Here is a 135,853-nt window from a genome sequence, read left to right as displayed (position 1 = left end):
CTACCCACTGATTTCTTTTGGGTTGGTGGTCGGGGAGAGGGGGCGTGGGGGGACAGAAGATTAACTGGTCAAACTAGATCTAGAGTTTACAGTTATAGTTGCACTTACTAATCTGCATTATTAAGCTATTAAAGGGACATAAATCAAAGGCTATATAAATATATTCCAATGGCCATAATGAAGGTATGTGAAATCTCAATTAAACTGGTCCTCAGAATATAAAGCAATGCAATAAATTACGAATATACACTCAACAAAATTCCTAATTGGTCAGTTTATATTGTATTACAATTTTGTTAATAATGCATGTATTCACACGAAATTTCACATACCGACATTTGAATAGGTACTGCAGCTAATTATTGATTTATTTTTGGCGACTCACAGCCAAAGTAACCGCATTAGGAGTTTTGACTAACATTACATGTTTTGCACGTGCAGGGCATGTGCACTAACATGCACGTGTTCGTTTACACTTTTGGCATTACTGACGAAAGTCCTACTAAAAAAATACATATCATGGTGATATTGACATAAAAGCAACGCAATCGAGCAGTCGGAATGTTGCTAGCCGGGACACATTTACAACACATGTGTAATTATTTTTGCAATTTCAAAAGAATTTTGATAGAATTTGTTTGTAGCTGTTACTTTGATGGTTATGTCCATTTTTAACCTTATTTCCGTTCACAAGAACCTTCAGTCGTTGGTTATCTACCATCTGCGCTCTTTTGGCAAAATTTAACCCAAGGACAATTCATTGAAGTGACACTCTGATTTTGAGTTTTGTTGTAAAAATTCCGACAGCTCGGGCGCGTTGCTCTTGTGTCAATTTCACAATGATATGTGTTGTTCTAGTAGGACTTTCGTCAGTAATGCCAAAAATGTTCACTAACAAGTGCATAATGGTGCGCATGCCCTGCACATGCAAAATATGCAATATTGGTCAAAATGCCTAATGCCGTTACGCTGGCCATGAGTCGGCCAAACATAAATCAATAATTAGCTGCAGTACCTATTCAAATGTCGGTATGTGAAATTTCTTGTGAATGCATGCATTATTAACAAAATAGTAATACAATATAAACTGACCAATTAGGAATTTTGTTAAGTGTATTTTTATTCATTAACTATGCCAACATCAATACAATTTAACAGAAATACATGACAAATATAAGTTACAGTTCACAACATATGACTCTAAAATGAGTATTGCCATACTGATTACAATTATGAGTGATCACCTTAAAAAAGACTATATAGTATATGAAAAATCTAAACATATCATTTTTTTCTATCAGTATATACCGAAATGCAAAAAAGAAGTACATTCATGAATTGTTCTATAACAAGAGCTGTCACTAACGGTGACAAATGCCCCCGCAGCGCTTTGACCTGGTGACCTTTGACCTAGTGACCCCAAAGTCAGTAAGGGTCGTGTACTCAATAAGTACTAGCATGAGAAGTTTGAAGGTCCTGGGTGCAGTGGTTCGCGAGTAAAGTGCCTTCATGCAAAAAGTTAACATTGGCCCCTGTGACCTTAACCTGGTGACCCAAAGTCAGTAGGGGTCATGTACTCAATAAGTACTATCAGCATGTGAAGTTTGAACGTCCTGGGTGCAGTGGTTCGTGAGTAAAGTGCCTTCATGCAAAAAGTTAACATTGGCCCCTGTGACCGTGACCTTTGACCTGGTGAGTACTATCAGCATGTGAAGTTTGAAGGTCCTAGGTGCAGTGGTTCACGAGTGAAGTGCCTTCATGCAAAAGGTTAACATTGGCCCCTGTGACCTTGACCTTTGACCTGGTGACCCCAAAGTCAGTAGGAGTCGTGTACTCAATAAGTATTATCAGCATGTGAAGATTGAAGGTCCTGGGTGTAGTGGTTCACGAGTAAAGAGCCTTCATGCAAAAAGTTAACACTGGCCCCTGTGACCTTTGACCTGGTGACCCCAAAGTCAATGGGGGACGTGTACTCAATAAGTACTATCAGCATGTGAAGTTTGAAGGTCCTGGGTGCAGTAGATCGCGAGTAAAGTGCCTTCATGCAAAAAGTTAACATTGGCCCCTGTGACCTTGACCTTTGACCTGGTGACCCAAAAGTCAGTAGGGGTTGTGTACTCAATAAGTACTATCAGCATGTGAAGTTTGAAGGTCCTTGGTGCAGTGGTTCGCGAGTAAAGTGCCTTCATGCAAAAAGTTAACATTGGCCCCTGTGACCTTGGCCTTTGACCTGGTGACCCCAAGGTCAGTAGGGGTCGTGTACTCAATAAGTACTATCAGCATGTGAAGTTTGAAGGTCCTGGGTGCAGTGGTTCGTGAGTAAAGTGCCTTCATGCAAAAAGTTAACGTTGTGACGAATGAACAAACTAACGAACTAACGACCGGACGGACAGTTGAAAACTAATATGCCTCCTTCGGGGGGCATAAAAAGTTCAATTTACCTACCAAAACATACACTTTTGATAGTGATACTGTTCTCTTAATGACATATTTATAATTTATATGATACAAATCAGCTTCTCCAATAATTCCAGTATATATCCATATTAAGTATATAAATTAAATTTGTGCTCAGATGCAGGTATCACAAAATCTACACTAGTACATGTCTTTTTCTCACCAATATAATTAAAATGCAAGAATATAATTATTACTACAAAACATGAATATAGCTTTCTGTATATACAGTACATGTACATTGTGTACGTGCACAAGGAAACATTAAGTTTCTATGACATGAATATAGCTTCAAGAAAGCTGTAGGATCTGAGATGAAATATTAAGGCAATTGCCACCATCTTTTCTCAAAAACCAAAAAAACTTTTTAAAAAAAGAAGAACAACAACAAAAAGACCACATGTAAATCACCCTAATATGCAATGTTTCTTTACTTTTGACTTCGTCACTAAAGATTGTCCTTGACAAACACATTTATTACATGTAAAAAGACAAAATATGTTTTTAATACATGTACATGGATTTCTGTATTTGTTTTAGACTCAAGTTTGAAATTTATCTAGTACATGTTAAATTGTCACAGTTAAAAATTCAAAACAAGTTTTAGCTTGTATGTAACTACAATACAGTGAATGACTCTAAGTCCCTTAAGGTTTTCAATTTTATTGTACAAACCGATAAAGCAACATTCCGCAAATGGATTTTTATGAGCAGAACCATAAAGGGAGGTAATAAAAAAATAATGGATTAAATAAGACTTTTTACAATGTGAACCAAATATTCAAACCTTTGCAAAACATTATTACAAATGAATTATCAAAAATAAGACTTGACAGGAAACTGATATATTTTATGCTCATAAAAATCGATTTGACCGGCTACATTATAAACAGTAATTATGGGCCTTTAAAACACATTATTTACATAAAAATAGTACTGTTTCATCAAAACATTGTTAACATGCATGAAATTACAGCATTCTGGTTTTCACCTGTAGAAAAATATCTCAATCTTACAACAAAACATTTTCTCAATAAACAAAACTAGATGCTTGTATCACAGGTGCTAGGCACATAATCAAATATTTTACTTAATAGGCCTACCGGTATATATGTATACATGTATTTATATATATCTATTGAGTAAAATATTTGATTATGTGTCTAGCATGGCTCATATTGGATAATTCTTCCACAATCTATTCAAACACAAGAAACACTTGAATTCCATAAATATCCTAACATACAGCACATAATACAGGATTGAATAATAACTTACAGCACATAATTCAAGATTCAATGTACAATTACAACAAAATGAAATATCAAAATTGGTTCATTAGAATAACTATTTCTACAGGACACCTGGAGAATTTTATTTTTGTTCTTGTTGTGTTTAACACTGCACCAACACAATTATAGCTCATGAGGCGACTTTCAAGCTTTGATGGTGGGGGAAGACTCCAGACCATTAACTAGCAATATCAGCATGCAGAAATGTTATAACATGTGACAAATTGTCCATTCAAAACCCAATTTCTAATGACAGTAGCATACCCATGGTATTTATAGAAAATAGCCTTAGGTAGATTTCATGTAACAGAATTTTTTAAAAAATCTTAATTTATCATATTTTTACCGGTATACTGGTTGGGAACCATTTTCCGGACACATTTTCATATTTTGGCTCCATTATTCCCTAAAAAAATATTTGACATCAATGAAGCCCACACTGCACAAACTTCAGCTCCTTCCGCATCCGATGTTGTAATCAGCATCGCGTTGTGACGTAAGACATGGATTATATGGGGCCTCAAATTTGGTCACTAAAAGAAGTTATTTTCCTCGTAAGGTAAACCAGTATCCGGACAAATATTTTGACGGTTTTTTGCTGTTAATTTGATATCGAAATAAGTAATTGAACTATTTTTACACATTTCTTTATCATTCATCTCTTCAAAAATGCACATGAAACATAACCTGACGTTCAATAGCAGCTACGAAAGCAAACCGAAGTTGACAATAAAAATCTTGAATTTAGTCTAACGCAAATTCTTGATAATTCCAATAGATATAGAATAAAATTGGTGCAAAAATCGAGAGCCCTGCATTTTATGTAATTATTACCATGGAATTATAAGTAGCACATGTTATCAGCAGACAATGAATATGTAGTTTAATTATTTCTTCCCCACTTGATACCTCGGCAAATGTGAACTAATGCGCATGCGCAACGCTATCTTCATGCCCCATTAAGACAGAAAGTTGTTTTGTAAACACAGGTGAGTAATCATCATAAAAACTAACATAAAACAGCCTTGTAATATAGTGGTTTGTCGTAGACACGAAGAACAAACACCTAAATGCTCTTGATGAAACAATAAAATGAATAACAACGAAATAAAGCGGATATTACATGTGTCCGGAAACAGGTCCTGTCCGGAAACTGGTTCCCACCCAGTATACTTATTAGGTCAGGATGGAACTACAGATGAGTTCTCGGACCACATCTATCAAGGACTGGTCATTGTTAAACAGTAAATGATCATCACAATTTTAAGGGCTGTGCAAACAGCCTTCAAACCAGAATTTTTGTTGGGATTAACATCTAACTTGTATACTTATAGGTCAAATGGCCATTTTATGGCATATCTGATGGTGGAAGCTCACCATAAATGATGAGCATATTCTGAAAAGGGACTATTTTTTAGTGTTGAATATTTGGTGGAGAGGGGCTGGTTAAATAGTAAGTCAATGACAAAAATAAAAACATATCGAAGTAAAAACAGAAATTTGGCAGTTCAACAGCAATTAAGGAGAGAATATCAAGCAACACAAGAAACTGAAAAATAACAAAGTGTGGCGGGAATGACTTCTTATGTGACTTTACTGATTCATACTGTACAGGCAAGGATGTACTGTTGAATGTGTTTTAGAATGTTATATATTATTAAATATCTAAAAGTAATTATATATAAATTATATATAGAAAATATAACAACACTGAATCCAAGTACGTGGAGACTTTTTACGGCCGCCAAACACGGCACTTAAAGATTGCTGTTGTGATAGTTAATAAAATCTGTAAACCCTGTGACCAAATCAAGAGGTACGGTCTAATATTTATTTTGTTTGTTTGTTTTGGGTTTAACACTGTTTTTCAACAGTATTTCAGTCATGTAACGGCGGGCAGTTAACCTAACCAGTGTTCCTGGATTCTGTACCAGTACAAACCTGTTCTCCGCAAGTAACTGCCAACTTTCCCACATGCATCAGAGGTGGAGGACTAATGATTTCAGACACAATGTCTTTTATCAAATAGTCACTGAGAACATGCGCCCCGCCTGAAGATCGAACTCATGATCCCGCCATCCGTAGACCAAGGCTCTTACCTACTGAGCTAAGCGGGCGGGTCTCTAATATTTAGTATCTAATAATCATGGTTATATATATTTTACTGTTCAGTTATTATATTTCATCTGTATGCAGAATGAAAGGTATCTGTGAGTAACAAAATATTTTCATTTTGATATTTACGTTCTGCACTTTATTTTTCAGTACCTCTGCAACCGAAGATGAACATAGTTCAAAAGATGTCTGGTATGAAACTGAAATGAATAGTGATTGGTTTCAGTCAAATGAACATGTATTCTGTGTGGTTTGATACTAAAGAACAGCTTGAAGTCACTGATGATGCAGATGAAAGTTCTAGCAAGAAGAACATCACTGATGATCATGAAGTCCCAACTATAGTATAATGATAAACCGTTGTATAAAGGAGCTCCTATTTCAACTGCTGAAAGTGCAATTTTGATATTAACTTTTGCACCGAGACACAACCTGACTGGAGAGTGTTTGTCTGACTTACTTACACTTATCTCTTTGCACTGTGTCACCAGTGTTTTTGCATCTATCATTATACAGATTCTAATCTTATTTCAGTGCTTTGAAAGTTCCTTTAGTATTTTGTAAGTTCTGCTGTAAATTTGGTTTCTTAACTGATGGAACATCTGATGAGTGTACAGTTTGTAAAAGTGATCTGAGTGAAAAGAGTAATGTATCATACTTTGTTGAAATACCACTACTGTTTCAAATACAGCAGTTATTTCAGAGAGCTGACTTTCATCTCAAACTCTTGCAAAGATTTTCTAGGAAGAAGAAAGAAGCTAACAATATAGAAGACATTTATGACGGGAAGCTATACAAAGCACAGTCTGACAACGGTGGTTTTTTGAATTGTAACAGTAACATTTCATTGATGTGGTATACAGACAGTGTACCTCTGTTTAAATCTAATTCCTTTCAGTTAACGAACTACTAGTACAGGACAGGTTTAAACAAGAAAACATTTTGTTTGCTGGTCTGTGGTCTGGACATTCAAAACCATCAATGTCATGCTTCCTAAAACCTTTTCATGACAGTCTGAACAAATTTAGGTATTTGGATATGAAATAAACTGCATGCATTGCTCATCTTTAATTACAGTAAAGGGAATGCTTTTATGTGGAACATGTGATTTACCTGCTAAATGTATGGGACTGAATATGACACAATTTAATAGATAGTATGGGTGTCCGAAGTGCAAGGAAGAAGGGGAAATGGACAAAAGTGGTAAAGGACATACAAGAGTGTTTCCATTTGAAGGACTGAAGAGAAATCACAATGGATTTACACAGCAGGGGGAAGAAGCGTTTGCATCTTCAAAACAAATTAAATGTGTTTGGTGTAAAAGGTCCTTCATGGTGGGTTAATTGTTGTCCTGATATCATAAATGTGACAGCAATTGATTATGCATTCTGTCCTTCCACTTGTACGCTGGTTACTACAACAGTTACAGTGTGGTTTGATTCAAAGTTTTCCTCTCAACAGAAATCAACAGATTTAACGTACTTTAATTTATTTAATATAGACATTTTCCTTGTATCGTGATTTCTTTTATTATAATATTATTTATCATATTATATATTAATAGTCTGTGAACATTTTGTGTGGTCCCAAAATAAACAAAATCATCAAATTCTACAACTAATGGCACTCAAAACCTGTTACTCATATTGCTAATACAGTATCAACAATGCTCAAGTTACCAGATTTTGCTGCACAAATTAAGCCTGAAACTTTTTTAAATGAAAAGGTGATTTCAGATTATCATTACTGGCTTGGAGAAAACATAATTAATGGTGCACATGTCATTGGCACTAAACATTAACTTTAAGAAACTTGATATCAAATTTGCAGAAGTGATCAATCAATCTACTAATTTCTCAGTGTGCGACCACTATATGTTTTATAGAGTTATGTTAAAGGGAACTTTGTATCATAGTGAAAAATACAATACTTACTCAAGGAATTCATGTACAGCAATTTATGTTGTAAATGGTGAATTTTTTTTTCGGACAGATAATGTTCTATGCAAAAGTTTATCCAGTTTGTTTTTGTTTATCTGCAGCTAGTTGTATCTGCTATCCTGTCTATCTTGCTGTGTTGAAGAAAATAAAATGTGATAATGTGTGTGCATTTAAAACGGACAGCACAGGTTTGTACGTGACCAAGCAAAACTAGCTCAAATTTTGACTGGCAAGTTAACTAATGATTATGCAGCAGTAATGTTAGACAGAGTTATAGGCCTTGGGGTCTTTGTAAACTTTACAGATAAAAGGAGTTGAATAAGGGAGCATTTCGCTATGGCCGAATCTGGTAGAGAGTGATTAAAATAAGGCCTAATAAATTCTTTGTTTCCGGTAACATGCTAAAAACAGGGTAGGAAGAAATTTTTTTTTTTAAGTATATTTTTATTACTTTTTATTTTTTATTATTCGGAAATTATTTTTGTCAAAAAGTGAATACAATAAGGGGTTGGGTTATGCCTTTAGAGCATCAGTAAGTTGATTGCTAACATCACTGACCATGTTTAAAAAATAGAAATGTCAGTAAGTACGATTCATTAAGGTAATGCTTATCTAAATATTCAGTATTCATAATTATTTCACTTGTTTAAGGTTCCTTTATATATCACATGCTCTTCAACTGTAGGATGATTTTCATGTGGGACTGAGTCTGATAACTTAATAAATTCAAATGACACCCATACTTCATCTTCAGCATGAAAATTGCAAGGTAAACACCTGGCTCTTCCTCCCCAAACTGCTGGATTAAGTTTGATCAAGTGAAATCCAAAACAAACAACAGTTTTACTCTGTTAAAAAGGATTGATATTAGCAATTCATAATTAATATCAACTGCCAGTCTGTTTTCAGGTCATAAAATGCTTGTGTTTGAAACATCTTTTTTTCTATTTCATAAAACATATTATTCAGCCATTATTGGTTCCAGCATACAGGATTTTTTAAGAATACGCCTACAAGTACAAGCACGCCAGCAAAGACTCCTGTGCCAGCAAAGATTCCTGGGCCCCCTACTGTGCACCATAACAGGTACCAGACCCCAGACTTTGTTGAAGCAGTAGCAGTGATATCAGTGATGATGACAGATGATGCTGATCTAACAACTCTGGTAAATGTGCCTGTTAAGGTACCAAGACAAATGCATGAAGACACATCGGCATGATGCAGACGGGATGTGTGTAGAAAAGTAAAAAGAGAACTAGGACAGCTGAGGAACAAGTGGGGTCACTTGAGGCAAAGAATAGGAAACTTGTGAGAATTAATAAGGGTATTGTTCAATTCCAGTCATTTTTCATATTTTAACTACTTGAATATTTTAAATTTAGGGTTGAACGCCTTGGACAAAACAGTTGTTAATGCTATCATAGGTGAGCAAACTTATTACAGTGAATATCATTTTAATGGGCCAAGAAGAATTAAGCCACTAGAAAATGTTGGAAATTTGAACAGACATTTTATGCTATTTCTTTCAGTAATTAAAATTGTTGTATATCTGTTTGTAATAAGTTCAATGATGCTGAATTTGCTACTCAGTTATTGTTTTGTTAACATACTTAATTTTTCTCAATTGTGAAACAAATTCCTACAACCTACGGTATATTAATAGCTCTGGAGACTTTGACAGTTTAGATGGAATCAACCTTGAAGGGAGAGGCAGTGCAGAGTAAAAATGTCCTAAAGACACTACCTCCATAATGCTAGCAAGGATTGAACCGTTAACCCTGTGGTTCCATATATTTACTTTAAAATAGCTTAGAAAGCATTACAAAATCTCATTTATGCAGTTCAAATTTTTTAAGCTATATTATACAAGTTAAATGTTTGGGAAAGGTTTTACTACAGTAAATTTGTTATGTTAAATCACAAAAAGAAGTTTTGTTCAATGTCCATGATTTTGTTTTACAGCTTACAGTGTATCATGTGAGCAGTTCAAGAGGCAGTCTCCAGCAGAGATCAGACAGTCATTAGGAATAAACTTGGCTGCTCCAGCAGAGATCAGACAGTCATTAAGGTATAAACTTGGCAGTCTCCAGCAGAGATCAGACAGTCATTAAGGAATAAACTTGGCAGTCTCCAGCAGAGATCAGACAGTCATTAAGGAATAAACTTGGCAGTCTCCAGCAGAGATCAGACAGTCATTAAGGAATAAACTTGGCTGTCTCCAGCAGAGATCAGACAGTCATTAAGGAATAAACTTGGCAGTCTCCAGCAGAGATCAGACAGTCATTAAGGAATAAACTTGGCAGTCTCCAGCAGAGATCAGACAGTCATTAGGAGTAAACTTGGCAGTCTCCAGCAGAGATCAGACAGTCATTAGGAATAAACTTGGCTGTCTCCAGCAGAGATCAGACAGTCATTAAGGAATAAACTTGGCTGTCTCCAGCAGAGATCAGACAGTCATTCAGGAATAAACTTGACTGTCTCCAGCAGAGATCAGACAGTCATTCAGGAATAAACTTTGCTGCCTCCAGCAGAGATCAGACAGTCATTGAGAAATAAACTTGGCAGTCTCCAGCAGAGATCAGACAGTCATTGAGAAATAATCTTGGCAGTCTCCAGCAGAGATCAGACAGTCATTGAGAAATAAACTTGGCAGTCTCCAGCAGAGATCAGACAGTCATTGAGAAATAAACTTGTTTGTCTCAGGACTCCTTCCAGAACAAAACACTGAAAATTATATTTGTTCTGTTCACCTTGTTGTTATAGGTCATTCCAGTATTCACTGACCTGTTCTTCCACATTTATGTAAGGTTGGTGTGTATTTTGAGCATTTGTGAAATTATACTGGCCTGGTGTGAGGCACGGCTGCCTAACCAATTTATTTTTCTAAAATATACACTATCCTGGCTGTTTAATGGTTAAAATTATAATTTTATCAGCATTACTGAAACGTTATCTCAGGTGAAAATTAATATTCTTATGTGACATCAGTGTAAAATTTTATAGGTTACTAAGGTTAGTGATGATATATTAATGAAATTAAATTGGTCTCTCGTGTGGCCTAGCAAATCGGCCAATTAGATTTTTTAAATGCACCCATCATTTTTTTGTAAATCAGAATTTACTCATGTGTGAGTTATTAATATTTATTATTCTTATTCAACATATATGTAGAGGTTAGTGTTTATTTTTTTGTTAGTGTTTGTTAGTGTATGTTTCATGTACATATAGACAAACAAGAAGCAAATCAAATTTTAGGAATCTTTCTTTATTTTAGGTCCAATTCCTCGTTATGAAAGCCCTGATATATTTTCTTCATTACATTAATTTTAGTATTATATGTGTATGTATCTGTCAACAAGAGCTGTCTCCATAGGATGACAAATGCCCCTGATGGCACTTTGAATGAATAGTTATGGCCGACGTTAAGAGTTTAGGACCTTTGACCTACAGACCTGGGTCTTGCGCGCGACACGTCCTCTTACTGTGGTACACATTCATGCCCAATAATTTTAAAATCCATGCATGAATGACAAAGATATGGACCGGACACGCCCATCAATGCACTATCATGAAATATGACCTTTAACGTCTAAGTGTGACCTTGACCTTTGAGCTACGGACCTGGGTCTTGTGCGCGACATGTCGTCTTACTGTGGTACACATTCATGCCAAGTTATTTGAAAATCCATCCACGGATGACAAAGATATGGACCGGACACGAATGCATTATCATGAAAAATGACCTTTAACGTCTAAGTGTGACCTTGACCTTTGAGCTACAGACCTGGGTCTTGCGCGCGACACGTCGTCTTACTGTAGTACACATTCATGCCAAGTTTTTTGAAAATCCATCCATCGATGACAAAGATATGGTCCAGACACGAATGCACTATCATGAAAAATGACCTTTAACATCTAAGTGTGACCTTGATCTTTGAGCTACAGACCTGGGTCTTGCGCGCGACACATCGTCTTACTGTGGTACACATTCAAGCCAAGTTATTTGAAAATCCATCCATCGATGACAAAGATATGGACCGGACACGAAAATTGCGGACAGACTGATAGAATGACAGATGGTTCAAAAACTATATGCCTCCCTTTGGGGGCATAAAAAACAGTAAACCAGTCATCTGGTTTTTGTTCATTTTTGTTTCATTTTTTTAACAAGAGTCTATATACATCGTTTATGGCATATCTGATGGTGGAAGCTCACCATAAATGATGAGCATATTCTGAAAAGGGACTATTTTTTAGTGTTGAATATTTGGTGGAGAGGGGCTGGTTAAATAGTAAGTCAATGACAAAAATAAAAACATATCGAAGTAAAAACAGAAATTTGGCAGTTCAACAGCAATTAAGGAGAGAATATCAAGCAACACAAGAAACTGAAAAATAACAAAGTGTGGCGGGAATGACTTCTTATGTGACTTTACTGATTCATACTGTACAGGCAAGGATGTACTGTTGAATGTGTTTTAGAATGTTATATATTATTAAATATCTAAAAGTAATTATATATAAATTATATATAGAAAATATAACAACACTGAATCCAAGTACGTGGAGACTTTTTACGGCCGCCAAACACGGCACTTAAAGATTGCTGTTGTGATAGTTAATAAAATCTGTAAACCCTGTGACCAAATCAAGAGGTACGGTCTAATATTTATTTTGTTTGTTTGTTTTGGGTTTAACACTGTTTTTCAACAGTATTTCAGTCATGTAACGGCGGGCAGTTAACCTAACCAGTGTTCCTGGATTCTGTACCAGTACAAACCTGTTCTCCGCAAGTAACTGCCAACTTTCCCACATGCATCAGAGGTGGAGGACTAATGATTTCAGACACAATGTCTTTTATCAAATAGTCACTGAGAACATGCGCTCCGCCCAAGGATCGAACTCATGATCCCGCGATCCGTAGACCAACGCTCTTACCTACTGAGCTAAGCGGGCGGGTCTCTAATATTTAGTATCTAATAGTCATGGTTATATATATTTTACTGTTCAGTTATTATATTTCATCTGCATGCAGAATGAAAGGTATCTGTGAGTAACAAAATATTTTCATTTTGATATTTTTGTTCTGCACTTTATTTTTCAGTACCTCTGCAACCGAAGATGAACATAGTTCAAAAGATGTCTGGTATGAAACTGAAATGAATAGTGATTGGTTTCAGTCAAATGAACATGTATTCTGTGTGGTTTGATACTAAAGAACAGCTTGAAGTCACTGATGATGCAGATGAAAGTTCTAGCAAGAAGAACATCACTGATGATCATGAAGTCCCAACTATAGTATAATGATAAACCGTTGTATAAAGGAGCTCCTATTTCAACTGCTGAAAGTGCAATTTTGATATTAACTTTTGCACCGAGACACAACCTGACTGGAGAGTGTTTGTCTGACTTACTTACACTTATCTCTTTGCACTGTGTCACCAGTGTTTTTGCATCTATCATTATACAGATTCTAATCTTATTTCAGTGCTTTGAAAGTTCCTTTAGTATTTTGTAAGTTCTGCTGTAAATTTGGTTTCTTAACTGATGGAACATCTGATGAGTGTACAGTTTGTAAAAGTGATCTGAGTGAAAAGAGTAATGTATCATACTTTGTTGAAATACCACTACTGTTTCAAATACAGCAGTTATTTCAGAGAGCTGACTTTCATCTCAAACTCTTGCAAAGATTTTCTAGGAAGAAGAAAGAAGCTAACAATATAGAAGACATTTATGACGGGAAGCTATACAAAGCACAGTCTGACAACGGTGGTTTTTTGAATTGTAACAGTAACATTTCATTGATGTGGTATACAGACAGTGTACCTCTGTTTAAATCTAATTCCTTTCAGTTAACGAACTACTAGTACAGGACAGGTTTAAACAAGAAAACATTTTGTTTGCTGGTCTGTGGTCTGGACATTCAAAACCATCAATGTCATGCTTCCTAAAACCTTTTCATGACAGTCTGAACAAATTTAGGTATATTGGATATGAAATAAACTGCATGCATTGCTCATCTTTAATTACAGTAAAGGGAATGCTTTTATGTGGAACATGTGATTTACCTGCTAAATGTATGGGACTGAATATGACACAATTTAATAGATAGTATGGGTGTCCGAAGTGCAAGGAAGAAGGGGAAATGGACAAAAGTGGTAAAGGACATACAAGAGTGTTTCCATTTGAAGGACTGAAGAGAAATCACAATGGATTTACACAGCAGGGGAAGAAGCGTTTGCATCTTCAAAACAAATTAAATGTGTTTGGTGTAAAAGGTCCTTCATGGTGGGTTAATTGTTGTCCTGATATCATAAATGTGACAGCAATTGATTATGCATTCTGTCCTTCCACTTGTACGCTGGTTACTACAACAGTTACAGTGTGGTTTGATTCAAAGTTTTCCTCTCAACAGAAATCAACAGATTTAACGTACTTTAATTTATTTAATATAGACATTTTCCTTGTATCGTGATTTCTTTTATTATAATATTATTTATCATATTATATATTAATAGTCTGTGAACATTTTGTGTGGTCCCAAAATAAACAAAATCATCAAATTCTACAACTAATGGCACTCAAAACCTGTTACTCATATTGCTAATACAGTATCAACAATGCTCAAGTTACCAGATTTTGCTGCACAAATTAAGCCTGAAACTTTTTAAATGAAAAGGTGATTTCAGATTATCATTACTGGCTTGGAGAAAACATAATTAATGGTGCACATGTCATTGGCACTAAACATTAACTTTAAGAAACTTGATATCAAATTTGCAGAAGTGATCAATCAATCTACTAATTTCTCAGTGTGCGACCACTATATGTTTTATAGAGTTATGTTAAAGGGAACTTTGTATCATAGTGAAAAATACAATACTTACTCAAGGAATTCATGTACAGCAATTTATGTTGTAAATGGTGAATTTTTTTTTCGGACAGATAATGTTCTATGCAAAAGTTTATCCAGTTTGTTTTTGTTTATCTGCAGCTAGTTGTATCTGCTATCCTGTCTATCTTGCTGTGTTGAAGAAAATAAAATGTGATAATGTGTGTGCATTTAAAACGGACAGCACAGGTTTGTACGTGACCAAGCAAAACTAGCTCAAATTTTGACTGGCAAGTTAACTAATGATTATGCAGCAGTAATGTTAGACAGAGTTATAGGCCTTGGGGTCTTTGTAAACTTTACAGATAAAAGGAGTTGAATAAGGGAGCATTTCACTATGGCCGAATCTGGTAGAGAGTGATTAAAATAAGGCCTAATAAATTCTTTGTTTCCGGTAACATGCTAAAAACAGGGTAGGAAGAAATTTTTTTTTTTAAGTATATTTTTATTACTTTTTATTTTTTATTATTCGGAAATTATTTTTGTCAAAAAGTGAATACAATAAGGGGTTGGGTTATGCCTTTAGAGCATCAGTAAGTTGATTGCTAACATCACTGACCATGTTTAAAAAATAGAAATGTCAGTAAGTACGATTCATTAAGGTAATGCTTATCTAAATATTCAGTATTCATAATTATTTCACTTGTTTAAGGTTCCTTTATATATCACATGCTCTTCAACTGTAGGATGATTTTCATGTGGGACTGAGTCTGATAACTTAATAAATTCAAATGACACCCATACTTCATCTTCAGCATGAAAATTGCAAGGTAAACACCTGGGCTCTTCCTCCCCAAACTGCTGGATTAAGTTTGATCAAGTGAAATCCAAAACAAACAACAGTTTTACTCTGTTAAAAAGGATTGATATTAGCAATTCATAATTAATATCAACTGCCAGTCTGTTTTCAGGTCATAAAATGCTTGTGTTTGAAACATCTTTTTTTCTATTTTCATAAAACATATTATTCAGCCATTATTGGTTCCAGCATCCAGGATTTTTTTAAGAATACGCCTACAAGTACAAGCACGCCAGCAAAGACTCCTGTGCCAGCAAAGATTCCTGGGCCCCCTACTGTGCACCATAACAGGTACCAGACCCCAGACTTTGTTGAAGCAGTAGCAGTGATATCAGTGATGATGACAGATGATGCTGATCTAACAACTCTGGTAAATGTGCCTGTTAAGGTACCAAGACAAATGCATGAAGACACATCGGCATGATGCAGACGGGATGTGTGTAGAAAAGTAAAAAGAGAACTAGGACAGCTGAGGGAACAAGTGGGATCACTTGAGGCAAAGAATAGGAAACTTGTGAGAATTAATAAGGGTATTGTTCAATTCCAGTCATTTTTCATATTTTAACTACTTGAATATTTTAAATTTAGGGTTGAACGCCTTGGACAAAACAGTTGTTAATGCTATCATAGGTGAGCAAACTTATTACAGTGAATATCATTTTAATGGGCCAAGAAGAATTAAGCCACTAGAAAATGTTGGAAATTTGAACAGACATTTTATGCTATTTCTTTCAGTAATTAAAATTGTTGTATATCTGTTTGTAATAAGTTCAATGATGCTGAATTTGCTACTCAGTTATTGTTTTGTTAACATACTTAATTTTTCTCAATTGTGAAACAAATTCCTACAACCTACGGTATATTAATAGCTCTGGAGACTTTGACAGTTTAGATGGAATCAACCTTGAAGGGAGAGGCAGTGCAGAGTAAAAATGTCCTAAAGACACTACCTCCATAATGCTAGCAAGGATTGAACCGTTAACCCTGCGGTTCCATATATTTACTTTAAAATAGCTTAGAAAGCATTACAAAATCTCATTTATGCAGTTCAAATTTTTTAAGCTATATTATACAAGTTAAATGTTTGGGAAAGGTTTTACTACAGTAAATTTGTTATGTTAAATCACAAAAAGAAGTTTTGTTCAATGTCCATGATTTTGTTTTACAGCTTACAGTGTATCATGTGAGCAGTTCAAGAGGCAGTCTCCAGCAGAGATCAGACAGTCATTAGGAATAAACTTGGCTGCTCGCAAGATCACAGCTAGTATAAACTTGCAGCCCAGCAGAGATCAGACAGTCATTAAGGTATAAACTTGGCAGTCTCCAGCAGAGATCAGACAGTCATTAAGGAATAAACTTGGCAGTCTCCAGCAGAGATCAGACAGTCATTAAGGAATAAACTTGGCTGTCTCCAGCAGAGATCAGACAGTCATTAAGGAATAAACTTGGCAGTCTCCAGCAGAGATCAGACAGTCATTAAGGAATAAACTTGGCAGTCTCCAGCAGAGATCAGACAGTCATTAGGAGTAAACTTGGCAGTCTCCAGCAGAGATCAGACAGTCATTAGGAATAAACTTGGCTGTCTCCAGCAGAGATCAGACAGTCATTAAGGAATAAACTTGGCTGTCTCCAGCAGAGATCAGACAGTCATTAAGGAATAAACTTGACTGTCTCCAGCAGAGATCAGACAGTCATTCAGGAATAAACTTTGCTGCCTCCAGCAGAGATCAGACAGTCATTGAGAAATAAACTTGGCAGTCTCCAGCAGATATCAGACAGTCATTGAGAAATAATCTTGGCAGTCTCCAGCAGAGATCAGACAGTCATTGAGAAATAAACTTGGCAGTCTCCAGCAGAGATCAGACAGTCATTGAGAAATAAACTTGGCAGTCTCAGGACTCCTTCCAGAACAAAACACTGAAAATTATATTTGTTCTGTTCACCTTGTTGTTATAGGTCATTCCAGTATTCACTGACCTGTTTTCCACATTTATGTAAGGTTGGTGTGTATTTTGAGCATTTGTGAAATTATACTGGCCTGGTGTGAGGCACGGCTGCCTAACCAATTTATTTTTCTAAAATATACACTATCCTGGCTGTTTAATGGTTAAAATTATAATTTTATCAGCATTACTGAAACGTTATCTCAGGTGAAAATTAATATTCTTATGTGACATCAGTGTAAAATTTTATAGGTTACTAAGGTTAGTGATGATATATTAATGAAATTAAATTGGTCTCTCGTGTGGCCTAGCAAATCGGCCAATTAGATTTTTTAAATGCACCCATCATTTTTTTGTAAATCAGAATTTACTCATGTGTGAGTTATTAATATTTATTATTCTTATTCAACATATATGTAGAGGTTAGTGTTTATTTTTTTGTTAGTGTTTGTTAGTGTATGTTTCATGTACATATAGACAAACAAGAAGCAATCAAATTTTAGGAATCTTTCTTTATTTTAGGTCCAATTCCTCGTTATGAAAGCCCTGATATATTTTCTTCATTACATTAATTTTAGTATTATATGTGTATGTATCTGTCAACAAGAGCTGTCTCCATAGGATGACAAATGCCCCTGATGGCACTTTGAATGAATAGTTATGGCCGATGTTAGAGTTTAGGACCTTTGACCTACAGACCTGGGTCTTGCGCGCGACACGTCCTCTTACTGTGGTACACATTCATGCCCAATAATTTTAAAATCCATGCATGAATGACAAAGATATGGACCGGACACGCCCATCAATGCACTATCATGAAATATGACCTTTAACGTCTAAGTGTGACCTTGACCTTTGAGCTACGGACCTGGGTCTTGGCGCGACATGTCGTCTTACTGTGGTACACATTCATGCCAAGTTATTTGAAAATCCATCCACGGATGACAAAGATATGGACCGACACGAATGCATATCATGAAAAATGACCTTTAACGTCTAAGTGTGACCTTGACCTTTGAGCTACAGACCTGGGTCTTGCGCGCGACACTCGTCTTACTGTGTACACATTCATGCCAGTTTTTGAAAATCCATCCATCGATGACAAAGATATGGTCCAGACACGAATGCACTATCATGAAAAGACTTTAAATCTAAGTGTGCCTTGACTTTGAGTACAGACTGGGTCTTGCGCGCGACACATCGTCTTATGGTTACACATTCAAGCATTATTTGAAAATCCATCCATCGATGACAAAGTATGGACGGACACGAAAATTGCGGACAGACTGATAGAATGACAGATGGTTCAAAAACTATATGCCTCCCTTTGGGGGCATAAAAAACAGTAAACCAGTCATCTGGTTTTTGTTCATTTTTGTTTCATTTTTTTAACAAGAGTCTATATACATCGTTGGTTGGTATTTATATCTTTTAATCAGTGCCTTTGATTACTAGTCATTTTTATTAACTTTTATTGTTTTCAATATTAATTAACATTCAATTGTTGTAACATTAACCAATTGTTTATAATAATATATTTCTTGAAATCTCATCTCATTTTTAGTTAGTGCCGTTCGACACTAATCATTTTATTGCTGTTGGTACTACATTATTAATTTACTTAAAAACTAGAGCTGCTTTTGAGAAAAGCACATGTCTCCCACAACTGCCTTATCAGACTATCAGTGCTTTGATTATCAAAAACAAGTTTCAAGGGCCATAATTCTGAACTGCCTGGGTTAATTTGACTAGTTACCAAACTTGGCCAAGGACTTATTGGCAGACAAATTTTGTTCAAGTTTGGTGAAGATCAGATGAGAAATATTCGATTTAGAGTGCAGACAAGATTTGTGACAGACAGACAGGAGTAAATCAATATGTCTCCCACACCACTGGATGGTGGGAGATATAATTGTAACATGATCCTCTATTGTGCCAAAATAGAGAGTATTTAAATTTTCTAAAATGTCATTTCATTGTCTAACAATTGCCATTTGTTTCTATTCCCTGTACTTTCAGTACAGAAACAAAATGAGTGACACATTATTTTTGGCCATCATTGTAGAAAAGATGTCTTTAGTAAATGATCATTTTAAAAATCATTGGTTTAAAACCTAGTTTGTTTTTGAATGTATATGGTGAATAGCAACAACTACTTTAAACTTTAATATTTGAGTATCATGACACTGTTATTCTTGTAGCAATTAAATAATTATATTAAACATTTTATGTACTTTTTGGTGTTTTATATTAATGTTGAGAATTTAAACCTATTAATATAAACTTTTTGTTTTTTGTAACTTATTTGCAAGCGGATTGCAAACCTCTGCTATCACTTTGTAAATGATTTGTAACATAAATCTACATATTTACAATGTATTTGCCACATTTGCAAAATGTTTGCAGCTGTGATTTGTAAATTGTTTGCAGTGTGTGTGTGTGCGTGCGTGCATGCATACACGTGTGTTTTTGTGTACTTGCAAAAGCTTTGCAGAATAGTTGCATGTTTCTTTCGAATTCTACTTACTTGTCTGTGGAATATATTCAGCAATCATATGCTGCAACTGTTCTGCAAAGGTTATGGAAAATATTTGGCAAAGATAAAAAGTACAGTTTATTCTGCTTATGCATGGGTCAACTGTCATGTTTACTAATTAAAGATGCAAAAGCAAATATTTTAGACAGGCCGAAGAAAGAAAATAATAAACTAATTAAAATATGGAGAAGAATGTTCAGAATGCTGATTAACTTGTAAGTCTATACTCTCAAAATATATTACATGAAAATCAACACGGATTCTAAAGCGTTTATGTGAGTCGCAGCTATTGTTGACCACAGATGATATCTCCTAACATACTAATGCTGGACATCAAGTTGATATGGCTATCTTGGATTTTTCCAAGGCTTTCAATAAGGTCTCCCACCAATGGCTTTCTTCAAAATTAAACTTTTACGACATCTGAATCAACACCAGACGGTTGATTCATTCCTAACATGACCTATTAGACAAATGACAAGTACAGCAAATGTCACAGTTGCTGTGACACTATTAATGCTTTGGAGCAGTGGGTACTTGCCCTGAAGAGGGGAGAAGCAGCAAGGCAACAAACGGTAAATTATTGAAATACATATACATTTGTACTACTGTAGCTTTTGTATATATTCTTATACACACTGAATTTAGATAGTGACATTTTCAGTACCGTAATATTTTAAGCTTTGATGGGCATATTTCATAAAATATTTTCTACTCCTTATTAGACTATAGAACATTTTACATCCCCAACACATGAAAACATGGACTGAACCTTGGGATGAAACTTTTACTTTTGTTTTTACAGTACAGCACTAACAACTTAATTGCAACTTTCAGTCAAGATATGAAAAGCTTGAAAAGTTTTAATGATTTGGTTTGGCTCAAAGAAGGACTGAAAAGATCTGCAATCAACAGAATGCAGTCAACAGGAGACTGCCATAGTAATCCTGCTGCATTCAAAATGCATGATGACTTCCAATCAGTGGGGCTCAGAGTTAAAGGAATGACAAAACCAAGTTTCTACATGCAAAGAGCAAAACATCCCGGTGGCCAAAATTAAAAAAATCACCAACTCGTTACTTTCAAGAATCTTGTAAAAATAAGCATTCATGGCTCAGATATGACGCTGGAAAATCTAATGATTTTAAGTGTTGATGGACCAGAGATCGGTAAAATCGACTACAAAAGAGCATTCACCTTGTGGGGATCAAAGAAACAAAGAAGGATCTGAAACAAGAGGACCATGATGGTCCTGAATCGCTCACCTCTTCCCACATGACCCAGTTTTGAGTATGACGTCGTTTTTTCTATTATTTGATATAGTGACCTAGTTTTTGAGCTCACGTGACCCAGTTTTGAACTTGACCTAGATATTATCAAGATAAAAATTCTGACCAATTTTCATGAAGATCCATTGAAAAATATGGTCTCTAGGTTTTTCTATTATTTGACCTATTGACCTAATTTTCGAAGGTACGTGACCCTGTTTTAAACTTTACCTAGATATCATCAAGGTGAACATTCTCACCAATTTTCATGAAGATCTCATGAAAAATATGGCCTCTAGAGAGGTCACAAGGTTTTTCTTTTTTTATACCTACTGGCCTAGTTTTTGACCGCACATGACCCAGTTTCGAAACTGACCTAGATATCATCAAGGTGAACATTCAGATCAATTTTCATGAAGATCCATTGAAAAATATGGCCTCTAGAGAGGTCAAAAGATTTTAATAATTTTAGACCTACTGACCTAGTTTTGACCACAGTTGACTCAGTTTCAAACTTGATCTAGATATCATCAAGATGAACATTCAGACCAACTTTCATACAGATCCCATGAAAAGTATGGCCTCTAGAGAGGTCACAAGGTTTTTTATTATTTGACCTAATGACATGGTTTTTTATGGCACGTGACCCAGTTTCAAACTTGACCTAGATATCATCAAGGTGAACATTCTGACCAATTTTTATGGAGATCCATTCACAAGTATGGCCTCTAAAGAGGTCACAAGGTTTTTCTATTTTTAGACCTACTGACCTAGTTTTTGACGGCACATGACCCTGTTTCGAATTCGACCTAGATATCATCAAGATGAACATTCAGACCAATTTTCATACAGATCCAATGAAAAATATGGCCTTAAGAGAGGTCACAAGGTTTTTCTATTATTTGACCTACTGACCTAGTTTTTCAAGGCATGTGACCCACTTTCGAACTTGACCTAGATATCATCAAGGTGAACGTTCTGACCAATTTTCATGAAGATGTCATGAAATATATGGCCTCTAGAGAGGTCACAAGGTTTTTCTATTTTTAGACCTACTGACCTAGTCTTTGACAGCACGTGACCCAGTTTCGAACTTGACCTAGGCATCATCAAGATGAACATTCAGACCAATTTTCATACAGATCCAATGAAAAATATGGCCTTTAGAGAGGTCACAAGGTTTTTCTAATATTTGACCTACTGACCTAGTTTTTGACGGCATGTGACCGAGTTTCGAACTTGACCTAGATATCATCAAGGTGAACGTTCTGACCAATTTTCATGAAGATCTTGTGAAATATATGGCCTCTAGAGAGTATACAAGGTTTTTCTATTTTTAGACCTACTGACCTAGTTTTTGACGGCACGTGACCCAGTTTCAAACTTGACCTAGATATCATCAAGATGAACATTCTGACTAACTTTCATAAAGATTCCATGAAAAATGTGACCTCTAGAGTGGTCACAAGGTTTTTCTATTTTTAGACCTACTGACCTAGTTTTTGACCGCACGTGACCCAGTTTCAAACTTGATCTAGATATCATCAAGATGAACATTCTGATTAACTTTCATGAAGATCCCATGAAAAATGTGACCTCTAGAGTGGTCACAAGGTTTTTCTATTTTTAGACCTACTGACCTAGTTTTTGACCGCACGTGACCCAGTTTCGAACTTGACCTAGATATTATCAAGATGAACATTCTGACCAATTTTCATAAGGATCCCATGAAAAATGTGACCTCTAGAGTGGTCACAAGCAAAAGTTTACGGACGCACGGATGGACGACGGACACCGCGCGATCACAAAAGCTCACCTTGTCACTTTGTGACAGGTGAGCTAAAAAAAACATTACCTGTGTAAGAATCAGTGACAAATACATGTTTTAAACAGTGTTAACAAAATTGAGATGCAGTAAAGATTAGAATATGAAAAAGTTGATGGAATCATCTTAATACTAGTACTGTCATCATGAATCAATACATCAATATTAAAAGATATAACATAACAAGATGCCCATGGGCAACATGTTGAGCCCGTCACCTGTCAAAAGGACTGGGAGTGCAAAACAAATCTAAGTCCACACAAAAATCCTTACCGGTAGAGATAGGTCATAATACATCTCAAAATTGGATGTAACATGCATGTTGTACTACAGAAAAGTGGTCTTGATTTTTCCATACGACCAGTAATAAAAAAGTTACAATATAAGCTATTTATTGTAATAACAAAGGAAAGTAATTCTAAGTTCTTGCGCATGACACTCCGTCTCATGATGGTGAACAACTGTGTCAAGTTACATCAAAATCCCTCTATGCATGAAAAAGAAATGCTCCGGACAAAGTCATTCTTGTATCTGACCTTTGACCTCTAAGTGTGACCTTGATCTTAGACCTAGGGACCTGGTTCTTACGCATAACATTCTGTCTCCTAATGGTGAACAATCATGCCAAGTTACATCAAAATCCTACCATGCATTAAGTAGAAATGCTCTGGACAAACTCATTCTTCAACTTGACCTTTGACCTCTGCCTGTGACCTTGATCTTTGAGATAGGAACATGGGTTTTGCGCATAACACTCCTTCTCATTGAGGTTAACATTCATGCCAAATGTAAACAAGATTGCTCCATGCATTTCAAAGTTATGGTCCGGACGAAATCGGATGGACGCACGGATGCACGGATATTACACCGAACCGCCAAAGTTGGCGACTAAGACGAGCTCACAGCAAGCGGGCTCGGCAATAAAATGTTTGTTTTTGCTTCACATATTCTTTAACATGCCCTTTTCAGTACAGTATTAATTTGAAATTCATTTTCATGACAGATGTTAAAGTTTCTTTCTGATTCTGTCATTGAATTATATTTTAAAGTTAATAATATTCTCTTAAAGGTATAGACACTTGCATCCTTGTTTACATACACACAGTGTATTAACTGTGCCCATGGCATGGAAAATAACAACTGCTGTTAAAAAGCTTGTTGCGTACGATTTTAGGCATTTGGCAACAAGCAGTGGCTCACAGAAATTGAAAGCCAGTGTGACCCCTGCTTCATGGATGGTAGAGTTATGGACTGGACACGAAACAGACCCTGTTAACCTTTGACCTGTAAGTGTGACCTTGACCTTGGAGCTAGTGGTCTGGGTCTTGTGCCTGAAACGTTCCATTGCTATGTACGTATAGGATAAAGTGCATTGTTTAAGCCATAATTGAGCTGCAGCAGAGATAGATTAAATTATAATCAATTTTTCCGAATATCAGATCTTCTTCTTATTCTCAAAGACCACTTTCAGTTCAGTTTTGTTTGTTCATTTTTAAATTCTTTAATGGTTATGGTTTTGTTGATACAGAAATCTCAACGGTGCAAGAACATCAGATATGTGCTAATCTGACTTTGTGTGTTTCATTGAAAATCAAGATTATATTAAATTGAGTATAGCTTTTCTCAAAGGAGGACTGAAGAAATCTGCATTCAACAGGATTCAGTCAACAGGAGTCTGCCACAGTTATCCTGCTGCAATCAAAATGCATGATAATTGCCAATCAGTGAGACACAGACCAAAAGAATTGACAAAACTAAGTATCTCTAGATGTAAAGAGCAACACATCCCACTTCAGATTGAATATTTGACAGACATAATAAGCCTATTCATAAATGATGATGATGAAACTGAGTAACATCTGCTTCACCTGGAAAAAAGAAGGCCAAGATGGCCCTAGATCGCTTACCTGAGAAACACACCATAACAGTGTAAACATGTTTGACCTATGGATTTCATGGAAACAAATATTCTGGCCAGTTTTCATAAGAATTGGACCAAATATGTGGTCTCATGAGTTTAAACAAGTATTTTATTTGATATGACCTAGTGACCTAGTTTTTGACGCCAGATGACCCATATTCAGTTTGACTTAGATTTCAACAAGGCAATCATTCTGACCAAATTTTATGAAGATCAATTGAAAAATACAGCTTCTATCGCATACACAGGGTTTATCTTTGAGTTGAGCTAGTGACCTATTTTTTGACCATAGATGACCCATATTCAAACTTGACCTAGATTTCATCAAGACAATCATACTGACCAAATTTCATGAAGATCAATTGAAAAATACAGCCTCTATCGCATACACAAGGTTTTTCTTTGATTTGACCTAGTGACCTAGTTTTTGACCCCAGATTACCCAACATCTTAACTGACTTAGCTTTCATCAATGCAGTCATTCTGACCAAATTTCATGAAGATCAATTGAAAAATACAGCCTCTATCACATACACAAGGGTTTTCTTTGATTTGATCTTAAAAGTGACCTAGTTTTTGACCCCAGATGACCCATATTCCAACCTGCCCTAGATCTTATCAAGGCAATCATGCTGGCCAAAATTCATGAAGATCAATTGAAAAGTACAGCCTCTATCGCATATGCAAGGTTTTTCTTTGATTTGACCTAGTGACCTAGTTTCTGACCCCAGATGACCCATTTTCTAACTCGGCCTAGATTTCATCAAGGTAATCATTCTGACGAAAATTCATTAAGATCAGTTGAAACATACAGTCTCTATTGCATACACAAGGTTTTTCCTTGATTTGACCTAGTGACCTAGTTTTTGACCCCAGATGCATACACAAGGTTTTTCCTTGATTTGACCTAGTGACCTAGTTTTTGACCCCAGATGACCCATTTTCGAACTCGGCCTAGATTTCATCAAGGTAATTATTCTGACCAAATTTCATGAAGATCAGTTGAAAAATACAGCCTCTATCGCATACAAAAGGTTTTTCATTGATTTGACTAGTGACCTAGTTTTTGACCCCAGATGACCCATTTTTGCATTCGGCCTAGATTTCATCAAGAGTATCATTCTGACCAAATTTCATGAAGATCAGTTGAAAAATACAGCCTCTATCGCATACACAAGCTAAATATTGAAGGATGACAGACGCTGGACATCAAGCGATCAGAAAAACTCACCTGAGCAGGTGAGCTAAAAAGGAGAGTAGGGTGAAAGTTTAAAACTGTTTCTGACAGCAATGCATCCTGAATATCATTTTGTTGGAGATTATGTTGATATGGTTACTAGAGTGAGGACAATGACAACAAGAGGACCATGATGGTCCTGAATCGCTCACCTGTCCCCACATGAACTGAGTATGACATCCTTTTTTCTCTTATTTGACATAGTGACCTAGTTTTTGAGCTCATGTGACCTAGTTCTAAACTTGACCTAAATATCATCAAACTAAAAATTCTGACCAATTTTTATGAAGATCCATTGAAAAATATAGCCTCTAGAGAGGTCACAAGGTTTTGCTATTATTTTACATAATGACCTAGTTTTTAAAGGCATGTGATCCAGTTTTGTATTTGACCTAGATATCATCAAGGTGAACATTCTCACCAATTTTCATGAAGATCTCATGAAAAATATGGCCTCTAGAGAGGTCACAAGGTTTTTCTATTTTTATACCTACTGGCCTAGTTTTTGACCGCATGTGACCCAGTTTCGAAACTGACCTAGATATCATCAAGGTGAACATTCAGATCAATTTTCATGAAGATCCATTGAAAAATATGGCCTCTAGAGAGGTCAAAAGATTTTAATAATTTTAGACCTACTGACCTAGTTTTTGACCGCAGTTGACCCAGTTTCAAACTTGACCTAGATATCATCAAGATGAACATTCGGACCAACTTTCATACAGATCCCATGAAAAGTATGGCCTCTAGAGATGGCCTCTAGAGAGGTCACAATGTTTTTTTATTATTTGATCTACTGACCTAGTTTTTAATGGCATGTGACCCAGTTTCAAACCTGACCTAGATATCATCAAGGTGAACATTCTCACCAATTTTTATGGAGATCCATTCACAAGTATGGCCTCTAGAGAGGTCACAAGGTTTTTCTATTTTTAGACCTACTGACCTAGTTCTTGACTGCACATGACCCTGTTTCGAATTCGACCTAGATATCATCAAGATGAACATTCAGACAAACTTCCATACAGATCCCATGAAAAATATGGCCTCTAGAGAGGTCACAAGGTTTTTCTATTATTTGACCTACTGACCTAGTTTTTGATGGCACGTGACCCACTTTTGAACTTGAACTAGATATCATCAAGGTGAACATTCTGACCAATTTTCATGTTGATCTCATGAAATATATGGCCTCTAGAGAGGTCACAAGGTTTTTCTATTTTTAGACCTACTGACCTAGTTTTTGACCGCACGTGACCCAGTTTCAAATCTGACCTAGATATCATCAAGATGAACATTCAGACCAACTTTCATATAGATCCCATGAAAAATATGGCCTTTAGAGAGGTCACAAGGTTTTTCTATTATTTGACCTACTGACCTAGTTTTTGATGGCACATGACCCAGTTTCGAACTTGACCTAGACATCATCAAGGTGAACATTCTGACCAATTTTCATGAAGATCCATTGAAATATATGGCCTCTAGAGAGGTCACAAGGTTTTTCTATTTTTAGACCTACTGACCTAGTTTTTGAAGGCACGTGACCCAGTTTCAAACCTGACCTAGATATCATCAAGATGAACATTCTGACCAACTTTCATAAAGATCCCATGAAAAATTTGACCTCTAGAGTGGTCACAAGCAAAAGTTTACGGACGGACGCACGACGGACACCGCGCGATCACAAAAGCTCACCTTGTCACTTTGTGACAGGTGAGCTAAAAAGTACAAAGATGTTTATATAACATGATCTCACCCCTTTGAGGATGAGACTATGCGAAGTTGTGAAGAATGCTCCTGGTGTTACCCAGGTCTTAGTCAAAGACAGCAACATTCATTGTACCTTTAAGAAGGATCATGTTATTATCACATCGCCTGATGAACTTTCCAGATTCAAGTGGATCCAGACTCCAGGCTCTCGGGTTGAAAGATCTCATCTAGGGAGACAAGAGGGATGAGAAGTTGTATTTTTCAGACACTTTAAACCAACGATAGTCAGTTTGTTCCAGTTGATATTTCTTTGAGTGATTCTAGTCACAATGTTTCAGGATATAAATAAATCCTTTGATTATTTACAGTTTACCGAACAATTCCAGTATTATATATTAAATGCTCATCTATAAATGTTTGTGGATTGTCTTTGAAGTTAAGAATACCAGAATTCACAGAGTTTGTGAATCAGTATGATATTTGCTGTATTGCTGAAATGAAACTAAATGCTTATGATGTTGTTCATGTATCAGGGTACACTTTTTACTGAACCACAGGATGAAACTTTTACTTTTGTTTTTGTTTTTACAGTATAGCACTAATGTTCGAACTGGCTGTTAGCTCCTGAATACTTTCTGAATAGATATGAAAAGCTTGAAGAGTATAAATGATAAAGTTTTGCTTAAAGGGGGACTGAAGAAATCTGCATGCAACAGGATACAGTCAACAGGGGACTGCCATAGCTATATCGTTGCAATCAAAAAGCATGATGACTTTCAGTTGGGCACAGACCAAAAGGATTGACAAAACTAAGTATATCTAGATGCAGAGAGCAACATATCATGCTTCAGATTGAATATCTGACAGACATAATAAGCATGTTCAAAGATGGTGATGATGAATCTGATTTAGATCTGCTTTAATTGGAAAAAAGAAGAACTGGAGGAAAGTTTGTAACAGTTTCAGACATCAATGCATCCTGAATATAATTTTGTTGGAGATAATGTTGATATGGTTACTAAAGTGAGGACAATGACAAAAACAAATCAGCACAAAGATCAGCACATGTACCAGCTATGTGCATATGAAAATAGGGTAAGCGGCAATGACAAAAATAACAGAAACCCACAAGAAAATGTTGAAAACACCAACTAGAACCTAAGCAGCAAAGAAAAGCAACAATTGGTTCAGAACTCCCATATTATTGCTAAGATGTTGTGTCATTATATATACCATATTTTGGTCCATACATATCAGCGAGAACGTAGTACAATGTAGTATAATGTAGCAAAAACATAATATATAACAGAAGATGAACATAGTGTGTCCGGCCGGTTGATAATGCCCCAGTCTTAGTGTTATGTTTTGGCTGCCACATATAGCTATATTGATTATTTAGGCCAGTCAGCCAGAAAATGCGTGACAAGTTTTAGCTGCCCTAGGTGCAGCGTGGCAGCAACGAGGCATAACGAATAACAGCATAGAACAACATGGTAACAGCAAGGCATAACTCGACTTCGATATTCTCAATTGTGTCACATCCGGACTACAACAAGGCAACAGCATGGCTTTCATGTGGCTAACATGTGACGACAATTTTCCAAAACATGGTTGTCAGAAATCGGGCACAATGACGCGGCCAAAACATGACACTATGACTGGGTCATAAAGAACTTGGGAGTTGCATTTTTTGTTACTTAAGACCATACCAAGGGGAGACCACTCTGCAGCATTCACCTCTGATTTCACAACTGCAGAACTGCATGCAAGTTAAGGGCTAATTCTTTGAAGGGATAAACTAAATTTGAAGTCTGTACTTAGTGTACCATATTCCAGCATGATTGTCATTATTTTCAAAATGGCCCTCGTATGTGACCTGATGTAAATTATCGCACATATAAACTAGACATTTTTTTTCTTAATATGATAACAAGAGGGCCATGATGGCCCTATATCGCTCACCTGAGTACCATTGCTCATAATGATAAGAACAAGTTTTGACATAGATCACATAGGCATACACATTAAATATCATCAGGATAAATATTTTCTTGTAACAGTCCATTTTGACCTATGGGTCACTAGTAAGGGCCAATCTCCAAACCAAGTTTGAGGGTCCTAGGCTCAAATGTTGCATTTTTGTACTAGCATGACTATTCCTTACCCTGGAAGACATAAATAACATTTATAACCAATCTCATTAGATGCTGCTGAGGTATATTCATTTACATAAAATAAAGGGAGGTAATTTGTCATAAATTCAGTCAAAAGTTATCTACCCTGATTGTCCAAGTCCATCTGATGGCATAAATGAAATTTCAAATCAGTATCTTCATTGGTTACTGAGATACACCCATTTTACTTTTAAACAAAGGGAGGTAATTTGACATAAAATCGGTCCATAGTTATCTACCCTGATTGTCTCAGTCCAACTTATGACAATAACGAAATTTCAAATGAGTCCTATAAGTACTTACTGATATAAATCCATTTTGATTAAAATCAGGGGAGGTAATCAGATATAAAATAAGTGCATAGTGTCTAGGTCAACCTGATGGCATGCATTAAGTTTCAAAACCAATACCATCAATAATTGCTGAGACATAACTATTTTATGGATAAGTGCTGACCTTGACCTCCATGTGTGACCTTGACCTTCAAGCAACAGGAACCGATATCTTATTGTGATTAAAGTTGTGTGCATGATTTTCTAAAGTTGAATGCAAAATGCGGCATCTATCATGTTCACAAGGTAAAAATTAACATATTTTGGCACTTTCAATGTTCATTCAGGGGCCATAACTCTAGAAACTATGATTGGATCTGACAGGTTAGGGTAAGAGTTAATTTGCAAGTTTGTATCAAATCAAACCATAAATGAAGTCTCTATATGGCTGCAAAGCCGAAATAGCAAAATTTGGCCCCTAAAGGGGCCATAACTCTGGAACCCATAATGGGATCTGGCCAGTTTTCAAAGGGAACCAAGATATTATGCCAATACAAGTTATGTGCAAGTTTAATAAAAGCTGATTGCAAGATGTGGTCTCTATTGTGTTCACAAGCCCAAAACAGCAACTTTGGCCCTTGTAGGGGCTATAACTCTGGAACCCATGATGGGATCTGGCCAGTTTTCGAAAGGAATCAAGATATTATGCCAATACAAGTTGTGTGCAAGTCTGATTAAAGTTGATTGCAAAATGTGGTCTCTATCGTGTTCACAAGCTAAAAATAGCAAATTCTGGCCCTTTAAGGGGCAATAACTCTCTAACCCATGATGGGATCTGGCCTGTTTTCCAAAGAAACCAAGATATTATGCCAATACAAGTTGAACCATCTGGCCAGTTTTCAAAAGGAACCGAGATATTATGCCCATACAACTTGTGTGCAAGTTTGATTAAAGTTGATTGCAAAATGTGGTCACTATCTTGTTCACAAGCCAAAAATAGTAAATTTTGGCCCTTTAAGGGGCCATAACTCTGGAACCCATGATGGGATCTGGCCAGTTTTTGAAAGGAACCGAGATATTATGCCAATACAAGTTATGTGCAAGTTTGATTAAAATTGATTGCAAACTGTGGTCTCTATCGTGTTCACAAGAAATTGTGAACGGACGACGGACGGACGATCACAAAAGCTCACCTCGTCACTACAGGTGAGCTAAAAACAATTTGTAATCAATTGAATTAAAATGTCTTTGAAGTTGCAGAGACAACACAAATAAGTCTTTAGTAGGCAAGAATTTTCAAAATTACTAGTTAAAGTTTGACAACTTTCATTCTCAAGGTCCTTTCACTACATACAAAACATGTGGATACTACTTTAACATAATATAGCCGTGCCATGAGAAAACCAACATAGTGGGTTTGCGACCTGCATGGATCCAGACCAGCCTGATCATCCGCCCTATATCGCTCACCAGAGTTGATCTGGCCTACTGAGCCAGTTTTTGACCCCACATGACCCAGTTTTTGGACCCATATGACCCAGTTTCAAACTTGATCTAGAGATCATCAAGACAAACATTCTGACCAAGTTTCATAGAGACAGGGTCACAACTGTGGCCTCTAGAGTGTTCACAAGCTTTTTGTTTCATCTGGCCTACTGACCTTGTTTTTGACCCCACATGACCCAGTTTCAAAATTGACCTAGAGATCATCAAGACAAACATTCTGACCAGGTTTCATAAAGATAGGGTCACTTGACCCCACATGACCCAGTTTCAAACTTGACCTAGAAATCATCAAGACAAACATTCTGACCAAGTTTCATAAAGATTGAGTCACAACCCTGGCCTCTAGAGTGTTCACAAGCTTTTCCTTTCATCTGGCCTACTGACCTAGTTTTTGAACCAACATGACCCAGTTTCGAACTTGACCTAGAGATCATCAAGATAAACATTCTGACCAAGTTTCATAAAGATAGGTTCACAACTTAGGCCTCTAGATGTTCGCAAGCTTCTCCTTTGATTTGACTGGGTTACCTAGCTTTTTACCCCACATGACCCAGATTCAAACTTGACCTAGAAATCATCAAGACAAACATTCTGACCAAGTTTCATAAAGATTGAGTCACAACTGCGGCCTCTAAAGTGTTCACAAGCTTTTCCTTTGATCCGGCCTACTGACCTAGTTTTTGACCCCACATGACCCAGTTTCGAACCTGACCTAGTGATCATCAAGACAAACATTCTGACCAAGTTTCATAAAGATAGGTTCACAACTTAGGCCTCTAGAGTGTTAGCAAGCTTTTCCTTTGATCTGACTGGGTTACCTAGTTTTTGACCCCACATGACCCAGATTCAAATCTGACTTAGAAATCATCAAGACAAACATTCTGACTAATTCTCTCAGTTTCAAACTCAAGTTTCATAAAGATTGAGTCACAACTGTGGCCTCTACAGTGTTCACAAGATTTTCATTTGATCTGGCCTACTGACCTTGTTTTTGACCCCACATGATCCAGTTTCGAACCTGACCTAGAGATCATCAAGACAAACATTCTCACCAAGTTTCATAAATATTGGGTCTCTGGAGTGTTCACAAGGCAAATGCTGATGGACGTCGCACGCCGCCGGACAATGACCGGTCACAATAGCTAACCTTGAGCACTTTGTGCTCTGGTGAGCTAAAAATCTAACATAAACCAGGAGGCATTCCTCTTTAAAATACATTCACAACTCTCACTCTAAGCATGACTGCAAATGAATAAGGTACGAGTTTTCCACCTGGAACCTCTGCCAACATCGGGGACATTCAAATTTTGGGGCAGATGCTGCACCAAACTGTGGAAGATTGGACATTTTCGGCTCTTGTTCTCCAGAGGACAAATCGTTCTGGGTTAACCTCGGAGGCCATTTTTCTGGTCGTATGTTATAAGAATCATAATTGCTGCTTCGTGAATTAAATGGTGAGTAGTTAGACTGATTAGAGCCATAACGAGGCAACTCGCCCGAGCGATTGCTACCACCTGATCTGTTGGTTTCTGATGACACTGTCCGGCTTCTTGAAGATGAAAACCTCATACTTGGAGACTCCTCCAGTGAACGTGTCTTTTCCATGGCTTTCTTTTCTTGTTGAAGCTCTTCATACTAAAATAAATATGCACACTTTATTATAACAAAAAAAAAATATATCTTGTTTATTTTGTTACTATGAACTGGCAATTTTCAGTGGCAGAAATTTCTTTTGTCCAGAATTTATAACATTTGCATTTTTGCCCAGCTGCCTAATCAAATGTGGGAAACAAGAGGGTCATGATGACCCTGAATCGCTCACCTGAGTAATATGAGCCAAATGTTTAAAATGGTAAACTGCTAAAATATTAGAAAGTAGGTCAGTAGGTCACATTCATGGTCACTGAAAATCAGTTTTAAGATCGGTGTGCAAAACTGTGCATGTCATCCAAATTTAAAGACTGTATCTTAGAAAACAAAAAAGTAGGTCAGTAGGTCAAGGTCACAGTCGTGTGACTTTCAGACAAGATTTTTTTTCCTATAAAAGTCTATGTAAAACCTGTGACAAGGCCTCTTTTCACCCGAGGGGCACTACTTGGAAAGTTTTCATACAGGACCATTAGATGATGTCACATGCCAAATATCAAAGCTTTACGCCTTGCGTTTTTGGACAAGAAGATTTTAAAAGTTTTTCTTTCGGTTGCCATGGCAACCAGAGTTCTGCATGAAATTCAATTCTTTGAATAATTTTGAAAGGAGGCCACCCAAGGATAATTCCTTTGAAGTTTGGTGTAATTCTGCCCAGTGGTTTTCAAGAAGAAGATTTTTTTAGAAATTGTTGACGGCCACACGCCGCAGAACTGACGACGGACATTAAGCGGTCACAAAATCTCACCATGAGCCTTTGGCTCAGGTGAGCTAAAAAATTTAATTTTTATTTCAAAACATGCAAAAATAAGCTTACAGTTAAAACAAAATCAAAAGAAACATAGAATTAAGTTATAGATAAAGTGGCTTTTTCATGCACATACCTAGTCAAATGGCAATATCTCCAGCCTTTAAAGGTGAAAGACGACTCCCAAGGTGCCCCTATGCCATGGGCAGCACCTGGGTAGAACCATTTACCTTCTGTAAACCAGTTGAATGTTTTCTTCAAATAAAACTAGATGTGTGTCCACAGGACACTGGTGCCCCCTTCCCCTTCTTGTCACTATATTGTTTCATGACTCTAGGTGAAATATTTTAGAGATGACTGCCATATAAAATTTTAAGCACTTCATGTATATTTTAAAATAAGTCAAGGGTAAAAACTGTAGTATGACCGACTTAAATCTGTAACAAAATCCCAGGAGCATAACTTAACATGATGAATAATATTTCTGTAATGTTTCACAATCCTAGGTCAAATCTTTTTAAGATACATCTAAACAAACATTTAGGCTCATTTTATGAATATTTCTGATTAAGTCAAGGGCCATAACTCTGGTCTGGTTGTGGGAAATTCCAATTAAAATACCTGGTGTAAAACTTAACATGCTGAATGGCAATCCTGTCAGGTTTGATAACTCTGGGGTAAATACGTTTTAAGATATGCGCAACACAAATTCTGATTGGACAGACAGACGAAAGGATGGACAGACAAGTGTAGAAAAATGTAGGGAAAGTGGTTCAAAGCCATATAAGCAAGATGAATGAGGTCTTTAATCTAAGACAAGAGGACCATGATGGTCCTGAATCGCTCACCTCTTCCCATATGACCCAGTTTTGAGTATGACGTCGTTTTTTCTATTATTTGACATAGTGACCTAGTTTTTGAGCTCATGTGACCCAGTTTTGAACCTGACCTAGATATTATCAAGATAAAAATTCTGACCAATTTTCATGAAGATCCATTGAAAAATATGGTCTCTAGAGAGGTCACAAGGTTTTTCTATTATTTGACCTATTGCCCAATTTTACGAAGGTATGTGACCCTGTTTTGAACTTTACCTAGATATCATCAAGGTGAACATTCTCACTAATTTTCATGAAGATCTCATGAAAAATATGGCCTCTAGAGAGGTCACAAGGTTTTTCTATTTTATATCTACTGGCCTAGTTTTTGACCGCATGTGACCCAGTTTTGAAACTGACCTAGATATTATCAAGGTGAACATTCAGGTCAATTTTCATGAAGATCCATTGAAAAATATGGCCTCTAGAGAGGTCAAAAGATTTAATAATTTTAGACCTACTGACCTAGTTTTTGACCGCAGTTGACCCAGTTTCAAACTTGACCTAGATATCATCAAGATGAACATTCAGACCAACTTTCATACAGACCCATGAAAAGTATGGCCTCTAGAGAAGTCACAAGGTTTTTTATTATCTGACCTACTGACCTAGTTTTTTATGGCACTTGACCCAGTTTCAAACCTGACCTAGATATCATCAAGGTGTACATTCTGACTAATTTTATGGAGATCCATTCACAAGGATGGCCTCTAGAGAGGTCACAAGGTTTTTCTATTTTTAGACCTACTGACCTAGTTTTTGACCGCACATGACCCTGTTTCGAACTTGACCTAGATATCATCAAGATGAACATTCAGACCAATTTTCATACAGATCCCATGAAAAATATGGCCTCTAGAGAGGTCACAAGGTTTTTCTATTATTTGACCTACTGACCTAGTTTTTGATGGCATGTGACCCACTTTCGAACTTGACCTAGATATCACCAAGATGAACATTCAGACCAACTTTCATACAGATCCCATGAAAAATATGGCAATATCATGAAGATCTCATGAAAAATATGGCCTCTAGAGAGGTCACAAGGTTTTTCTATTTTTATACCTACTGGCCTAGTTTTTGACCGCACATGACCCAGTTTCGAGTTTTTTATGGCACGTGACCCAGTTTCAAATTTGACCTAGATATCATCAAGGTGAACATTCTGACCAATTTTTATGGAGATCTATTCACAAGTATGGCCTCTAGAGAGGTCACAAGGTTTTTCTATTTTTAGACCTACTGACCTAGTTTTTAACCGCACATGACCCTGTTTCGAACTTGACCTAGATATCATCAAGATGAACATTCAGACCAATTTTCATAAAGATCCAATGAAAAATATGGCCTTAAGAGAGGTCACAAGGTTTTTCTATTATTTGACCTACTGACCTAGTTTTTGATGGCACGTGACCGAGTTTCGAACTTGGCCTAGATATCATCAAGATGAACATTCTGACCAATTTTTATGAAGATCCCATGAAAAATATGGCCTCTAGAGAGGTCACAAGGTTTTTCTATTTTTAGACCTACTGACCTAGATTTTGAAGGCACGTGACCCAGTTTCAAACTTGACCTAGATATCATCAAGATGAACATTCAGACCAACTTTCATAAAGATCCCATGAAAAATGTGACCTCTAGAGTGGTCACAAGGTTTTTCTATTTTTAGACCTACTGACCTAGTTTTTGACCGCACGTGACCCAGTTTCGAACTTGACCTAGATATCATCAAGATGAACATTCTGATTAACTTTCATGAAGATCCCATGAAAAATGTGACCTCTAGAGTGGTCACAAGGTTTTTCCATTATTTGACCTACTGACCTAGTTTTTGATGGCACGTGACCGAGTTTCGAACTTGACCTAGATATCATCAAGATGAACATTCAGGCCAACTTTCATACAGATCCCATGAAAAATATGGCCTTAAGAGAGGTCACAAGGTTTTTCTATTATTTGACCTACTGACCTAGTTTTTGATGGCACGTGACCGAGTTTCGAACTTGGCCTAGATATCATCAAGGTGAACGTTCTGACCAATTTTCATGAAGATCTTGTGAAATATATGGCCTCTAGAGAGGTCACAAGGTTTTTCTATTTTAAGACCTACTGACCTAGTTTTTGAAGGCACGTGACCGAGTTTCGAACTTGACCTAGATATCATCAAGGTGAACGTTCTGACTAATTTTCATGAAGATCTTTTGAAATATATGGCCTCTAGAGAGGTCACAAGGTTTTTCTATTTTTAGACCTACTGACCTAGTTTTTGAAGGCACGTGACCCAGTTTCGAACTTGACCTAGATATCATCAAGATGAACATTCTGACCAACTTTCATAAAGATCCCATGAAAAATGTGACCTCTAGAGTGGTCACAAAGTTTTTCTATTTTTAGACCTACTGACCTAGTTTTTGACCGCACGTGACCCAGTTTCGAACTTGACCTAGATATCATTAAGATGAACATTCTGATTAACTTTCATGAAGATCCCATGAAAAATGTGACCTCTAGAGTGGTCACAAGGTTTTTCTATTTTTAGACCTACTGACCTAGTTTTTGACCGCACGTGACCCAGTTTCGAACTTGACCTAGATATCATCAAGATGAACATTCTGATTAACTTTCATGAAGATCCCATGAAAAATGTGACCTCTAGAGTGGTCACAAGGTTTTTCTATTTTTAGACCTACTGACCTAGTTTTTGACCGCACGTGACCCAGTTTCGAACTTGACCTAGGTATCATCAAGATGAACATTCTGACCAATTTTCATAAAGATCCCATGAAAAATGTGACCTCTAGAGTGGTCACAAGCAAAAGTTTACGGACGGACGGACGCACGGACGGACGACGGACGACGGACACCGCGCGATCACAAAAGCTCACCTTGTCACTTTGTGACAGGTGAGCTAAAAATGAAGTAGTGGTTCAACTAATACATGTATATGTGACCTTTAAAACTGCATATTATATATCAAAGATTTTACATGTTGCCTAAGACGGCCAAGCTGTGCTGAAATCTTTCTGGTTTCTTCTGTTTTAATTCTCAGTTTTTCATCTATTTTCTTTGACCTTGCTTTCTCCTCCTGAAGACATTTGCTTAAGATTTTAACCTGCAAAAAACATGACATTTTACACACTGTTGCCAGGCAAAAATCTTGCTTTGTTGGGTTTAAAGTCCATACACAATTTAGGTCATACTGAAACTACTAATTTATTGCTGGAGGAAGACCCCTGGCTCACCTATGGATATTATTTCTGGCTGCAGCAGGCACACTGGAAGAACCACCAACTTTCAATAACCTACATGAATGGCTTCTTCAAATGAAAACCCTAGCAAGGCCCGATCCAACAGACATCAGGGGCAAGTAAACACTTAACTACTGAGATCCAATTCAGTGAAGAGTTTTGCACAAAATACATATCAAAGAATTATTTTTAAGACTTCTATATTGTAACAATTTTATGTCTTACGTAACTTCAATTATGCTAAGATCAAAGAAACAAGAACAAGTAATGAAATACAGATACGAAGATTTAGATGTTCTTTTACCATTTTTATCAGCATTACAACTAATTACAATCATTCTACAGACTAAATATAAATATGTAGGAATTAATTTTCAGCAAATCAGCATATTCAATTAACCAAATACACTTTTTTTAATAGCATAATTTTTACATTGATGATAGCAATAATGTTTAACCAGGAAGGTCTAAAGACAGTGTACTTGAGTATTTGCAGGGGTTTTTTCCGGCCGTTTTTATAGCCGTTATTCGGCTATATTCCCAATGCAAAAAAGTATGTATTTTTCCCAAAATGAGTGCAAAAATTCCCAATCTACATTCTGAAAAAAAAATTCATCAAAATTGCACAAACATTGACCAAATTATGGACAATTTTGTAATGGAAGTATGTTAAAGAGGTTGTACAATGTGAAACAAGTGTATGGGAAAGTGCTTAAACACATCCTTGCTATATCCTATGGGACTAAATATTTCCCAGTTTGGAACATTTATGCGTCAAAATTCCCAATTTTGGGGGTATAGGTTATGTTCCCAAATTAGCTAGAAAAAACCCTGATTTGAAACCCTTCCACATCATGTTATCTTACAAACAGAAGCTATACATGTATCAAAGTTTTTATGTCATAAAAGGGGGAATTTTTGTGTAAACTACAATAACCTGGCTCAAAACAATAATTAATTATGCAGAAAACTTATGGTTTTGAAAACTTTCAGTAAGATAATTCTTGAGAATCCTGTTTACATGAAAAACTTTAACAAAATTTCTAATGGTGAAAAAGGGACATAGGTTTGTTAAAATGAAAGCAAAATACAAAACCTGCCAAGTGAGATTATCATTTGATGCCAGAATTTGAAAACATTTGGTCAAGTACTGTCTGAGAATCATGCTTACATGTAAAACTTGCACAAAAACAGCATAAATTTGACAAATGTAAGCCAGAGGTATGAGATCATCTGATGATGCCAAAGTCTTGTGTGCAGTTGTAAAACAATCAGCCTAGCAGTTTCTTAGAAACATGATTACATGAAAAACTTGAACCCAAATTTCTTAGTTAAAAAGAGTCATAATTTTGACAAAATATAATCTAGAGTTGTGTAACTTGTCTCATGAGGTCACCTCATGATGTGAAAGATACGTGTGAAGGAAAAAAGCATTTGTCCCATTAGTTTTAAGAAACCTGCTTCAATGCAAAACTTCAGTGACAAGAACGGCAATGCCAACGGAAGGGTGACAACAAAAAGCTATACTACTTGAAAATGAAGCATTTAATTTAACTTAATTATTAGAGTCACTTATACTGACATTGTGGCAGATTAATAGAAAACAAGCCTGTTTTATTAAGTTCAAACTGCAATGTACTTCAGATAAAAATTAATTAAAATTTGTAATTTTACATTTTCTTTCAAAACATCGTATGCATCATTTAACTGAATAAGCTCTCGATTTATGTCATGGTTATCTTTCATCAGTATGCTCTCCAACTCTTTCTTTTCTTCTTTGATAACCTGTAATATTCATAAATTTAAGAATATTTGTTTGTTTCAGTGTAAAATACCTTTAATAATTTAAACATCAGATGCAGCATTTTCATGAGTGGCATTATTTTCATGCGTTGCATCATAACCACATGCAAAAATGTTTTTTTTTTGTTGTTGTTATATTTAAGGCCTTCTCAATGGTTTTAATTGAATGTTATTCACTTAGTAGTTCCATACCAGTAAAAACATATTTGATATATTTCACTCACAAAATTTTCTCTGCACATTCTTGCATACCAGACGGGGATTTCCAGTATTTTTACTGGTGCTGGAAAAATCCATCTTACACCCCGGGGTGTAAGATGACTCTCGTGCTTTAAATGACGTATTACGAACTACATACATGTAGAAGATTTATGTAGTTATTTACGTTTTATTTCGAAAAACGGAATAAAAATCCAATACCTTGACAGTTCCTCTTTGTTCCTGATAGTATATTTCTCGATTAACAAGAGCTGTCCGTAAGACAGCCAAGCTCGACTATTCGAAATATTGTCACAGAAGCAGGAAATTATTACCCAAAATGTTAAATATCAAAAGAGTTTTAAGTTCGAAAGGGGACATAATTTGACTAAAATACATATCAGAGTTATGGGACTTGATGTTATCAACTAGTTTTATAACCCGAAGAAACATGTTAAGTTTCAATTCAATATCTGCATTAGTTTTGGGGATAGTAACTTGCATGTTAAACTTTAACCAGAATTTTCTAAGTCCAAAAGGGGGCATAATTTGCTCAAAATACATGTTAAGAGTTATGGAACTTGACCCAGTGAGGTTGGTAATTGACCTTGAAAAAGAATAAATAAATTTCAAAGCTATATGCCTTTTGGTAATAGCTGTATGTACTTGCACGCAAAACTTTAACCAGGATTTTCTAAGTCCAAAAGGGGGCATAATTTGCCCAAAATACATGTCAGAGTTATGGGACTTGGTGCTATCAACTAGTTTTATAACCCCGAAGACATATGTGAAGTTTCAATTTAATATCTGTAGTAGTTTTGGAGATAGTTACTTGCATGTAAAACTTTAACCAGAATTTTCTAAGTCCAAAAGGGGTATAATTTGCCCAAAATACGTGTCAGAGTTATGGGACTTGACCCAGTGAGGTAGGTAATTGACCTAGAAAAAGAAAAAATAAGTTTCAAATCTATATGCCTTTTAGTAATAGCTGTATGTACTTGCACGCAAAACTTTAACCAGAATTTTCTAAGTCCAAAAGGGGCATAATTTGGCCAAAATACATGTCAGAGTTATGGGGCTTGACCCAGTGAGGAAGGTAATTGATCTAGAAAAAGAAAAAATAAGTTTCAAATCTATATGCCTTTTAGTAATAGCTGTATGTACTTCCACGCGAAACTTTAACCAGAATTTTCTAAGTCCAAAAGGGGCATAATTTGGCCAAAATGAAGGTCAGAGTTATGGGACTTGGTGCTATCAACTAGTTTTATAACCCCAAAGACACATGTGAAGTTTCAATTCAATATCTGCATTAGTTTTGGAGATAGTAACTTGCATGTAAAACTTTAACCAGAATTTTCTAAGTCCAAAAGGGGCATAATTTGCTCAAAATACATGTCAGAGTTATGGGACTTGACCCAGTGAGGTAGGTAATTGATCTAGAAAAAGAAAAAATAAGTTTCAAATCTATATGCCTTTTAGTAATAGCTGTATGTACTTGCACGCAAAACTTTAACCAGAATTTTCTAAGTCCAAAAGGGGGCATAATTTGGCCAAAATGAAGGTCAGAGTTATGGGACTTGGTGCTATCAACTAGTTTTATAACCCCGAAGACACATGTGAAGTTTCAATTCAATATCTGCATTAGTTTTGGAGATAGTAACTTGCATGTAAAACTTTAACCAAAATTTTCTAAGTCCAAAAGGGGGCATAATTTGCTCAAAATACATGTCAGAGTTATGGGACTTGACCCAGAGAGGTAGGTAATTGACCTAGAAAAAGAATAAATAAGTTTCAAAGCTATATGCCTTTAAATGATAGCTGTATGTACTTGCATGCAAAAACTTAACCAAGGTGTGACGCCGACGCCGACGCCAGGGTGAGTAGAATAGCTAGACTATTCTTCGAATAGTCGAGCTAAAAACACGTTATTTTATCAAAAATTCATAACGTTACGCTGGAACTGATAAAACAAAACCGGAACTAAACATTATTTGTCTTTGAAACATCATGACGTCTTTCCTGTTTACGGACGTTGATTTCCCGTGCTTTGTTTAAATACGCTGCTATAAGAAATAGTTCTAAAAAGAAAGCCGTTCAACTGATTTTATTTTTATTATTATATCTTGATATCGGTATGCAAGAAAAAGATTCTGTCACTGGTTATAGGTGCAGATGGGAATATCCGGCTCTCGGGTAACTGTTTAGGCGGTAACTCGGTAGGAACCTCGTTACCGCCTAAACAGTTACCCTCGAGGCCGGAAATTTCCATCTGCACCTATAACCAGTGAAAGAATCTTATAACCCTTTAACCTGCACTGCTACTTAAACATTTTTGTAAAAATTCACTGAATTGATCCCGAGAGACAGTACTGACACTTTATACATGTATATGCCTAGGGACTTATTACATGATGAAAATTTAAATACAAAAGAAAGAATGCTGCATTTGAACTGTGACATCATTTAATTTATTCAGTCTAAAGGTTTGTGGTTCCTTGTATGTACACCTCTTCTCTATGAAACCTACCCCTCCTTATGAATGCACTAAATTCATTAAGCATAAATTAAAGATATAGTAGCTCTTTTCAAACTAATGTTTTGTTTCTTGTTTTGTTTAACATCACACAGACACAATTATAGGTCATATGACAACTTTTCAGGTTTTGATGGTACAGGAACACACCAGCTGCTCCAACTGGCATTGTTTCAGGCAAGAAGACCTGGCCAGAAGCCAACAAACCATTTACATGGAAGAATTACAGAGAATACCGACAGCAGTGAGGGCAACTGATGTCAAAACTGATTGAGTTTAGAACAAACAGAAAATGTTTTGTATCGTTTAACCTTGAAACAATATAGGTCTTACTGCCACTTTTCCAGCTTTTGATAGTGGAGGAAGACCCCCAGGTGCCCCTTTATGCACTGTTTGAGGCATGGACAGAAAACTATGTAGAACAACAGAACTTCCTTAAGCCGACTGGATTACTTCCTTGTATGAAGAATGTTATATCCCAAATGAGGTTTCGAACCCACAGCAGTGACAGGCAAGTGATTCTAAGTCAGCAACCTTAACAATTTTACAATTCAAATTATTACTCACTTGATTCTGGGTGGTGAGTTCCTCAACTTCCTCTCGCAACCTTTGAATTTCTGCTTCAGTAGACCCCTATTAATATGATCAATGTTGATGAATGTTTGAGTGATTTATTACAAGATTATTGCTAAGAAATAAAAGTATCCAGCTGGAAGGGGCAATGTCATACTGACAGCCAAAGGAACCACATTTTTTACTTATAAATAGAATCTACATATTCTCCACATTTTCTTCTATCTTTTTACCAAATTTCATGAAAACTTCTTAAAGACATGTACTTTACATGTTATAGCAAAATCTACATTTTTGTCATATTTTTGAAACCAAGGTAAAAGAATAACAAAGAACAGACCACTGTTCTGTAGTTTTCAATCAAGTATGAAAAACACTATTTTGTTTAATGTACACATCCGTATTCATATTTAAACTGAATTGAAAATAATTAGAATAAATTCAAATTTAATACAATTTAAATATCTGTATTCCTTAAAAAGTTGCATCACTGTCACTTACTTGTGAACTTGGATTGCTCTCATCTTTAGACTGTTCCATCATATCTGGATCACTTTCTGCACTCAGTTCAAAACTTTCATCTTTGACTGCGACAGGCTCAGCTTCCAATTTTGCCATTTCTGCTAGTTCTGCCTCTTTTGCATCAAGATCTCTCTGAAATAATTTCAGCCAAAGTCTGATGATATCATATTGAAAGATTAATTTTTTTACAAATAAATTTGCTGGCATATAATTTTATGTAGGCAAAAGCAGCTATTTTGCGGGTGCTCAAATTTGTAGATTTCAAACTTTAAAGAGAAAATAAACGGAAATTTTCTTTCTTTTTTTGTTGGGATTTAATTTTGAAGACTGTTGCACAATATTAAAAATTTCACAAAATATTCAAACATATCATAACTTCAGCTACAAAGTTGTGCAATATAACTACAGTAACTATAATTAATAAGGGTTTTGATAGTAGATTTTACTTTCTATTTAAAGCATGCAAGTCCAGTAGACTGTGTTTATGGTAAACAGACTAAATTATCGCCCCCCCCCCCCACTCCACCCCAAAATAAGCTACAATAGCCAATGTATGTCTGGTTTCATGAAAAAACGTACTTTGAATGTTAATAATGAATCTATCTTTTGCACAAACTGACAAAGGATCTATCTTTTGTGACTAGACAGACAGATAGAGGGACAAAATAAAATGATCTGTATATTCTATAACTAAATATGTCCTAGGTTTTGAGAAAAAATCTCTTGTACTTTAAAAGTTATGATAGAATCCACTATTGGTAACAGACAGATAGACAGAGAAAAAAAATGTGAATGTTCTCCATTATATTGTCTTCTACCTATTTACCAAAGTTCATGAAAACAACTCTTTTACTTTGAAAGTTATCGCAAAGTCTACTTTTTGTCATATCTTTGAATTATTTGTTGCCAAATGAAAGTATGTACATATTCTCAATATTGCCATGATCTTCCAATTTATCAAGTTTAATGAAAAAATATTATGTACTTTTTAAGATGTTGCCAGATCCCAATTTGCAACTTCAACTGTCATATATTTCGACTATTAGTTGACATAATAAGTGACTGCATTTTTTTTTGGCGAAAGAAATAAAACAAGGGGACAAGCATATTCTCCATACTGCCATTTATCCATGTACCAAGCTTCAAGAAAAAATGTCAAGTACTTTTAAAGTTATTACAGGATCAAACTTTGACTGACAGATGGAGAGACTGAAGGACAGACAAGGGGCAAAGCTTAAGTTCCATGTAAGTTTGTGAAAATGTATCTTGTACTTATAAAGTAATTGCCTGTTTGTTTGTTTGTATTTAAGATTTATAGACACCATCAGTGATACATATCATATGGGTGACTGTTCTAGAATATTGTTAGTAATTTTAGTTTGAGGATATTGCAAGATACGGAACTTCAGTGAAGACAATATAAGAAGACTTCCAGATTCTAAATTAAGTGTGCCAGGTGTAAGCACCAATACATGAATAGCATCCATACAACAATAGCTTTGTTAGTTCTCTCTCCCAGGTTTCATAGTTAGACAGTGTAACTGCTGGATGACTGTGTCAGCTCTCTATTCCATATACTGTTGACTGGTCAATCATTCTTTTAACTTTGGTTGGTCAATCTCAGTAAGACCAATTTACACTTAACTTCTGATTGGTCAATCCCAGAAAGACAAGTTTATCTTTAACTTCTGATTGATCAATCCCAGAAAAACAAGTTTACCTTTAACTTCTGATTGATCAATCCCAGAAAAACAAGTTTACCTTTAACTTGTGATTCATCAATCCCAGAAAAAACAAGTTTACCTTTAACTTGACTGATCAATCCCAGAAAAACAAGTTTACCTTTAAAGTTTAACTTCTGATTGATCAATCCCAGAAAAACAAGTTTACCTTTAACTTCTGATTGGTCAATCTAAGTTGTTGTATTTCAGTTCTCATCTTTTCCATTTCTTTCTCATTTGCAGCACCATCACTTTGAGCTTTCTGTGTGATGAAAAGAAAGAATAACGAAAATAACATTCGTCCAAGTAATACATGAACAGACCAGGTTTGTTGCAGATTCTTTCGCTGTCATTCACTATGTCTTCTGTACAAAAAAGGCTAGTTAATATTCAGAAGACTGGCAGTTTTTGCAGAGATAAACTAGTCGTGTTCATTTTTTCTTTTAATATATTCATATTTTTATTTGTATTTGTTACAGTACTTGCTAAAACTTGATAGGGGAATATAATCTAAAAACATGTCATTACCTGTTTCATCTGTAGATTATTTAGGCAGATCTTTGTCTTCATTAACTCATTGATCACATTGTTGAAGTACTGTGCTGAAACACCTGGTGGTTCTTGAAAGCTGTCCCTCAAACTCTGAAACTCGCAGGAATCTTTTTCCGACGACTGTAAATCTGAATCACCAGTACTGCTAAGTCCATCTGCACTCACTGGGCTTGAACCTATATTTTTAGCAACATCTTCTCTATTCTGATTCTTATTGTCAGCAACACTTTTGTCATTTCTATATTTTGTATCAGGAAATAGAAATATTTCTGGGGCAGACGATTTTCTAAAGTCTGGAAATTTAGAACTTTCTGGTGCAGACTTTGATCGTAGTATAGGTTCCTTGCTTGTTGTGGGGAGAACTTTCTTTTCGTAACTATCCATCCTTATTTTTAGTTCTAAATGGGCACAATGGTCTTTCAAATCCTTAATTTCCTTCTGTTTTAAGTGTAAACTTTGCATGAGAAATTCAAGAATTCTGTCAACAGGAACACTTTGCTGTGGGTTTCCAATATTCTCCCATGGCCTTAAATGTCTAGTGCCAGTTGCTTGTCCTGGTACAGGTACTTGATTGGTGGGATTCGACTGCCCACGAGAATTCATATTGTTTGCTGATCCTTGGTTAGGACTGCCGTCCTTTCCTGAAGAATTTTCTGTATTGGTGTCACAAGTTACTGTCTTTTGATCCTTTGTAACACCTTCACTTTCTGACAGCATCAAATTATTTTGTTCTGATGGGTCTGATGCAGAGTTCGACAACATGATATATTTCTAACTCATCTAGAATAACTGCCTTAAGTTAAGACTGTTCTGCCTCATCTGTATCAGGTTTCTTTTTTTTTTTCTGAAAAGAAAAAGAATTCTAGAACCTATGACTATTTGAATAAAGAAATTAACTGGGAGTTAGATTTCTTAATATATTTTTCTGGAGTCAGTTTAAGATTATTAAATGTACTTTCTTTGTAAATTGTATCCATAATTACAGGGTTTTTTTGCTGTGGGCACTGATTGGACAAGACTTAAAAATATACTCTGAATTACAATTTAATCAATCAGATTCACAAGATAAGAAAATAGATACACTTGCATTTTCAGTGAATGAATTGATCAACTTAAACAAATACAGGAATTATAAAAAACAGTTTCAAGTACATGTAGTTTCTTCTGCCATAGAACTAAAATCTTTCCATTTTTCCCTCAGATCTCTCCACTTGTCCCTAATCTAAGCTGAGGGAGAAGTGACTTCTCCCTAAATTCTAAGTCTAGCTTACCCTGTTTTATGATATGAAGTATAAGATATCCTTGTAGTGAAATAAGTAAGTTTACAACATCATTTATGCATGTCCTAACATATATTGATGCCTTTTAAATACTTCCCTAATCCTAGCCTATCCTCATAGGGTTGTCTAGGAATACGGAACTTCCGTAATCCTAGCATCGGAGGCTAGGATTACGATACGGTAATCATAGCCACTGCCTTTTCACGGTTCGAACAGCCTTGATGATTCTTTGGATTTTGGGCTAGACTCGGAAGTTATAGGCTATTTCAGGTCACTGCCCGTGTAGTCGCTAGCATTTTCGGTCTCTGTGGGCCTTTTTCGCCCGAAGAAACTTGTTATTTTCCTCTCGATTTTTGCAGTTGCGAATCACCGACCAAAACGAAAAGAAATATCGTTTAACGCTTACTTAGATATAATTACATTTGTATAATGCGACAAGCATCTACAAGCGGTCATGTGATTTTTGGTAAAATATCTACCCCAAAGGAGTTTTTAAAGAGCAATGGATTTGTCGTTTTTCAAACGTGATCACGAAAACATTCGATTGCCATGATTTCCTTCTCACATTTTTTTATTCTTACACAAACTTTGCGAGTTAGCAACCACTAAATTCGATCCCTGTGTAGTTTGCCTTCAAATTCGTGTTGCGAAAAATTGATACTGATACGCAGTCTGTGTTTTATGCGTGTGAAGTAACGCGTGTAATAAACATCTTGACACATGGGTTGCAGTTTGCAATGAATTACCAAATGAATTGACGGGTAACTAGTTTGTTTTAACTGACTACTGATTAACTCCCTGGGGCCGAAATGCGACTATAGGCGTTATATTTTCTACCCCTGTAGCGTCGATATCCGACTATACGCGCGTTATCAGGACTCCCCAGGACGGCGATTGACAGGTATAGTCGCGTCACCGAGATCATGCTGATTGCGACACGTACTATTATTTCTTACATCTTATAATTATTAATTATGCTAATAATTAATTCCCTTGTTAAAATAAATGTTTGCAATTATGCGGTTATGTAAATGAAATAAAAAAGATGAAATTCACTGTGTTTCTTTCATACTGCATTTCAAAAGAGTAAAATAATGTCGTCTGCCAGAGATCTTTCTTAAAATGAAAAAAAAATTCATTATCATGCTGATTCTGACATATCAGTTCAGTCAGATGATGATTCCCAGTGCTCTCAATAAGTGATCATTTCCCTGTCTGCTTTACCAGAAAACTATCACCAACTGCAACAAAAGGGCCATTACACAAAGTAATTACATATAGAAGTGTCAAAAACTTCCAAGAAAAAGATTTTTTGGACAGTCTGGAAAACCAACCTTGGTCGGTCTTAGATATTTACGACAGCCCTGATGATGCTCTTGATTACTTTGTCACACTTTTTACAGAAGTACTAAATTCAAGTGCACCACTCAAACAAAAACGTGTTAAAAATATCAATCTGCCAGACTGGTTTAATTCTGATATCACTGATGCAATTAAGAATAGAGATTATGCAAAGATACATGGAAATGATGCACAGTTTAAATTCTGGCGCAACAAAACAAAAATATTAACTGACCAAGCAAAAAAGTCATTTTACAACAAAACAGTTAATGATAATAAGGCAAATCCTAAGAAACTATGGGACAATCTTAAGGATCTGTCCGGTCAATCAGTGAAACATCAAACAAATTTCATAAATGATGATGATGGAAACCCAGTCCAAAATCCTGAAGAAACAGCCAATATATTCAACAACTACTTTGTAAACATATTCAAAAGTGCACCTGAAGTATCAGAACACATATCAGACCAGCACAGAACAAAACTACAGTCTTTTGTCCAATCACACATTACACAATCACAAAAATTCTCTATTCCACCTATTTCAGAAGAATTTGTACTTAAACAACTAAAATCACTAGATACAAGTAAATCAACAGGTCTGGATGGTCTTGGGCCAAAATTTCTAAAAATTAGTGCTAATGTAATTACCAAACCACTAACAAAAATATTCAATATCAGCCTTGAAAGTTCAGTATTTCCAGCCCTATTTAAGACAGCAAATGTGACACCAATTTTCAAGAAAGGCTCAAAAACAGATAGAAACAACTACAGACCAATATCTATTCTTCCTGCACTGTCAAAAATATTAGAGAGCCATGTTTCACTTTCTATTAGATCATACATTGAAGAAAATAATTTAATTCACACAAATCAGTCAGGATTTCGCAATAATCACTCGTGTGAAACAGCACTAATATCTATTACAGAAAAATGGATCAAGGCAATAGACACAGGACAAGCTGTTGGCACAATTTTCCTTGATCTAAGCAAAGCATTTGACCTTGTCAATCACTCATTGCTGCTCGATAAATTGTCAGCATATCAATTCGACTGCAATTCGATCAAGTGGCTTCAGTCATATCTCAGAGACCGCCAACAAAAAGTATGTGTGTCTGGAAAGTACTCTGATTCAATGGAGATAACCTCAGGAGTTCCACAAGGCTCAGTTTTAGGTCCCCTCTTGTTCATTATGTATATTAATGACCTTCCTTTATATATACAACACTCAGAAACAGATATGTTTGCTGATGACACAACCATCAGCACAACAGACTCTGATGTAAAAGTAATATACAAAAACCTTCAGTCTGACTTAGACATAATTCACAGTTGGTGCTCACAAAATGCCATGCTTCTCAACATTCAAAAAACAAAATTGATGTTCATAACTGCAAATAATTACAAACAAAATACAATTCAACAATCATCCCAAAAGCTTAAATTAAATAATGAAGTTATTGCTTACTCCAAATGTGAAAAACTGCTGGGTGTTAATGTAGACAGTAACCTAAACTGGAAAGCACATGTTCATAGCACACTTAAGAAATGTAATTCAAAACTCTACCTCCTCATGCGTATAAAACATTATCTCAGTATCAGTGTTCGCAAAATGTTCTACAATGCATATATATTGCCGCATATAGACTACTGCTGTACAATTTGGGGATATTGCAGTCTTGAGCTTCAAAATCTGTTCATCAAGTTTCAAAAGCGAGCAGCCAGAATAATTCTAGACAAAGATTTTGACACACCATCCAAATTGCTGTTCAAAGAACTTAAGTGGATGACATTCCCAGAAAGACTGGAATTTAAAAAAGCCATAATTGTCTATAAATCTCAACATGAACAGTCACCAAGCTACATCCAACATCTTTTCACAAAATCCAGCTGCTCTCATGCATTCACTCTCAGATCACACTCAGATGACCTTTTACACATTCCAAAGCCAAATAAAGAATTCTTTAGAAAATCGCTGTCATACTCTGGACCACATATATGGAACTCCATTCCACTACAAATACGCCAGTCCTCTTCCATACAGTCATTTAAACATGCTTACTTACAGTGGAGGTTCTCTGGTGAACACTGATAGCTGTTATCATTCATGTACATAATATTATACTTCTTGTCATGTTTAATTTATGTCTTTGTTTTAATGCTGAACTTAAAATGTTAATTAGTTTTATGCCATTACTATCATGTTGTAAATACCATGTACATATTTCAAGAGGCTCACAGGGAAGACTGGGCTTGCCCAACTGTGTCGCCTCTATAAATAAAGTCGTTATTATTCCGGCGATTAAATTCCATTATCAGAGAAATGAATGGTCGGAAAATGTTAAGTTTTAGAAGGCTGAAATATTCGTACATTGACATTGCATACGATACTTGTAATGGAAAAAACAATACATGTTTCATAAAATACAAAAAATGTACGTAAATAAAAGCATGTTTGTAAATTTAATAATTCTTAAAAAATGGATCTAAATATTAATTACAACTGAACTGTCTCAGCGCATGTCACACAAATTTTGTGTACATGTTTAGAAATAGATTATACATAATTATCGATACTCATACTAAAACGGGTGTAAATTTCAAGTAATTCTTGTGTAAATATTCTGTGTTAATAATGTATTTCTATTTATTGGAATTTAATGTGTTTACATGTAAGAAAATCAGAAATGTTCAAATATTTATTAAACGCAAACGGTGTGTCAAAATTGTGAATATTTCGAAGTGAAATATTATTCTATTTGGATATAAAAATATTTGTTCAAACTTCGAAGATTTTGTAAGCTTTTTTTAATTTACACCCAAGTTAATAATGTTTCCCTGCATAATTTCAATTGACTGCATGCGAATGTGGTTAATATGATAAGTTCAGCTGGTAATTCTTATCTCGCCGCAGCAAGTATGTTACGGTATCGGCCTCAGGGAGTTAAACATTTTATCCTTTAATAAACCAATAGGCGAAACAATAAATTGTTTGGTGATTTTTGAACATCGTTAAAATTGGCAATCGCCATTGCAATATCAGAGGAATTAATTACACGCAAGTCAAGTGTTTGTTTATTCCAGTTTTTTTCTCTTTAGTCTTTAGTCTGACCAAAAGAAAATGTGTGAAAAATATGATTTCCGTGTCCTGGACTATAAAACTGGCATGGGACTAGTCCAAATCACCACTTATCAAACTTGTGCAATGGCTTCTTTTAGATCTAACCGTCCGAATGAAGATCTTGGCAAACACCACTTCAAAACAAGCTAAAATTGCTAAAGATTCACCAGTTAGATATTTCAATGATTCTTAGAAAGTAAAAAGTCCTTGGCTTCGATTTGACAGCGAAGCAGGATTGATGTTCTATTGTATAAGAATTCAAAATTCAAACATATTCACAGCAGGAACTGCTATTCTCAAAAACGATGCTGTAAATAAACATGCAAAATCTATAGGAAATAATCTTCAATTATTTAAAGTCTTTATAAGTTGAGAGTGAATTTGAAATGTAATCTAATTAACCTACACAAGACTACTTTTTAAAATATACTACAAGCGTAAAGGTACACGTGATTTATTTCAGTATATAAAACACATGGAATGGTACAACACAAAATTAAAACACATTTCAAATATCACATATACACTGACTAGGAATTAAAACATATTGAAAGACAATTAAGAAACATTACTAATTTAAAATACCAAAAACTGCAGAAAAAAAAATGTACCAGGACATGAATTCATATACCCAGGATGACACAAAAAAGGGGAATGTGAAACCCCTTATTTCCATTGTGGTCCTGGATGAATGATGACATGTCCTAGCAAGGCACAACAACTTGTAATAAATGGTGGTAACTTAGCAACTTTTCAGCAGTTTAAAAAAAAAATATATATATATCACAGTAAAACAATCACAGTATAATTAGACAAGAGGGTCATGATGACCCTGGATCGCTCACCAGAGTAATATGTTTCAAATGTCAAACTGATGATTTTTAGAAAATTTTTGGAAAATTTTCCGATGTACAATCAAGTAACCCCTGGGGCGGGGCCAATATTACCCCGGGGGTCATGATTTGAACAAAGTTTGTAGAAGTCTACTAGACAATGTTACATATCGAATATCTAAGATCTTGGCCTTCTGGTTTATATTAAGCAAATTTATGAAGATTTCCCTATGTTTGTTTGTTTTGTTTGTTTTGGGTTTAACGCCGTTTTTCAACAGTACTTCAGTCATGTAACGGCGGGCAGTTAACCTAACCAGTATTCCTGGATTCTGTACCAGTACAAACCTGTTCTCCGCAAGTAACTGCCAACTTCCCCAAATGAATCAGAGGTGGAGGACTAATGATTTCAGACACAATGTCGTTTATCAAATAGTCACGGAGAACATACGCCCCGCCCAAGGATCGAACTCGCGACCCCGAGATCCGTAGACCAACGCTCTTACCTTCTGAGCTAAGCGGGCGGGCTGATTTCCCTATGTACAATAAAGTAACCCCTGGGGCTGTGTCAATTTGAACCTGGGGGGTCAAGATTTGAATAATTTTGTAGAGCTCCACTAGGCAATGCTACATGTGGAATATCTAAGCTCTAGGCCTTCTGGTTTATTTTTAGAAAATATTGAAGATTTTTCTATGTACAATCAAGTAACCCCATGTGGTGGGGCCAATTTGATCCCGGGGGTCATGATTTGAAGAAATTTTGTAGAGGTCTACTAGGCAATGCTACAGGTCAAATATCTAAGATCTAGGCCTTCTGGTTTATTTTTAGAAAATTTTTGAAGATTTTCCTATGTAAAATCAAGTGACCCCTGAGGCGGGGTCAATTTTGACCCTGGGGTCATGATTTGAATAAATGTTGTAGAGATCCACTAGGCAATGCTACATGTGAAATATCTAAGCTCTAGGCCTTCTGGTTTATTTTAAGAAAAATTTTGAAGATTTTCATATGTAAAATCAAGTGACCCCTAGGGCGGGGTCAATTTTGACCCCGTGGGTCATGATTTGAACAACTTTAGTAGAGGTCCACTAGACAATGTTACATGTCAAATATCTAAGCTCTAGGGCTTCTGCTTTTTGAGAAGAAGATTTTTTAAGGTTTTCCTATGTAAATCAAGTGACCCCTGGGGCGGGGTCAATTTTGACCCCGGGGGTCTGATTTGAATAACTTTAGTAGAGGTCCACTAGGCAATGCTACATGTCACATATCTAAGGTCTAGGGCTTCTGGTTTTCGAGAAGAAGATTTTTTAAGATTTTTCTATGTAAAATCAAGTGACCCCTGAGGCTGGTCAATTTTGCCCCAGGGGTCATGATTTGAACAAATTTGGTAGAGGTCCACTAGGCAATGTTTCACACCAAATATCTAAGCTCTAGGGCTTCTGGTTTTTGAGAAGAAGATTTTTAAAGTTTTTCCTTTCGGTTGCCATGGCAACCAGAGTTCTGCATGGAATTCAATTCTTTGAACAATTTTTGTAGAGCTTCACCCAAGGAACATTCCTGTGAAGTTTGGATGAAATTTGCCTAGCGGTTTATGAGGAGATGTCGTTTGAAGTAAAAGTTTACGGACAACGGACGACGGACAACGGACGCCGACGGTGAGTGATCCTAATAGCTCACCCTGAGCCTTTGGCTCTGGTGAGCTAAAAAGACAAATGTAACTGCAAGCTATGTAGGAGATGATTTTTTACTGGAACCTTGAACTGCTGCATGTTTGCAGAATTTTTAACATTATGTGGCAAATTATTCCACAAAGAACAACCATTATAGCTGAATGACTTTTTACCAAATCCTTTGACTTTAGGAATGCTGAAGCATGACCCTTTACTAAACCTGGTATTGTGACTATGTACAGAACTGGCTTGAGTAAAATACTCATTCATGTAAGAAGGGGCAGAACCTGAATGTATTTTAAAAACGTGATTTAGAGTTATTTGTTCTACTCTTCTTGTGACAGGTAACCAGCCCAACTGTAAGAAGTGTTCTGTATCAATATGACTTCTTTGATCAAGTCTAAGGACAAACCTAATGATCTTATTTTGAGTAACCTGGAGCCTATTCTTCAGACTCTGAGAAATGCCATAGTACCATACAGAGCAGGCATAGTCAAAGTGACATTGAATCAAGGACATGACTAACATTTTCTTAGTGTACAATGATAAAAACTTTTGCTTTCTGTATAGAAACCTAAGTCTTGCATTTGCTTTTTTTAATGATTGATGTGACCATGGTCTTATAACTCAAACATTGATCCAATATAGCACCCAAATATTTAACAGAGTTGGTGTGCTTAATCACCGTACCATTACATACACATATTTTCATTTAAAAAAGACCCAAACTATAGGTTAAATATCACCATTCAATAATTGGAAACTACAATAATTTTCGACACCCTCACCACGACTGTCACAACAATGTAAAAGTGGCTCAAACTTTTTCAACAACGATATGTCAAAGAAAATGTCTAGCCATCCGCCATCCGGTTACCAGACTCCTAGCCTACATTCTAGAAAAATATACACTGGACCCTTGCCTGTGTTATTTACTAAAGATATCGATACTTATCTGCAAACAAAATTTTGTGTGAATACATACTAAAGATCTGCTTTTAATTATCATGAATAAATCACTAGATTATTCAGCCGATAAAACCAAAGTTATGCAATAATTGCGAGATCGCCACGAGGTCACTCATTAAAATAATTTAATCTGGTGGCAGGCAAAACAAATTTTCTATTCTAAAACCACGGTTTTTGTCTTAAAATAATCGCAAACAAAAAAGTGGTAGTTGTTGTTGATAAGACAAAGTCAGCTAATTTTGGATACGTTTTGATTCGGATATATAAAGCTTGCGTTCAAGAAGTTGAAAGAAACAAAAGCAAGGACTTTGCAATCATAGACATATCACTGTTTTATATGTTGTTAAAAACAGCTTCACATACATAGAGTAAAACAACTTTTTGTCTTCTTTATTTTCTTCCGTGGCTGGAAAATCCACCAAGCTCTTTGGTGACGCCGATCAAAGTAGGCCTCAGACCACTGTATGTGTAACACAGGAGAAATTTATTTCTGTTAGTTTAGGTGGTTTAATGCATTCTCATTAATGTTAAACACTTTATACAATATGGGTGTTCAATAAAATACCATTTTAATGGATCTGTTTCCAAGTTTAAATATTTCCAGAATGTTCCTTCGAAATATTTGGTGTTCCCTGACCTATGTTTACTTCGTAGAAAAGCTGTATGATCCGTAAGGCATATCTTCAACGATGCTGTGACAAAAAATAAAATGGAATTTCTTGGTAAAGTTTTGGTAGTTTGCTAGACGATTATTATATGTATATCCATATTAATTCTCATTGGTGATAAAAGGAGAAAGTATTTGTATTTTGTATTATTTGCAACAGAATTCTCGTTGCATATCATATAATTTCATGACCTGCCTGGTAACAGGTTACCCGAGGCTGAGGATTATATGTAATGTTAGGTGGGCTTGATTCATACAGCATCGGGCAATCCAGATCATGTGATTGGTACACTGAAATTGGCTGTGATGTTTCGATCAGGGCAGGCTATCAGCATATCAGTGATGCAATAGTCCAAATAACTTGATATTTTCGTGATAGGGCAGAATCCTTCTCTTTATGTCAAAACCAGTAAAGACCTTTACTGTGGTGAATAAAGATTTAGGTAAAAACACATCAGTCAACATACTTAAAAGATGAAACCATAAAACAAAATAAAATTGAATTATAATTATGGTTTCTAAATATAACTGTAAAACAGTAGTAATGCGTAAACACTATAATGTTTCATTTTGGCTACCTCGCTGTATTACATGCCCGCCATTATATACACTCAGTACATGGTTGGTCATTATCGATCATGTGACACGAATCGGAGCCATGTAAAATATATATGTAAACTTTAGGGTGCGTTGATTAAAACAGTGATAAACTTGATCGTGTTTTGCCATTTATTCACATAAACGTCAATTGAATGGAAGTTAAAAATGAATATTCTTCCCAGGTATCTTAAAATTTCACTAATATTTTTGTTTTTATGCCCCCAGCATCTACTGATGCGGGAGGCATATAGTGATTGTCCTGTCCGTCCGTTCGTTCGTTCGTTCGTCCGAGCTCACATCTGCTTACTTAGGTGGCTCTAGGAACAATAGGTAATTGTACTTTTTCTTTGATGTCATTCATTCCGTAAGGCTTTTATGTAGCTATTTTTCTCTTACGTGGCTTAAAGAACAATAGAGAGAACAAAAGAGTAGCCACATAAGTATCCATATGTAGGAACTTCCGTCCATACGAGGTTAACCAAATGGGACCGTTTCGTCTAGCATCAATACCCCTTAGAATGACTTGATACTTAAATGCAGATGTAACCTGTGACCATTCCTCATCTTCAGACATCACCTGACCTCATTTTGACCTTGACCTCATTTTGGACTTCTAGGTTGCTTTATATGGGCCATCTCTTGGTTAACCAAATGGGACCTTTTCGTCTAGCATCAATACCCCTTACAAGAATGAATTGATACTAATACAGATGTAAACTGTGGCCATTCCTCATCTTCAAACATCACCTGACCTCAGTTTGACCTTGACCTCGTTTTGGACTTAGGTGCAAAATCTATCGACAAGGATGCCACTGGGGCATCAAGCGTTTATTGAACGCAGCTCTTTGTTTAATAGTTAAAGTGCGATTTTAAAATTGCCGCGTAGAATCGTCGTGGAAGGTTCAACACAGAAAAGGTCCTTCTTATGTTGTACGTGGAGGAGAGATATTGACCTATGCAAAAGTTATCACAATATCGCGACTCAAGTACAATTAGTTGGACTAGTGCTGCATATACACCGAGTCCAATCGTTACCTTGAAAAACCGGATCAGTAATGCTTAATTGATCTCGGATCAAATGGAGCGGTTTTGGTGATTTTGGGTAAGAAAATAATATTTTTCTGTTAAATTATTTGAAAATCATTCTCAAGGACGGCATATAGCGCAAGATGTGCTCCGAGTATTATGAAATACTCTTTGCTATTCATTTTCCAGCAGATCTAAGCACTTTTTTCAATTACTTTGGAAAACCATACGAAAATAGCAGGTAAACAATGCCGCAACTTAGAAAAAGCATTATTTCAGTACGTTCTTCGGCAAAAACTCTAAATTACCACTTTCGCGATATCATTGGCACATTCATGTATCGACATGTTTTATCATAAATGATGAATTATATTTCTTGGAAGACCAATATACTTAGCGGCTAAAACAAGATCAGATAAGGAAAGTAGAATGAGCTGATGCATCTCTTTACAATAAAAAGTAAATATAATATAATTAGTGGCATTGTTTAGAGCTTGTTCCAAGCTTTCTTAGCATGTATAACACTGTTAGGTTTCGACTCACTGTCCTAAAGATATTATGCATAAATTAATGCTAGAAGGGCCATTTTTTGATGTTATGCTGTGTCATTTTAAACAAGCCAAAAACTGAAAATGTGTTGTAGAGAAATATGTGAAAAGAAACCAATTTTAAGGTTACCAATGTATAATTATACATCTCAGGTAACGTTTTGTTGATGCCATTCATTAGCATATTGAGTATTTTCACAGATAGCATCTTTTGGGGAAATGTTGTCGCTGTTATGCTTTTTCAGTTATTACATTTGTTGAGTTTGTGAAGATGTAAAAGCAATATCTAACAAAACATGTTCATAATCATTATTTTATATGACACCAGTGATCATGGTGATTATGTATCCTTAAAACAGATACAAAAACTTGCCAAAACTCTAGTTAAGCTTCAGGAACTAATAATCGGAGTACACCGTTTGGTAGTGTCTGTAGATAGCATTTTTAAGCATGTTTTTCTATAAAAATGTACGAGCTATTGATATGTTTCTACTGTTTTCTGTTTCAGACTCTGGCAATATCAATGAAAAAAGTAGAGCTTGAAACCTTAGCTTTCTGCATTTTTTTCAGTTCAAATTTGTCCGTAGATGGTAGTGTCCGTAGATCACACTTTTAAAGTCAAGTAATTTTGCAAATAAGAGGCAGGAAATATTGTCGTATATGTTTTATTGTTTTCAACTAAATAAATAATATTTATCATCTAAGGCTTATGTATTCTGCTTAATATTTGAATAAATCAGTATCAATGCATCATTTGCTTCTAAAATCTTAATACATGTATATGCTTGAAAACTTAAAAAAAATGACATCAAGTTTTTTGTAACCCCCGACAACAAAAATGTAAGGGGGTGTATACTGGTTTCAGGTTGTCTGTCTGTCTGTCCGTAGACACAATCTTGTGCGCACCATCTCTACTCATCCCCTTGAAACAATTTAATGAAACTTCACACAAGTGATCAGTAACAACAGTAGTTATGCATGGGGCATGTTAGGTTCTTTCAGAAAATTTTTTTGCAGAGTTACGGGACTTTGTTTTTTGTTACTATACTATATACATAGACACAATCTTGTGCGCACCATCTCTCCTCATCCCCTTGACACAATTTAATGAAACTTCACACAAGTGATCAGTACCAACCCTAGTTGTGCATGGTGCATGTTACGTTCTTTTAGATAAATATTCTGCATAGTTATGGGACTTTGTTATCCCCTGACGAAAGTCGGAGGGATATAGTTTTGGCGTTGTCCATCCGTCCGTCTTTCCGTCTGTCCGGAGCCATATCTATGAAATGGTTGGGAATATTTATTTAAAACTTCATATACATGTTCACCACTATGAGTTCTTGTGGCCCGTCAAGTTTCAGTCAGATTGCCCAAGTAACACCAGAGTTATGGCCCTTAAAAATTTCTAGTGTTAACTATATAGGGTACTATAAATATGGCAATTTCTGCATCATAATTTTTTATATATTTGACCTAGAACTATGAAACTTAAACAGAATTTAGATCACCATAATGTGGTTGTGTACACACAGTTTCGTTCGGATTTATTTGTAAATTAAGAGTTATTGCCCTTTAATTGTATAAAAATCCACATATTTGTACATAACAAACTTACCATTTGGTAGAATTTCATCAAATTTCGTTCATCCTTTTCCATGAAAATTTATTGTAAACATGTGAAGTTGTGTACCCACACCTGGTCACCCCCTTACCTTCCCTCCCTATCCCCCTCCCCCCCTCCCCCCCAAAAAAAATTCCTTATTTAATTTTTTTTAAACAAACTTCATATACCACAATGAGGTTATGGGGCCCATCAAGTTTCAGACAGATTGCCCAAGTAACGCCAGAGTTATGGCCCTTAGAAGTTTCCCGTGTTAACTATATAGGGTACTATAGATCTATAGATATGGCAATTTCTGCATCATAACTTTTGATATATTTGACCTTGAACTATGAAACTTTAACAGAATTAGAGCACTATAATGTGGTTGTGCACACACAATTTCGAACGGGTTTCTTTTGTAACTTTAGAGTTATTGCCCTTTAATTTTCTAAAAATCAACATATTTGTACATAACAAATTCATTAAATTTCTTTCATTCTTTTCTGTGAACATTTATTATAAACATGTGAAGTTGCGCACCCACACCTGGTCACCCACTTGCCTTGGTCACACCCCCTCCCCCTCCCAACCCCCCCCCCCTCCAAAAAAAAATTTTTTTTTTTTTTTTCATTTCTCATTTTAGATTTTTTTCAAACCTTCCATGATTATTTATCAACATGCAAGTTGTACCATTCCCCCACCTCACTCCTCCACCCAGTCATGCCCACCACTGATCATGCATCCTCTGCCGCCGCGCCCCCCACTTGCCTTGGTCACACCCCCTCCCCCTCCCAACCCCCCTCCCCTCCCCACCCGCCTCCAAAAAAAATTTTTTTTTTTTTTTTTTCATTTCTCATTTTAGATTTTTTTCAAACCTTCCATGATTATTTATCAACATGCAAGTTGTACCATTCCCCCACCTCACTCCTCCACCCAGTCATGCCCACCACTGATCATGCATCCTCTGCCGCCCCGCCCCCCCCCCCCCCCCCCCCCCCCACCCCCACACACCACCAACTTCACCCTTTTACCCTTTTTTTTTTTTCATTTTTAATTTTCCATCAATATTTATAATCAACATGTGAAATTTTGTTTCCTCTCCCATTCCCCCGCACCCCCACCCCCTAAGAAAATAAATATATTAAGTTGTGACTGCATAAACCTTGTCCTCAGCCATGTTCATGATACCTTACCTGTGTTCTCTTAAGAACATCTGTTCTTTTAAGTTCAAATGTACATGTTAAACAGCAAAACCTGGTGCCAAACCACTCAAAGACAATATTTCGTTCCAGTTAAACTTCAAGCTCACATTTCAATTAACTGCATTTAATTTTAAAAGCTAAGCTTACTACAGTAAGCTAAGCATATCCCATTCAAAATAAATTCTTTAGTCAGGATCAAAGTATCATACATTTATTATGTACTCTTTTATTAAACATTTGATTTCTGTTAAATTGACTTTGACTAATGAAATTATTTGCTTCTTATTAACATCCTTAACTTTTTGCTGGATATATTTTTTTGCCATTCCTCACCACAAACCCTTTCGGCGGGGGATACCAATTCATCGAATTTACTTGTTTTTAGCTCATCTGATTTTTTGAAAAAAAATGATGAGTTATTGTCATCACTTGAGCGGTTGTCGGCGTCGGCGTTGCCTGGTTAAGTTTTATGTTTAGGTCAGCTTTTCTCCTAAACTATCAAAGCTATTGCTTTGAAACTTGGAATACTTGTTCACCATCATAAGCTGACCCTGTATAGCAAGAAACATAACTCCATCTTGCTTTTTGCAAGATTTATGGCCCCTTTTGTACTTAGAAAATATCAGATTTCTTGGTTAAGTTTTATGTTTAGGTCAACTTTTCTCCTAAACTATCAAAGCTATTGCTTTAAAACTTGCAACTCTTGTTCACCATCATAAGCTGACCCTGTACAGCAAGCAACATAACTCCATCCTGCTTTTTGCAATAATTATTGCCCCTTTTGGACTTAGAAAAATCATTTTCTTGGTTGAATATTATGTTTAAGTCAACTTTTCTCATAAACTATCAAAGCTATTGCTTTAAAACTTGCAACAGTTTTTCACCATCATAAGTGGACACTGTACATCAAGAAACATAACTCTATCTTGCTTTTTGCAAGAGTGATGGCCCTTTTTAGACTTAGAAAATCATGGGTAGGACAATATTTCTATTATACAAAAAAAATCAGATGAGCGTCAGCACCCGCAAGGCGGTGCTCTTGTTTGTTACTATACTGTATACATACAGTCTATATACAATCCAGTCCACATGATTATGCAATCTTGTGTGCGTCAAATTGCAATGTACTGTGTCAGTGCATGCGGGGGGTATATTCATCACCTTTAGTGATAGCTCTAGTTTCAAAAGGACTTGTTTTAATGCATAAACACCTTTTCAATAAAATACATTAGATTCTTGAACATGTTATTGCAAAAGAAGCCTCTTGCTGTTCATTTTTGTTTCAGGGTTTAGTGATCTATGGACACTACAATCTTTAAGGCTTATACTTACATATGTTCAAGATAAAGTATTTTTCAAGTTTAGTTGATAGATATGGGCGCTAAAAGAAAGACCTGCTTTTTATATGTGTAGGTTGGCAGCCACTATAACAAGCTTTTGCCACTGTGTCCATGAATCACACAACATCAAGTTGTATATAATAAAATGAATGAAATAGCACGCAGAAAAGTGTTGTTAAAACATTCCAATAAAATGTAACCACAAGTCATGTTTAAATGTAGTACATTGTATGAATATTTTTATTTAAGTTGAGCACAACCACACTCGACTGCAGCAAGCATCATCACAATCCGGCACTTCTACATACAGAGTTTCATTTAGAATTAACAGTTCCATTAACTTAAAGTCTGTATTTATTGTAAAGACTTTTTTTTTAAAATGTATCTACATCCTTGAAAAAACTTTGAAAAGAATTGGAACCACTGCCTTACCCTTGCATGATCGTAAGAGGCGACTAATAGGGTCTTAATAGGTTTTGCTGTAACTCTGTGATTCCAGCAGGCATGCAAATTTTGATTCCATACCTCATGTTTTTATTTCAATGTAAATGAGATGTGAAACCAAAATTTGTAGTCCAGTTTGGCGCCATATAACCTATACTGTGTTGGTGCGCCATAAAACCCAAATGAATAAAATAAATTAAAGATGTATCATGCTTGAAACAAAATTTTATATTCTAATTTACTAGGAGATATTTACCTTAGTCCTAAGGCAGTGATTCGTATATATTTTAAAGGTATCAATTTTAATAGAAAACAAAAATAAAGTAAAAGTAAGGTTGCATACATCCTCAGTCAGCACTACATTTGGTGAGGTAGCCTCTGTCTGGATACAAAGAAAAATGATATCTTGAACAGATTTAGAACCTGCATCTTTAAGAAAGAAAGGTCATTGTCTGTATTCAAGATAACTGAAATCAACGATGGGCAGGGTTTTCCCGGACGCAGGTTTTCTGCGTCCCTGAAGCGCTTTTACTGCTTTGAACTCGGGTTTTTTAGTGGGCAGTGGCTACGATTACGGTACCGTAATCCTAGCCTCCGGTTCTAGGATTACGGAAGTTCCGTATTCCTAGACAACCCTACGTGGATAGGCTTTAGTATTTCAAGAGGCATAAAGTGTATGTTTGGACATGCATAAATGATGCTGTAAACTTACTTATTTCACTTAATTTTTCATGCCTGCCTTATTATTTCGTGTTATCTATCCGCCATTTTGGGTTAGTATAATGTTGGAGCCTATAATGTTTATGGCGGCGCGCGGAAATATATTAAAAATATGAGTGTCAAAGTTAGATTTAAAAGAAAAATTATATACTTTGAATTTTAAAATGCAGGTATATACGAAATATAGATAATTCTATATTTCTTCGCACCGCCATTAAGATTATACTAACTCAAAACGGCCGATCGATAGCCCGAAATATTGGTGAAATTAAGTGAAATTAATAAGTTTACAATGCCATTTACAGGTTGGGGAAGGTATTAAATTTAGCAAATTTAGCTATTTATAGCTAATATAGCTACATATGGCTAAAAAGTGAACAAAAGAACTGCACATTTCCATTAATTGCTCTTAAACTGAAAATAGGTGTATATTAGTTACTTGCATATTAACTGAAGTTGGCATTTGTAACATTTTGGAGAAATAAAATAAAATATTTACCGATGCGTTTTTTCAGAAATAATTTCAATTTATCCTAGCAACTCACAAAGTAAATTATCTGATAAGTACACAAAACAAACATTATTTTTCACAATTTTGCTAATTTTCAGCTCTTCTTTCTTAAGCACTCTTAACACATCTATGAAAATATGTTCAGAAAGTTGTGGTTTGTGAAAGATCTGTGATATCACACAACATGTTTTATAGCTGGCATGTATAATGTGTAACCAATCCAAGGGAGGTGAAAAGAATTGAATGAAGATTTAAACTTGCACATTTTTCATGGAAATTCCATGCAATAATACAGTTACACATGATTTCCTCCTACCAGCTTAATGTCATATATAAACACTGCATGGTCATCACATTGTTGTTAGGCTAAGACAAGTTGTTTTTGTGTTCAGTGTTTGTGTCAACAATAACTAACTGACATTAATTGCAATTAAACAAAATTGTGCATACTTGTAGCATAAACTAAACGATCAAAAATTTATGTAATATCAAAATACTTTGAAATAGATCCAGTAATGGGCAGAAAACTACTATTCAGGGGATGTTAAACTTTCATTCAATTTACATTGGCCTTAAAGTCACCCTAGGTGTTTAATACAGGCTATTGTGGTTACTGGCACAACTGGGCTTAATTCTCCAATTAAAAAAAGCAATTAACAATAACTGCAACGGTAAATATTGTACTTGATTGATCAATTCTATGTAGAAAATTGTGTGGAATAGATGGACACAGTGATAGGATGCTCGTGCTGAAAATATGAGCAAGGGTGAGAAAAATATACATTTCTTTTGTTCACTTTTTAGCCATATGTAGCTATATTAGCTATAAATAGCTAAATTTGCTAAATTTAATACCTTCCCCAACCTGATTTATGCATGTCCTAACAAAAATTTGATGCCTCTTTAATACTTCCGTAATCCTAGCCTATTCTCATAGGGTTGTCTAGGAATACGGAACTTCCGTAATCCTAGAACCTGAGGCTAGGATTACGGTACCGTAATCATAGCCACTGCCTTTTTAGTGCCTAGATGCGTCCCACTGGACCTGCAAAATCGGTCACGAAACTCCTTTGCACTGAAGCCTCCTTTGCGCAGATACCCATGTAAAATGCGCAGTTTTTTAACACCGGGACCATCACTGAATCGTGGGTGCTCATTATACACAGGTATAGACGATTTTCCAACTAACAAGTTTTGTTATCGATGTTCGCCATTTTGGTAAAGGGAAACTACTCTCCGCGCTAATTGTCACCGCTAAAATCTAAGATTGCCGTTACGTTCCGTAAAAGATCGAATGGTTTATTTTTTTATTTAAACAACATTAATTTCATATAAATTTAAAGTATTTTGATGAAAAAACATTAATAAATCACAGAAATTATGATACTAATTAAGGATCGAGTATTATCTTTAACCGAGATAAAACTGTGAACAACATAATTGACACGAGGTGACACGTTAATTGCCGGTAATTACTGGCCATTTGATCATAACAAAAAGACTATCACACCTTTTGTAATCAGTCTGAATTGAGAAGCTCATGCCATTTTGAAAGATACCATTCCGAAATATTGAATCAACTGCTATCTAAATTAAAAAGATACAATTAAGTTCATTCGGTTTTAGGTTAAATTTTTATAGTAATAATGTCCATTTTCAAGATCAATAATTTGTGGACCCCCAAAAATTATTAGGGACCCTTAAATTAGCAGCCATGAGAGTCCATGGACTCCCAAATAAAAAACCCGAGGGAAAACCCTGGATGGGTATTTCATTTTCTTCAACAGCCTACAGAGGGAGTAACTAATGTAGTTATATATAATTTTCAAATAATTTGCACTACCTTTACAAAGAGAAACTAAATACCGTGAGAAAAGTCATTTTCTGTACTGAGAACAGCTGAAATCAGTAAATGGATGTTACATGATCTTGCACTTCCTATAAACAGAGAAACTAAAAAATATAGATAGAAATTTCAACTTTTATTACCCATACAAATGGAAACTAAAATTAAAGAAAGGCACTTTCTACACAAAGAGAAACTAAATGATATAGATAGAATTTTTACTGCAGTTGTCCGGAAACTGAAATTTAAGAATGCTACTTGATACATTACAGCTGAAATAAATATAAAAAGCGAAAATCTGTGAAATAAACAGATTCCATTGTCTTTTGTTTGTGTAATCTCTTCAGTCTTTGATGTCTGGTGTGCTGATTGCATTTAGAATATGTGACATTAGAGTGCTGAGTGTTTCAGCTGAATAGAATCTCATATATGCTTGGGTTGTTCTAGCACAGGCTAAACCTGAAGACAGTGTCTGTAGTGCTTAGTGTCTGTAGTGCTTAGTGTCTGTAGTGCTTAGTGTCTGTAGTGCTCAGTGTCTGTAGTGCTTAGTGTCTGTAGTGCTTAGTGTCTGTAGTGCTGGCTAAGCATGTATGCCACCTTATTTTACTTTATTCTTAGTTCCGGTTAAAATTAATACATATCTTGTGACTTTGTGGTTATATTTGAACTGGAATATTTGAATAGCACTTTTCTGGGTGCCAGTTCATTCATTTTGTGCAGCTTGATGTTGTGTGACTCATGAGTACAGTGGCAAAAGCACTTGTTTAAATACATGTAATAAGGGCTGCCAACCTACACATACAAACAATAACGTATTTGGTAGTGTGCGTAGATCTTTCGGACGGTTGTTTTGAACATTTATTAATAGTTATTTGACTGTTTTGTTGTTCAGATTTTGTTTCAGACATTACCTCTAGGTCCTAGAAAATGCATTTACATGTCAATAAGTTGCAAGTTTAACTAAAAGCACATCAGAATCAAAAAGAAATTGTCATAAGTAGTACTTAAAATTGTTTTTTCTTCTATTTCAATGTTTAATCTTCAAAACATGTAATATTTATCTTGAAAAGCATTGTTAACAGAACTCTGTGCATTGTAGAATACAAAAATGTTAATATTTTTAATAAATTTATATATCACAAAAAAAGTCATGTAGGCAAAGCCATAGTTGGCATATAAATAACATATTTCGTAGTGTCCGTAGATAATTTGACACTCAAATTGAATTTGTTATATTTCTAAAACTAAGATTTTGAGACGTCTAGAAACCAGTATTTTCCTGTCAGCTTAATGTTTTGTGATTTATGTATTTTATTGGTTATTTCCAATTGAATTGCAAATGCAGTAACATTTGAACAAATTAAGTAAATGTTAAGCTTTAAATATCCTTCGTTCTTGTGTCATGGGATCAGATATTGAATTGGAACAGAGCAGATACTTATTATGCACCCCCCTCCCCTTCGACCCTCCTTCAAAGAAGAAGGGGTATATTGTTTTGCAGATGTCGTTCGGTCGGAATGTAGACCAATCCGTTTCCGGATCATAACTCAAGAACGCTTGGGCCAAGGATCATGAAAGTTGATAGGAAGGTTGGTCATCACCAGCAGATGACCCCTATTGATTTTGAGATCTGTATGTCAAAGTTCAAGGTCACAGTGACTCTGAACAGTTAAACATTTTCCGGATGATAACTCAATAACGCTTGGGCCTAGGATCATGAAAGTTGATAGGGAGGTTGGTCATGACCAGCAGATGACCCCTATTGATTTTGAGATCTGTATGTCAAAGGTCAAGGTCACAGTGACACTGAATAGTTGAACGGTTTTATAACGCTTGGGCCTAGGATCATGAATGTTGATAGGGAGGTTGGTCATGACCAGCAGATGACCCCTAATGATTTTGAGGTCAGTATGTCTAAGGTCAAGGTCACAGTGACCAGGAACAGTAAAATGAGCCGTGCCATGGGAAAACCAACATAGTGGGTATGCGACCAGCATGGATCCAGACCAGCCTGCGCATCCGCGCAGTCTGGTCAGGATCCATGCTGTTCGCTAATAGTTTCTCCAATTCCAAAAGGCTTTAAAAGCGAACAGCATGGAGCCTGACCAGACTGCGCGTATGCGCAGGCTGGTCTGGATCCATGCTGGTCGCATACCCACTATGTTGGTTTTCTCATGGCACGGCTCAAATGGTTTCCGGGCGATAACTCAAGAAATGCTTGGCCCTGTTATCAGGAAAATTGATAGGGAGGTTGGTCATGACCAGCAGATGACCCCTGTTGATTTTGAGGTCATTATGTCAAAGGTCAAGGTCACCTTGGCCAGGAACAGTTAAACGGTTTCTGGACGATAACTTGAGAACGCTTAGGCCAAGGGTCATGAAAGACGATAGAGAGGTTTGGCATGACCAGCAGATGACACCTATAGAATTTGAGATCAGTAGGTCAAAGGTCAAGTGACCCTGAACAGTTAAACAGTTTCCAGATGATAACTCAATAACACTTGGGCCTAGGATCATGTAAGTTGATAGGGAGGTTGGTTATGACCAGGAGATGACCTCTATTGATTTTGAGATCAGTATGTCAAAGGTCAAGGTCACAGTGACCCTGAACAGTTAAACGGTCTCCGGATGATAATTCAAGAACGCTTGGGCCTAGGATCATGAAACTTGATAGGAAGGTTGATTATGACCAGTAGATGACCCCTTTAGATTTTGAGGTCAGTAGGCCAGAAGTGAAGGTCACATTGACCTGGAGCAATTAAACTGAGAATGCTTGGGCCTAGGATCACAAAACTTAATAGGGAGGTTGATCATGACCAGCAGATGACACCTGTTGATTTTTAGGTCAGTGGGTTAAAGGTCAAGGTCAGATTGAACCAGAACAGTAGAACTTTTGTTTACAGTGAGCATATAATTTATGTTCCTTGTGCAATTACTGAATGCATCAAGGGGGGCATTTTGTGTTCGACGAGCTCTTGTTACTGAATGTGTTCACAGATGTTTGTGTGTGCATTTGGGTACAACAGTTTTGCAATTGTTTGTGTTCATTGAAAATACAGCACTGTTATGCTTTTAGTAGTAGTGTCCGTAGATCAACTACCTTGAGAGGATTGAACAGCTGCAATTTTTTTAATATTCATGCCCAAGCTAAAACCCTTTGGATTTTTATGTCTCACATATGACCCCATATAACAAACACCTTTTTAGCTCACCTGTCACATAGTGACAAGGTGAGCTTTTGTGATCACCCTTCGTCCGTCGTCAGTCCGTCCGTCTCGTGCGTGCGTGCGTCCGTCAACAATTTCTTGTCTGCACGATAGTGGTTTCATTTATGATTTTTAGCTCATCTGATTTTTTGAAAAAAAATGATGAGTTATTGTCATCACTTGAGCGGTTGTCGGCGTCGGCGTCGGCGTCAGTGTCGGCGTCGGCGTCTGCGTCGGCGTTGCCTGGTTAAGTTTTATGTTTAGGTCAGCTTTTATCCTAAACTATCAAAGCTATTGCTTTGAAACTTGGAATACTTGTTCACCATCATAAGCTGACCCTGTATAGCAAGAAACATAACTCCATCTTGCTTTTTGCAAGATTTATGGCCCCTTTTGTACTTAGAAAATATCAGATTTCTTGGTTAAGTTTTATGTTTAGGTCAACTTTCCTCCTAAACTATCAAAGCTATTGCTTTGAAACTTGGAATACTTGTTCACCATCATAAGCTGACCCTGTACATCAAGAAACATAACTCCATCTTGCTTTTTGCAGGATTTATTGCCCCTTTTGGACTTAGAAAATCAGTTTTCTTGGTTAAGTTTTATGTTTAGGTCAGCTTTTATCCTAAACTATCAAAGCTATTGCTTTAAAACTTGCAACACTTGTTCACCATCATAAGTTGACCCTGTACAGCAAGAAACATAACTTCGTCCTGCTTTTTGCAAGATTTATGGCCCCTTTTGGACTTAGAAAATATCAGATTTCTTGGTTAAGTTTTATGTTTAGGTCAACTTTTTCTCTTAAACTATCATAGCTATTGCTTTGAAACTTGCAACACTTGTTCACCATCATAAGCTGACCCTGTACAGCAAGCAACATAACTCCATCCTGCTTTTTGCAATAATTATTGCCCCATTTGGACTTAGAAAATCATTTTCTTGGTTGAGTATTATGTTTAAGTCAACTTTTCTCATAAACTATCAAAGCTATTGCTTTAAAACTTGCAACAGTTTTTCACCATCATAAGTGGACACTGTACATCAAGAAACATAACTCTATCCTGCTTTTTGCAAGAATGATGGCCCTTTTTAGACTTAGAAAATCATGGGTAGGACAATATTTCTATTACACAAAAAAAAATCAGATGAGCGTCAGCACCCGCAAGGCGGTGCTCTTGTATTTTAACCAAACTTGCACACAACTTGTATCACCATAAGATCTCGGTTCCTTTCTTGAACTGGCCAGATCCCATTACAGGTTCCAGAGTTATGGCCCCTGAAAGGGCCAAAATTAGCTATTTTGACCTTGTCTGCACAATAGCAGCTTTATTTATAACTTGATTTTTACCAAACTGGCACACAATTTGTATCACCTTAAGATCTCGGTTCCTTTCTTGAACTGGTCAGATTTCTTTATGTGTTCCAGAGTTATGGCCCCTGAAAGGGCCAGAATTAGCTATTTTGACCTTGTCTGCACAATAGCAGCTTCATTTATGATTTTATTTTAACCAAACTTGCACACAACTTGTATCACCATATGATCTTGGTTCCTTTCTTGAACTGGCCAGATTCCTTTATGGGTTCCAGAGTGATGGCCCCTGAAAGGGCCAGAATTAGCTATTTTGACCTTGTCTGCACAATAGCAGCTTTATGTATGATTTGAATTTAATCAAACTTGCACAAAACTTGTGTCACCATAAGATCTCGGTTCCTTTCTTGAACCGGCCAGATCCCCTTATGGATTCCAGAGTTATGGCCCCTGAAAGGGCCAAAATTAGCTTTTTTGACCTTGTCTGCACAATAGCAGCTTCATTTATGATTTGATTTTAACCAAACTTGCACAAAACTTGTATCACCACAAGATCTTGGTTCCTTTCTTGAACTGGCTAGATTCCTTCATGGGTTCCAGAGTTATGGCCCCTTAAAGGTCCAAAATTGGCTATTTTGGCTTTTGCAGCCATATAGAGACTTCATTTATGGTTTATTTGATACAAACTTCCAAAATATCTTCAACAACAATTAATCTTGGATTCCATGACAAATCAGATCCATTCGTAGGTTCCAGAGTTATTTTATATCTGATTACCTCCCCTGATTGTAATCAAAATGGATTTATATCAGTAAGCACTTATAGGACTTATTTGAAATTTCAATATTGTCATTAGTTGGACTGAGCCAATGAGGGTAGATAACTATGGACTGATTTTATGTCAAATTACCTACCTTTATTTAGAATTAAAATGGGTATATATCAGTAACTAATGAAGATACTGATCTGAAGTTTCATTTATGTCAGCAGATTTATTTGGCAGATCCTTCTTTTGTTAACTTACAATCATTTTTTTTTAATTACTTCCCTTTTACGTTACTATAAATAGCTGTTTTAGTAACTTTTTTATTATTGGCCGTAGGGAAAACCGAGACATTTTTTCTGTGGTACAGCATGGATGGTACCTCCAAGTTTTAGGTGTTTTTTGACATATCTGTACCTTTTAAGAATTTTTTTTTCTTTTTGGTTTAATTTCTTCCCTTTGTTGTTCCTGTCCTTTGGACTTAGATATTTTTTCTGATGACCTTCTTGTCCTCAAGTGCAATGATAACAGGTGAGCGATATAGGGCCATCATGGCCCTCTTGTTAAAGGATTCTTGACATTTCATTTTTTGACCAAAAGTGAGACAAACTTTCCCTATCTGATCTAGTTTGCGATTCATGACCGTGCTGGTCAGTAACGCAGGAGACACAGGATCAGTGACTGCAAAATACAGTAACATAGGAGCTTCGGAGGTTTCTCCTGTCTTCGTTTTTATCAATTTACAAGGAAAACATATCTTTATTCATCGTATTTATCTATCAAAACAGTGATAAGTAGTGGCAACACAAAGAATAACACGATCAAAAAGATGTTTAATGCTCCACTCTGATAAGAGTCATGTCACCATATGTTGCTACCAAATTGAAGTATATGGAAATTTAATAGATGAACAAACAGGATGGCTCCAATTTATCCAGTACTTATTCTTAGGGTATACTGTTATGCTGGTTCTAATAAAAAAGTGTTCCACGCTGCGGACATACCATTGGGTTCCGTGTTCCATGAAAGTTTACATCAGCTCGCCAGTACAGTATGATTTATTACGTCTGTTACACTGGAGAGTTTTGTCTTCGTGTCTTTTCATATGTCCCTTCAGGTTTGATTTTGTTGAGCATGTTTGATAGCATAATTATATAGCATGAAGCCATTCTAATGAAAGGATAATGCAACGACTCACCCTATTTCTTTGCTTGCATTTAGAACTCCTAGAGTTCCGGTAATTATAACCCTGCCACGGAAGTATCATTAACTCTTTTTCAATTTGCCTCCAAAAAAGAGGTGGAGCTAGTGTTTACAGGCCTTGAGTTTTGAGAGAATAACTTGCAATGCAGTGGTATGATAATTTATCTTTTTACACAAATTGAATTATTTCTGCTAAAGAATTGCTAATCCCGTAATTCTTCTGTTTAGATATTGTCGATTTTGCTACTGAATAAAGTTCATAGCGAAAAGTCTGTGATTGTCGTCAAGGACCCAAAAGCTTTTGCCTTACTTTTAGTCTGAAAAAGGAAAATTTACATACTAGTCTAAAGGAGGTAAAATCACAAGGTTGAGAACCATCTAAGAATAGTCACGTAACTTGGGGCCAGTTCTTACTTGAGGAATTCTGAAAGGTATACGTGCGTGTTCAGTGTGAATGTTTTTGACATTTTGGTAAAAACGCATTAAATTATTAGATGTGCTAAGGTGAGAAATAAAATTACATTGTGGAATGAAAAGTAGTTCTAAGTAACAGCATTTTTATGCCCCCGAAGGGAGGCATATAGTTTTTGAACCGTCTGTCGGTCTGTCAGTCTGTCGGTCTGTCGGTCTGTCAGTCTGTCAGTCTGTCCGCAATTTTCGTGTCCGGTCCATATCTTTGTCATCGATGGATGGATTTTCAAATAACTTGGCATGAATGTGTACCACAGTAAGACGACGTGTCGCACGCAAGACCCAGGTCCGTAGCTCAAAGGTCAAGGTCACACTTAGACATTAAAGGATAGTGCATTGATGGGCGTGACCGGTCCATATCTTTGTCATCGATGGATGGATTTTCAAATAACTTGGCATGAATGTGAACCACAGTAAGACGACGTGTCGCGCACAAGACCCAGGTCCGTAGCTCAAAGGTCAAGGTCACACTTAGACATTAAAGGATAGTGCATTGATGGGCGTGTCCGGTCCATATCTTTGTCATCGATGGATGCATTTTCAAATAACTTGGCATGAATGTGTACACAGTAAGACGACGTATCGCGCGCAAGACCCAGGTCCGTAGCTCAAAGGTCAAGGTCACACTTAGACATTAAAGGATAGTGCATTGATGGGCGTGTCCGGTCCATATCTTTGTCATCGATGGATGGATTTTCAAATAACTTGGCATGAATGTGTACCACAGTAAGACGACTTGTCGCGCGCAAGACCCAGGTCCGTAGCTCAAAGGTCAAGGTCAGACTTAGACGTTAAAGGTCATTTTTCATGATAGTGCATTGATGGGCCTGTCCGGTCCATATCTTTGTCATTCATGCATTGATTTTAAAATAACTACGCATGAATGTGTGACACAATAAGACGACGTGTCGCGCGCAAGACCCAGCTCCGTAGGTCAAAGGTCCTAAACTCTAACATCGGCCATAACTACTCATTCAAAGTGCCATCGGGGGCATATGTCATCCTATGGAGACAGCTCTTGTTAATTCTGGTCTCGGGAAAAATCTCTCGAAAATGCCTTTCTCGTCATCATGCTTACAATTTGAAACGGAACTAGCTATTTATGCATATTTTTTTAGCTTTATGTAGAAAATATAGACAACAGGATTTAGTACATTGTATGCTTTTATTGTCTAAAACATTTTGACCACAGTGCAACCGAATTTCAGCCCTTAAAGAAATAGTAATTCACAGAGATTCAGAAGAATGATTAACTATATAAAAGCAATAAATTGCTGTTTAGACTAAAACGGTATCAGGAGAAGATACTTATCGCTGTTTCTGAAAGATAAATTAAATGAATAATGGTACGTTTCCCTTAGAAATTGATGAAAACGAACACAAGTAAAATCCGAAGCTCCTGCGTTACTGCATTTTGCAGTCGCTGATCCTTTAGCTCCTGCGTTACTGATCAGTTCAGTCATGAATCGCCTTATATCGGCCTTTCAAAACATTTAATTAATTTTTTGTAGCATCAGCGTGTTTCATGAATGTATCAGGGACAACACGGAATTGGTTATATTGTACGTTTATCAGAGAACGTGCTGGAAATAACGCTTTTTCTTAGTCATGGCATTGTTTACCTGCTATTGTCACATGGTTTTCCGAAGTAACTGAGAAAAGTGCTTAGATTTGCTGGAAAACAAATAGCAACGAGTATTCCATAATGTTCAGAGCTCATCTTGCGCTGTATGCCGTCTCTGACAATAATTTCTAAATAACTGAAAAAGACAATTTTCTTACCAAAACCGCTCCATTTGATCCGAGATATGCATTACTGATCCGGTTTTTCCGAGTCCGATTAGACTCGGTGATATATCCCGAATTAATGCGCATGCAACTAGCCCTACTGTGTACAGATGAGGCAAAATTGGTATACTGGGGAAAAACGGGGTACAAAATTGAGCCCACCTATTGTTATAATATGCGCCATTGTAAATGTCTTGGGTAGACGTAATGGACCTGGCTGTTTGTTAACCGAACGTTTTAAGCCTAACCTAAAGGGGTTTTTCAAAGTCCTAAACTGTGACTTTAGCTGCCTTACAAAAGGTAAGTTGAAAATAGGGTCAATGACCCATATAAAGGAAGGTTTTGTACATGCCAACCTGACACTTCTTCAACTTGTTAGATTGCGGACATGCAGAAATCTGAAAATGGCGTTGATTCTGCAGTTTATTAACATATTCATTTTCTTTAAGTTTTGTTATATATGTATATTATGTTACAGTTTGATGAGTTAAAGAAATAACAACACAGCAAAGTCAGGAGAAACGTTTGATAGAAGATGAGTAGGCTTTTCTGTTGGGGTAGCAACCAGTCAGGGCAGCTTGGTATTGGAAACTTAGAACAACAAAAGGTAATCATTGCATAAACATAATATGATATGGATTGAAAGATTAAAATATGAGAAAGAAAATATTCCATTAGAATATGACCTTCTTGTCACTGTTGTCTGTACATCTAGGTATGTCAGTCGGTCCACAGGTATTCACTATTGTAAGACTGAAAGTCTAAGGCAGATGGGACATAAATTGTTTTATTCATGCGTTACATGCCAAGTTATGTTGGAATGGAATTTCATCATTTTTGACTGCTGCTTGCAAATTTTATCAATCTTACTTGTGTATGAAAACAGTCTAAACTTAATTGTCCTGTATCATAAATTGTTTCTAGGGTTGCTGTGTAAATAACTGGGTGTTTTTTATCCACTGTTTAACTGACAAGGATATCATCCATTAAAATTCAAATTTTCTTTGCACTTTTAGATGAATTGCTAATAAAAAATGACTTTCAACTTCAGGAAAGCTTCATCTTTTATTTTAAAATACTCATAATGAGAAACTAATGAGGTAATAAAAGCAGTACTGGGACATTATAAGAAATTAAGAGATATTTTATTAACTGGATTGAAGTTCTCTCAGGTTATTAAGTCTAACTGACTTCTGTTTGACAAGGTCACAGAGCCAGTCATAGTAAAGGACCCACCAAAGGGTGACATTACACAGATTGTATGTGGAGAATCACATACATTGTTTGTGCTCAAAGACGGTCGTATATATTCCTGTGGAAACAATGACTACGGGCAGCTAGGACATAATAAAAGAACTTCCATACCAGGTAAGGGCTTCCATATCAGGTAAGGACTTAAATATCATGTCAGGTAAGGAAGGACTTCCATTTCAGGTAAGGACATTGTGTCAGGTAAGGACTTCATACTGTGAAATCATTAATATTCGTGGGAGACTAATTTTCGTGGTTGAGTCAATCCACAAAATTTAATCCCAACAAACAAGTAAAATTTTCATTCATTTTTAATAATGTTCAAAAGTTGAGATCAATGGATTCATATCCCCATGAAATTGCCGTTTTGACCAAAGCCACAAAATTTTATGCCCACGAAATTAAATGATTTCACAGTACCAGGTTCTTACTTCATAAGGACTTCCATATCAGATACATGTAAGCACTGTCTTCCATACCTGGTAAGAACTTCAATATCAGGAAAGAACTTCCATCTAGTAACAAGTGAGAAATTCATACCAGGTAAGAACTTACATATCAGGTAAGGGCATCCATATCAGATGATGAATTCCATATCAGGTAAGAACTTCCATAGCAGGTAAAGACTTCCTTATCATATGCAGGAAGAACCTTATTGTAACCAGGTAAGAACTTCCATAGCAGATATTAAGGATTTTAGTCTCGTAGTTCAATTTATCGGACAGCTAGGCTCTTTCTATTAAAAAAATGCTGTGTGTGTTTGAAGTTGTTGTAATCTGGGAAACAATGATATATTTTTTTATGTCCTTATTATTAAATTTCTGCAGTGAAATATTGTGGCAGCCAAAAATATGTGGTTACTTCAGTGAAGAGTATCATTATCAAATTTATTTCAAAGTACAAAATGAGTAAGATTTGGTTAAAACCATTGGGATGAAAACTTGATACATAAGGAAATTTATTTTTTCCTTGTGAACACTAGATTTTGCAGTTTTAGTTGTGGTTATGCCACCTGTTGAAATAATGGATCAGGTGTTCACACAGTGAAAGATATTTCAGTTTTTCTATGAAACAAGTTATCTTCCATTCAGATTATACAAAAAAAGTTTTTAATGTCATAATTTTTTGTCTGATGAATTTTTGCATTCATGCTTAATGTTCTTTTTAATGTTTTTTTTTCCAGCAGACTTAAACCATGCCATTCAAAACCTACCATGCACACATAATCACTTGCTATTTATTTTTCCAGTATTATTTAATTGTGTTTTCAGAACAAATAGATGACCTGAAAGCTCAGACAGTTTTACTTGCTGCAGTTGGTGTATCTCATAGTGTGTGCCTGACTGGTGCTGGTGAACTCTTCAGCTGGGGAAATAATTCATGTGGTCAGTTAGGTAGAGGCCAGCCTGACCCAGAACTATGCAGAAAACCTAAGTATGCAGTTAGAATTGTGTCAGAAGAAACTCATTTGCATTTTTACGTAGAGCAAATCACTCCCTAAAGTCAGAGATGCAAGACGAGTTATTCAGGGTTCGAACCATCAAAACCTAGAAAAAATAGGGAAAATGGCTGGAACTACATGACACAAGCCTTCAATGCTTGAGAGAGCAATGTTTCTCTGTAGTTGAATTGAAATAGATGAGTTTTTGTTATAAATGAATTTATGGCAAAAAAAAGAGGAATTTGTTGTGCATGTATGTAGCATACTGTTTAATTGATATTATAACACCTATGTAAGTACTGTTAAATTGTAACATTTCAATTGCATAAAATTCTGAGGTATCCACCAAAACAGCTACTTGGTTAGGACATTTTGTAGATTTCAAGTTAACTGTTTAAGAGATAACAGAAATTGGAATATATTTTTTTTTATCTGGAGGTCACTTAGGATGAATACAATTACAATAACAGCAAGAATTAACTCCCATGTATTATAACTGTAGTTGAGGTATTATAATGTTGAATTAGTTTATCGCAAGATCTTTACTACACAGGTTAATCAAGTTTCCACATACTGTTGTCCAAGTGTGCAGTGGAAGATACCACAATATGCTTCTTACAGATGGTATGTACCCTAGGAATTACATATTCCTTTATGCATTTGAATATTTGCTATATGATGTTTTTAAATCTTATTAGTCGAGGTGTCCCATGGCTGAGTGGTTAAGTTCCCAGACTTGCCCCTCACAGATGTGGGTTTGAGCCTTGTCTGGGAGTTTAATTCTTCATGTGAGGAAACCATCCAGCTGACCAGTGGTTTTACCCAGGTGTGTGTTTGTGATTAAAAATGCGAGGCAGGGCACCTAGGGATCTTCCACCACCATCAAAAGCTGGAAAGTTGCCATTTGACCTATGACTATGTCAGTGTGACGTTAACCCCCCCCCCCCCCCCCCCCCCCCCAAAAAAAATCATTTAGAGAGAAAAACTAGAACAGCTACGCTGCTCCTTTGTATATTACTGAAATACTGTTACAATTTTACTTGCATTTATTTAATTGTTATAATAATGATTTTTGAGAATGTAGGTTGGACAATATTCAGGACGGATGTACTTTTAGCTCACCTGAGCCAAAGGCTCATGGTGAGCTTTTGTGACCACTCAATGTCCGTCCGTCCGTCAACATTTTCTAAAAAAATCTTCTTCTTGAAAACCACTGGGCAGAATTACATCAAACTTCACAGGAATGATCCTTGGGTGGTCCCCTTTCAAAATTGTTCAAAGAATTGAATTCCATGCAGAACTCTGGTTGCCTTGGCAACCAAAAGGAAAAACTTTAAAAATCTTCTTCTCAAAAACAATAAGCCCTAGAGCTTAGATATTTAGTGTGAAGCATTGCCTAGTGGACCTCTACCAAGTTTGTTCAAATCATGAACCCCGGGGTCAAAATTGACCCCGCCCCAGGGGTCACTTGATTTTACATAGAAAAATCTTAAAAAATCTTCTTCTCAAAAACCAGAAGCCCTAGAGCTTAGATATTTGACATGTAGCATTGACTAGTGGACCTCTACTAAAATTGTTCAAATCATGACCCCGGGGTCAAAATTGACCCCGCCCCAGGGGTCACTTGATTTTACATAGATTACTATAGGAAAATCTTCGAAAAAAATTTTAAAAAATAAACCAGAAGGTCTAGAGCTTAGATATTTGACATGTAACATTGTCTGGTGGACCTCTACAAAATTTGTTCAAATCACAACCCCCGGGGTCAAAATTGACCCTGCCCCAGGGGTCACTTGATTTTACATAGGAAAATCTTCAAAATTTTTCCAAAAATAAACCAGAAGGCCTAGAGCTTAGATATTTAACATGTAGCATTGCCTAATGGACCTCTACAAAACTTATTAAAATCATGACCCCAGGAGTCAAAATTGACCCCGCCCCAGGGGTCACTTGATTTTACATAGGAAAATCTTCAAAAAATTTCTTAAATTAAACCAGAAGGCCTAGATCTTAGATATTTGACATGTAGCATTGCCTAGTAGACTTCTACAAAATTTGTTCAAATCATGACCATTGGGGTCAAATTGACCCTGCCCCATGGGGTTACTTGATTGTACATAGAAAAATCTTCAAAATTTTCTTAAAATAAACCAGATGGCCTAGAGCTTAGATATTTGGCATGTAGCATTGCCTGGTGGACCTCTTCAAACTTTATTCAAATCTAGACCCCCAGGGTCAAAATTGACCCTGCCCCAGGGGTCACTTGATTTTACATAGGAAAATCTTCAAAAATTTTCTAAAAATAAACCAGAAGGCCTAGATCTTAGATATTGTAGCATTGCCTAGTAGACTTCTACTAACTTGTTCAAATCATGACCCCCGGGGTAAAATTGGCCACGCCCTAGGGGTTACTTGATTGTACATCGGAAAATCTTCCAAAAAATTTCTAAAAATCATCAGTTTGACATTTGAAACATGTAGCTCATATTCCTCAGGTGAGCGATCCAGGGTCATCATGACCCCCTTGTTCTTTTTCTATAATGAGCAGTGCAACTGGCAAATTTAAAACTGGCATCATTAATTAGTCAGCATTATGTCTTAAGATATTTCTAGTACCAAGTTGCAAATTGTTGATTTATAGGAATATGGCTGCTAATTAATAAATACCAAAATAACTGCAACATGGAAATATACCAAAACAATACATAAACTCCAGTAGGTCAGGGCTTTTCTTAGTTTTTTTTTTAACTTAAGCTAATGCTTGTGTAAACTGGTGTTGAATATCATTGCATTCAGAACTTATTATTTCATTTACCCTGTGTTATGTTAATACATATCCCAGATGATGGGCTAAAACTGCCTGAAACTAGTCTTGATTAAATAGAATTCAGTAATTAACTTTCGGTGTTTAGTTGTGTGTTCCACTTTCTTTCTTTTTGTACGGCTTGATTATACTTGTTTACTTAGTTTCTTATCATTGTTTTGTAGATGGAAGAATATTTTGTTGGGGTGACAACAAGTTTGGGCAGCTGGGATTAGGTCATACGACACATCAAGATACACCCCAGTATATAGCTAGTCTCAAAGGAATTCCTGTAGCCCAGGTTGTTTGTGGGGGCTCACATACCCTACTTCTCTCAAAGTCTGGGGCAATCTTCGGATGGGGAAGAAATTGGTAAGTTTCGGTCATGTAAATTTTGAAAAATATTGTATCCTGTCTAACTTGAGCATACATTATGGTTATTCATTTATCAACATCCTTACAAGTAGTTGTTGTTCCACTTTGGCTTCAGAAAAGTGTACCTCCGTCGGTGTCTAGGCCCTACAGTTCAACATTCTGTTTGAAAGATGTGACTTAATAAGACTAAATAGTAAACAAGATAATGCTTAAGTAGCATCAGCATGTATTATTCCACAGAAAGTGCAGTTTTAGATATTTTTTTGTATATTCTGAATTCTTTTCTCTAACTACATGTAGTACCTAAATGTAAACCTTTTTATTCACTGGCAGTAGATATTTGTAACTTTTGTTATATTTTCTCAAGCCTTTTTATACAAACAACTACAGGTACTTTCATGATAAAGCTTTTACTTAATATTTATTCCATTTAGGTAGTTTTGTATTTTGAAGATAATTAAAAAATATTGGCTGTTAAACAGGTCAGATACATGTTATGCCGTATGTAAATGGAGTTTTAGGAGACAAAATTGTATGGAGTTGATTTTAATTAAAATAAGTTGCACAAAGTTATTAGTGCTTACAATAAATAGTATGTTTCTTGTCTCTTTCAGTTTCGGTCAACTTGGCTTGAATGATGAATTGGGTAAATGTTTTAAAATTTTCTTGGAATTGAATATATAAATTACAGATGCATATTTCATATAAATAAAAACAGTACATTTTTATATGTAATCAACGTAAATGTCTGTATAGCAGTTATGCAGAGTGAATTTACATTCTGTATGCAAATTCAGTTGGAATCTGACACAGATAAAAAAAAGATAGATTTCGCATGGACAAGTAATCCTTTCTGTGTAGACTCACTTCATTTTCCTGCTGCAAATTGCACAGCATTTTGACTTTTTTGTGGGTTTCTTAGTTGAATTTTTCTGAACAAGCCAGTTAATCGAGAAAAACAATATGAAATTTGTGGTTTCTGCTTATAGATCGACAATTTCCATGTTCATGTAAATCATTGCGCAATCAGAGAGTGTGTTATATAGCATGTGGTGAGGATTACACTGCAGCTCTCACGCTAGATGGTGGACTGTTTACGTTTGGTGCAGGTACATATGGGCAGCTAGGACATGGCTCCAAAACACAAGAAATTTTACCAAAAAAAGTAACAGAACTGATGGGTTCTGATGTGGCACAGATAGCCTGCGGAAGGTTTGACATTTTTTTTGACTGAATGTTTTGACAGCCTTTTCAAGAATTGAAAAGTCAAATTGTAAAATTGGTCATTTTTATTCATTTATCAATTTATTGTCGGAGTAGGTTATCTGGTTCCGAAAGCTGAAAATCTGGGTCTTAAATTTTGACTGGATTAAGATTGGCTTTCACAGTTGCTTATGTGGTATCAGTTACAAAAATTATAAAAGGATCCTTTGGAACAGTAACAACCATCTAGGCAAAAACAATTTTTGTTTTGTTTCTCACCATTTTTCAACAGTATATCGGTTATGGCAGGCACTTAACCTCGTAAATGTTCAAGGATTCTGTACCAGCACCGACCTGTTCTCCACAAGTAACTGTCAACTTGACATGTATCAGAGTTAGAAGACAATGATTTTAGGCATCCTTTATCAAATTGTCAGAGAGAACATACGCTTTGGCTGGGTGTCAGACTCGCCACCCCGCAGTGATCTGCACTCCTTACTGAGCTAAGTGGGAGCAAAAAGATAAACTGAGTTTGATTGAGTCTGTTCAGGAGTGGTGATGAAAAGTGCAGCACCCATTATGTCACCTGATGCGGCCATTGAACAGACTCCGTGAGCCTAGATGTTCTGAAATTTCAAGAGAGGCACAAGTATGGCACAGTTTTTAGATTTGAACAAAGTTTATAGTCTTCATACGATTTTGCAAAATACTTATGTAATTGTTTAAATTGAATTCTGAGTAAAACGAAGTTATTGAAAGGTATGCCAACAGTTAGCAGTTTTTAAGAGTGTATTTACAGGCTTTGTTCACAAATCATATTATAATTTGATAATTACAGGCGGCACTGTTTAGTGTTTGTATGTGATAGTGGGAGGGTGTATGGGTTTGGCTCAGAAGCTAATGGTCAGCTGTGTACAAACAGTGCGGACGTGAAGTCACTGCCAGTGTTAATTCGTGGACCGTTTGTGGCGTTCAGTAAAACAGGTACACCAATGGACACAGGAAATGGTGCAAAATTTGTGATAAACATTATATCAGCTGGTGGCGATCACTGTTTTCTGTGGGCTGTCACACCAGAGGTAAAGATTTACTTTGCCCAGCCAAAGAAACTTACTTTATTAATAAAAAAACAGTTCTTTTTCAGATGTTAAAGACAACATAAACGCAAATTATTTGTGTTAGTTGAGATCTGACATAACCATGAAATCCACTGAAATTAGCCGTCCACAAATAATAATGATTTGACAGTAATAATAAGTATGTTAAATAAAATCATAGAACAGTTGCTTTAATGAAGTAAAATTATATAGTTTTTGTCATTCCATTTGATTACTGTTTAATATTAACAAAACTCACCAATTACATTATCCCATCAGTATATAATAATAATTATTATTTTAAATTCTTTTTATATCTGCAGTGTAACATTAATTTGTTTTTCTGTGTATCTTCTGAACAGATCAAGCTGCCTCCATTAGATCACAAAAGTTGGAGTTCAGCATTTAAAATCAAAACACTGTCTCTAGATATAATAGATAAAGTATCCAAGCTGACGTCAAGCGATGATATACCTGTAGAATTTGAAGAGTGAGTTTCGATTTGTTTGATGTATAAGTAGAATGTAGTGAAAAACATGAGTGAAAGTTCAGTTTAGGACTTTAAAGTTTAATTTCACAGTATAAGCATTTCAGTACAGCTATTTATATACTAGAAGTAATATACTGTCGTAAACCCCAGTCCCGGGGTTAAAATGTTCAACGAGGACCTAAAATGTGGTTGTTTGCAATGTTCTTAATGCTCGAGTTTTGGGGGTAAATGTTCAGGATGACCGACACCACTGGCTTAATTAATTTCAGGAAAAGCCAGATTCCTTATGAGACCACTTTCTGGGCTATTTCAGAGTTATTATATATATATAATGCCAAGTGCTGTAATAATAAGTTCAGTTATCATAACACCACTTAGATCATAAATTGGAAAAGTCAACACACTATGTAGTATTAAATGAAAACACAAGAGTAATTTCAGTTTTACAAATCTATTTTGTCTTTTCTTTTCTATATTTTTTTCTTTCTCCAGATATATTTATTTTGTACAAGTTCAAAATCACAAAAGGTAACAGAATTCAGTTTGAATGCAAGTGCACTAGAGTCATAAAAGTTCCACAAGTTTCCCAGTTAAACTTAAAATTAAAGTCTGCAAAAAATTCTACAGTTCTCAAAAATTGCCACCCACTGTTCTTGGTAATAATAAAAAGCAAAATACAGAATTGCACCCAAAATAATGGCTCCTAAAACTGTCAAATTCAGAAAAAGGTTAAGAATCAGTGCAATAGTTATCAGCCACATTTTTCTATTCACAAATTGATTAATTAATATTTAACTAATTCTAAGTCCAAATTTCTTATTTATATCCACAGAAATAATTTTACCAATTAAGCTTTCCAAAAAGATGTTGCTGCTTTAAGATCCAAAAGTGTCAAGTTAACTGACCTACATTCTGTTTCCTTATATAGACAGGGAGCCTGACTGCTGCGTTTTGATTGGCTAATAATTTTTAAAGGAATTTCAATATTTTCCCCATCTAATACAAGAATTAGAATAAGTGTCATCAAAAGCAAATAACATAAATATAATCTACAGAAAAACTACATCATAACAATATGTTTTAAATAACAGAAAACTCTGTTGAAATGATAAAATTAAGTGTCAAAGAAATTGCATAATTTGTCCCCAAAATCCAATATGGCCGCCAAAATTCCACACTCACTTCAAAGGGCCATTTTTAAAGATTACCAGAGAACAAAGCTGATAAAAAATCTATAAAATTTACTACAACTAAAAAACATCATTCTTGACATGGCAGTAAAATTTCCTTCATGAAAAGCTTCTTTAAATATTTTTAATAAATATTTCTAATTGGCCAGCTCTAGCCACCTAAGGAATTGACTAGAGAAATTGCAGACAAAAGGGCATTTCCCAAAATTGTTCTAAAACTACAGAATGTCATGTCCCTAAATTTTGCATAGACCTAAAGGCATATATTTACAACATATATAATGAGAAATGGCACCAGAAAATATAAAATATGACTTTAAGAGCATTTAATGGTTTCTGCTGATAAACTTTCTCGAAGTAGGGAGTTTTTTAGGTATATTTTTGGGAATAACTCGACCAATATTTACTCAATAAGGGTCAAACTTTCAGCAAAGCTCTGTCATAATGTATTCTTTAATGTACGGTAAAAGAACATGGTAACTAAAACTATTTATTCAGATATTTACAAAAATCAGAATAATTCACGGCCAAAACCGAGGTTTACCACAATACTATATGTTGTGTTTCATGAAAGATGGATGTATGGATGTACAGACAGGCAGACACAGGCAGGCAGGCATATGATTGATCGAATAATTTATTGCTTGGCATATGCAATTAAAATACAAGTTGTCCAATGTAAATTGGAATACTGTTTTACTTTCGAAAATGTATGTTAAAGATAAAGATTTCTCTTGTTCTGTATAAATGATTGTTTGTACTTTCAGGGAAGTCACTAGAATATTTTCTTCTTCATCCTGTTTAAACTCATCCTTCTTACTGAAGTAAGTATTGCTCTCATTTTCCCAAGAGATTTATTATTAGGTATTTAGCAAATATTGATTGCAAACTGCCATTACATTAGTGTCTACACAATTCCACATGGAGAACATCTCCTATTGGATACAAACCCGCCTGCTTAGCTTAATAGGGAGAGTGCAGATCTACGGATCTTGGGGTCGTGAGTTCTCTCTGACTATTTGACAGAAGACATTGGTTCCTTTTTGGAACACCAAACATTTCCACATGCAGAATGTTTCCTTTAAATAAATATATTCACCTAACCGTTATTTGTTTGGTTTTAAGACACAGATAGTCTGAACATTTAGAGGCATTTTAACTACTTTATGTAGGATGTAGACCCAAGCTACCCCCAAGCTACCCCTGTAGGGAAATTCAAACTTTATTCAAAGGTTGAAGACCTTCAGGTGTTCCTCCTGGAATTACGTAAGAAACTTTTGGGTGCCTTAGTAGAACAGCTAACAGTTAAAATGTCAGTTGGATATCTTTTTATAAGCTTTTGAAAAGAGTTGCAAGGCTAGAAGAGCAGTAACTTATTCTAAGTTATGGCAACCACATTTACATAAAGGAAATGATTCCTATCTGTCATATAATGTAAACTACACAAGCTAATGTTTTTAATACTATATGTCAGAGATTGGTGTTAATGTATCTGCAGGGGTAATGAGCACTATGGTAGTAGTAGCAAGAAACATGGAGTAGATATGGAGTTAGTTAGAGCACAGTTTGAAAAAATGAGCGAAACATCAAATGTTGTCATCATTCAGAAGGTAGGCTTTTAGATAAGTTTTAAATGATGGTTTGAAATTTGTTTGCATTGATTTTGATGTAGAAAAGAAGCTATTAAAGATACAAGGGATTTCGGAATTAGAATTGGGATTTAATCACATTGTCAAATGAGCTGCGCCATGAGAAAACCAACATAGTGGCTTTGCGACCAGCATAGATCCAGACCAGCCTGCGCATCCGCGCAGTCTGGTCAGGATCCATGCTGTTCGCTTTCAAAGCCTTTTGCAATTAGAGAAACAGTTAACGAACAGCATGGATCCTGACCAGACTGCTCAGATGTGCAGGCTGGTCTGGATCCATGCTGGTCGCAAAGCCACTATGTTGGTTTTCTCATGGCATGGCTCAAATGCTTTATGAATAAAACAGATGAATTCACTTCTTAAGATATTTAAATTATTTGAGAATCCAGTATTCTGATCAATATGTTTTAAAAATACAAATTACAAGAAAGCAAAAATTAATGCTGATTTTGTTATTTGACACATTTACTTGTCTGAAACATAAACACATTTTAGTTTGAGCCATTATCAATATTTCATAATACACCACGTTTTGACCTCAGGATATTACCTAATGTAGCCATATTTGCAATTTAAGGTTAACAGCAGTTTTTAAGAATGGCATTATCAGTGTTTAAAAGTAAACTAGATTTTGACTACCAAAGTGTAATACATTACAATTTTGTTTTCCTCAGATATTGCAAAGTTTAGGTAGCTGCTTGTATCCCAGTCTTCCAAAGTCCCCACCCGATGTTGAAGCCTTACGTTTATACCTCATACTGCCTTATCTCCATATGTTTGAACAACCAAAGTACTACAGCACTCTGATAGAGCCACTCGGCAAGTCCATAATCAGTCTCGAGAAACCAGCTTCCAGAGTTCTTGGTAAGCATCTATTTCAGTGTGTGTAATACTTCGGGATCTTTTAATATTTACTAGCATAAAATTTTTTGGTTTCCTCCAGAAGGCTAGTCTGTAGGGACAGAATTCATGGATTAAATTCTATGTTTTAGATATATCAGGTGATTGTATTAACAGAATGAGACAGTCATGAAACCCACAAATAGTAGCCCCAAAGAATGATAAGTATGTGTATATCAAAGGCTTTGATTTACAGTATCTTTAACCCTTATCATGCTGGACACGATTGATTCTGCCTTTGCAACCAGTGTAGATCATGATCAGCCTGCACATCCATGCAGTCTGATCATTATCTGCTCTGTTCATCATTCAGTCGGTACATTTTTGGTAAGCACCTGTTTTAAGGTATTGGACCCGTAATAGAGTACCTCCTTTTTGAAGAGTATTCAATTCCTACCATAAACCTACTTTGACTGCAATTTTCAGGGGGGCATAGGTTCAAGCCCCAGTGGGACCAAAATTTTTTTTCCCATATTTTCCTTTTTTTCTGGTAAGTTTTTACTTCTTTCAAGACTTATTATGGATGTATTGTACCAAAGTGGAAAATTTCATTTTATAAGCGATTTCTTGCTGTTCAAAGTGAATTTACCTCTGAATCAGGAGGGGTAGAGTTAGACACCTTTAAAAATACTGAGTTACATGCGGTAAAAGTTCTCTATTTTGCCTTCATTCTTTAGATTACATATTGTGGAAGAAATGCAGGTAGGTTTTACTTCTGCCCCAAGGTTATTTTTGAATGAAGTGAGCAAAATTCAAAACAGACCCACAGGATGTGACCTGAATTTTTCAATGTTGGAGTTAGAATTCTGTCTCATTAAATCTGTTTACTTGAGGCACCCTAGAAAAAACGTTATTTACAGTTTTATTTTGTGTTTTATAATTGTTTAACAATAGTTTGATGTTTCTTTTACCAAAATTAATGCTTAATGAATTCTCTGCAAGTGTTTGAGATAGTGGCCATCACATTGAAATTTGTCTCTACTTCAGCTTGAGGAAATACCATAAATTATACAAATACAAAAAATGGCACATTAAAAGTTGTTTAATTTTTTGCAACACAGTGCGAAACATGGTCAACTTTAAGAATATAACAAGCAAATGCCATTTTTTAAACATTACCGTTAGGGGTCCAATACCTTAACAGTTAATGGTACTGTCCAAATTGAAAAGATGGTAAGGGTTAAAATAAATTAATCTTGACAAAACTGCTTTTAGAAGCATTGATACAATTCAGTTGGAACATTGATCTGATAGGGCTTCTTTTTGTCGTATTGTGTAATTTTTGATGTGATTCCAGTTAAAAATTATGTAGCTTAAAATGTTCAATTCTCTCTGGTTGCAGATTATTTTGAATGAATGATTTTACAAATTATTTCACAAGGGATTTATCTTATTATGGATTAAGTTATTTGATGAGAGGGTGTTGCTGTTACTTACTGCCCCTAAGTTTTTACTTATGTATAACATCAGAAACAAAATTCCTCTTTTCTTTTCAGATTTGTGGTGGGGGAGCTTTACATCTCCATTTTTTCTCAGGGTTGTGTATGTGAGTATTGTTTTTATGATCAAAACTTATCTTTTTTTTATATTGTTTTAATATTTAGTCTTTGTTAGACTGAAATATATATTTTTGTTTTTCCCAAACATTTATTTACTCATAGTCCCATAAAGTCCCCTATAAATTCAACACCTGTGGAGACTATTTAAAAACCCTCCTTGGGACTAGATTGATGTTAACAGAGTTTGATTGATGTTCTTACCTTTCACTGAGTTCTAAATTTGATTTCTTAAGTGATGAAAAGAGTCCTCTGTGGACAAGTGGTTATTGTACTTGCCCTGCACTGCTATTTATCAAAACTTGACATTGGGCATAGAATTCTCATGATGGCCTGGTGGTCTAATGGTAACGCGCTTGACTGTCAATCCAGAGGTCTGGGGTTCGAATTCTTGTCCAGGCACTAGAAATTTCTTAGATGCTCTTGTGTGTCTCCCACTTAACTAAGAAGCCAGTACTGGTTCTTTCCAGGAAAGACAGCTTCGCGTGTATCAGTGCTATACACCAGGCATGTTAAAGAACCAGACTGTCCATTCGCAAAGAGCTAGGCTAAGTTAGCCGGATGGGCTTGTATCAAAAAGGATTTCTCTCTGTCTGTTCTGGGGGCTTTGTCTCAATCTGTCCCTCAGGTCATATCTTCACTAGTCTGTACTAGTAGAGGATGAATTTGGCACCCTTAGTGGTTGCCTTTGTGCTATATAATGTGCCTTTGAATGTGTTTATCATAAAAAGGGTGCTATATAAATTTGATATAATATCTGGTATAATATATGATAGAACATATTTCTCCCCAGATACTTATCCATGCCAGAAAAACACCTGTTACTTGCATCAGTTATGTTATGGTAGTCAGAGCTAGATATCAAAGAGTTTTAAAACAGATTACGTAGCTGCCTTCAAAGAATGTGTTGCTGCAAGCCTCAGACAGATACCACTAGATTCAGCAGACTACTATAGTCATTACTGATCAATTTAAACATTTACATTTTAAAACATGTAAATAAAAATCACATTTTTTGGTTCTTTTTAAAGAATAGTCTCTGCACAGGCTTGATTTGGAACGTTTACAATTGCCATAATGTTATTTTATATATTTTCGCAGGTTTTCAAAGAAACTGTGATATATATTCTTCAATTGCCAGATCCACAACAACTCAAAGAGGTATATAATGCTTTATGTTTGTGTTGGTTAAAATTATGTCATTGGATTCTAGTTAATTTTCTAAAACTAAACTATGCTAAGGCATTCAAATGATCTAGGGCAAATGCACAGAATGGCATTGCATTACAAGTACAAATGTTTATACACCATAACTTAAATTTCTGAGAGAAACATTTAGTGGTTTCAAGCAATATTAATGTTAAAGGGAACGTGCAACATCTGAAAACATTTGTTATAAGAAAGAGCTTGGTAAAACATTAAAACGAGGAAAAACCAGAATACAACCACAATATTGCAGCCATTTGAATACTATACATGTAATGAAATGTTAGCCATTTTACAAAATTTTAGCCATTTTTATACGCCTGTCTCTGAAGGAGCGGGGCATATTATGTTAGCACCCGTGGCGGGCAGCAGGCGGGCAGCGGTGTCCAAAGCATGTCCGCTCTCTTAAGTCGAACAGTTTTCATCCGATCTACACCATACATGCTGACAATGTTTGTGGGCATAATATCTCGGCGAAGTTTATACTTGAAAAAACTGCAAATTTAGCCTTGTCTGCTCTCAAGTCGAACAGTTTTTATCCGCTTTTCACCAAACTTGCTGACAATGTTTGTGGGCATAATACAGGCCTCCTAGTGAAACCTTTAAAAACCTTTAATTTCAGAGCAAACCTTTAAAACCTTTAAATCTTCTGAAAAAAACCTTTAAAATGGCCAAATAGCCTGTAATTTTCACTCAAAACCTATATTTTTGTTCAGACTGCTTGCCGTGCCAGTTTAAAGCAAGTAATGGTTATACTACTGTATTTCTTCCCCCCTTTTAAGTGTTGTTATTAGGATACTGCTTGTGTATCTTTCATCTTGAGTTTTTCAGAATGCTGTTGTGTTCACCAGACCACATACATGTAGATGTTTTTAGTAAATACCTATATATATTATTTGTTTTCAATGAGAATTCCGACAAAAATAGCCTTTATTTACTCTTTATTTTTTAATATTTTACACTAAAAGGCCTTTATTTCCATAGATTGGAGCCTTTATAAAAACCTTTATTTTTGTTCAGGCCTGCTAGGAGGCCTGCATAATATCTCAGCTAAATTCGATAACCACCCAAATCGCCTTGTTTTAGCTTCATAGAGTAAGTAGGAAAACAGAATAGAGTCTGTGAAGTGAATTCCTCAGCAAGAAGAAGTTGCAGGTAGTTGCTATGCTACTTATAATCATATTTGATTAATTTGTGAAGGGAGTTACTATACATGTAATTATGAATACACAAACACCAATATAAAGTGTGAAATATACTATCAAAATTACCATTGTTTACATTGGTAGATGGAGACACGGTATCAGGCCTTGTTTATATCACTAGAAGTGCTGAAGAAACTGAACATAGTGAATGAACAAAATGGCCAGATTATTCCATACAATAAGTTCTATATCAACGACTTGAAAGACAAGGTCAATCTGAAAGGTGATTATGTCAATTGGGTACAAACGCAGAATCAAGCAAAATATACTACAGGGGTAAGTTATATTGTTTTTTTGTCTATTTAGGTTTTATTTCCAGTAGAACCTTAATATATACAACCAAATAAAAAAGCCTAATAAAGTCACTTTCTGTTACAGTATTCAAAACTTTAGAAGGGAAGATCTTACAGGTTGTAGAACTTGCTTCACAATTGACCTAAAATAAATTAGTATAGACTAAGGTTTTTGTATGTTTTCCTCAGATCAATAACTTTGCTGTTTTGCCACCTTAGTATGGAATGATTAATTCTACAGGTAACCGGGAAACTTTCTTTGATTTTATAATGCACTGATATTTATATTCCTAGCTAAAAATAACTTGATGTAGAATCACTATCCCCTCACTGATGTTGGTTTGAAACAGCTTATGATGTAGAATTCTGCATGTGAGGAAGCTTCCAGCTGTCTTGGAATGTTGGTGGTTCTATCAGGGTGCCTACTCATGCCTATAACAATGCCCAAAGGGTCACTTGGATTCTTCCTCCACCATCTAAAGCTGAAAAAGTCACCAAATGACCTAAAATTTGTTGGTGTGACATTAATCCTAACCAAACCAAACAAACACACAAAAAAGTGATGATAATAATTTGTCATGGAGGAGATGTTAACTGTAACTTTGCTAGAGTTTCAAATCTCGTTTCTTTGACAGCCTGTGATATTACATTTGTTATATGATCTTTTCTACTGCTCCACGTAGGGACATTGGCAGTAGTTTTTAATATAATGGTTAAAGGTCTGTTGGCTGTATGTGGACCTCCTTGATAATTGAGATAGTAATGAAGAAAAAAAGTGTCCTAAACATTTCAGTTTAAACTCTAATACTTTCTGTTGTTTCAGCAAAGACTACTATTCTGTAACTATCCATTCACCTTTGATGCTGCTGCCAAAAGTTTACTTCTTCAAACAGATGCCTTATTACAAATGCAGGTAAATGTTGCCATAATAAAGTTTCCCTTTGAACTGTGAAGTGGGTAATTTCTTGTTTATTATTATTACAAATTTTCATAGGCAATTATCCATGATTGGTAGATACATTTGAAAATGGATTTTTTTTCTAACATGGCCATAATTCACAGAGTGAATATATGTTCATAGTACACTTTACAATCAACAAAATAGTCATGTGTCAAATCATGGCAATGTATAATGAGTTTTGTTTCAGAATCACTAGAAATGCATTAATGTATGTTTTGTATATTGTACAAATTTGTCAATGTATTTTAGTTGGCATTAATGTTAAATTGTTTGTTTTTATTTCAGTCAGCAATAGAAGAAGTCCAGCGTAGAAATTTTCAGAGTTTATTTCTCCCAATAGACCCTGTGAACCCTTGTTTGGTGTTTTATGTGTCACGGACAAACATTGTACATGATACCCTTCGACAGTTGATGAACCTGGGCAGTGCAGATCTCAAGAAACCATTAAAGGTTTGTGTACTAATGGCTTGACAGAAATGGATATTTTGAAGTAATTTGATATTTATCAGATTGATAGGTTTTTGTTGACAGAAGTAAAAAACAACATACCATTGCTTATAACTGACTTGGGGTCCTCTGTGGCCGACTAGTTGAGGCGGTTCAGGCAGTTCATAGTGAATCACTTGTCCCTCACTGCAGTGGATTTGAGACCGTTTTGAGTAACCAGTCCAGCTGGCTTAGGGAAGGTCAGTTGTTCTACCTAGGTAGCCAGGTGTGCTGGAAATAATGTCCATTGAAGCTAGAGTAGCTATATCACTGATGTCAGTGAACCAGTAATAGCAATCTTATAGGACTTTCTGTAGGGAGAAAGGCAAATCTTGTTAAAAAAACTGACAAAACTTAATATCCTGTACTAATTATGATCATGGTATGCATTTACAATGAAAAAAATGATATGTCTTGATGATGATGATGATGATGGCTATGGCAGTGATAATCATGGTGAATTTGGTGACCTTTTTGATGAAAGTGGTGATGATTATGATGATGATAATGGTGATGATTATGATAATGGTGATTTGGTATATGGTTAAGTACATGTAAGCTATACTAAGCAGGTTACATTTTCTGGTGATGAGGAGACAATAGATGCCGGAGGGGTGAAAAAGGTTTGTTAACGTCTTGAATTTTTTTGTCACATCTATCCATTGCAGCTATTTCATTTATAGCAGAAAGTTTGTTTCACAGGTGATAATTAAAATTTGAATACTATCTGTCCTTATTTGGAAAGGAACTTCCTTATATAAATTTAAAGGTAGAGAGTTTTTTACAATTTTAAATGTTAAAAATGTTCTTTGAAACAAAGCATTAAAAACATGTGATTTTTTTTTCTTTTAACTGAACTCTCTAAGCAAGCTTTCTGCTATTGACATGTTTTTGAAACTAGATTCTGCCAGTGCTTTAATATCTCCCTGCGTTCTTCTCAGCAGATTCAGTCACTGTATGGAATAATTTTGTCAGTATTATTTTTTGGAATTACTAACTTTTTATGTTTACAGACAACATTTAATTTTAAGTTCTTGACTATCTATCTTCAGGTAATATCAAACCCTTCATGGGGACATTTTACCTCCGTTTTTGAGGAATTGGGGAAGAAGTCATTTGGAGAGGAAAGTCGCATTGTAATGACTTTAAAAAAAAGGAAAAAATATACCAGAATAAGAGCAATATTTTTGATAAATGTTACACCCCCAGAAGAAAAAAGACTGATATAAATTTATAGTCATGCTATTTCCCAGAGGTTTTGTGTGCATCTGTCAAACTGTAGCTCAGTAACAACTGTATATGCTAGATTGAAACTTCACACAATGCTTCCCACCCATCAAGCATATATATATATATATATATATATATATATATATATATATATATATATATATATATATATATATAAGTTATGGCCCTTTTTCAAACAAGAAATTTCAATTTTGCTTTCAACTAATTATCAAACTATATCTCAGTAACAACGACATATATTAAAATGAAACTTCACACAAGACATATGTCTTATCCAGCATTTATTCATAATCAAGGTAGAGAACTCTTGGTAAAAATTAAATAAAATTACGGCTGTTATTTAAGTGTGTAAATTTGGTTCATTTTTGCGTGCAAGTTGTTATCATTGCCATAATCAAATTTTGATTTGTACGAAGCTGTAATAGAATAACTCAGATATTAAGTGTTTTGAAGGTTATAGCCATTGTTCGAATTAGAAGCTGTCAGATAGTCAAGGGCACTGTCTTATGGACAGCCCTAGTGGTTCAAAAAGTTCATTTTTGATGCACAACATTCCTGTAGGCCTATCAAAATTTTTACAGTGTCCACACAGTGACTGTTCTGCAAACTTTATGCTAATAAAATGATGCTTAGCCATCAGTCAAGGTTTCAAGTGTCAATTAACAATTTTGTAAGGTGTGTTATGGTGGTTTATTTCAGGTGGTTTTTCATGGGGAGGAAGCACAGGATGAGGGTGGTGTTAGAAAGGTTTGACTCTTGTTTGTTTTTTAGACCTATTTTATGACAGTCCAGGAGGATATTTTGCAATAGTGAATATACAATGAAACACCACTGACTCTAGCGTTAGTGGGTAGAACACCAGGGATCTACAACAGTTAGTTGGTTTGGACCATTTTCAACCTACCTTCACACAAAATGATTGTTGTGAGCCTTTAGGATCATTGAATGTCTGTTTGTCCATCCACCATCCTCAGTTTCTCCTAAACACAAAGTCCATTTCAACCATAGGAATGTACCGACATCAGTGCAAAGTTCTGGTTGCCATGGCAACCAAAAACAAAGGTGAAATTTAAAAAATCATCCCCAAAGACACATCTGCCCTGAATTTTCTCAAAATTGAATACTCTGATAATCTTCTCTGAAATCACTGACTGTGAAAAAAAAAAGTGACAGGACTGGTTTTCTAAACAATATCACACACATGTTCATTGAGGGAGGTATCCAATTCCATCAGATGATTTGCTGCCTGAAAAATCAAAGCATTAGTAAAGGGGCATTAATCTTGTCCAAAACCGCAAGGCGTAGAGCCTTGATACTCGACATGTGACATTATCTAATGGTCCTCTACCAAGATTGTTCAAATCATGCCCCTTGGGTGAATAGAGGCCCTGCCTTGGGGTGGGGGGGGGGGGCTTAAGTTTTTTCATAGACTTATATAAAAAAAATTTTCAAATTATGCCCTTGGGGTGGAAAGAGGCCCTGCCCTGGGGGTCCCAAATTTAATATAGTCTTATATAGGGAAAAAAAATAAAATCTTCTTGTCTGAAAGTTTATGGCCTAGGCCTTTGATATTTGGTATGTAGCATTGCCTAGTGGATCTCTAGCAAGATAACCCGCCTGCTTAGCTCAGTAGGTAGAGCGTTGGTCTTCAGGTCGCAGGTCGTGAGTTTGATCCTTGGGCGGGGCGTATGTTCTCCGTGACTATTTGATAAACAACATTGTGTCTGAAATCATTAGTCTTCCACCTCTTATTCATGTGGAGAAGTTGGCAGTTACTTGGTGAACAGGTTTGTACTGGTACAGAATCCAGGAACACTGGTTAGGTTAACTGCCCGCCGTTACATGACTGAAATACTGTTGAAAAACTGCGTTAAACCCAAAACAAACAAACAAACTCTAGCAAGATTGTTCAAAATATGCCCCTGAGGTGAAAGGAGGCCCACCCTTGGGGTCACTTGTTATATGAGTTATGTAGGAATAAATACTTCAAAAATTATCAGATCATATTTCCTTGACTATTTAATTATAATTACCTAATGACCCTAAGTGATTAGGAATCACTTGACTATGACCTTGACCTACTGACCTACTTTCTTTTTTTTAAGATACAGCCTTGAAATTTGGATGACATGTACAGTTTGCACACCAATCTTAAAACTGACTTTCAGTGACCATGAATTTGACCTACTGACCTACTTTTTAATATTTTTGCATCAGTTTGCCATTTGAAACATGTGGCTCTTATTACTCAGGTGAGCGATTCAGGGTCATCATGACCCTCTTGTTCTGTAACTGTCATTAAATTTAAAAATATCTTACCCGAAAATAATTGTTTAATTAGCAGTATTGATAATTTTTTGTTGTTGGAATTTTATAAAACTTGCATCAATTGAAAGATAATAAAATTGAAAGATAATAAAGGAGATATAAAAAATCTTCTAGTAGGACAACCTGTTAGAAAACCTTGTATCCTATGTTCAGCTGAGCTAGTGTAGCAGGTTGATATTTACACTACTATTCATGTGTTGTACAGTTAAAGTTAAGGCTATTATTATATATTGCGGATTGCATGTTTACTTATTTTTAAGTATTGATATACTCTAGTAGACTTATCACTATTTCCTTCTATACCTAGCTTAGCTAAAAAATCTGCCAACTTGTTCATCTGCACCATTTTTTAGCTCTGAAATTTCTCAGCTCTATACCTGTAATACTTGGATTAGAAATCTGTCAACTAGTCATGGTTGATTTATGAAAGTTTTACATTTGCTTTGTGACTCATTTCATTAGAAGTATCCAGTTTAAATGCATACAAATGTTTGTCTAATTAAAATGCAAGTAACAGCTAATGAGTGAAAAGAATATAAGAAAATTACTAGAAAAGCTCAAGTTTATGCACATGTAATGATAAATCCTTTGAGCACCGCTGTACGAAAAACCAACATTAGCTTTGCTACCAGTACGGATCAAGGTCAGGCAGCACATTCGTGCAGTCTGATCTGGATCCGTACTTAGTTGCATACAAGAGCTGAAATTGGAAAAAAGAGTATGGTTGCAGAGCCCTGATGTCAGGTTCTCTCACAGTGGCGCTCATTTATTCTCAGTCAAAGTGATATCTAGTTACAGTCTGTATAAAAAATAAAATACTTTTACAATTCTTACAGACATTAACATCATGTCATTATTCTATTGTATTTATTCTGTTCCAGTCGCAGTATATTGATGTACTTGTACATTTGATCATTGAATTCATGATTAGAAACTATATGTTATGATAAATATGCTAAAGTAAAGTTTAAATTAATTAACCTGAACAAATGTTTGACTTAAGCTTGTACAAGATTACAAAATAACCTTTTGCCTGCTGGCGGCAATTGATTTTGCCTTTGCAGCCAGTGCAGACCAAAATTAGCCTGCACGTCCGTGCACTAATGTTGGTCTGCACTGTTTGCTATTCAGTCAGTAAATTTTTAGTAAACACCCCTTCGATATAATTAGTGGTGCTGCCCATATTGAATAATGGACCACTCCATTTTAGAAATTTAGCAGGGTAAAGGTTAACTTTTAAGATTTTACAATTTGACTGTGATTGACCAGAATGCAACTGTTTCAGGAATTCTTTATGTTACTGCTGAGGGAGCTGCTGGATCCAAAATACGGGATGTTCAAGTTTTATGAGGAATCCAGAATGCAATGGTTCTCTCCACTTGTAAGTGAACTTGATATTTTTTAGCTCACCTAAAACAGATGTTCAGGATGAGCTATTGTGATGATGCTGTGTCTGTCGCCTGTTGTCTAGCATAATTTTAACACAGTTCCTGGTGAGTTATTAGCATAGGTGGATGACATTTGTCCATTGTCCGTCTTCCTTACCTTGCTGAAAAATCTTCTCTTCTTTCTGAAACTACTGGTCAGAATTACACCAAACTTGGTCTGTAGCATCCAGGCATTGACCTCTCTCAAATTTGTTCATAGGGTTAGGCTTGGCTTCTTTTAGGGGTTGACAGAATTAAAAATAGAAGAAAAAAAAATGAACAACTTCCTCTCTTGACTGCTTGACAGATCATCACAAAACTTGGTCTTGAGCATCCTTAAGGTGGAATGCGCCCCAAATTTTTTTTGCCGAATTTCATCCTGAAATTTGTACTGTACAAAATTCAGTATATATGCGATTGAGTTCCGATTTTATTTTGTCGCCATATTGTTTTTCGTTATTATGTCAGAAACATGGCCCCTGACGTCACTTTTCATGCAATGCCCAGTTCCGAGTGCTCTCAGCATTTTTCCTTTCCTGCGCTCTGAATGTCATATAAAAAATACAAAATGGTTGTCTTTTTGCATAAAGAAAATGCTACTCAATGGTACAAAATTCAGCGAAATAAGATTGACACTTTAGACGTCAGAGAGGACACATACTGTGAAACAACATACCAAAGTTATACGTAGTTTTATTGAGCCGATTTTAAACAAACTGGATTGTAAGGCAAAATTTGTAGCAAAACTTGATGTGAGTTTTTCCGTTCTGTGTGTGTGTGTTCGGGTTTAAGGTCTTTTTCAACAATTTTTCAGTCATATAAACGACGGTGTCTACTTGTAGCAGTGAGAACAATGCCAAACTTTATAGTGCTGCCTCACTGGAATATCACACCGTAGACACTTGGCATTATACCCCACCCAGTCACATTATACTGACACTGGGCTGACCAGTCCTAGCACTATCCTCTTAATGCTGAGCGCCAAGCGAGGAAGCTACTAGTACCATTTTTTACGTCTTTGGTAAGATCCCCGGCCGCATTATACCAAATACTAACTGAATAGCAAACATTTTAGACATCAATCTCCACATCTTGTTCATGCCAGATTACAAGTTGAGAGAAGAGTCGGTTCTATCCAAATAATGCTGAGCAACTGATGGTGTCATTTTTTCATATCCTTGGTAAACAACTGGCGATCAAAGTCGCGACTTTCCGGACAAGAAAGACGGAAACGGATAGACAAAGAGACAGAGACAGTGATGTCACAGTTAGGCAGAGTAGCTAGTTCAGCGGAGAGACTTTATTCCTGAAAGATAGATCTTTAGATGACGTTAAAGTATTGTAGCTGGTCCGATGCAGAGAACTTATTCTTGAGACAATGTCTTTTTAGCTCATCTGATTTTTTGAAAAAAAAAAAGATGTTATTGTCATCACTTGATCGGTGTCGGCGTTGCCTGGTTAAGTTTTATGTTTAGGTCAGCTTTTCTCCTAAACTGTCAAAGGTATTGCTTTGAAACTTTCAACACTTGTTCACCATCAATAGCTGACCCTGTACAGCAAGAAACATAACTCCATCCTGCTTTTTTCAAGAATTATTGCACCTTTTGGACTTAGAAAATCAGATTTCTTGGTTAAGTTTTATATTTAGGTCAGCTTTTCTCATAAACTATCAAAGCTATTGGTTTAAAACTTGCAACACTTGTTCACCATCATAAGCTGATCATGTACAGCAAGAAACATAACTCTGTCCTGCTTTTTGCAAGAATTATGGCCCCTTTTGGACTTAGAAAATATCAGATTTATTGGTTAAGTTTTATGTTTAGGTAAACTTTTCTCCTAAACTATCAAAGTTATTGCTTTGAAACTTGCAACAGTTGTTCACCATCATAAGCTGACTCTGTACATCAAGAAACATAACTCCATCCTGCTTTTTGCAAGAATTATGGCCCTTTTTGGACTTAGAAAATCTTGGGTAGGACATTTTTTTCTAATACAGTTGACATTGTGCTTGGGACCACCTCTATTAAGCGTTTTTTGTATTAAACGACCAGTCAAAATCCCTCCCGAACGTTTTCAGTACACTTTTTTATTAAACAACTAGTGACCACATTAATGTAGTCCCGACAGGTAAAATATTTGACAAAAGTATCTGTTAAGCAACCAGGTACCAAAATTCTACCGGGCAATTTCATCTGTGTAATTAGCGAGTACGTTTTGCACGTGACTGAATGCAATTAACCTCTGTTTAAGTCGAACTGACAAACAATCTAGCCATAATTATGTCTCCCCCAGGAGACATATTGTTTTTGCCCTGTCCGTCCGTCCGTCCGTACGTCACACTTCATTTCCGAGCAATAACTGGAGAACCATTTGACCTAGAACCTTCAAACTTCATAGGGTTGTAGGGCTGCTGGAGTAGACGACCCCTATTGTTTTTGGGGTCACTCAGTCAAAGGTCAAGGTCACAGGGGCCTGAACATTGAAAACCATTTCCGATCAATAACTAGAGAACCACTTGACCCAGAGTGTTGAAACTTCATAGGATGATTGGTCATGAAGAGTAGATAACCCCTATTGATTTTGGGGTCACTCCGTCAAAGGTCAAGGTCACAGGGGCCTGAACATTGAAAACCATTTCCGATCAATAACTAGAGAACCACTTGACCCAGAATGTTGAAACTTCATAAGATGATTGGTCATGAAGAGTACATGACCCCTATTGATTTTGGGATCACTCCATCAAAGGTCAAGGTCACAGGGGCCTGAACATTGAAAACCATTTCCGATCAATAACTAGAGAACCACTTGACCCAGAATGTTGAAACTTCATAGGATGATTGGTCATGAAGAGTAGATGACCCCTATTGATTTTGGGGTCACTCAGTCAAAGATCAAGGTCACAGGGGCCTGAACATTGAAAACCATTTCCGATCAATAACTAGAGAACCACTTGACCCAGAATGTTGAAACTTCATAGGATGATTGGTCATGAAGAGTACATGACCCCTATTGATTTTGGGGTCACTCTTTCAAAGGTCAAGGTCACAGGGGCCTGAACATTGAAAACCATTTCCGGTCAATAACTTGAGAACCACTTGACCCAGAATGTTGAAACTTAATAGGATGATTGGTCATGCAGAGTAGATGACCCCTATTGATTTTGGGGTCACTCTTTCAAAGGTCAAGGTCACAGGGGCCTGAACATTGAAAACCATTTCCGGTCAGTAACTTGAGAACCACTTGACCCAGAATGTTGAAACTTAATAGGATGATTGGTCATGCAGAGTAGATGACCCCTAACGATTTAAGGGTCACTCTGTGAAAGGTATAGGTCACAGGGGCCTGAACATTGAAAACCATTTCCGGTCAGTAACTTGAGAACCACTTGACCCAGAATGATGAAACTTCATAGGATGATTGGTCATGCAAAGTAGATGACCCCTAACGATTTTAGGGTCACTCTGTTAAAGGTCAAGGCCACAGGGGCCTGAACATGGAAAACCATTTCCAATCAATAACTTGAGAACCTCTCGACCCAGAATGTTGAAACTTAATAGGATGATTGTTCATGCAGAGTAAATGACCCCTATTGTTTTTGGGGTCATTCCGTTAAAGGTCAAGGTCACAGGGGCCTGAACATTGATAACCAGTTCCGATCAATAACTTGAGAACCACTTGACCCAGAATGTTGAAACTTCATAGGATGATTGAACATGCAGAGTAGATGACCCCTATTGATTTTGGGGTCAGTCTATTAAAGGTCAAGGTCACAGTGGCCTGTTCATGTAAAATCATTTTTTGGAAATAACTTGAGAACCACTTGACCTACAATGTTGAAACTTAATAGGATGATTGGACATGCAGAGTAGATGACCCCTATTTATTTTGAGGTCACTTGATCAAAGGTCAAGGTCACAGGAGCCTGAACAGTGACTTGAGAACCACTAGGCCAAGAGTGTTGAAATTTAGCGGGATGACTGGACATGCCAAGTAGATGATCCCTATTGCAGCTAACCATCAGTGTCTCTTTGACTTTCGCTCCTGACCCCTATTGACTTCTTGCCTATAGGACTTTGCATTGGGGGAGACATGCGCTTTTTTACAAAAGCATTTTCTAGTTTTCATGGTTTGTGGACTTGCAAAAGTGTTCACGATGTTAAAACAGATTTTTTAACCATACATGTATGTTCATAATAAATACAGTTTAATACATTTAGAGTTAAAATAACTTTTCTTTTCATCTGACTGAAATTCATTACGAGACCATTCCATTAAGAGACCACATCTTAGCAGTCCCTTGGATGGTCTCTTAATACAATGTTGACTGTATACAAAAAAAAGTCAGATGAGCATCAGCACCCGCAAGGCGGTGCTCTTGTTATTACAGTTAAGCACAGCTACTGATCCGATGCAAAGAATTTATTTCTTGGCAGGAACCTTTTAATCAAGTGCAGTAACAAACTCTTAATAAAGTAATAAATACTAGAAAACATGTTATAAAACCTTCACCAGTTGCAGCTTTCAGATTTACGGAGTACAGAGATTTATTTCATCAATTCATTCATTTACCGTTAATACATGCAGCTCCGCATATTATTAAGATTATTTTTGTTGAATAAAACACGATTTAGCATGTCATTTCTTAATGGGGTAGGGGTAAAATATCGTCAAATATTGAAAAATAAAAGTCAGTGACCACTAAATGTTTATGTGTCTACTTCACGTACACTTACTGTGAAACAACATACCAAAGTATGCGTTTTTTTTATTGAGCCGATTTTTTAGCTCCACTATTCGGAGAATACGGGTGCTATACTACTCGCCCCTGCGTCGGTGTCGGCGTGACCCTTCTTGGTTAAAGTTTTTCGGCAACCTTTGTTTTTCTGTCATATCTTTGTTACTATTGCTTATATCTTACTGTAACTTCACATAAACATTGTCCAGTATACAAACAATATATGTGTAGGGGCTGAGCCCATTATACCCAAGGTCAAGGTCACCAAGCTGTTATACTTGGGTTATTTTTAAGGTTAAAGTTTTTCGGCAACCTTTGTTTTTCTGTCATATCTTTGTTAATATTGCTTATATCTTACTGTAACTTCACATAAACATTGTCCAGTATACGAACAAAGTATGTACAGGGACTGGGCCCATTTTATCTAAGGTCAAGGTCACCAAGGTCTTATACTTAGGTTATTTTTGAGGTTAAAGTTTTTCGGCAACCTTTGTTTTTCTGTCATAACTTTGTTACTTTTGCTTATACCTTACTGTAAGTTCTTGTAAACATTGTCCAGCATACAAACATAGTATATGCAGGGGCTGGGCCCATTATACCCAAGGTCAAGGTCACCAAGGAGTTATACTTTGAATTATTTTCATGTTAAATTTTTTTTCGAAAGCTTTATTAATAGATATATCTCTGGTACTTTAAAAGATAATGACTTGAAATTAAAAATATTTGTTTATAATCATCATCTGCATGTGTGGTTACATACCCCATAACTCTAATTGTATTTTTGACAGAATTATGCCCATTTTGTTCTTATATATTTTTTGCAATCTTTGCTTTCAGGATATTACTTTAATGATATGAGATAACAACTTGAAACTTAAAATGTTTCTTTATCTCCATCATCTGCATGTGTGATAACAATCCCCATAACTCTGATTTGTATTTTTGACCAAATTATGCCCCTTTTACACTTAAATTTTTTAACAAACTTCATTTTTAGCTCATCTGATTTTTTGAAAAAAAATGATGAGTTATTGTCATCACTTGAGCGGTTGTCGGCGTCGGCGTTGCCTGGTTAAGTTTTATGTTTAGGTCAGCTTTTCTCCTAAACTATCAAAGCTATTGCTTTGAAACTTGGAATACTTGTTCACCATCATAAGCTGACCCTGTATAGCAAGAAACATAACTCCATCTTGCTTTTTGCAAGATTTATGGCCCCTTTTGTACTTAGAAAATATCAGATTTCTTGGTTAAGTTTTATGTTTAGGTCAACTTTTCTCCTAAACTATCAAAGCTATTGCTTTGAAACTTGGAATACTTGTTCACCATCATAAGCAGACCCTGTAGATCAAGAAACATAACTCCATCTTGCTTTTTGCAAGATTTATTGCCCCTTTTGGACTTAGAAAATCAGTTTTCTTGGTTAAGTTTTATGTTTAGGTCAGCTTTTATCCTAAACTATCAAAGCTATTGCTTTAAAACTTGCAACACTTGTTCACCATCATAAGTTGACCCTGTATAGCAAGAAACATAACTCCGTCCTGCTTTTTGCAAGATTTATGGCCCCTTTTGGACTTAGAAAATATCAGATTTCTTGGTTAAGTTTTATGTTTAGGTCAGCTTTTATCCTAAACTATCAAAGCTATTGCTTTAAAACTTGCAACACTTGTTCACCATCATAAGTTGACCCTGTACAGCAAGAAACATAACTCCGTCCTGCTTTTTGCAAGATTTATGGCCCCTTTTGGACTTAGAAAATATCAGATTTCTTGGTTAAGTTTTATGTTTAGGTCAACTTTTTCTCTTAAACTTTCAAAGCTATTGCTTTGAAACTTGCAACACTTGTTCACCATCATAAGCTGACCCTGTACAGCAAGCAACATAACTCCATCCTGCTTTTTGCAATAATTATTGCCCCTTTTGGACTTAGAAAATCATTTTCTTGGTTGAGTATTATGTTTAAGTCAACTTTTCTCATAAACTATCAAAGCTATTGCTTTAAAACTTGCAACAGTTTTTCACCATCATAAGTGGACACTGTACATCAAGAAACATAACTCTATCCTGCTTTTTGCAAGAATGATGGCCCTTTTTAGACTTAGAAAATCATGGGTAGGACAATATTTCTATTACACAAAAAAAATCAGATGAGCGTCAGCACCCGCAAGGCGGTGCTCTTGTCTGGACATAACTTTGGTACTATATAAGATAATGACTTGAAACTCAAAATATATCTTTACCATCATCATCTGCATTTGTTGTAACAATCCTAATAACTCTAATTTGTGTATTTGATGGAATTATGCCACTTGGTGTATCTTCCTTTTATAGTAGAGGTCTCTTATTCAGACATATATTCATTTTACTGTCAAATCCCCGAATAGTGGAGCGTGCTGTCTTACGGACAGCTCTTGTTATAAACTGGATTTTAAGGCAAAATTTGTAGCAAAACTTGATGTGAGTTTTTCCATTCTGACATCACAATATCGTCTCTGACGTCTTTAGCGTCAATCTTATTTCGCTGAATTTTGTACCATTGAGTAGCATTAATTTTCTGAATGCAAAGTGACAATTATTTTGTATTTTTCATTGATATGACATTCAGAGCGCAGGAAAGGAAAAATGCCGAGAGCTCTCGGAACTGGGTGTTGCAAGAAAAGTGACATCAGGGGCCATGTTTCTGACACAATAGCAAAAATCTCGAACAATATGGCGACAAAGTAAAATCAGAACTCAATCGCATAAGTCCTGAATTTTGTACAGTAAAAATTTCAGGACGAAATTCGGCAAAAAAATTTGGGGCGCATTCCACCTTAATTGAAAGGTCCTCTCTCAGGGTTTGATCAAATGGTTTGGTGTGGCCCCTTCAAGGAAAGAATGTAGAAGAAATCTTTAAAAGGACTTCTCCTGAACTACTTGATAAACTTCACTAAACTTGATCAGTGTAACACCTTACAAGGTCCTAATGATTCTGCCTGGCCCCTTTAAGTGGCTGATAAAGTTAAATACAGAAAAAACTTTAAACGACTTCTTCCCAAGAACTGCTAAGTGAATCTTCATCAAACTTGGTCCTTCCTCAGATTTGTTAAAATGGTTCTGTTGGACCACAGGGTTTAAAGAACAAAAATATTAACAAAACAAAGACTTCTTCTAATGAATCTGTTAATTGCATGTATGTTGACTGTCAAAGTAGAAACTCCTTCAAATGGCATTTTTCTTGTTAAGGCAGTATTTCTTGTCAGTTTTTGTAAACTCTTTCTTGACCTTTCAAACCTGTCAGAAGTAAATCTCAGCATAGCTGCAGAAACTATTGCATAATAACTGGCCAGGAAGAGGTTAAATTTATTGTTACAGTTGTTTTCAGGTTCTTTGTTATGGCAAGTAGCATTTACTTTAAATTTCAGTAAAAAAAAAAAACATAACAAAAACAACATATAACCAGTTTCTGAGTTAGGTTGTTCTATTACAGGCATTTGAAGACCATCAGATGTATTGTTTGATAGGATGTTTATGTGGCCTGGCTATATACAACTCAGTCATTATACAGCTTAGTTTTCCATTAGTTTTGTTCAAAAAGCTTTTAAATGGGTAAGTGTATCTCTCTGCTCATACATTTACTTCTAAGTTTTATATGATTAAACATATTGAATCTTATTTTTTAAATTGTTTATTTCTTATCTCTTTATAAGATAACATAAATTTCTAAATACTTTTGTGATTGCCATATGGTTGTAGATACCATAAGAGTCTTGTCCCCGCCTTTTTCGAAGGAAAAAAGGGGAACATAGAAATAGAGAGCATCATTCTGTCTGTCCTTCCGTCCATCACATTTCATGTCTGGTCCATAACTTTGCAAATAACTTGGCATAAATGCTCCCCATAATGAGATCATGTGTCATGCGTAAGACTCAGACCCTTAGCTGCAAGGTCAAGGACACATAAGTCAAAGGTGAACAGGGTCTGCTTCGTATCCGGTCCATAACCCTGCCATTCATCAATCAACCTAAGATTTTTGTATATTCATTGATTCAGAGTCAGTGACCTGAACTGCCCAGCCACAGCAGCCTCTACGGTGATGAATGAGGTGTCCAAAGTGACATCTACATGTTGCAGAACATGTTTTACAATCCACCTTATATAACCTGGTTTATGTAATTTATACTATGACAGTGTTGATTGTATCAAAATATTGCTCAAATAATGTGATATTTATTGAATGTTTTTTTGTGTGTGTGTTTAGGAAACCTACATTAGATGATATAGTAGAACTAATGCCTACAGTGGGAAGGTAAGGTGTTGTTTCTTGAAATATTTTCATTTTGAGACTAATACATGTATTGAGTGGTGATTTGCATCTGCTGTGTTGAAAAATAATGTTTGTGTTTAAGACAAATGTTAAATTTTTTATGTCAGTTTTAGCTGATCATTAATGACTGATGGCTGGTGTTAAGTATTTACTTTTGGAGCATTTCTCAGTATATAAAAAAAAAAGTATCAAAATAATGCTGGTGTTGCAAAACTTTCTTTCTTAAAACAGTAGCTGTTGTGATCTCGAGATGATTTGTGTAAATTTAGATAGACAGGTTGCTTCATATGACATAATTATGTTATTGTTAATATTCTAGAGCTTTATAATATCAGATTATTTAACATTGTGTTGAACAATACCGTGATACATTTAGACATGTACCCATTTCAGTGGAGTATAATGGACAAGCTGATAGGTGAGTCCAATATATTTTTCAGATGGGTATGGGTCTAAATATATCAGTGTTGAATAATCAGTAAAAATAGAGAGAAAAATCAGACGGAAAAGATTCCATCTTTTAAATGTATGCAAAAATATTGCAACAAGCTTTCTTGATTATTCCTGTTGATATTTGTGTTGATATATATATCAGTCAGCAGATATTGTCATTTAGTCCACATGCAGAATCAAAGTTGTTGCATTGTCAAGTGCAGAATGTATTGTTTCCAATTTGGAAATATATTAGACGGACATGTGGTACGTATGCCAATTACTGACTGAAATAGAAAAATAGGTGTAGTGTAATACAATTTATTCCATTTCAGGAGTTTTGAAAGTCTTCTCAATTATGATGGGGATGATATAGAGGATGTTTTCTGTCTTACATTTGAGGTAGGACTTGGGTCTAAAGTTAACAGATTGAGTTTGGAGACCCTACTCCATACCAACTCTGATGGACTCCTAGAAACCCTATCATTTGTCATTAAAAATTGCAAAGCTAATTTCCTCCCTTTAACTTAGGAAAATACCCTATTTGGATAATATTTTAATTGTTTTCCATTTAAAAGCATTATAGACTTATCACAGTTGAGTAATACCTTATGACTCATAAAAGCAGGTTTACTACTGACGACTGGTGATAAATACACAGAATCGAAATTCACTGTTCTAGTGATTTAGCAAGTGACAATTGTCATCAGAAACAATAAGAAGCCTATTAAAGCAAGGTATTGGTGATCCAGAGAGGATGCATACATATTTTAAGCATGGTAGAAAATACATAATTATAGATTTTCAGATTGGGTCACACAGATTTACCCTCATCTACCTGTCCATACAGTGTTTCACTGCAGTTTGGTTGAATATTGTCCAGTAAATATTTTACCATATTTTACAGATAAGCCAGGAATGTTTTGGAGAAACAAAAACAGTAGAGTTGGTTTCTGGTGGTTCTTCCAAGATTGTTAATAAGGAAAACAGGTATAATATTCCAGTTATTGCACAGCTAGTTAGGTATCTAATATACTAATGAAAGTGTTGGATGGCATTGTATCAACAGTTTACAGTTTATGTAAATATTTACTGGTAGGGGGTCTATTTGAACTGTTCCTTGTTTGCTTTTCTTAGGTTTTGGGGTATATATATTTACTATTTGTGCTTACATGTATATATTTATCATTGTATGTATTTGCAGGAAAGAGTTTGTAGACCTGTATGTAAACTATATCTTTAACAAGTCTGTGGAGAGCCATTTTAGTTCTTTCTACACAGGATTCCATAAAGTTTGTGGTGGTAGAGTTTTGGTAAGTATAACGAAATACTGTAATATTTCATTTTTTCTGCTTAAAATTTAGGTCAGATATCATTTCTTACTTCAGTATTAATGTCTAGAACTTAAACCATTCAAGGTATTCACATAGGTAGGTGTTGTTGTAAAGAGTGCATGAAGTGGGTCAGATAGCTTCAAGTGAAGGGTACAAATCAAGCTGAAAGCTTGAATTTGTTCATCATATTTGATGTCAAGAGCATAACTTAAAACTGTTCGAGGTATTGACTTGAAGCTTGGCCTATGTATGTGGTGGTGAGGTAATTTGAGGAGTCCAACAACCCACATTACTCTTCCTTCACCACTCCTTTCCCCAACCCATCTCCAAATTAACCCTCCATCAAAAAGAAATGTTTAACTTCTAGCTTCTGGTACCTTAGTATCTTTTCACAGCTGCCACAAAAAAGCAGTCCCGCATCAATTAGCAGCCATTTTACCCATCCCACACTACATTGCCAAAGTACACACAATGCAGTAAAATTCATTGTTTATATTTATTTGATGAGTGATATTATTTGCCATCTTGTGTGCAACTGATTGGTCAAATAAATTCTAACCTCATGGTTTTAACTTTGGTTGGATATTTAGCTATGTCCTTGTTGTAGTGCTGAACCTACTTTGATCTAAAACTTTAGGCGTACATTGAGAGCTCTTGTTTTACTTAAAAGTATGACAACTACACTTGTATGTCGTCAATGTGAAGTAGACATATTTTGTTCTTTCTAACGTTTTCAGGGGGCATGGGTCTTGTACTGTTGGCACAATTTTTGTAGACATTTTATTTTATGGATTGACACATCCGCACATTCAGTGAAATTTGGTTATCTGTGAATATTAACTTTTTAATGATTTTGCTGCAAGTAGCAAATATCAAACTAGATACAGTGCTCATTAGAAAGTTGGGATTAAATGTATTATTCGACCAAATGATATCTACTTTGCTATTTACAATTATTAATGGAAGGCTTAAAATGAAATATTAGATTGTCAAGCAGAAATGAAGAAAGCCTTTATATGTATCAAAATAGTTCTACCAAGAATGAAAACCTAAGTTTAACCCTTATCATGCTGGACATGATTGATTCTGCCTTTGTGACCAGTGCAGATCATGATCAGCCTGCACATCTGTGCAGTCTGATCATAACCTGCACTGTTCGGCATTCAGTTAGTATCTTTTTTGTATGCACCCCTTTTAGCAGTTTATGGTACTGTCCAAATTGAAAGATGGACAAGTTCATTATAGAAATTTAGCAGAGTATGGGCTAGAAAAGACATAGCAGTAAGAGCACAAAAATAACTGTAACTTACAATTAAAAACTTTCATATAAGACTTGTTGATTTGTAAAGTGTATTAAAAGTACTCTAGTGCTGTAAGGTAATGTTTCTATTAAAACAGGAGTTGTTCCATCCAGAGGAGCTCAGGTCAATGGTAATTGGAAATGAAAATTATGATTTTCACGAGCTAGAAAAGGTATGAAACTCTATTTACATTTTCGAGAAAAACAATATCTCCATGCAGAATTTTGTAAAATTTCTAAATAATGATTTTGCCCGAGTTTTTCAATGGGAAAATATATTTTTGACCGTAAGATTGAAGTTATTGAAAATTCTTTGAAAATTCGAAAAGATCATACTCCCACCCTTGTAGCCTGTATAAAATGTTTTAATTTATACATTTTCTTGCAGAATACAGCCACAATTCATGAAAAAAAAACTGTAACAGTTTAAGTGGACAGAACAAGTTCATATCTTTTAACATTTTACTAAAGTAATACAGCCATTGTCTTAATCAGAATAATCTTTCTTTCCACCTTTCATTCGATTTCTAAATGGAAACTACAGCTATTATTTTTTAGTTGATTACAATACAGATATGTATGTATTAAAATGTTACTTGAATGCTTTATTACAGAACACAGAATACAAGGGAGACTATCACAGATATCATCAAACTATAAAACATTTCTGGGACGTGTTCCATGATCTCACTTTAGAGGACAAGAAGAAGTTTCTATGTAATTATTTTATTACTTCTACTGTCAATTATTTATTTTATCTATGTGTAAATTCTCATCCATTATTCTAAACACTGTGACATGATTAGTGATGAAAATTTCGTTTTGAATTGTTGGGGAAGCCAAAAACACATACTGACCTCCAGAAGTAGGTTATGACATTTTAACGTAACGCGATGACATCGTTCACAAAATGACCAACCGCTACATTATTGTTTTTGGATTTATTTTAATAAACTGTTGTTGTTGGGTTTAATAATAAAACAGTTGTTGTGTGTGTTAGATTTGGTCAATATAAGGATTTATTACCCTGGAAAAAGTGATACCAGTCTTGGGTTATATCACTCTTTTCAAGGTCAATATGTCCTCATATCGACCTCTCTAAAAGGCAAGAATTGCATAATACATGGTTTAGTAGTTCACTGTCAGTATGAGTATCTCGAGTCAGAAAATGTCACAAAGCACTTCCTCATTAGACACTTTTGCAACAGAGTTGGATTTATCTCTGTATGTCAATGCTGTTTAAAAAAAAAAAAGATAAATTGCACCATATTTTCATTTCAGTATACCTAACTGGTAGTGACAAAATTCCAATAGTGGGGATGAAACACGTAAAGGTAATGACTTGATAGAGTTGTTCTGGAAAATGTGGTCTTATTTAGGAGTATTAAATTCTTTACAAGAACACATTTCAATTTTTATTATTATTTTTTTTACTTCAGAATGTTCAATAAAATTTATTATGCAGTCTAAGAATGAAATTAAACAAACTTGCCATAACCTGCCATTTAATTGATAAAGATACTGAAGTAGTCATTATTTTATTTTTCATTGACAGCTTGTGATACAGCCAATGAATGTAGCAGAGAAATATCTACCCGTGGCTCATACCTGTTTTAACCTTCTCGATCTTCCAAAATACACAACAAAAGAGACTATGAAAACAAAACTGTTACAGGCCATACAACAGACAGAAGGTTTTGGACTTGTTTAGTAAAACTATGTAGAATTGCTAGAACTGAGCAAGATTCACAGCTTCAGTGGTTGACTTTTAAGTTGGATGCAAAAATTTCTTGTATGATGCCCATCTATGAAATTTTACTATGGATTGTTCAGAAACTTTGAATAGCATGTTGAATGCCTAACTTATGAGCTAATTTATTAAAAAAACATGACTTTTTAAAAAGTGTTCCTAATGTACAGTACTGCTGTGTTGCAAAAATATGCATTAATCAGAATAGTTTTACCTTGATGTATTCAAGGTTGGATGGTTTGTGAACTATAATTAATCGTCTTACATTATATTGTCTGGCTGTGAACCAATTCCTGTATCTGTGAGAGAAGTTTCTATATTTTCAGTATTTTTTTTTTTTTTTACATTTTTGTTATTTTCCCAACTGGTATATATGTTATCAACTGGAGAGAGAGGGAGGTAAATCTTGACAGGGCTTCCATTCTGATCAATCAGTAAGAGACATAAAATATTTTAATTATTAACTGATGTTGATTTACAATGAGATAGTTCCCTCAAGCAGGGAATAGCGTGTAAAATACAGTACAACATAGAACATTAAGTTCTATAGTCCTATATATGTACTACGTATATACATATACAGGACTATAGAACATTAAAAAGGATTTAGTTACTAGCACCTGTGATTAAGTCAGTTCATTTGAGTAGGTAATTTTAACTTCTGTTGTTGTTTTTTTATGCCCCCGGCATCTACTGATGCGGGAGGCATATAGTGATTGTCCTGTTTGTTCATCTGTCCATCCATACGAGGTTAACCAAATGGGACCGTTTCGTCTAGCATCAATACCCCTAACTAGAATGACTTGATACTAATGCAGATGTAACCTGTGACCATTCCTCATCTTCAGACATCACCTGACCTCAGTTTGACCTTGACCTCGTTTTGGACTTGGGTTGCTTTGTATCGACAAGGATGCCATGCCCAAGGATGCCACCGGGGGCATCAAGCATTTATTGAACGCAGCTCCTTGTTTTTAATCTCAAGTAGGCTATTGGTCCATATTATTTTGTTAAGATATTCATGTAATGTTAGAAATTACCTATATTTCTCCCTATAATTTTTTGTGGAAAAGTTGGTTGACGTTTGTGTTGTCTTATTTCATTAAAACATTCCCTCATGTTAGAATTAGAGAAAATATTATCAGATTTGTTATTCTTGTCACAGTATTAGATATTTGATACAACAATGAAATTTTTTGGTACATACAACATTGTTACCCTAAAAAAATCTTTACTCTTGGCCTACTAGTACCGGTATATGCAAATGTCAAGTTTCCTTGTGCTGTAATAGTGGTTAACATTCAATGCATGCATGTAGGTATGCAGTATATAGATGCGCTTCCATAGATGTCTTTTCATATTGAATTCATGAAACAAGTTTAATAAAATGCCCAGCTCTGTTAAGCATTTTATCATTTTTACTCAGAGTGTGGAAAGACACAAATGCAAGAATCTTTTCGTCACGGTGTTAGCTTTTTCAAAGGAAACGCAAAGATATTATTTTTCTTTACCTGTTATAGACAAAGCTAGTCTATACTTTAAGTGACATTAGCATCAAATTTTACAATGCAGGTGTAATACCAAAAGTATGCCATGGCATATTATCACTACTATTGGGTCAAATATAAACCCATATCATTACAATGTAATAGTAACCATCTGCTTTAATTGTCCAGTAAACGGGATCTCAGATGTACATGTATGTCTTGCTGGTACTGAACTACAAAGTGGGTATAAATTTTAGTTGTAGCCAATAGAAATAGCTGAAACAAAAAGAAAATTTGTTTGTATTACGCATAAGCTTGAACTCCGGAAAACCAAATCTTACAGTTTTAACTTCTGGCTGTGCCACTGATGAAAATATTGCTTCTGTGGTTCACACATTGAAAAAATATTTTGATCATACTCTGAAGCAAACCAATATCCACTTATTTATTAGGTTAAGTTTTGCAGTGTTGTGAATTTTAACATCACAGGCACTGACTGAATTATACACAAAACATTCTGCACATATATGTACCCATACACCTATGAAATGACATCCTTTTGGATTAATTATGTGTTACCACTCTGCAAAAACTGTTTTCTTTCGTACACTTAAAGATAGCATATAAACAGTTTCCAGTTTTCGCTATGTTTAATTTCAAATAATTACATCTTGTATTACAATTATATACAATTTACACAGTGGTGCTCAATTATGTATTGTTAAGATAGTAAAACTTTGATATTTATGTTTGTTGTAAATATGCTATGTGTTTTGAGAAAAGAAAATATAAGAATATTTTTTAGAAAATCTTGGAAAAACTATCACTACAGTATTGTCTTGTTCTTTAATTTTAAAATTTCATTTAAAATGATGTGTTTGAGTTTATTTAACCTTTACCCTGCTGATGGCAATTGATTCTGCCTTTGCGACCAGTGCAGACCAAGATCAGCCTGTACGTCCGTGCAGTCTGATCATGGTCTGCAGTGTTCGCTATTCAGTCGGTAAATTTTCAGTGAACACCCCTTCGAACAATGAATGATACTGCCCAAATTGAATGATGGACCAGTCCATTTTAGAAATTTAGCAGGGTAAATGTTAATGATGTGTTTGGTTTTATTAGCTCACCTGTCACAAAGTGACAAGGTGAGCTTTTGTGATCACGCGGTGTCCGTCGTCCGTGCCTCCGTCCGTAAACTTTTGCTTGTGACCACTCTAGAGGTCACATTTTTCATGGGATCTTTATGAAAGTTGGTCTGAATGTTCATCTTGATGATATCTAGGTCAAGTTCGAAACTGGGTCACGTGCCTTCAAAAAGTAGGTCAGTAGGTCTAAAAATAGAAAAACCTTGTGACCCCTCTAGAGGCCATATATTTCACAAGATCTTCATGAAAATTGGTCAGAACGTTCACCTTGATATCTAGGTCAAGTTCGAAACTGGGTCACGTGCCATCAAAAACTAGGTCAGTAGGTCTAAAAATAGAAAAACCTTGTGACCTCCCTAGAGGCCATATATTACAGAAGATCTTCATGAAAATTGGTCAGAACGTTCACCTTGATGATATCTAGGTCAGGTTCGAAACTGGGTCACATGCGATTAAAAACTAGGTCAGTAGGTCAAATAATAGAAAAACCTTGTGACCTCTCTAGAGGCCATATTTTTCATGGGATCTGTATGAAATTTGGTCTGAATGTTCGTCTTGATGATATCTAGGTCAAGTTCAGAACAGGTTCGTGTGCGGTCAAAAACTAGGTCAGTAGGTCGAAAAATAGAAAAACTTTGTGACCTCTCTAAAGGCCATACTTGTGAATGGATCTCCATAAAAATTGGTCAGAATGTTCACCTTGATGATATCTAGGTCAAGTTTGAAACTGGGTCACGTGCCTTAAAAAACTAGGTCAATAGGGCAAATAATAAAAAAAACCTTGTGACCTCTCTAGAGGCCATACTTTTCATGGGATCTGTATGAAAGTTGGTCTGAATGTTCATCTTGATGATATCTAGGTCAAGTTTGAAACTGGGTCAACTGTGGTCAAAAACTATGTCAGTAGGTCTAAAATTATTAAAATCTTTTGACCTCTCTAGAAGCCATATTTTTCAATGGATCTTCATGAAAATTAATCTGAATGTTCACCTTGATGATATCTAGGTCAGTTTCGAAACTGGGTCACGTGCGGTCAAAAACTAGGCCAGTAGGTATAAAAATAGAAAAAGCTTGTGACCTCTCTAGAGGCCATATTTTTCATGACATCTTCATGAAAATTAGTGAGAATGTTCATCTTGATGATATCTAGGTAAAGTTCAAAACAGGATCACGTACCTTTGAAAACTAGGTCAATAGGTCAAATAATAGAAAAACCTTGTGACCTCTCTAGAGACCATATTTTTCAATGGATTTTCATGAAAATTGGTCAGAATTTTTATCTTGATAATATCTATGTCAAGTTCAAAACTGGGTCACATGAGCTCAAAAACTAGGTCATTATGTCAAATAATAGAAAAAACGACGTCATACTCAAAACTGGGTCATGTGGGAAGAGGTGAGCGATTCAGGACCATCATGGTCCTCGTGTTTAATAAGTAACACTGTTTTATTCCCAAAACATGGTGGCAGCAGTAGATGATGTTTGTGTATCCTAAATATAACCCGCAGTATTAATGTAGTGGTTCTACTTTCTATATACTTGTGTTAGGCATATCCCTGTGTTCACATTCTTCTGTAGATTACAGGTGTGTAACTGACAGTAACAAATGTCCGAGGTAGAACTACTTTCTTCACATTCATAGATATGGTGGTTGTGATGTAAACTGGAGTTTTACCTAATACTAGTCAGTGAAACCTCGTATAGAAATGTGAATTGATGTATGTTTTTCAAAACAATTGTATCCATTATTTATGTTATGAACATTTATCGTAACTGTTTAAACATGTTTGTTAGAAACATGCATAATATATGTGACTATCAGTTTCTGGTTTATGAGGTTGAATATTTAGTTATTTAAGTAAAGAAAATCACTGTAGAGAATCTTTTACATATTGTTTGAAGATTTATTGACGGGTTCACTTCACGTAAAAATATATCTGGTTTTGAACAGCAAAATTAGACTTGATCAGTGTTTTGTGAACATATTTGTCCAAATTTGCTGTGTTTTGAATTTAGACACTACAGATACTTACTTTAGTCTATATGTCAGAAATCACAATCTCTTTATTACCTAAAAAACCTTAGTACTTAGACTTTTTTATTTTATGTCATTTCTTTCATAAATGACCAATAAAAGGGCTACTTTGTTGAATGTTTGACTGAAGAATAGACAGAGAATTTCTTTTTACAGTTTGTGCAATTTCAGCATAATTTGCATCTTGCATGTTTTATGTTTTTACATAGCTAGTCTTTTAATACCAAAATGGTTCTTGTAGTAAAGTTTAGTTCAGCTTGTTACTGTCCAAGGTGAGAATAGTAAACAAAGATTTTATGGAGTTATAGAATGTGGTGTATGGTATCAAATGCACTCTCATTTAAAAACATAAAGCTAAATGATTAAAATCTTACTACAACTCTTTACAACCAGAGATCTCGTGACCAAGTTGCTTTCCATAATAAATGTCCAGACACTTGTCAGTTTTAAATTAAAAAAAACATTTAATTACTTGATCAGTGTGATAAGTGATTTAAGAGGAATGGTTATGATTCTGAGGGTTATTATATTTCATTAGATTGAGTTTCAATACACAGTTAAAACTTGATATCTCGAACTTGCTTATCTACAAATTCTGGCAGTCTCAATTACATTTTCTTGTCTGGTCCCAAAACCCTGTGCACAAAATATCATTTAAAGTTGAATTATGTTTATCTCAAAATAAAAGGCGCGACTCTTGGAAATGAGGCTTGTAGTTTAAAAATAAGATAATCCATTCCTGCTATCAAGGTGCAGAAAGATCCATTTTACCTATATATTCTTCATTATTTTAGAAATATATTTTATCATCTTTAGTGATAGGCATGATACAATGCATATTACATTATTTCCTTTATAAGGTGTGTCCATTTAAAGATATTTTGTTTATGATTTTGTATTGTTGAAACACTAATAAAACCCTATTTGATAATTGTATATGGTCGTTGTTTCTATTTTATACAAAATACCATCATAAGTACAGTGTGTTTGAAAAATAATCAATAAACATGTATCCGACTCCTGGTAAGACCACATGTTAATGAAATGCATTCAAGACTATAGGGCAGCTTAAACAAGCATTCACCAAGCTAAACTAGAACCGTCTGGGATGAACAAGCAACCTCTGAAGTAGACTAATAGCTTTGATAAATAAGCACACTCTGGCATAAGCAAGAATATAGGATAACTAGCACCCTATGGGATAAACTAATCCGCAAAACATTTACATCCTATAGGCGTTTTGAAATGAATGCAGTCACACTTGGGATCAACGTCACGGAAGCCTTAAGGTAATATGCGCCACCTAACAATTTTCAACGGACTGTTATGAAATTTTACCAAATTAAAGTTGACGATATTTTCGATTGACTGGTATTTTTCCAGTTTTTTGTTATTCTCCGTTTTGCAGCTGTAAATCTTCAAACTTGACCACTAACGTCATTTTTCAGCAGAGCGCAAAATGACGTACTTGACAGGTTTTTTAAGTAGCGTTTTTATATACAACAAAAATACGGCAAAAATTCTTTATTTTCAAGTTTGTATTAAAATCATCTCTCCAATGATATATAATTTGTCAAGTTTATTTCGACGTCACATCGGAGGCAAACGATTTATGACGCAAAACTGACGTTGAGCTTCACCCAAAATTTTGCGTAAAGACGCCATATTTAAGAAACTGCCAGATAGTTTTTTGAATAAATTTGAACAAGCGTGCAAAATTTCAATCGCTATCGATTCCGTAAAAGAAAAATGGGGGTCACCGACTTAAATTTCGTTCTATTTACCGTTGCGCTTCCCCTACCCCCAGTTAAAATAACGACGTTTTATACTTATTTCGTAAACTTCCATTAATTTAAATTCAGTTTCTGTTTATATTTGTGGATATATGATATCAAATTCCAATAATGATAAAACAAAGATATTATTTCATGAAATTCTTGAAATAAATGAATGATTTCGAGAAAATGCTCTCCTATACGACATAGAAATACAAACAATCCTTTTATTGAAACATGAAATGCGTATCGGTAAAGTGCGTTCTAGCCAAAAGTCGTATTCACCGGACTTACGCTGATTTCTTATTTGTAGTTACAGCTTCAATTCTTAAACAAACGTTTTTTTTAAATTTTAGAACATTAATAATATTTGTCGAAATGCTAATACATTACTGCGGCAGAAAAATGAATATAATCCTTTGATACACAAATCAAATGTTATAGTTCTAAACAAAATGTTTGTAGTCAATCTTTAAGAGATTCTATTACTTGATATTTTGGTGTACATCTAAGACTTCGTTTTAAATTTATGTTCACGGAACTGATAGTTACCAGGTATGATTCATGCCGGGTCCGGATATTCCCATGTCAGTGTATTTTTATCTTCCTTTGGTATTCTGTCGAACGCATGATAGGGACAAAAGGAACCGTTATACAAAATAATAATGCACGTGACATGTGTGCACAAGCCGGTAGCTAGGAAACAGGCAAAAGTTAGAAATTTCTCGGCGGAAGTGCATTTTGCCCGTTTGTGTAGTCGAAAAAATGATGGCGGAAACAGGATTCCGTACTATAACTGCATCTAAACTCTAACCTAATCCCAAATATACATGTGAACAAATCGCATATTCGAACCGTGTGAAAAGCTGTTATTATCATTATTTATTATTTAATATCCCCTACAATGTAAAGATTGCATACTTCTTAGGCAATGAATGGAACGTTAATGCACACATTAAGGATGTATTAGTTTGTTGTTTGTTTTTTTTGTTATCGTTTTTGAAATCTTTGTCAATGTTTAATTTAATGCATGACTTCTGCATCCGAATTTTGACATGTATCTACCCACACATTGCAAATATTTTAAGTTTTCTCGTGCGAAACGTAACCTTTTTCTAGTTACTGTATTTGCAAACGCAAATTCAAACTGCGTAAATTGCTATATGGTATTTCCGTATCTAGACTTGGATATAGATTGATAGATTTAATTGCAAACATGACAAATCAATATAACCAGGGGGAAGGACGTATGATGGTATGCTGTAAGGATTAAGTGAGCGAAATGTATCGCTGTAACAAAAATGGCTGACATTTAAACAGAAAATACACTTTGCAGACATATTTTAGAACAAAGGATGCACAATATACACATATCCATTCGTTTTATCCTCGCTGTCAGTTTGTGTACTGGTGTTTGCGTGTGTGCATGAGTGTTTCTATTTGGCGGTCTGTGTCTCTGGCTGTGTTTGCTGTGCTATATGATTCCATGAAATTTAAACTTACCTTTTACGTTTTTTTTTCTACTGTATTCATGATTATTAAAAAATACAAATCAATCTCATACAGTAAATCCGGTATTATTCGCGATGTTTTAATTTCCGCTATTTTTCGCGAATCGGGTGCACGAATTCATAAATCCGCATAAGTTTCCTTCCATAACATACAGACATATTCGAAAAAAATGTCCGAAATACGGTCAAGTTCAGCAATAAATACTAGCCGCCTGTACACGATGTTTATTAAATGTACTTCAATTTATTTCAATATATTATCAATAAGTATAATAAAAATCATCGAAACTACATTTCATGTAGAATATACTGCTTAAAGACAGAATTAACGCTAATGTGTAGAGGTTGGATTTACATGCAGCTGGCAGGATGATAACTTTGTTTTTTTAACAGGTTACGGAGAGCATCTCCTTGATGCACTTTGTCAAACAAGCAGAGCACGTGTTACCTGAGGGGATGATCCATATCATCCTTTATCTTCTCGACAAACCTGATTTTTTACACATTTTGTTTAAATAACAATAGGGATTAGTAGACAATTTATCACACCATTGTATTATATACTTGTACGTTACAATTATTTGTGAAAGGACTGTAACAAGAATAATCGCCCGTAAATTGAATAAAGGATTAAAAAGCTCTTTTCAATCAATTTAAGTCGAACAAAAGCAATTTGTGTGAACACAGTAACCGATTACTAATACGAAATAACCGTTACGGACGATGTATTTAACGAGTCTTTGGCGTGCATAAATCCGATACGATACGAAATAATGGACATTAATGTAATCACGACTTCCAGAATTGGAATTCCACTAATATAAGACAAGAAACTTCGCGAATTTAAATTTCTTACCCTCCCGTCGCGAATTCATAAAGCCGCGAAATAATTCAGGGTGCGGGAATTCGCGAAATAAAGATCATGCGGATATAATGTGGTTTACAGTATTTCAAAAATGAATTTGATAATCTCATTAACTTAAAGATGATATTGTTCAAATGAAGAACTTTAAATAGCCACCTTACCTCCTAAGGCTTTACATTTTATTGCATTTTTAGCATTTTGAGCCTTTTCATTTTCACGGTGCCGAATTTGAATTGTACGCACAGGCGTATGCCCTGGTACGCCGCTGGCGGTGAACTACGTTGGACTCCGCTTTAGTACGGGCAGCCTCGGATAACTACGTTCAGCTACGGATCAATACGGCAAGGTACGTTTCAGTACGAATGACTACGTTTTAGTACGTTTAACTACGGATGAATAAGTTTCAACCAAGTTGGACTAAAGTCACGCTCAAATGGCTACGGATCGCTCAAACTTTTATGCATGTTCAAAAGTTGGAGAAACTTGCAAGTTTGGAAAAAGTCTAGAATACGTTTTGACCAAGTGTTGGTACGGATTGATACGGATTACTACTTTGAGGAACGACTCAGGTACGGATAGATACTGATTACTGCGTTTCTATCCGTGGCTAGACGTAGCTTCCCGCGCCGCGCCGCATGTGTGACTGGGGTATTAGGCAAATTTGTTTGTTGTCTAATAAAATCTGTCTCTTTGTCTCGTATAGAACATTTTCTCGAAAACATTCATCTGTTTGAAGAATATCATGAAATAACGTCTTGATTTTATCATTATTGTGCTATTATTTCATTATATCCACCAACAGAAACCGAAACTGAATTTAAATTGATGGAAATTTAAAAAATAAATATAAAAACGTCGTTATTTTAACTGGGGGGTAGGGGAAGCGCCGCGGTAAATAGAGCGAAATCTAAAACGGTGACCCCCATTTTTCTTTTACGGAATCGATAGCGATTGAAATTTTGCACGCTTGTTCAAATTTATTCAAAAAACTATCTGGCAGTTTCTTAAATATGGCGTCTTTACGCAAAATTTTGGGTGAAGCTCGACGTCAGTTTTGCGTCATAAATCGTTTGCCTCCGATGTGACGTCGAAATAAACTTGACAAATTATATATCATTGGAGAGATGATTTTAATACAAACTTGAAAATAAAGAATTTTTGCCGTATTTTTGTTGTATATAAAAACGCTACTTAAAAAACCTGTCAAGTACGTCATTTTGCGCTCTGCTGAAAAATGACGTTAGTGGTCAAGTTTGAAGATTTACAGCTGCAAAATGGAGAATAACAAAAAACTGGAAAAAATACCAGTCAATCGAAAATATCGTCAACTTTAATTTGGTAAAATTTCATAACAGTCCGTTGAAAATTGTTAGGTGGCGCATATTACCTTAACGCCTCTCTGTATCTTTTAGAACGAGTTCTGTGTTTTTCATGTTCCCCACATTGTAGAACATGGATGCAAATTTCAGTCTACTGGATGCAAAGTGAGAATTCAAACCTGCAGATACTAGTAACCAGTGCAGTGCATCTTGAGTTAAAGGCATTAAGTGATATATCAGAATTCCCAGTGTTGAGCAGACCAATGGTACTAAAAGACCGCATGCTTTCTTTTCCAATGGACTTCCTTCTCTATAATATCTCATAATACTTCGAGGAAGTCCTGTGCAGTTGTTACACAGAAATTCTGAATTGTTAGCTCATCTGATTTTTTGAAAAAAAAGATGAGTTATTGTCATCACTTGAGCGGTTGTCGGCGTCGGCGTCGGCGTTGCCTGGTTAAGTTTTATGTTTAGGTCAGCTTTTCTCCTAAACTATCAAAGCTATTGCTTTGAAACTTGGAATACTTGTTCACCATTATAAGCTGACCCTGTATAGCAAGAAACATAACTCCATCTTGCTTTTTGCAAGATTTATGACCCCTTTTGTACTTAGAAAATATCATATTTCTTGGTTAAGTTTTATGTTTAGGTCAGCTTTTCTCCTAAACTATCAAAGCTATTGCTTTGAAACTTGGAATACTTGTTCACCATTATAAGCTGACCCTGTATAGCAAGAAACATAACTCCATCTTGCTTTTTGCAAGATTTATGACCCCTTTTGTACTTAGAAAATATCATATTTCTTGGTTAAGTTTTATGTTTAGGTCAACTTTTTTCCTAAACTATCAAAGTTTTTGCTTTGAAACTTGGAATACTTGTTCACCATCATAAGCAGACCCTGTACATCAAGAAACATAACTCCATCTTGCTTTTTGCAGGAATTATTGCCCCTTTTGGACTTAGAAAATCAGTTTTCTTGGTTAAGTTTTATGTTTAGGTCAGCTTTTATCCTAAACTATCAAAGCTATTCCTTTAAAAGTTGCAACACTTATTCACCATCATAAGCTGACCCTGTACAGCAAGAAACATAACTCCATCCTGCTTTTTGCAAGATTTATGGCCCCTTTTGGACTTAGAAAATATCAGATTTCTTGGTTAAGTTTTATGTTTAGGTCAACTTTTTCTCTTAAACTATCAAAGCTATTGCTTTAAAACTTGCAACTCTTGTTCACCATCATAAGCTGACCCTGTACAGCAAGCAACATAACTCTATCCTGCTTTTTGCAATAATTATTGCCCCTTTTGGACTTAGAAAAATCATTTTCTTGGTTGAATATTATGTTTAAGTCAACTTTTCTCATAAACTATCAAAGCTATTGCTTTAAAACTTGCAACAGTTTTTCACCATCATAAGTGGACACTGTACATCAAGAAACATAACTCTATCCTGCTTTTTGCAAGAATGATGGCCCTTTTTAGACTTAGAAAATCATGGGTAGGACAATATTTCTATTATACAAAAAAAATCAGATGAGCGTCAGCATCCGCAAGGCGGTGCTCTTGTTTTTTTATACGGATGTGCAGGCTGATCTTGGTCTGCACTGGTCGCAAAGGCAGCATAACTTGCCGCCAGCAGGCTAAAGGTTAAAAGACATTTAGGACAGAACCGGAGTAACCCTATGTATGAAGGGAGTTGCCAGTTAAAATCAGTTGACAATGTAGACTTAAATAAGTGTCCAAAACATCAGTTTTTACTGTTTATATCACACTTAAGAAGAACAATTCTCAGATAATGCGAATCGCGGTGATAGCAGTTGCAGACAATCCATTAATTTGCCGTGACTATCAGCAGGGGGGTGGGTCGACGTGTTTTGCATTTTGCTGCTTTTTAGGCGAGGAAAATGCTGTTTGCAGTTCAAAATGGCGTTATTTGTTTACTTTTTGACCTAACAGAGGACACATTTTGCAGTGGTAAGTGTGTTTATTATTTTCAAACGATAACGTGCAGTCGGTGGCCATATAATTTATCTTCACTCGGCTTTTGGTCTTTGAAGTTACATGTTTATCGTTGTTTGTTAAAAAGTTATTGAAGGTAGCCTACTGTGCCAGTTTATAGAGACGAAAAAATCGTAGCCGTGCATGAACATGTAATTCCTGTACAAAAAGAACTCTTTACGAGATGTTTATTGATTTGTACATAAACATAAATTTATACTCTAATTTAAGATTTTTATCTGCTACTAAAACCTTCCATTGCAAAAATATTTTGGCACAAGCAACATTTTGTTGTTTGATGTTGTATTGGCCTACACGACAATTTTGTTGTTTGATTGTTCTACCGAGATATCCTCTTGAAGTTTTCAATCCAATATAAAGATTGACAACTAAAATACCGGTATTTAAAAGTGATATATATATATATATATATATATATATATATATATATATATATATACCAGAAATATATATGTGTTTTCTTACAATATATGTACAATTAACAACATAAAAATGTCAGTTTATAAAAGTTTTCAGATGGAACAGCTGTTTAATTTCATTCTAATTATATCACTAATATTATTCATTGTTTGTGCATTAATAACATATCTTCATACTGGTATAATGAAACATATATTTTCTCCGTGTTTAACTCGCGTTTTTTTTTTGTGCGGAACCTACATAAGTTTTGTGGTCCTACCTAGGGACACTTATTTGCCTGTAAATGACACTGATGCGTTCAATCATTTTAGATCTTACTATGTAGCCAACACGCAACATTGCATTCTTCTTCTTCCTTCTTCTCATTATTTTTATTGTTATTATATTATTTTCTTTTTTAATTTAGTAGATTTACTCAGCACCCGTCCAGTATGAACAAGTTTACATAATGAGGCAGGCACTCCGGGTGCCAAATTCATCCTCTTTCAGTACAGACACAAAGCGATCTGACTAGAGCGACAAAGCGGAGAAAGTCCCAGTAATAGAAAGAGAGAAATCGTTTAGAAAGAGACATTTCTGGCTTACTGAACTTAGCTCTTTTTTAATCATTAATGTGCTTAGTGTACAACATCAATACACACGTAGCACTATTTCATTGGAAGAACCAATGCACACCTCATACCTAGGTGGTCTACTCTAAAGAGCATCTCGTAAATGTCAAGTGATTGACTGGTATTTGAACCCTGGACCTTTGGATTGAAAGTCAAGCGTGTCATAAATATAATTTATTTCACCAACATATTCATTACCAGACCGGATTGTAACATTATAATTAACATACTTTTGCTGTAGATTATCAAAATGATGTAAGTTTCAAATTTACAAATCAATTTCATTAACTGTTTCCTTTTTAATTCTCAATCTCATGAATGTGTTTCTTATTAAATATATTTCCTTCCTTTTTTAGAAGTATTTTCTTGGAGTAACTAAAGATATCAAATGTGAGTCCATTGCAGGATGTACAATTTTGACATTTCTTTAGAGAATGTGTATTATACCTTAGTCCTCAAAGTTATCTGCAATTTTATTTAGGTTCTTTCTATCATTTGTACTTAACGGACTCGTGCATATCATGAATATGAACTTTGACCTTTCATTGTGACCTTAACCTTGAAACCAGCCATCCAAAACTTGCACTCTGCACTTTGTCTCGATGTGGTGAAAATTCTCTTTTACTCTCCAGGTCAGTACAGGCCCGTGTGCAGGATTTGTTTGCTGGGGGGGGGGGGGGGCAACCTGGGGGGGGTTCGGGAGGGGTATCCCCTCCCTATTATGAATTTTTTTAATATGGCACATGAATAGATGCCTGGCCCCCACCTGGACACGTGCCTGCAGTATGTCCTTGACCTTTGATCGACTGAAAACAAAAACATACAGGATCCTTCCAAAGCGGTGCTCGGTCGAAATGTTAAAACTGGAAAGCTACACCAGTTACACTTTGTTATTTACAGACATTGTTGAATGACGGACAGATGGACGGATAATAGCATTCCATTATACGTCCCGTTTTTTTTTTTTTGCAAAACTGGCGTATAAAAAATAAACAAATTATTTTAAGGTATATATAACTTATACATAGTCTGTATATTTAGATACAGACTTATGCCCTATATAAAAGAAATTAATATAGGGAGATATCCTTAAAAAAATGTGTGGTAAAAGTTATGTCCTTGTATGCTGCACTTCATCTCAATGCCCTCTGTCATTGTATACTATCTGCGTAAATTCCCTACATCAGTTGTAGTGTAATGCCCTGGACAGTAAAACTTACTTAAGGGACATAACTCAAAAAGTAGGGTAGAGTAATGGTTCGTGTGCGTCGCACATTTTCACTTGAACCAATATTACGTGCAAATAAAGGAAGATGATTCAACAAATAAGGAGGATAGAGTTATGTCATGTTGTTGAGCTGTCCGTAAGACAGCAAGCTAGACTTTTCTCAGTGCTTGACTCTGAATTAGATCTTTGCCAGTAAAAACGTTATAAAACATTAACCAAAAAAATATATATTTAAAAGGGGCATAATTGTGACAAAATTCAAATCAGAGTAATTTGAATTGTTTCTCCTGATGTAGTAGTAAATTACTATTTTAAGTTTCAAGTCAAAAACTTTCATAGTATGAGAGATATTTGACTTTATCAAAAAATTTAACAAAATATCGAAGATATAAATGGGCATAACTGTGTCAGATTTCAAATAAGAGTTATTGAGATTGTTTTTCCTTGTATAGACTTTGATAGTGAATAACTATTTTTAGTTTCAAGTGAAAAGCTATCACAGTAACAGAGATATTTCACTTTAAATAAAAAATTCGAAGCTAAAAAAGGGCATAACTAAATTAAATCTTCCTTATCGAAATCAAACTTTCTTGATGGAAATGAGGAATACGTAATTGTCTTCTTAATTTTTTCATATGGTACCTAGAAACATGACATAAAACGGCTGCAGATTGGTGTGATCAAAACTTTTTATATGTCTGCTTCCCCAGGCGACAGTAATTAACTGATCTTCAATATGAGGAATTAAAAATGTACGAAAAGTCTAGAGAAATGCATAATATTTTTTGCTTTCACTAGTATCGGTGAGAATCACATTAGATTTAGTATTATCAAAGAACTATAAAATATTCATTTTTATAGCTCTTTGGTATTATATATATATCACTTTTAAATATTTCTAATTGCCAATCTTTATATTGGATTGAAAAACTTACAGAAGACCTCTCGGTAGAACAATCAAACAACAAAATTGTCGTGTATACAACATCAAGCAACAAAATGTTGCTTGTACAAAAATATTTTTGCAATGGAAGGTTTTAGAAGTAGCAGATAAAAATCTTGAATTAGAGTATAAATTTATGTATATGTACAAATCAATAAACATCCCGTAAAGAGTTCTTTTTGTACAGGAATTACATTTTCATGCACGGCTAAGATTTTTTCGAAATTATAAACTAGCACTGTACCTTCTATAACTTTTTAACAAACAACGATACACATGTAAGACTAAAAGCCGAGTGAAGATAAATTATATAACCACCGACTGGGCGTTATCGTTTGAAAATTTGTATATAATAAACACACTTACCACTGCAAAATGTGTCCTCTGTTAGGTCAAAAAGTAAACAAATAACGCCGTTTTGAACTGCAAACAGCATTTTCCTCGCCTAAAAAGCAGCAAAATGCAAAACACGTCCACCCCACTGATCAAAGAGAGACTAATGTAACAACAAACCACATTTGTGATGTGGTGAAAACAAGCGGGCTAAAAGTAAACTGCTCCAATAACGCAGGGCAAGTTCGGCTATGTGTAAAAGTTAGGGATTAATTTTGCCCTTTAACTTATTTTTACAAATTAATATGTGAATCAAGCAACGTTTTAGCTAACATGCTAATCTGCCTATGACAATATGGTTAAAAAAATGAAGTCAACTGATAGGAAAATGAGCGACGTAACGTTTGAAAGGAAACTTACAGAAGCAAATACAAAAAAAAAATATCTATTAGGATCTGAATAAGCTGCAACTTTTTTATTCTGCCATTGCTCTTTATTTATTTTCTTTTTTTTTCTTTTTTTTTTTTTGCGGGCGAATGTTTAACTGAGTGATTTTACTTTTTTATGATTGTATACATATTGTTTTTCTAATTAAATGGAGTGTTTGTCAAGAGTGAATGTTGTATTTAGATGTTAATCATTCAAATTTTGTCTTATATTATAATTAGATAATCAGTTTTTATCTATTTTTTTGTGTGTTGAACTGTTTTATTAATATTACAGAAGGCCATATTGAGATTTAAGGTGTTTAATATGTTCTAACACTGTTATATATCTTTATGTGTTACCTTCTTTAAATAAAGTTATTATTATTATTATTATTAAGTCCAAATGTCATGACGCCAGTACGATGACCGTAGTCACGAAATCACGTTGATTTTAATGTAAGTTTACAATAACAATTTTCTTTAAATATGAACGTAACTTTATCATGCGAATTTTTCAGTATTTTTATCTAACAATATATGTGTTTACAGCATACAGACGTAATCAGAACATTCACTTCAAAAGGATTTCATTATGTACGCCCAAGTCGCGTTTGCCGAGACTTAAAACGTTATTTTCACTCGACGTTGACGTGTTTCTAAGCGACGTTTCATTGACATTAGCATCAATAAGTGAGAGTATCCACATACAAGAATTTCAAGCGACATTTTAGCAGATTTATTCGAGACATGGAGACAATTTTGATTCCAAGAGTGTCTACACTGACAAAAGATATGGGAATGTAAATGCAGTTGATTTAGTTTATTCAGTTATTAATTATATCGATGTGTGTTTTATTTTATTTAAGTACGTAAAATGGCTGCAGATATTTGCATGCATTTAAATGCATACAGTTTACAAATAAACCTTAAAATATGTAAGAAAACTGTATAGAATGAAAAATATATCTTCATAGTAGCTTACTTTTTTTCAGATTTCCAACCTTGCAAAGTTTTTCCGCCGTCACTGGATATGTTCCAAGTGTAATCACAACATCAGATTTTGAGTACTACCCAAGCAGACATGGTATGTATTCAAATGTGTTTTATTTAGTGGATAAATAGATATAGACTGACTGAGAATAAAAGAATATTCCATTTTATCTTCAATCGCTTTTTATATTTACCCCTTTCTCGCCCGGTAAACCCAGTGACAATAGTACAATAATTGCAAGACAAGTATCGGAACAGATATATATGTGAAATTGTGACGTTTTGGGGAGGGCTGTCGCTAATGTTGTTAAAACTTGTAGCCGACCCATTTGCACTATATATATATATATGTATACATATGTATTGTTTTCATTCATGTCTGTAATAGTTGCAATAAAATATTATTAAACTAAACTAAATAGAAAGGCTGAGAGTTCAATCATGGGTTTGGCGAATATTTTCTGTGTTTGAATGCAACCTGTCTGAAGTCATCATCCTTCTTGTGGAGAATTGTGTTCTACTTACGGAGAACAATTAGGACTGATACATACCCGTTTCGTAATTTGTTACTGCTTTCCCTAGTCGTGTCTATATATGCTCTTCGTTTCCTTTCAAAGAAATCTGCATAGTTTCTTATTTCCATGTCATAACATTCTTTTTCTTTCTTCTGTGGCTTTTTGAACTCGCTCCAATGTCTCCATTTTCTCTTGAATTGGTCTCATTCCTCACTATGTCTCTATATGTCCTTTTCTCTTTTCTACCTATTTCTCTAGGCAATAGATTCACAAGCTTCCTTCGTTCTTTGAGAAACTCTGTACTCAAGAGATCCAGACCAGATTACGTCACCCTTGCCTCTGACGAATTTAAATATACACTGTAAGAATTATTCCTACGATATCTCTTTCTTAAACCGATTCATCTTCTTACTAATTAGTAATTACATTGTCATGAAATAAATTCATTTCTATAGCAACAGTAATTGATGAATAATTGCAGTTGGTATATTTCATTTTTTTTATGAAAAGGTTTTCATCTGAGGCACGCACTGAGTTGAGGGAGCGCAAGCGGACATTGGTAAAGTTAATAAAGAAACATGAAATAGCCCTGGTAGCACTGAGAGAAGCTAGAATGGTAAATTTATTTATTTGTTCCTTTACAAATTCATTTAGTACTTATTGTTGCAGTCCTGTACATATACATATATGTAAAATTACCAGGTGGCTCAATTACATATTAGAACTCCAAGCATTTTATACATAAAAATTCTCAAACTGCACCAAGTCTTGCATTAAAACGACGTCTGTTAAATATAAAATGCCATAAATCAATATCATTCAGACTTTTATATGGGTGTGACGAAAAATATCAATTCGTACTATTTTACATCAACATTTGACTGCGCAAAACTGGTGTTTAGAACCATGTTTCAAAAATATACGTCACTCAAAAACATACTTCTTACTTTTATTTTCGATGGTCTGAATTTAAATAAATGAATTAAGTATTTATGTATACTCTTTTAAGTCTTGCCATATATAGATATATGTAAGAATACTGTCTCGCTAACTTCATCTGAAATCCGAATTATTACGTTAATGACAAGCGTACAAGCTTTTTGTTAAGTAATTATAATTTCAAAAATACTTGCAGAAATGTTGGAAGTCAAAGGATAAGACTGAGAAATACAGGTTGATATTAGAGACACAGAGATCGTCATTGAAATACAACCAAGATGAACTGAAAATCAGAACCGCTGCTATTAAGGTAAAAGTCAGTTATGCTGCCTTTAAAATACCGTATTTCACTAATAGAAATCTTTACGAACTATAATTTTATCTCGAAAGTAATGATATAGCATCATGCTGAAAAAAAAAACACAGTCTTGTCGTCCCCAATCTAAAAAGAACATTTAATCAATATTCATGTGATATTTAACAATTTTCTAGTAAAAACTAAGTATAGCTCTTTTTATACATGGTATTCACTCCTTATTTAAAGAGACATCTTTTATGTGTATTTTTGTGACTTGACGTGGTGAAATAAATACAATTTGTGCAATTTTGGTATTTTTTATCTTAATTTTGTCATAAAAACACTTTGTTTTTAAAGTATGCTAAATTTTGAACATGTTTTTTTTTCCAGTGATTTTGAAGATAAACGGCGGATTAACTGTTTTAGTTTAAAGTTTTATGTTTATTTAAAGAATAGTGTAGAATGCTACAGAAAGATAGTAGCTAGTGTACAGCACAATCGCTAAAGAGGCATGGTGTAAATTCAGTAAGATTCGACCAAGCATCTCTCGCATATCTCTGTTTCATCGGCCGACACCATATCTACGATTCAAACGCTGGTCCAGTATGATTTTGATAAGTTATTTGTTTAACTGTTTCAGGATATGGAAATTATGTTTGACAAATGGATGGCCATTCACGGAAATCATCATATTGAGTTTGAAACAAAATTCCTTGATGAAATCAAATACAGAGAAAAAATACAGAAGGTAGGATCATATGTCATATTTCTTATTTAATATGAATATGTGTTGCCATGCTTGCTCTTATCAATTCATATCAAAATAACAAAGTATATATTACTTATACTGATGATTATCTGATAAAAACTGTTTCTACGGTGGCTGATTTAAGACATTTCATTATGCCCCGTTGCTTTGTGTGCACCATTTTGTCGACCTCGCGCTCGCATCACGAGTCGTAACGAAATTTTGACGACAAAATGAAATGTGCTACCTAAACCGCGTGCATGCCGACGTGACATAACGAAATGTACTTATACAGCCACCAAATATTTCGCAGCAGAAATATCGATGCCGATGATAATTCTATAGTCTGAAATGCTTTTGTTCTGCAGATTTCGAAAGACGTTGAAGTCGATATACTTGAGATGTTGACAGAAGCCATCCGAACTATGATGAGCAATAACAAACAGTATATAAGGTGAATTATCAGGATTCCTATAAATTGTTAAATGATGTCGTTTTTAAAGACGGCGCTAATAGGTTATGTGAAATTTACTTAAGGAAAAGATAATTTTTATTGTAGTCTTATACCAAGTTCACAACTACAGGTACAGGCCAGTCTTCATTATTTTGTTGGCATTCAGACATGCCACAAATAATACGTTATATGGGTATTAAATGTAGCCAAAACCACAAAATGGAACTCTTCACTTTTAGGAATAATACTTTAAAGCCCTCGTTCCTTATTCCATAATTTATAGTTAGGTTGATGTTAGCTTGACCACAATGCTCAGCAGTAATTCTTACCTCAGCTTATGTCATGCACAAACAAATCCTGTATATTTACAGTGATACAGATATAGACAAACTTTCACAGCAACTATACAGTCAGACAAGCCGTTCATACAAGTTCACTCAAGCTCAGGTATGCTCCTTGTAACTGATTTCAACTTCAAATCTTTCCAGTATTTTTCGGCGACGCCGTCTAAATTCGTTTTCGTTACCTATGCCACGTGACTTCAGTTTGCAAATCAAACTACTTGATAACGCATTATAGATAATTTATCAAAATGGAAGATTTATGCAACACTCTGCCTGATTGGACGAGAGTGGCAATTTCTTTCACTCTGTTGATTGTGCTACGCTGAGTGAAATGTAGACAAAGCGTTTATCCTAAACGACGCTGTTCACAGTTTTAAAGCTAACTTTGGCTCAGTATATTTAGCAAGAATATTGATATATCTCAAAATGATAAGTAAGTTTAATAAATATGATAAAAACCTGTTCAAATACCAACATATATCAAATTAAAGAAAGAGCTGAATACGGTCTGCGTATCACATGAATAAGGGTGTGATAAGAGTCTTTTATGTAGAGAAGTGCTTTTTAAAAGATTTTCCTTGTTACAATTGTCGTCTGTATATGAAAAGGTTTCTGCGTTTGTGACTTATTCAGATTGCATATTAAAATGAGTACTTGTTTGCTATGATATATTTGTTATAAATCATTTAACTGATTTATTATGTATGAATATTTTTCTTTAGTATGGTATGCAAATATTGAACTCAGTTGAAATCTGTTTTATTATATATATGCTATATAATGACTGAATCTCATTACACTGAAATAAAGGCACGCTGCATACAGTTTATCTATGTGATATGACTACAGTGAAACTTTGCTTATGAAACAGAAATACTGAAATAATTACAATTGTATGTTTTGCTTGACCTTCACTTTTTTATAGGTGTGACGTCATTGTCCAAAGATTCTGCATTTGTTAAAGCGGGATCAGTTGGCCTATTTTAGAAATAAATAAAAATAATAAATAAAATAATCCTTTAGTTGATTTTTTCTCATGTATTCTAATCAAACTTGATTTGTAGCATCTTTATTAGGCCCGCAGCCAACTTTGTTCAGCTGGGACATTTAACCCCTTTTAGGGGCTGCTAGAGCTAAAACTAGAAATGCCTTTATACAGCGTCTCATGAACATCTTGGTGGATCTTTGTCATACTTGGTCTGGAGTATCATTATACGGTCCTCTTCCAAATTTATTTATATAGGAACTTGGGCCCTATTAGGGACCACTATAGCTAAAAGTAGATATGCCTTTCTTCGCATTAACCACTAAAATGTAATGGATTTTTATCAAACTCGATGTGTAACAATATCGTAAGGTCTCCTGCTATTTTGTTACAAATGGGGATAGGGACCAATTTAGCTAAAATATAAACACGTTTAATGACCTTTTCTCATGAACCGCTTCATGAATCTTCATCAAACTACTGCTGTAATTATTCGTCTAAGGATAAACGAAACAAAATTGCAGCCCTATGAAACCTTTGCGAAAAATTAAAAGAGAACCATCTACAAATGTAAATTGTTAAAGTGCGGTGTTTAGTTTTGCAATTTGAAAAATGTTAGATGAAAGATGAATGTTAGATGAAAAATTCATAAACTTCTTTCCTTATTACAATTCGCCGACCATCATTTTTAAAGATATTTCTTGTTCGTATTATGTTCTTTTTTTATAATGTAATAGTTTTCACTAACATACCAAACTTGGAGGAAAAAATGTAATTCAAAATTCAATTTAAAAAAAACCCAGAAACATTTAATGTAACATTTGAAGGCATTTGCCATTAGAAAATGACTGGCTTTGCATTAAAACTGGACATAAATGTGCAAACAAAATTTCTTAGAAACAATTCTTATGTTTTATCTTTTCATAATTGTAGAACATACCATGCCAGAAAGTCTGGATTGAAAAGCCACAGTATGAAAACAGCAGTTTGAGTAGAGAAGACATCAGCAAAAAGCTTCTTCAGAGGAAGATCGATTAATGAATATTATTAAGATATTAGATTATTTATAACGAATTGGGCGCAAAAAAGAATAGACATAAATATTAAATATGTCTCTTTGCTCAGAAGTTTGTCTTGTGTTATTAATTGATTCAAGAAATGAAGTAGTAGCATATTTTGATAATACGGAATTTTAGTACGCCTATATGTAATCCTGTCTCAGCTATCTCAACCCCTGCCCCCGGCCCACGCCAGTTATGCCTCCCCAAGCTCAACCCCTGCCCCCCGGCCCACGCCAGTTATGCCTCCCCCCTAGCTCACCCCCTGCCCCCCGGCCCATGCCAGTTATGCCTCCCCTAGCTCAACCCCTGCCCCCCGGCCCACGCCAGTTATGCCTCCCCAAGCTCAACCCCTGCCCCCCGGCCCACGCCAGTTATGCCCCCCCCGCCCAAGCTCAACCCCCAGTACAGCAGTATCAAAGGTAGTAACAGTTAACAGCTTGTACTACCATCAATTATACTACTGTCAGCTGTTCTACCAGTTAACAGCTTGTACTACCATCAATTATACTACTGTCAGCTGTTCTACCAGTTAACAGCTTGTACTACCATCAATTATACTACTGTCAGCTGTTCTACCAGTTAACAGCTTGTACTTCCATCAATTATACTACTGTCAGCTGTTCTACCAGTTAACAGCTTGTACTTCCATCAATTATACTACTGTCAGCTGTTCTACCAGTTAACAGCTTGTACTACCATCAATTATACTACTGTCAGCTGTTCTACCAGTTAACAGCTTGTACTACCATCAATTATACTACTGTCAGCTGTTCTACCAGTTAACAGCTTGTACTACCATCAGTTATACTACTGTCAGCTGTTCTACCAGTTAACAGCTTGTACTACCATCAGTTATACTACTGTCAGCTGTTCTACCAGTTAACAGCTTGTACTACCATCAGTTATACTACTGTCAGCTGTTCTACCAGTTAACAGCTTGTACTACCATCAATTATACTACTGTCAGCTGTTCTACCAGTTAACAGCTATAACGTTTAACTTAAATGATTTTAAAAATCAGATTGTAACTACAAGCAACTGGGTGTATTTATAGCGCTTGAGACCAACTTTGAAACCCACTCAGTCCCACTGTCGGGTATTAAGGGCTAGGTATTACTACTTTTTTAAAACGTTAAAACGTTAAAACGTAGTAAACGACAATATACGTATTGCATACGACTAAACACGAAACGATGATTTCTCCAGTCACATTTGTCCAAACGCTAGTGAGATTCATCCATGGATGTGGTTTATACCCGTATAAATGCATAAAAATTAGCATTTCACTCTTATTGAAATTACAGCTATTTATGTCTTATGTCGACAGTTTTTTTTCCCGTTCGCATTCAGTCTGTTTTAGCCCACCATCATCAGATGGTGGACTATTCAAATCACTCTGCGTCCGTGGTCCGTCGTCCTTCCGTCCTTCCGTTAACAATTTCTCGTTATCGCATCTCCTCAGAAACTACTGGGGGATTTTGACCAAACTTTGTCAGAATGATGTATTGGTACCCTAGTTGTGTCCCCCTGAAAATCAGACTGGTTCAACAATTTTTAGTGAGTTATGGCCCTTTGTTTATTTTGATTTCTAATATAATTTTATATCCAGTGGCCCTCCAAGTAGTTAATTAGTTTTTTATGGCCTTACCTGTAGAAGGGTC

General features: G+C 35.5%; 3 protein-coding genes across 7 annotated transcripts; 2 read left to right on the top strand and 1 right to left on the bottom strand.

Annotated features, from left to right (window-relative positions):
- Positions 1-26,959: 26,959 nt before the first annotated feature.
- Positions 26,960-47,434, bottom strand: LOC128550228 (kinectin-like). Of its 2 annotated transcripts, XM_053528827.1 has the most exons (7): positions 46,293-47,432; positions 45,934-46,026; positions 44,023-44,175; positions 43,516-43,581; positions 40,089-40,199; positions 38,153-38,278; positions 26,960-33,525 (listed from the first exon to the last, which is right to left on the bottom strand). In XM_053528827.1, exons 1-7 carry the CDS (start codon positions 47,076-47,078, stop codon positions 33,118-33,120), a joined length of 1,743 nt encoding a protein of 580 aa, XP_053384802.1. In that variant the 5' UTR covers positions 47,079-47,432; the 3' UTR covers positions 26,960-33,117. The 2 variants fall into 2 exon arrangements, with proteins under 2 accessions (XP_053384802.1, XP_053384806.1); XM_053528831.1 differs by lacking the exon at positions 40,089-40,199 and having other exon boundaries at positions 46,293-47,434.
- An 8,561-nt stretch (positions 47,435-55,995) lies between these two features.
- LOC128550214 (probable E3 ubiquitin-protein ligase HERC4) lies at positions 55,996-117,345 on the top strand. Of its 4 annotated transcripts, none has more exons than XM_053528758.1 (29): positions 55,996-56,017; positions 75,254-75,382; positions 75,981-76,143; positions 77,298-77,460; positions 78,021-78,091; positions 80,456-80,642; positions 81,260-81,291; positions 81,635-81,857; positions 82,687-82,927; positions 83,308-83,435; positions 85,393-85,449; positions 86,124-86,235; positions 86,949-87,138; positions 88,671-88,720; positions 89,832-89,891; positions 91,226-91,417; positions 92,258-92,347; positions 92,681-92,845; positions 93,454-93,504; positions 97,746-97,841; positions 106,089-106,207; positions 106,860-106,907; positions 107,693-107,759; positions 108,265-108,347; positions 108,562-108,670; positions 110,090-110,164; positions 110,606-110,708; positions 111,273-111,325; positions 111,547-117,345. In XM_053528758.1, the coding sequence occupies exons 2-29, from the start codon at positions 75,311-75,313 to the stop codon at positions 111,700-111,702; spliced, it is 3,156 nt and encodes a 1,051-aa protein (XP_053384733.1). In that variant the 5' UTR covers positions 55,996-56,017; positions 75,254-75,310; the 3' UTR covers positions 111,703-117,345. The 4 variants fall into 4 exon arrangements, with proteins under 4 accessions (XP_053384733.1, XP_053384727.1, XP_053384746.1 ...); XM_053528752.1 differs by lacking the exon at positions 55,996-56,017 and adding an exon at positions 56,069-56,247; XM_053528762.1 differs by lacking the exons at positions 55,996-56,017; positions 93,454-93,504 and adding exons at positions 56,070-56,247; positions 94,832-94,879.
- Positions 117,346-128,605: 11,260 nt separating this feature from the next.
- Positions 128,606-134,258, top strand: LOC128548346 (uncharacterized). Its single transcript, XM_053522896.1, has 9 exons — positions 128,606-128,658; positions 128,851-128,942; positions 129,622-129,724; positions 129,874-129,979; positions 130,499-130,612; positions 131,241-131,348; positions 131,717-131,802; positions 132,174-132,249; positions 134,065-134,258. The coding sequence occupies exons 1-9, from the start codon at positions 128,606-128,608 to the stop codon at positions 134,167-134,169; spliced, it is 843 nt and encodes a 280-aa protein (XP_053378871.1). The 3' UTR covers positions 134,170-134,258.
- Positions 134,259-135,853: the final 1,595 nt, after the last annotated feature.

The sequence above is a fragment of the Mercenaria mercenaria genome, chromosome 2 (genome assembly GCF_021730395.1).
Source record: "Mercenaria mercenaria strain notata chromosome 2, MADL_Memer_1, whole genome shotgun sequence".
In the NCBI taxonomy this organism is placed as follows: Eukaryota; Metazoa; Mollusca; class Bivalvia; order Venerida; family Veneridae; genus Mercenaria; species Mercenaria mercenaria.
This window is presented reverse-complemented; position numbering and strand designations above follow the sequence as displayed.

Bases quoted from the DNA above. Each gene is read 5' to 3' on its own strand.
- LOC128550214 (XM_053528758.1), top strand. From the start codon at position 75,311: ATGAGTAGGCTTTTCTGTTGGGGTAGCAACCAGTCAGGGCAGCTTGGT. The intron at 92,348-92,680 runs GTAAATGTTGCC...TTTTTATTTCAG, and splicing joins ATGCCTTATTACAAATGCAG to TCAGCAATAGAAGAAGTCCA. The intron at 97,842-106,088 runs GTAAGTGAACTT...GTTCTATTACAG, and splicing joins TGCAATGGTTCTCTCCACTT to GCATTTGAAGACCATCAGAT.
- LOC128550228 (XM_053528827.1), bottom strand. From the start codon at position 47,078: ATGTTGTCGAACTCTGCATCAGACCCATCAGAACAAAATAATTTGATG. The intron at 40,200-43,515 runs GTGAGTAATAAT...TGAATATTACAG, and splicing joins AACTCACCACCCAGAATCAA to GTTATCAAAGAAGAAAAGAA. The intron at 33,526-38,152 runs GTAAAATCTTTG...TATTTATTTTAG, and splicing joins TTGGCCGTCTTAGGCAACAT to TATGAAGAGCTTCAACAAGA.
- LOC128548346 (XM_053522896.1), top strand. From the start codon at position 128,606: ATGGAGACAATTTTGATTCCAAGAGTGTCTACACTGACAAAAGATATG. The intron at 128,943-129,621 runs GTATGTATTCAA...CTATTTCTCTAG, and splicing joins GTACTACCCAAGCAGACATG to GCAATAGATTCACAAGCTTC. The intron at 129,980-130,498 runs GTAAATTTATTT...AAATACTTGCAG, and splicing joins CACTGAGAGAAGCTAGAATG to AAATGTTGGAAGTCAAAGGA.